The sequence below is a fragment of the Biomphalaria glabrata genome, chromosome 14 (assembly GCF_947242115.1).
Source record: "Biomphalaria glabrata chromosome 14, xgBioGlab47.1, whole genome shotgun sequence".
NCBI lineage: Eukaryota > Metazoa > Mollusca > Gastropoda > Planorbidae > Biomphalaria > Biomphalaria glabrata.
The window spans coordinates 13291769-13435947 of NC_074724.1; the positions used below are offsets into that span (position 1 = coordinate 13291769).

At 35.7% G+C, this 144179-nt stretch overlaps 4 protein-coding genes across 8 annotated transcripts in view; 2 read left to right on the plus strand and 2 right to left on the minus strand.

The window, feature by feature from the left end:
• Window positions 1-5455: 5455 nt before the first annotated feature.
• Window positions 5456-87130, minus strand: LOC106079991 (sushi, von Willebrand factor type A, EGF and pentraxin domain-containing protein 1-like). 2 transcript variants are annotated; one of them, XM_056011170.1, is made up of 16 exons: window positions 86999-87130; window positions 82858-82884; window positions 74368-74526; window positions 70588-70746; window positions 58895-59053; window positions 52304-52465; window positions 49950-50111; window positions 45357-45518; window positions 30527-30625; window positions 29311-29403; window positions 27947-28066; window positions 23644-23787; window positions 22577-22777; window positions 20447-20632; window positions 16957-17157; window positions 5456-5819 (listed from the first exon to the last, which is right to left on the minus strand). In XM_056011170.1, the coding sequence occupies exons 1-16, from the start codon at window positions 87051-87053 to the stop codon at window positions 5473-5475; spliced, it is 2436 nt and encodes an 811-aa protein (XP_055867145.1). In that variant the 5' UTR covers window positions 87054-87130; the 3' UTR covers window positions 5456-5472. The 2 variants fall into 2 exon arrangements, with proteins under 2 accessions (XP_055867145.1, XP_055867144.1); XM_056011169.1 differs by having other exon boundaries at window positions 23644-23790.
• A 7511-nt stretch (window positions 87131-94641) lies between these two features.
• LOC129922675 (uncharacterized) lies at window positions 94642-99661 on the minus strand. The gene is made up of 2 exons (XM_056009393.1): window positions 99322-99661; window positions 94642-97252 (listed from the first exon to the last, which is right to left on the minus strand). The coding sequence occupies exons 1-2, from the start codon at window positions 99590-99592 to the stop codon at window positions 96900-96902; spliced, it is 624 nt and encodes a 207-aa protein (XP_055865368.1). The 5' UTR covers window positions 99593-99661; the 3' UTR covers window positions 94642-96899.
• A 26470-nt stretch (window positions 99662-126131) lies between these two features.
• Window positions 126132-128134, plus strand: LOC129922656 (alpha-(1,3)-fucosyltransferase C-like). Its single transcript, XM_056009348.1, is given in 2 exon segments — window positions 126132-126259; window positions 127630-128134. Coding segments are annotated over 2 exon segments (480 nt in total). The 5' UTR covers window positions 126132-126253; the 3' UTR covers window positions 128104-128134.
• An 8882-nt stretch (window positions 128135-137016) lies between these two features.
• The window catches only part of LOC106068145 (uncharacterized), a 34700-nt gene continuing 27537 nt past the window's right edge, over window positions 137017-144179 (plus strand). For 3 of the 4 annotated variants that reach the window (XM_056011515.1, XM_056011517.1, XM_056011514.1), the window contains exons 1-4: window positions 137017-137161; window positions 140054-140080; window positions 140755-140913; window positions 144020-144179. The exon at window positions 144020-144179 is cut by the window's right edge and continues 2 nt beyond it. In XM_056011515.1, coding sequence (XP_055867490.1) covers window positions 137119-137161; window positions 140054-140080; window positions 140755-140913; window positions 144020-144179 — 389 coding nt within the window. In that variant the 5' untranslated portion in view covers window positions 137017-137118. The remainder of the gene's footprint in view (window positions 137162-140053; window positions 140081-140754; window positions 140914-144019) is intronic. The other variant, XM_056011516.1, reaches the window with a different exon arrangement.

A 144179-nucleotide genomic window follows, 5' to 3' on the forward strand; every position in this document is an offset into this window, starting at 1 on the left:
GGAATCAATCTAAGTCGAACCTCGGTATTTGAACGATTTTGAACGATAAGGTGTTCGATCAAAATTTTTGAGTTAAAAATATTACTGAGCCCTGAACAGAGTTTTACGACATGAGTGTCAAGGCCGCTAAAACCTCTGGCTGGAGTGTTGGCGCTGATTTGACGTCATCAGTGTCAAGGCCGCTAAAACCTCTGGCTGGAGTGTTGGCGCTGATTTGACGACATCAGTGTCAAGGCCGCTAAAACCTCTGGCTGGAGTGTTGGCGCTGATTTGACGACATCAGTGTCAAGGCCGCTAAAACCTCTGGCTGGAGTGTTGGCGCTGATTTGACGACATCAGTGTCAAGGCCGCTAAAACCTCTGGCTGGAGTGTTGGCGCTGATTTGACGACATCAGTGTCAAGGCCGCTAAAACCTCTGGCTGGAGTGTTGGCGCTGATTTGACGACATCAGTGTCAAGGCCGCTAAAACCTCTGGCTGGAGTGTTGGCGCTGATTTGACGACATCAGTGTCAAGGCCGCTAAAACCTCTGGCTGGAGTGTTGGCGCTGATTTGACGACATCAGTGTCAAGGCCGCTAAAACCTCTGGCTGGAGTGTTGGCGCTGATTTGACGACATCAGTGTCAAGGCCGCTAAAACCTCTGGCTGGAGTGTTGGCGCTGATTTGACGACATCAGTGTCAAGGCCGCTAAAACCTCTGGCTGGAGTGTTGGCGCTGATTTGACGACATCAGTGTCAAGGCCGCTAAAACCTCTGGCTGGAGTGTTGGCGCTGATTTGACGACATCAGTGTCAAGGCCGCTAAAACCTCTGGCTGGAGTGTTGGCGCTGATTTGACGACATCAGTGTCAAGGCCGCTAAAACCTCTGGCTGGAGTGTTGGCGCTGATTTGACGACATGAGTGTCAAGGCCGCTAAAACCTCTGGCTGGAGTGTTGGCGCTGATTTGACGACATCAGTGTCAAGGCCGCTAAAACCTCTGGCTGGAGTGTTGGCGCTGATTTGACGACATCAGTGTCAAGGCCGCTAAAACCTCTGGCTGGAGTGTTGGCGCTGATTTGACGACATGAGTGTCAAGGCCGCTAAAACCTCTGGCTGGAGTGTTGGCGCTGATTTGACGACATGAGTGTCAAGGCCGCTAAAACCTCTGGCTGGAGTGTTGGCGCTGATTTGACGACATCAGTGTCAAGGCCGCTAAAACCTCTGGCTGGAGTGTTGGCGCTGATTTGACGACATCAGTGTCAAGGCCGCTAAAACCTCTGGCTGGAGTGTTGGCGCTGATTTGACGACATCAGTGTCAAGGCCGCTAAAACCTCTGGCTGGAGTGTTGGCGCTGATTTGACGACATCAGTGTCAAGGCCGCTAAAACCTCTGGCTGGAGTGTTGGCGCTGATTTGACGACATCAGTGTCAAGGCCGCTAAAACCTCTGGCTGGAGTGTTGGCGCTGATTTGACGACATCAGTGTCAAGGCCGCTAAAACCTCTGGCTGGAGTGTTGGCGCTGATTTGACGACATCAGTGTCAAGGCCGCTAAAACCTCTGGCTGGAGTGTTGGCGCTGATTTGACGACATCAGTGTCAAGGCCGCTAAAACCTCTGGCTGGAGTGTTGGCGCTGATTTGACGACATCAGTGTCAAGGCCGCTAAAACCTCTGGCTGGAGTGTTGGCGCTGATTTGACGACATCAGTGTCAAGGCCGCTAAAACCTCTGGCTGGAGTGTTGGCGCTGATTTGACGACATCAGTGTCAAGGCCGCTAAAACCTCTGGCTGGAGTGTTGGCGCTGATTTGACGACATCAGTGTCAAGGCCGCTAAAACCTCTGGCTGGAGTGTTGGCGCTGATTTGACGACATCAGTGTCAAGGCCGCTAAAACCTCTGGCTGGAGTGTTGGCGCTGATTTGACGACATCAGTGTCAAGGCCGCTAAAACCTCTGGCTGGAGTGTTGGCGCTGATTTGACGACATCAGTGTCAAGGCCGCTAAAACCTCTGGCTGGAGTGTTGGCGCTGATTTGACGACATCAGTGTCAAGGCCGCTAAAACCTCTGGCTGGAGTGTTGGCGCTGATTTGACGACATCAGTGTCAAGGCCGCTAAAACCTCTGGCTGGAGTGTTGGCGCTGATTTGACGACATCAGTGTCAAGGCCGCTAAAACCTCTGGCTGGGGTGTTGGCGCTGATTTGACGACATCAGTGTCAAGGCCGCTAAAACCTCTGGCTGGAGTGTTGGCGCTGATTTGACGACATCAGTGTCAAGGCCGCTAAAACCTCTGGCTGGAGTGTTGGCGCTGATTTGACGACATCAGTGTCAAGGCCGCTAAAACCTCTGGCTGGAGTGTTGGCGCTGATTTGACGACATCAGTGTCAAGGCCGCTAAAACCTCTGGCTGGAGTGTTGGCGCTGATTTGACGACATCAGTGGCAAGGCCGCTAAAACCTCTGGCTGGAGTGTTGGCGCTGATTTGACGACATCAGTGGCAAGGCCGCTAAAACCTCTGGCTGGAGTGTTGGCGCTGATTTGACGACATCAGTGTCAAGGCCGCTAAAACCTCTGGCTGGAGTGTTGGCGCTGATTTGACGACATCAGTGTCAAGGCCGCTAAAACCTCTGGCTGGAGTGTTGGCGCTGATTTGACGACATCAGTGTCAAGGCCGCTAAAACCTCTGGCTGGAGTGTTGGCGCTGATTTGACGACATCAGTGGCAAGGCCGCTAAAACCTCTGGCTGGAGTGTTGGCGCTGATTTGACGACATCAGTGTCAAGGCCGCTAAAACCTCTGGCTGGAGTGTTGGCGCTGATTTGACGACATCAGTGTCAAGGCCGCTAAAACCTCTGGCTGGAGTGTTGGCGCTGATTTTACGACATCGGTTTCATTTAGCCTCTCTTTGAAGGCAGACTTGAGCCTTGTGCATTGCGTCAATTTCTTTTTCATTAATATATGTATTAATAATATTTCCAAAGAAAGTCATCCGTGAAGAAAAGGATGACCGTCAAAAAAGTCTAAAGTGTGTTTTCCTTTTAGACCTTGCAATCTATAGGACCAATGACGTAAATGTTTCTGTGGCCCTCGGGTGTATTATGGCCAGCATAACGACCTACAGCTTTTACTTTTCCCAGCTAATGTCAGGTACCCATTAGAGCTAGGTGGACTCTAAAGATCCAGAAATTGAAAATATCAGTTGTCACCAGGACTTGAACCCGGAACCTTTCGGTTCGCAAGTCAAGTGGTTTACCACTCAGCCACCTTGCCACGTCTGGACGTCTACGGGCCTATAAAAAGTTTAAATATGACGTGGAGGTGAATATTTTGGATTTGTTTCAACGTAAGGCATGTACTAACATTTAAATATACTTACGACTACATGTCTAAAGCATAAACTTATTGCCATTTCAATTTTTTAAAATAATCCAATTATTCTTTCTATCAACAAATTACTCGAAATTGGAGAAATCATTTCGAACTTTGCCTGGAATCCTCAAGCCTTAGTGCCGGATTTCACTTTTTGCCGGTAGTATGACATTATTGCATTTACATTATTTTATCGTGAGTAAACTCACTGCCGTGTATCATCGAAATATGTAGAACCTATCAACACCTAGCAAATTTCGATTTGTAACCTATTTACAGAAAGAGATCTAATGAAAGAGAAAAGAGGAAAGAAAAGAAGAAAAAAATGGAAAGAGAGAGAGAGAGATAGAGACTAAAGAGAGAGAGAGAGAGAAAGAGTACAAAGACTAAGACAAAGGTGGGTAGGAAACAAGGGAGAAAACTAGCAAAATATTAAAAAGCATTAAATGATCTAATGGGGAAGAACTCTGTACTTAAAACTATATCAATAATACAAGTTATTTCCCTTACGCGATATCAAACAAAAATAAATACTAATAATTAATTGACTAATTAAGTATCTTTGTTTATTAATTCGTGTTTTGTTAGGTACAATAAATAATTGCTCGGAGGACTCATGAGGTTAAATTAGCATAAACTACTACTTAAGGGGACATTTATCCATATATGTGAACACTGAAGTATTAGTTTCCCTTGTTGCTATTAAACAAAGTAATAAATTACCACTAATCAATTGTCTAATTGCTTACTTTTTTATTGATACATTTGTTGTCTATGCCAAGGAATAGTTGTGCAAAGTTTCAGCTTGATCCGAGAATGGGTGTGGGAGATATAACGTGTACACAGTTTTAACCAGACAGGCAGACAAATAGACAGATTGAGTTGATATAAGCTTAGTATAAAGAGATACAAAGAAAATTGAGCGACAAACGAGTTCAAAATAAGGAGAAAGAGAAACCGTGTTAAAAGATAAAGGAACAATGACAGTGGCAGAAACAAAGAGAGGATAGGGATGATTAGAAAGAACGAAATTAAAATACAAAGAGAACTTTCTGACACGAGGAATAGAAAGATACATTGAAAGATTAAATACTGACTTTACGAGAAACTAATATGCAATAGTAAGTGTAGAATACCGAAGATAGTCTTAATAATGCATACGATTGCATCATGGATGAAGGGACATACATGATGAAATATAACTGAAGCTGGATTACACTAATTATTTCCCTTGTCCCACTTTCTCTATACGCACATCATTGGTTAGATCTTTACTGACTTCTATATCAAGTGTTACCTTTCAAATATGTTTTTCTAATTAATAAGACATTTTTAGCGGCCCCCATCTAAGGGGAGAAAGCCGCTATTAGGTTTGTGCAAAATGTCTGCCTGTCCGTCTGTCACACTCAGATCTCGAAAACTAGAACAGAAATGAAAAATATTATTTCACCATGCATTGTAGCTTGCAAACCGTTTAGTTTATAAAATCAATTATACAAGCAATTTTTTCATAAAAATACACCGATTCTAAAACAATACATAAATGTAAGGGACATAATGAAATGGTATGTTAACAAAGAATGATTATCCTTTATGTATTTTTAGGATCACTAAGTCAAATACATGTATAAAATGTACAAGAAATGTTCTTAATAAATATAAATATTAGTTATAGGTGTTATTTCTGGTCAACTATTGTTAAAATGAGAAAACAAGATTTCTATTTGTTTATAAAGGCTAAGAATGCACTTTGAATGTAAATATCACGCATATTTCTTAAAAATGAATTTATGTAGCGACTTTCGTGCTGTAGCGTGACGGCTACAGCATACCATACTATGAAACCACTACCCCTAATACTTTTTAAATAATGAAGTTTTATTTATTTTTTGTTTAGTATACATATTGTTATATATATGGTATTTTTTATGAAAAAAATCTCTTACATTATTAATTTTAAAATCAAAATGATGCACAATGTATGATGAATGATGATTTTTATCTCACTTCAAGTTTTTAGGATATGATTGTGACAGACTGACAGACGCAAATTTTACACAGATTTAATAGCGGCTGTTAAAAATAAAAAAAAAAAAAACATTCAAAGTGTAATATTTGTATAGAAATTTATTTCATTCATTCGATATATCTTCCATACTAACCTCTTGATTAGAGTGAACAGAATAACATTTGTTCGCTATGAAAATGATACATATTAGCAGAACCATTTGTAGTAACATTCCGAGATGAATAGTTTCAAAAGAATATTCTTCATCTTGACTGGACATATACAACACTGTAGTTGGTGCAGCTGCTATAGATACATATTCACTATAGTTGTAATCACGGGTCTCACAGTAAGGACCACTGCGTCCAGGCACACAATTGAAGCATTCACCTTCATAAGTACAGACCTGATTTCGACATGTCAAGTAACATATATGTAGACAAATGGGCCCGTAGTATGGCTTCTCGCAATCTGTGGAGCAAGATTTTTAGAAATCATTTCATGTTTTATAATTGTTATGAAGGGCTATAATTATTTTTTTAAATTCTATATGTTTCGTGAAATATTTCTTTATTGCCAGGAGTATTTCCAATGAGCTTCAGCCTAGACATTAAACAAAACTTTCAAGAAAAAAATGTGAGCCTTATTTAAAGATTCTTGTTTGGTGATACAGAACTAAGATTGGAAACACTTAAAGGCTGTAATATTAAACTGAATACTTAATTTAGTTAAGAATATGATATTGATGGATCTAGTTCGAGATTTGGTATTGATGGATCTAATTACAGGTATGGTATTGATGGATCTAGCTAGAAATATAGTATTGATGGATCTAGTTAGAAATATAGTATTGATGGATCTAGTTAGAAATATGGTATTGATGGATCTAGCAAGAAATATAGTATTGATGGATCTAGTTAGAAATATGGTATTGATGGATCTAGCTAGAAATATAGTATTGATGGATCTAGCTAGAAATATAGTATTGATGGATCTAGTTACAAATATAGTATTGATGGATCTAGCTAGAAATATAGTATTGATGGATCTAGTTAGAAATATAGTATTGATGGATCTAGTTAGAAATATAGTATTGATGGATCTAGTTAGAAATAAAGTATTGATGGATCTAGCTAGAAATATAGTATTGATGGATCTAGTTAGAAATATAGTATTGATGGATCTAGTTAGAAATATAGTATTGATGGATCTAGTTAGAAATAAAGTATTGATGGATCTAGCTAGAAATATAGTATTGATGGATCTAGTTAGAAATATAGTATTGATGGATCTAGTTAGAAATATAGTATTGATGGATCTAGTTAGAAATATTACATTGATATTATGAATTGAAAAATTATATAAGTTTTATATACATATGTATAATGTTATGCAAGCGAGACATGGGAGCCACTGGCATCAGTTAAAGTATGTGGTAGGAGATACCCGAAAAAATGAAGTCAGAGTCTGCGTGCTGGTACGAACCTCGCCGAGAGCAAAAGAAACGAAGCGGCCTTAGTCAAGACAAAGAATGCTGCCCTATCAGCCAGCCCTGTAACAGATACATACACATTCACAAACTGTGGCAAGTAAAACAGATTCTGTCCCTCGTCTCAAAACGAAACCACAACCAGTGACTCATCTGGGCACAACCAGTGTCTTCAGAGACAAAATGGAACCATATAATATCATAAACACAGACTAGAGTAGACTCATCGATATCTTAACACTACACAAAAATGTGAAAAAGGTCAAAAAGCTGAAAAAGCCGCTATTAGGTTTGTGCAAAATGTCCGTCTGTCCGTCTGTCCGCCTGCACACTCAGATCTCGAAAACTAGAAGAGATATGAAAAATATTATTTCATCATTAAATGCGGCTTCAAATGTTTAGGTGCAACGGCTACTTTTGGTTTTCTAAAAGCAAACTGTTTAAATAATAAAATTAATTATGCAAGCGATTTTTTCATAAAAATACACCAATTCTAAAACAATTACGTAAATGTAAGGGAGGCAATGTTACAATATGCTAACAAAGACGGACAATTTTTTTTTGTATTTTCAGTATCACCAAGTCAAATATATTTTAAAAATGTACAGGAAATGTTTACAACAAATATAAATAATAGTTAAAGATGTTTTTTCTGGTCAACTAGCTTCTAAAATTAAAAGAAAACATTTCTGTTTGCTTAAAAAGGCTAATAATGCATTTTGTATGTAAATATCACAGACATTTTTTTAAATGGACTTTATATGCAGCGATTTTCGTGCAGTAGCGCAACGTCGCTGCATTCCTTAAAATTTTTATAAAAAAATCAGATTTTATTTATTTTTTGTTTAGTGCCCCCATCCGAAAAAAAGAAGATTATTTTTGTGCGTTTTGTCTGTTGGTCGGTCTGTTTGTCACGATTAGATTAAAAAAACTAGAACTCTAAAAGCTATTGAAAATCTGATTTACACTTTAATGTTCCTCCCGTAACATCTCAATAGTTTTAAGAATCTAAAAATTGATTGTTCCGGATTTTTTTGTGCAAAACTAATCAACCCCAACAAATGTTTGTTTGCTCTTCTAATTTATATTACATTCAATTTCCATGCTTAAACGTTGCAAAAACACATTATCAATAATATGTTGTTCCGTTTTTTATGTAAATAGCATATTAATGCTAAATCAAAATCTCTATACTGACTTATATTTCATTAAGTGTAAAAATGTTCCGGATATTGTTTTATAAAACATGAATTATGCCTAAAGATTGTTTGAAATCGCATAATTTACTAATATTACACTTATATTATTTGACAATGCGTCACTATAATTTGGTTATCAATAGCAAATTGTTCCGTATTTTCATCTTTAAACAAATTTTAAAAATATCGACAATAGGATGTTCAGGGCTTTAAAAAAAAGTAATTTACTAGAATTGATTACTGAAAATTACTTTTTAGACATTTAATTTTCTTGCTAAAACATAACATAGAAGTTTTGTAATCGATAAAGAAAGTTCCGGATTTTGTTTCTTACAAATCGTCGCCAGAAATTTCCGAATTTATTTTAAAATCTAGTAACGCCAAATAATTGTTTGAACTCCCTCTTCTAATTAATAAACAAATAATCTTCTCATTTACGAAATAATGTTTTTACGGATTTTTATGAAAAATATTTTAACTCACTACTCTCTTACAGTACATTTAACTTTCTACCTAAAACATGTAAAAATCTAATTATCGTTAATATTATGTTCCGATTTTTAAGGAAAACAGAATCCAAACACCAAAGTAAGGTATGAAAATCTCTCCACATGGCTGTAGTAATTTTTATACGAGACCATCCAAAAAATTTAATTAACGGTATTACATTTATCTGAAATTCTCTTTTTCTTTTACTATTTATACAAACATCCGGAACAATCTATTATATAAACTTTTCAATTGTGTTCATATCTAAAAATTATTGCGATGTTTTGAAACGTAAAATAAAGGTTAATCAATTTTTAATAACTTTTATTGGTTCTTTTTTTATATCAAAATGACGGACAAAACGCAAAAACAATGCGGCTTTGATCCTTTTTAAATAAATTCAATTAGAACTCAGTGCACCAATGTCTATGAACCCTTTTTAAATAGCTTGTGTAAATAAAGACATTTTTTTTATGGTACCGGTACTAGCCTATTGTGAGGTAAGGGAATTTTTTTTCTTTGACGTCATAAGAATGGACTCTTTAAATGTAGGCTAATGTTAAAAGAACGCACTCGGTGCACCAATGTCTATTAACCCTCGAAAAATTGCTCGTATTAATGAAAACATATTTTAGTCTAAATAAGCCGTGTGACGTAGTGTTTTTTTTTTACTTTGACGTCATATGGAATGAATTCTTAAAATGAAATGCTAAAAGAACGCACTCGATGCACCAATGGCTATGAACACTCGATAAATGGCTCGTATTGATGAAGGCGATTTTTAGTCTAGCTAGGCCGTGTGACGTAGTGTTTTTTTCCCTCTGACGTTATATGGAATTAATTCTTCAAATGAAATGAAAAAAGAACTCGGTATAGTAATGTTTATTCATCATCTTCTTTTTTGAAGTAACGTCTGTAATATATAAGATAAGATTATTAAGCCTCGTTATGTGACTCGCGTTTAAAAAGGAATGATATCTTGATTTAGATCTAATCTAGATTTTTTAAAACTAGATCTAGATTTTTATTACAGTATATCTAGAAAAAGGACATCCTTGTTGTACAAGGAGACTGGAATGCCAAAGTAGGAAGTGACTCCTATCAAACCTGGAAAGGCACTTGTGGAAAATACAGTAACCTCTCAACCAATGAACGAGGTCAAAGACTATTAGAATTTGCGAAATACAACAATCTCTTACTGGCTAACACACTAGGATGCCACAAAAAATCGCGTATAACCACATGGCACAGTCCGAACGGAGCGCACCACAACCTGATCGACTATATCATGGTGCAACAGCGTTTTAAGACAAGCATCCATACAGCTAAAACAAGAAGTTTTCCTGGAGCTGACATTGGAAGAGACCATGACCTTGTTATGATGACCCTTAAAATACACCTAAAAAAGGTAACAAAACAAGGACCTACCAGGATAAAATTTGACCTGGACAAGCTGAAAGACCCCCAAGTAGCTGCCATATTCGAGGCACAAGTAGGAGGACGCTTTGCAGCCCTCAACATCTTGGACTCCAATGACCAGGATATCGATACGCAAGTCAATATGCTAAACACAGCAGTCACAGATACAGCCCTGGAAATATTAGGGAAGCTCCTCCCGCCCAAAAAACCCTGGGTAACAGAGGATATACTCCAACTCTGTGACAAGCAACGGGAGCTTAAAGGGAAAAAGCTGTCCGACCCAAAATATGTCCAAGAATACAAAAGCGTTAACAAACGGATTAGAAAGGGAATGAAAGAAGCGAAGAAAAAGTGGATAGAGAATAAGTGTCAAGAAATTGAACAGGGACTTAATAGAAACAACAGCAAAAAAGCGTACCAATTAGTAAAGGACCTCACTACTTCAAAGCATGGAAGAACCAACACAATACAAGACAAAAACAACAAATGCTTAACCGAGGACAAAGATGTGTTGAAAAGATGGACGGAATACTGTTCAGAGTTGTATAACTTTGAAATCTCAGGAGATCCAGAGATACTAAATGTCACAACAGTTTCCAACATTGACGACTATCCGATTCTTCGCTCGGAAGTAGCAGCAGCAGTAAAAGCCCTGAAAAAGGGAAAATCGGCCGGAGTTGACAACATTCCTGGCGAACTTCTTCAGGCGGGAGGAGAAACTATGATAAACGCACTCTATATGATTTGCAACAAGATCTGGCAATCAGGAGATTGGCCCAAACCCTGGACCCAATCACTCATAATAACCCTTCCAAAGAAAGGCAACTTACAACTCTGTCAAAACTATCGCACCATCAGCCTCATAAGTCATCCCAGCAAAGTTCTGTTAAAAATCATATTAAACCGGCTAAAACCGATAGCAGACAACATCATATCAGAAGAACAAGCAGGTTTTAGACAAGGTCGCACCACAACAGAGCAAATCCTAAACCTCAGAATACTCTGTGAGAAATATCTCCAACACCAAGAGAATCTTTTCCATGTCTTTATTGATTTCAAGAAAGCTTTCGATCGAGTATGGCACGGAGCACTCTGGGCGACAATGGAAAAGTACAACATTAATAAAAACATAATCAAAGTTATCCAGAACCTCTACAAGGAGGCCACCAGTGCGGTGTACTTCAACAATAATATTGGGGACTGGTTCAAAACCACAGTTGGAGTAAGACAAGGCTGCCTACTGTCACCAACACTCTTCAATATCTTCCTTGAAAGGATAATGGAAGATGCCCTCGAGGGCTATGAAGGTACTGTTTGCATTGGAGGAAGAAAAATTACTAACTTGCGCTTCGCAGATGACATTGACGGCCTAGCAGGGACAGAAGAAGAACTAGCTGACCTGGTGATGCGCATTGACAAGACTTCCGCAGCATATGGCATGCAAATAAATGCCGAAAAAACTCAAATTATGACCAATAGCCATCAGGGCTTTAAAAGAGGCATCAGTATTGGAGGTGAAAAGCTAACTAGTGTTAACAGCTTCAAATACCTCGGAGCTATTGTCTCAGATGAGGGAACAAAACCCGAATTATTGGCCCGAATAGCACAGTCCACAGCAGCCCTTTCAAAACTTAAAATAATATGGAAAGATAAGGGCTTAGCCCTCGGCACCAAAATTAGACTGATGCGCTCTCTGGTCATGGCCACATTTTTATATGCTTGTGAGTCGTGGACGTTGAATGCAGAGCTTGAGAGGAGGATCCTAGCAATGGAATTGAGATGCTACAGAAGGATCCTAGGCATCACATTCAAAGACCGCATCACAAACCAAGAAATCAGAGACAGGGTTACTGTAGCGATCGGAGCTCATGACGACCTGCTTACTATTGTGAAAAAACGAAAGCTTAAAACCTTTGGCCACATTAGAAGATCTACGGGGCTCGCAAAGACCTTTCTTCAGGGAACAGTGCCAGGGAAAAGAAGAAGAGGCAGACAGAAAAAGCGATGGGAGGACAACATTAAAGAATGGACAGGCCTGCCATTGAGAAAGGTTCTGAACAAGGCAAAAAAAAGGGAGGAATGGAGAAAGACGGTCGACAAATCTTGCCTGGTGCCCCAACGGTCCAACAGACTAAGGGATAGGTAAAGGTAAAGGTAAAGGTATCTAGATCTGGATTTATATTCTAATTAAAATTATTTTAGAGTCTAAAATAGACTAAAATAGACTAGATTAAGATGTAGAATTTCAATTTCTAAACTTAAATAAAAATAAAAGTGTAGATTTTCATTTCCAAACGTTTTGATCAATATTGTAATGTTTTAATATACTAAAACTAATCTACTATTTTTTATTTAATTTAAATTTAAATTTACGGCAAATGAATCTTTGAAACATTATTACTTTTGACCATCAAAATTAAATCACCTCTTGAATATTATTTGCGAATATGCAGATCCGACAGGGATCCGACTTCGACGGGGGCCGCCTCTGAGTTTGTGTAACACAAACTCTCTTTGTAATCTTTTTTTTTTAAACCCTAACCTATGTAACACATAAACGTTATAATAGTTATAATGTTTATTCCATAGACTTATATTATATCTAGACTGGATATGGAAATCTTTTATGTCGTAAACATTTGTGTAAAGTTGAAACAAGGCGTTGTTTTGTAAAGTAGACACAGAAAGTAAAGTTGAAACAAGGCGTTGTTTTGTAAAGTAGACACAGAAAGTAAAGTTGAAACAAGGCGTTGTTTTGTAAAGTAGACACAGAGAGTAAAGTTTTCTCAACCTTAACCTATGTAACATATATTTTATTTTTTAGATATTGATGTAGTAATAATTATTTTTTTGCAATTTTTAGATACATAATCTATAAAGCTCTAGGTAATCAATCTATTTAAATGTACATAAGATGATTAAAATCAACAGACATGAATTATTTCGATCTAGGATTTTTGAAACATTATCTCAATGGAAACTAACAGAAAATGACTTTGTTTCATAAATTTGCGGGAATATATACTTCTGTGATTAATAGCCCATTTTTTAAAAAAATCCGAAAAATGATTTTGCATTATTTCTAAACTTTGAAAACTAAAGATCATTACTTTTCTACAAAAGAAAAGATTGATTGGGGCAACTTCCTTTACAGCTTGAAAAAGAGTTACGTGCATAAAAATCTATATATATAGGTCTGTGAATCGATCAATCGCGGATAAGAACTTGTTTCCGATTTCCAGTCTAGATATATAAGTCTATGGTTTATTCCTAGTAATTGAACATATTAAATTAGAGCAATCTCGTCTCCAAATTACTATTTTGCAATTTTTAGATCCAGAATCGAGATCTAAAGAGATCTTGGCGAGGTGATAAATCTATTTAAATATACCAAAATCATAAGATGAGGCTAGAATTATTTAGATCTAGGATTGTTTACATATTATCTCAACGGAAATAAACATTAAAAAGCTTCATATCAAAGATTTGCTGATTAAATATCCTATTCTATTATAATGTTTAAAAACTTAACATCATTACTTTTCTATGACAGAAAAGAGCCAATTTTCATGATTTTATTGGTAAATCCCCGTACAGTTTGACAAAGAGTCACGTATATAAAAGATCGATTACGAATTAATTAGTCCTTGTTTTTCTGTCTAGGTTTTATATATATAGGTCTGTGGTCACAAATTCATTTAAAGGTTTCTACATGCGACGGTGTGCATTGAATCCGTGAATTTCAATGTGTCTGTTTAACCTATAACCTAATACATGATGGATCAGATACTAAAAACCAAGTAACATAGAGTACAAAAGGTGTGTGTGTGTGAGTATGTTTATTAGAGCGATATAAATCGGGCCGTTCCAATTTGATGTAACATATAGTAGAATACACTGGATTGTTGAAAAGACAGACAGTTTGTGTTGAAACACAAACTCAAAATCGGCCCCCCGAAGTGGTCCACTCGGGCAGGTAAAAGGCAGGTTTCAATATTTTCAGAAAGAACATCATAATGAAATTCTATCAAAGGCAAATGACAGAGAAGAATGGAAAAAGAAGGTTGACAGATCTTGTGTGGTGACCCAGCGGTCCAGCAGACCATGGGATAGGGGAAAGTGAATGTGAAGTTAGATGTGAACCTGGCCTAACTGATGTCTTATAATGAATATCTAAATGATATTGTAAAGGGCCAATCTGTAATTCAAATCCTCAAGAAAAAAATTCGTAAACATTATTTTTCCCTTTAGTTAAGTGACGTATTGCTTTACCGCTCATGATGGCTTGGAAGTTCACACGATAATATGAAAAACTACTTATTAATTGTTGGTTTAAATTATTCCCAACTTAGATGCATACTAAAAAGATTTTTTCTCTTTTAAAAAAGTAAACATTTTTTGTGTAAATGTAGTAGTTAGTATGACAGAGCTAACATAACGAAGCAATACAAATGTAAAAAAAAATAATATTTTTACAAAAAATTTAAAAATATTTGCATAAATGTCTCAAAAATATAGTAAATTATCAACTCCCATACTAAACAGCCTCCCGTGTTTGTTACTATTAATAGTGAATAGTTGTAAAAGTGGTGTAGTTGTATAAAACAAATGCTTTCATAAAAAACTAGATTTTTTGCTTTCAGAAAAGAAACAAAAAGTATCCATTACATTAGAACTTTGAATGGTCTAAAATATTATGATGTCGGATTTTCACTATCTTTTCTAGTTTACGAGATCTAAACGGGACGGACGGACGGATGGACGGAAGGACAGACATTTCACACAAAACTAATAGCGTCTTTTCCCCTATTGTGGCCTTTCGAGCCCATACCAAAAATATCATGATTTAAAAAAAAAAGCACACGAATAATCATATATTGTAATTAAGACAAAGTCTTCGGAAAGCTGAGGTTGAGGGAGAAGTGATATTTCAATTTAAGGGCTGGTCCAATTCATCGTAATAGATATTAAAAGTTAGCTGGCCAAAAGAATGTATAGGGGCGCGTTTAATTTTATATAATTATATTGTTACAAGTAAGAGATCAATAAAAGTATGAGAAAGTTTTTTTTTAAACACTGATACAGTTAGTGTAATTGTCTTAATTAGTTTGGAAAAAATGACATAACTTATCAAATTTATTTTATAAAAGAAAAATGTAAGTTGTGTATTTTGATCCCAACTCTAGAGCTCAAGCGTGCTCAAACCACTGGCGGATCCAGGGGGGGGGCGGTAGGGGCGATCGCCCCCCCCCACTCGGCCGACCCTATTAACCTATTTTTAGATTATTTCGCCCCCCCCCCCCTTTCTAGTATTTTGGCCGATTTGCAGAATCTGGAGGTGGCGATGGCATCAAATCGCCCCCCCCCCAACCACAAACTTTCGAGTTGGGGGGGGGCGGTTCTATTTATTTGCGGAAATCACAGCTCGCTAACAGAATCAATTAAATATCTATATAATTAAAACTTGTTATTGGTATTTTAACCGGTCTTCATATTATGTCGTTCATCTTTGGCCGATTGGAAGGGGAGGAGCGAATACCTTTACTGCCCTTTGGTTTAAGTAATAAGTAATAAGCTGTAGATGTCAGGAGAATGCGTTTCAGCTGTGAAAAATGCAAGAAAACGCTTTAGGCGTCGGGGCGTCGCCCCGAACCCCACTGATAAACAATGAGCTGTAGATGTCACGAGAATTCGTTTCTGCAGTGAAAAATGCAAGAGAACGCTGTTGGCGTCGGGGCGTCGCCCCGAACCCCACTGATAAACAATGAGCTGTAGATTTCAGGAGAATGCGTTTCTGCAGTGAAAAATGCAAGAAAACGCTTTTGGCGTCGGGGCTTCACCCCGAGCCCCAATAATAAGTAATAAGCTGTAGATGTTAGGAGAATGCGTTTCAGCCGTGAAAAATGCAAGAAAACGCTTTTTCGCCGGGGCTTCGACCCGAACCCCACTAATAAGTAATAAGCTGTAGATGTCAGGAGAATGCGTTTTAGCCGTGAAAAATGCAAGAAAACGCTATTGGCTTCGTCCCGAACTCCACTGATAAACAATGAGCTGTAGATGTCAGGCTTCGCCCCAAACCCCACCGATAAAACTTACAGCGCTTTCCCAGACCCCAAGCTTGCAAGAGAAAGGCCTCAACATGACTGTTTTTTTTTTGCCGAAGATTGAGAAACAGTCTTATTTTTATTCTCATATATCGAATATATATATATATATATATATATATATATATATATATATATATATATATATATATGTATATGCTGTACCCACGTTTATGCATAGGGTTAGGGTTTACTGGGCGTTAGGGTTAAGGTTTTGAAAAAAATCGCCCCCCCCATCCCACTCCAAAGTTCTGGATCCGCCAGTGCCTCAAACACTCTGCCTGCAAATTGCATATGAAAAGAGAAGGTTTCATACCTTTCTACTGTTTCAAACTTAAAGTGACAAAGTATAAAAGGGGATTATACTTATATCGCCTCATCAGTCAAATACGACTTTTTTCCCCTTGTTTAATACCAAACAAAGGAATTAATTACCATTAATCAATTAACTAATTTAATGATTTGTTTTGTCAGGCAAAAGAAGTAATCGTGCAAATTCTCAACTTGAAAAGAGGATAGATACGGGAGAAATAATATGTTTAATTTTTTTACCAGACAGGCTGAGAGATAAACAAACTGATAGAGTGACGGACTGACTTGATAGAAGCTTTGTAAAACTGGAGTCGGTCCATGGCAAAATAAACAATATATAGCCTTGGAACAAAACAACGGGCGAAGCCGGTGGGATATTCAAGTATGATTATATTTTGAAATATACACTTTAGCTATTCTTTTCCCCTACCAATATATACATAGATGTCTACAACTTAACAAATTTCTAGTCGTTAGAGCCATCTCGGACTGTTTGTAATGAGTTTAATAGGGAATAAGAGAAAATGCAAGAGAAAAATATTTAAAGAATAATTCTTTAAAATAAAATTATTCAAACAAAATGTACATTTATTTACCTCCGTAGATTTCCACTTCACAAAGATGCAATGTCCCACTCAATACTCTTATGTTTACAGACCTAAAAGAATAGGCTGCTCCAAAAATGGCTTTCTGGACAAATACATCTTTTCTGCTGGTCGAGATGTTAAAGACAAGATCTTCACGGGCACCCATGAGCAGCACAGAGAAGGTTCCATGTCCATCCTCTCGTGGAAAGTCTTTAAAACGCAAGACATTCATTGGTGAAAGTTAAAATTGTGTTTATTTCATAGCGTGCTACTGTACAGATATTTACAAAGGAAGAGGCTGTGCTAAGCTATTTGGCCTAAAGTGAACTTTGTAAAATAATTTATATTTTTGGAAAAAATGTTATCTCCCTGATACGAAATGGAAACATGGTGGTAGATGTATATAGGTGAATAGGCCTCCTCTGTTTGGGATCCCTCAATTCAAGAAAACATAAAGAAACTAGAGAAAATACAAAATAGAGCAGTGAGATTTATAAAAAAAAACGAATAGTCCAATTTGATTATACAACTCTGCGCGAGTCAGGTGTCGAACTCAAGCCCCCTTCAAAGGTAGCCAAACCAAAGTCACGCGTACTTAGCCTCTCGACCCCTCAATTGTATTATGTCATCTTTCAACACCTATGAGGTCGAAGTAACAAAGAAAGACTTCACCACTGCTGATTCACTCGTGAAATGACCTTAGTATCCCTAGACCAAACCTGAATGATGACAAGTTCAATGTTTGTATTATTTCGTCCACTGCAAGTGGGAGAATTTCTGATTAGTGGATCATCACCCTTGTACATTATATATTTATTATATATTTGTTAAATGATTAAGCATAAAACAATGAGTAAACACTTAAATGGAGGTAGAGGAGATTGCTTTCTAAAGCAGATGACTATAATTAATAATCATAATTCTGCAACCGGTATCTTTACAAAAATTAAATCAATTTGTTTTCCTGTTTTGTCACTGGCGGATCCAGTGCCAAGGGATGGTAGGGGCGATCGCCCCCCCCCCACTCGGCCGAGCCCCCCCCCCCCCCTCCTTCCGAGGGGAGGGGGGGCGGACGAATTTTAGTATAGAATTCACAAAATTTGTATACGAATTTATTACTTATGTTAATAATATATACTAATTATTTATATTTCAACCTATTTTTAGATTATTTCCCCCCTCCTTCCAGTATTTTAGCCGATTTGGTAGGGTCGGGAGGGGGCGGTGGCATCAATCCGCCCCACCCACCCCACCATAAACTTTCGAGTGGGGGGGGGCGGTCCTATTTATTTGTAGAAATCATAGCTTGCTAACAGAATCAATTAAATATCTTTATGATTAAAGCTTGTTATTGGTATTTTAACCGGTCTTTATATTATGTCGTTCACCTGTTGGCCGATTGGAAGGGGAGGAGCGAATACCTCTACTGCCCTTCCCTTCTAAGCCCTTTGAGTGGGAGGGGCGGTTCTACTTTTATGGAGAAATCAAAGTATGTGAACAAAATTAGTCGAATATCTATTTAATATAACAGGTGGAAGTGCGATACATGCGATACCTTCCCCCCATCGGACAAATCAATACTTTTTCTTTTTGTATTACAGTAAGAAATTACAAAATAAAACAAATCTGTCACTAATATAATTTATATATGCTATAAAGTAAATTCTTATATCGAGTCGCCCAACCCCTATTCTTTAATGCAAAATGCAATCATTAGCAGAAATTATAAAAAGGAGCGAGGATTATTTGTTTTCATTTTACCGCCATTCCCCTTTCCAGACAGAATTTGTGTAATTTCACATGAATTTATCATAACTATTTTAGGAAAGACTTTGCTTTTGAAAAGTTATAATTCAAACGAAATTTTTCAATATAACAGTCACGAAACCAATAATAAGTAATGAGCAGTAGATGTCAGGAAAATGCGTTTCAGCCGTGACAAATGCAAGAAAACGCTTTTGGCGTCTGTGCTTCGCCCCGAATCCCATTTATAAATAATGAACTCTAGATGTTAGGAGAATGCGTTTCTGCTGAGAAAAATGCAAGAAGACGCTTTTGGAATTGGGGCTTTGCACCGAAACCAATAATAAGTAATGAGCTGTAGATGTCAGGAAAATGCGTTTCAGCCGTGAAAAATGCAAGAAAACGCTTTTTGAATCGGGGCTTTGTCCCGAAACCAATAATAAGTAATGAGCTGTAGATGTCAGGAAAATGCGTTTCAGCCGTGAAAAATGCAAGAAAACGCTTTTGGCATCGGTGCTTCGCCCCGAATCCCATTGATAAATAATGAACTGTAGATGTCAGGAAAATGCGTTTCTTTTGAGAAAAATGCAAGAAGACGCTTTTGGAACCGGGGCTTTGCCCCGAAACCAATAATAAGTAATGAGCTGTAGATTTCAGGAAAATGCGTTTCAGCCGTGAAAAATGCAAAAAAACGCTTTTGGCGTCTGTGCTTCGCCCCGAATCCCATTGATAAATAATGAACTGTAGATGTCAGGAGAATGCGTTTCTGTTGAGAAAAATGCAAGAAGACGCTTTTGGAATCGGGGCTTTGCCCCGAAACCAATAATAAGTAATGAGCTGTAGATGTCATGAAAATGCGTTTCAGCCGTGAAAAATGCAAGAAAACGCTTTTGGCGTAGGGGCTTTGCCCCGAAACCATGGATAAATAATGAACTGTAGATGTCTGGAGAATGCGTTTCTGCTGTGAAAAAAGCAAGAAAACGCTTTTGGGTGTTTGGGCTTTGCCCCGAACCCCACTGAGAAAGCTTACAGCGCTCTCCCAGACCCCCAAGTTTGGAAGAGAAAGGCCTCAACATGACTGTTTTTTGTTCCGTTTTTTTTTCGCCGAAGATTGAGAAACAGTCTTATTTTATTCTCATATGTCATATATATATATATATTTATATATACGCTCTACGCACCTTTATGTATAGGGTTAGGGTTTACTGGGCGTTAGGGTTAGGGTTTGGAAAAAAATCGCCCCCCCCAATCCAAAGTTCTGGATCCGCCAGTGTGTTTTGTACATTTTTTGAAAACACAATTGCCAAAACTATTTAATTTTTTTTTAAAATTCATGTATGTGTTACCATCCACATTAAAAAGTAGTGCGAAATTTCAACTTAATCCGAAAATTGGGTGTTAAAAGAAAAATGTGTGAAATAATACACTTAGAGGGGGCGCGGTGGCTGAGCGGTACAGCGTTTGGCTTCCGAACCGGGTTCGAATCCTGGTGGAGAATGGGATTCTTAATTTCGGGACCTCTGGGCGCCTCTGAGTCCACCCAGCTTTAATGAGTGGGTATCTGATAATAGTTACGGTTGAGCTGGGAACATGCCACCCTCGTTAACCGTAGACCAAAGAAACATATGACCTTTACATCATCTGCCCTATAGACCACACGGTCTGAAAGGGGAACTTTACTTTTACTACACCAAGACAGACTGACTCTGAGGCCCAGTACGTTTTTATGAACAGGTTAGAAACTCAAGAACTCTACCTGTAAACAATATGATTTGAGATGAGAAAATATCATTCCAGAAATTAAATTCTAGTGCTATACTCGAGTTCATTATCAAACAGCCATCGCTGCCATAGTAACCGTCATTTAGTGTCTCAATGGGTGTCCATCTTTTGCCTATATTCTTCCATCTCACTTTTCTCGCAGTTGTGGCCATATTTCTTTCTGGGAAACGTTTTGAAGTCACTCAAAGTCATTCTTTATAAGAAAATAGGTAATATCTATCTATCATCTATCTATCTATCTACCTACCTATCTATCTATCTATCTATCTATCTATCTATCTATCTATCTATCTATCTATCTATCTATCTATCTATCTATCTATCTATCTATCTATCTATCTATCTATCTATCTATCTATCTATCTATCTATCTATCTATCTGTCTGTCTGTCTATCTATCTGTCTATCTACCTATCTATCTATCTATCTATCTATCTATCTATCTATCTATCTATCTATCTATCTATCTATCTATCTATCTATCTATCTATCTACCTATCTATCTATCTATCTATATTTTTTTGTGCTTTTTCTGTGACGATACGCACAGGTATCATCACTAATTTTCTTAAATTTAAACAAAAAATACAAACACTACCTTTTATTGATAATGAGATTATTCGATTTTTGGTGAGAACATTAAATGTGAATTTGTGAAATTAGTGAATTAAAACAATTATTTGTCGTTTTTTTTTTTTTTAAATATATAAAAAAAAATTAAACAACAACCCACTATCGACTATAAGATTTGTTAATTTTGTCAAGAAATTTAAATGTAAGATATTTCCAACAATCATTAGTACTAGATAGCTTTTTCACAAAACAAAAACGTGAAAAACATATGGTGGATATTTTGAAAATAATTCAGTTGATACAAATTACTTTTTTTTGAAAAATCGGAAAGATTTATGGTCAACAATTACATTTTTGTGACGTTTTGGTCCAAAACTCAATATTGAGCGTAATATAACTAAAACGGGCGATTGAAATCAATCGTTTGACGTAATTTTGTTTTTTTATGAAAAAAAAATCTGGAATAACTAACAGAAATAAAGGAAAATAAAGCAGGAGGAAACAGGAACGCGAACGAAAGGCAGACCCCGAATGCGATGGATTGATGACGTGGCGGCAGATCTTTAACAGCTTGGGATTTAGCGATGCAGACAAAAGGCCCAGGAGAGATCTGAATGGAGGGGTGTGTTGAAGCAGGCCAGAGCTCTCTATGGGCTGTAGCGCCACTGGGATGGATTGATCGAATAACATATTATATTGTTAATTAGATTTTATGAAATATAAGTCGGAATACCGATTTGAAACAAATATTTTATATTATTAGAATTTTGAATTTCTGTTTTTTTTAGGGTGTCCCTGAGTCCACCCAACTCTACTGGGTACCTGACTTTATTTGGGGAAAGTAAAGGAGGTTCGTCGTTGTGCTGGCTACATAACACCCTGCTCGTTAACCGTTGGTGAAAGAAACAGAACTCCTTAACATCATCTGTCACATAGGTCACAAGGTTTGAAAGGGCAAAATTTACTATGATATTTAATGATTTCCTCCTAAAGCAATCTATTTTCGATAGATTTTTTTATTTAGTATTCCGAGGCCGCGGCCGTCACGCTACTGTACAAAACTCACTGCATAAAAAGGTCGAATTTAATAGACTGTGCGTGACATTAACATACAAAGTGCTTTCTTATCCCTTATAAACACAAACCTTTGCTTTTAATTTTTGTAGCTAGCGTACCAGAAAAACACAGTTAATAAATATTTATATTGTTGTGAAGATTTTTCTAACACCTTATAACGATATATTTACAAGAGTTTCTGAAAATAATATAAATTTATGTATAGCTTTAAAAGTGGTGTATTTTAATTTAAAAAATCGCTTGCATTTAGAAAACAAAAAGTTATCTTGCTCCTCAACTTTTGGTGAAATAAAATGTTTCATATTTCTCTTTTTTTCCTGAGTGTGACAGACGGACAGACGAACAGACAGACTACAAAATCTTAATAGCGTCTTTTCCCCTTACGGGATCGTTAAAAAAGCATAAAAAAGCCTAAATATATTTTTGAAGTAATGATATAGAAAGCTATTGCTACCTCCGCTAATATAGACAGAGCATATAGAGCTGTCACTTTGCCAAGATATGTGTACTAAATCATGGAAGTAGGAATATTCACAATGGAAATCTATTGATGTGTTTCCATACTTGCGATATTTGAAGTCACTAGGATCGCAGAATAAAGATGGGCCGCTTATCTCTTCATCATTAAACTGTATTGTTATTTCACTGATATCATCTGAAACACCACATTGTAAATATTGTATTTAGTATACATACAAAATGCCCTTTTTTTTTTTCAAGATCAGAGTTACTGTCACATTAAGGATCGAAAAACACAAATTTGAATTTTTTATTTTTTTTAATTTTTTTTTTGTGTGAATTTTATTAAAATTATTAAAGTTAAGAAAACAAAACAACATACATTAAACACTTTACAGTGAGAATTTGTGTTATCATTCAAACTCACAAGCAGCCCCTGCTGGATTAACTCATGGAAAAGAAATATTTTAGGCAGAATTTTACTTTGTTGGAAAATCCCAGATTTGCATTGTAAGGTGTGTTCTATATGAGCTAAGAATTTTTAGAGTTTCCCTTTCAAATGTGGCGATCTAGAGGACAAATGATGTCGTGGTACATTATGTGGTACATTATGTGGTACATTATGTGGTACATTATGTGGTACATTATGTGGTACATTATGTGGTACATTATGTGGTACATTATGTGGTACATTATGTGGTACATTATGTGGTACATTATGTGGTACATTATGTGGTACATTATGTGGTACATTATGTGGTACATTATGTGGTACATTATGCTGGCTCCTTATTTTTCCTGAGTGTTGACTCACGAGTCATTTGGAATATGAACAGGTTTGTAGCCCTCCAAGGCTATAGAGCCCCTCACGCCCGAAGCTGATTTATTTCGCCAGTTACGCCTAACCCAATATATGAGCCACGAGTAAAATCTCTTTGGCTATAAAGCTAACCTGGAAATGACAGCATTAGTAAAAAAAAAGTTTCAATGAAGAGCTTTAATTTTTGGTAGGAGTGAAACTCAAATAGAAACCAAATCCATGAGTCGTGTGTACTTTGTTACCATTGCTGGTTAAGACCAATCGAATCCATGTGATAGCTTGCAACTCCTTTTGCCAGTGAACTGTAACGTTGTTCTGTTTCACACACGTGCTGTCGTTGTTGTCGTTCAGTACTGTATTGTCCATAATGGCATCCACACCCAGATCTTCTGTAAGGGAAGATATCAAAATAAAATGCCTATGTAAATCAATTCATCAAACAATCAAAAATAAATAAATAAAAAAAGAAGTTTATATAAGGGAATATTTATCATAATCACTTCAATTTCTAACTACCGTTAGATCTAGCAGTGGTGCCATCATTTGGGGGCCCAGGGGGCTTGACCTCTTTAGGGGCCCCTGCATTTTGACATATGACTTCATAATGGCGTAATATTTAATATTTAATGTAAACCAACAACAACATCCGATCTGTACTATTAAGAATATTTTTATCTATTGTTTTGTTTAGCGTTATTTCATGCTTTTAGCTTTCTCATTACAATATTCCCCTATCACTTATCTTGACCAGTTGGGAAAATTAATGGGAGGGGGGGGGAGCGGGTAGAAAGAAAGAAATACCTCGGTGGAATTTACAGTTATTGTTTTTTTGAAAGTATTTACATAAAAAAAGGTGGGGGGGGGGGGGAAATCGACCTGAATTCGAACTCGTGACTAACGCTTCCCAGTGCAGTCGTGCTAACCACTCTGCTAGTGAGGTACTTATAACGACTATGTATTTTAGGGACTCAATCAGCTTATGCCACCACTTCGACTGTCATCGAATTAATAGCCGTTATTAGTTTTGCTTCCTCGTCTGTCGGTCTGTCCCAGCCATTGGACTCCATAATGACCTGCTAACTATTGTAAAAAAAAACGCAAGCTAAAAATCTATGGCTATAATACAACGTCTTCGGGGGCTCGAAAAGACATTCCTCCAGGGAACAGTACCAGGAAAAAGAAAAGAGGCAGACAGGAAAAGCTATTGGAAGCGTGGTCGAAAGGCTATCTGCTCTTAAACGTGTCTTGATATGGCTATCTATGAAGGAGGCTCGAGCAGAGCTGTGTTTACTAAGCGGCTTAAGGCAGCACGGAACACCTTTGCACAGATATCCCCTCCATCCCAATGGGCCACACATGAGATAGGACCATAGCACTCTCAGCATGCTTTAAACATAAAAGTAGCGATATATAAAAGCCATTAAAAGAGGTTCTAGATAAGGCGAAAGACAGAGAGGAATGAAGAAAGACGGTAGACAAATCTTTCAAAGTCAGAAAATGTATTTACTTTATTAAACATTTAGAATTCTTGCATATATGTCTAGAAGTAGGCCTATCATTATTGATACTAGATTGTTTAGTTTGTTTTTTTATTACAAAGCTTATATCAACTCACTCTGTCTGTCAGTCTGTATGTCTGTCTGGTAAAAAGTTTGTACACATTATATCTCCGACACCCAATCTTAGATCAAGCTGAAATTTTGTTTGGTATCTATAAAAAAGTAAAGAAATTGTGCTTCACTAGATTTGTAAATTGGTGGTAAAAGCTTAATTAGTCCTCTGCATAGGTAACCGCTCTATATTATTACCAAAAAAAATGTATTACGATACAATCTTCGTTAGTCATAAACATTTCACTTGTAGAGTGGTTAGTATGTCGGCTTGAGGAGGTGAGAGCCATGTGTTCAAATTCAGGTCGTTCCCTTTTTTTTTCTTAAAAGTTTTTAAAAACAAATGAGGGTAAAATTCACCCAGTATCTCTTTCTTTCACTCCCCGTTCCCCACAAGTTTTCCAAATCGGTTCATTCAGTGATAGGATGATAGCGTATTAAGAAAGCTAAAAAACATGAACAAAACTGAAAAAACAAATAAAAACTAGTTAAAAATGTTCTCATCGTACAGATTTATTGTTGTTGATCTACAATGTAGATCTATTACAAATTTAATGACACGATTGATCCAAACTAATCGATATTATTATACTTCGTGTAAGCTTTGTTTTTTTGATTTAAATATTGTTTACGTGTTTCTCGTTGAAATACCCGTTTAGGTTTCCTCCTTTTTAGCGCCCCGTAAGGGGAAAAGCTGGATTTAGGTTTGTACAAAATGTCCGTCTGTCCGTCTGTCACACTCAGATCTCGAAAACTAGAAGAAAAATTACAAAATATAATTTCACCATGCGATGCGGCTTGAAAAGTTTAGGTGCAACAGCTACTTTTGTTTTTTTCTAAAAGCAAACCGTTTAATTTATAAAATTAATTATGCAAGAGATTTTATCATAAAAATACAACAATGTTAAAACAATACATAAATTTAAGGGAAATAATGTTACAATAGGATAACAAAGAAAGATATTTTTTTGTTTATTTTTAATATTACTGACTCAAATATATTCATAAAATGTAAAAAAAAATGTTCATAACAAATATAAATAATAGTTAAAGATGTTTTTTTCTGGTCAACTAGCTGCTAAAATTAAAAGAAAACATTTACGTTTGTTTATAAAGGCTAAGAATGCACTGTATTTAAATATCACGCACATTTTTTTAAATGGACTTTTTATGCAGTGACTTTTATGCAGTAGTTTGACAAGCAGCGGCAAGACATATTACTAATCAGTTCCCTCAAAAATTTTAAAATAATAATATTTTTTTTTTTTTTTATTTAGAGCCCCATTAGAACAAAAGACGCTTATTTTTTGTGCGTTTGGTCTGTCGGTCAGTCTGTCAGTCACATTTATATAAAAGAAAAACTCTAAAAGCTATTTAAAATCTGATTTAACCTTTAATGTTCCTACCGAAACATCTCAATACTTTCAAGTATCTATAATGGATTGTTCCGCGTGTTTTTGAAGAAACAAATCAATGCCAGAGTATTTTTGCTCTTCTAACATATATTACATAAAATTTCCATGCTTAAACGTTGCAAAAACACCTGATCAATAACATGTTGTTCCAGTTTTGAATGTAAATATCATATAAATGCTAAATGAAGATTTCTATACTGACTTATATTTCATTAACTATAAAGTTGTTCCGGATATTGTTTTAAAAAAAAAATTATGTCAAATGATTGTTTGAATTTGTATAATTGAGTAATATTACACTTATATTTGTTGGCAATACGTCACCATAGTTTAATTATCAATATCAAATTGTTCCGAACTTTCATCTTAAAACAAATGTATGTCAAGTGACTTTTTTTTTCAAAAATATCGACAATAAGCAGTTCAGGATTTTAAAATAAGAAAGCAATTTACTAGAAAAGATTATTGAAGATCACTTTTTAGACTTATTTTACATTAAATTTCAAGCTGAAACATAACAAAAGCTTTTTAATAGTTAAAAAATCTTCTGGATTTTTTTTTTGACAAGAAGTCGACCTAAATTACTTTAATTTTCTTACAAATCGTTCACAGATTTGTTTTGAATTTATTTGCAAAATCTAAAAATAAAATCTAAATACGTATTGCTAAGGTTTAGAAAAGCACTAGGTTTTAGAGATGAATTTCAATGGATGAAATAAAATGGCTATGTTGCGCGGATGCATTTCGTTTCTTTGGTTTAAAACTAGAAACCAACAATCGTTTGACCAATCTTGATAAAACTTGGCATATTTGATCCCTGGATATTAATTGGAACAGTAGCCTATGTAAAGTAGCCCTAAAACAAGCTTAGGACCCTTAAAAAAGGTTGACAACTCCTTGAAAGTATTACTATTTCATGGATTTATGTCATATAGCCATGTTTACATAAGACAAGACCGAAAGGATCTATATCTAGATCTAATTTTTGAACTACAATTTGCAAAGATTCTTTTCTACTTTCACACATAAAATTTAACATATAGTCCATTTATTTCAATATTTCATAAAACTAACCTTCAGATATGTGTTTTAGAAGCATTTTTACATAAATTCGTTCCTTAGTTCTGCAAATTTAGAAATCCCGACGTACTTTATATCCCATTACTCACGCGCTTTTTTTTTACATTTTAATAGATAAATTTACCTCTATTAAAATATTTTCTACAAATCCCGTTTCCATAATATTTTATATTCCATATGAATGTATCGGCTCAACAGGTAAACTTTCTTTATTTTTGTGGCAAAAGAGAAAACTTGAAAGGAACATTAGCTAAGTTTGACATAGGCCCTATATCTAAATCCCATCAACTAGGTTAGTAATATACAAACTAAGGCCTGCAGGTCGCGGGTAATATCCGGCTAGTATATATACATATATAAACACTTTGCAACAAGATTTTTGCCAAAAAAAAAATGCAATTTAAAAAAATATATAAATAGTGGTACAAATCAGAACTCACTGTATTGGCAGAATTCACCGAACCAGCCCATTGAGCATTGGTCAGATGTGAAACGTTTTTCTTCCGAGCAGTTACTTTTACAATGGCTGCTCCATTTATTATTTTTGTCCAGAATACCAGCTGTTTTGATTCAAAATATGAATTAAATTGTATTAGTCATCTCAAATGATTTTCAATTACTGAAAAAATCATGTAGAAATCTGATGAGAATCTAAAACTTTTTCTGCATGATCGTGGTATGTATAAGGTCTCTTAGTCCCTGGTTCGTATCAAGCTACCTCATTTTTAGCGCCACCGAAAGGGGAAAAGACGCTATTAATTTTGTGTGGCTTGTCTGTCCGTTTGTCCGTCCGTCCCATTTAGATATCAGAAACTAGAAGAGAAAATGAAAATCGGACAGCATGATATTTTAGATCATTCAAAGTTCTAATGCAACGGCTACTTTTTCTTTTCCGAAAATAAACCAACTAATTTTTTTAATTATCTATGCAAGCATATTTTCCAAAAAAAACCAAACAAATACACAACTTTCAATGAAAAACTTCGGGAGCTGGGTCGGCCGAGTTGGGGGGGGGGCGATCTTTGTAGCAAGAAATAACTCCGCCTATACCGCCCCCCCCCCCATGGATCCACCAGTGCAGAGAAGAGAAGATTACTTGTTTCCCCCCCCCCCACCCCACCCCAGCATTTTCGGTCAATGGTTCCTTTCGATCTTTTTTTTTTTTTGATCATCAACTATGCGAGCCTTATCAATGCTTTGGACATTGGAGACTTCTTGGTAACCTTGTTGATTTTATCAAGATAGTTGTTTAACAAGGGGGCATTTTTCTTCTTTGTTTTCGTACGCAAAGCTTTTTCAAGATTTCTCAGAAGACTCCAGGCCTTAGAGCTATCCCTTATGTCCCTTATGTCGCTGGCTCATCGCAAAACATTCCTCCTTTCTCACCCGGGCTTGGGACCGGCAGATGGCGGAGTTATTTCTTGCTACAAAGTATAAAGTGAGCTGTTTCGCTAAGATTTCACCTTCAATCAAGTACAGATTTCTTCATTTGTTCTACATGGCATACAAATCATTCATTGCCAATAACTAACTCACTTTTTGGTTGAATTTTTGTTTTTATTGATTTATGTTTCGAAAGTTAAAAAAAAATAAGTGTGCAAAGCTTCAGCTTGATTTAAGATTAGGTGTCAGAGAAATAACGCGAACACGATTTTTACCAGACCGAAAGACTGACAGAATGAAATGATATAAGCTTTGTTAACATTTTCTCTCCTAACTGACGATACCAACGTTGATTCCACTAGAATGTGGTAAATAATTACGGAGAGAAAGAGTTAAAACGTCGCAATTAAGAAATGCTTACTTTTCAAGCACTTGTCACCGTAATATCCTTCTTTACATTGACATGTACCGTTGATTCTGTGACATGGATCGTCGAGACATCCTGGGCTACAGCCTGAAAAAATTGGGTATTTGATTAAAGAGTATAGAATTGGGGCGTGAAATTAGACAGATGCAAAAGTTGAAGGTGATATCTATCTATCTATATCTTTGTAACTATGTATCTCTCTCTCTCTCTCTCTCAATATATATATATATATATATATATATATATATATATATATATATATATATATATATATATATATATATATATATATTGTCACGGATGAAAGTGTGTATGTATGTATAATCTATTTTTACATTCTGCGCGAATGACCGGAAGTGTGTTTTGTTGTCAGAGGTTGATCAGAGAGACAGAGATCAGCGTGTGTGATATGCAGTAAAGCTGATTAAAGTTTATGTGTTTTATCTAGTGGTTTAATTGTTTTATTTCGTTAACTAGAACCGAACCATGGACACCTAGACGTATCGAGACCTAAGATAGATTCTATCGAGTCATAAGTATAAATATAATAAGGAATCTGTGACATATATAATAGTAGCGTCACTAGGGGCGTACGCGGTGACATACAAGTGATAAACATTGTATCTTGACAAAAGCAGACACTTTCTTAAAAATAATCCTGAAAATTATATTCCAAATCAAGCATTGCTGGTTTAATTACTCTAAATTTATATATTGTTATTATTTAATTAATTTTTAGTATTTAATCTTGAAAAGGGACAAATAAACTTCACCACCTTGAGAAATATGGCTTTAAATTTGCAGTTATTTCCCTTTTATAAGATTGTTTAATTCTTTTTATGTTTTGTTGTGCATAAATATATATGTCTTTCGCGAGACAGTGTTTTCCCACTATTTCGAGATACATGTTCTGATATTATTTTCACTGAGAGAAAAAAAAATTTATACATGAATTGATTCTACTTGCCGGTTAATGAAGTAACTAGCTTTCATTGTTAGGTCACTTGAACATTAACGGCTTGATCAATGCAAGGAATACAAAATTTAAAGAAAACAATGAGTTTACCAAATCCCATATGATCGATATCGGTTTTAAAAAAATAGAACAATAAAATAAAAAAAACAACTAATTGATGTGTCCAGATAACCGTTGTAGTACGCTCTGTCATCAGACGAATAATAAAAACCGTTGGAAAAAAAAACAACCTACGCTTCGAACACTCTTGTCCATAATATCCACTCGGGCACACACAGCTACTGGTCCCTGTATATTTACACGGGTCATTTGGTATGCAAATTTTCGGACATTCTAGAAAAAAACAACATTATCATTACATTTTTTTAAAGGGTGAAAAAGACAATGGATAGCTTATATCTAATAGAATAACAAGAACAAATTATGTGCTTTGCAGAACAATTACAGCATTAGCTTATTAACTCTTTGACCTCTATTTCTATCTGTGCTGGAAACAGTTTTCCTCTCTGTTGTTGATGTTTACAATGTATGTGTATCATGGGCGTAGCCAGGGGGGGGGGGGAGGGGGTTCTTGGGGTTCAAACCCCCTCCCCCACGAAATGAAATCCCCCCCCCTGAGGGGGGGGGATCGGAATTAAGTAACTCATTTTTTGCTTTGATTTTGTTTATTTTGGGTGTCATTTTAATACTAAACCATCACTTGCCCCAGCGCAGCCAAGGGGTTTTGAGTTTAAAACCCCCTACCAGGGGGGGTTTGAGTTTAGAACCCTCTACCAGGGGTTTTTGCAGTTAAATCCCTCTCTTCTAAAAACAAAACACAAAAATGCAAACGACAATCCCCAAATTCCAAGAGCAGAGTTAAGGAAGATTTTGATTTTAAAAACCCCTATTCAATATAAATAAAGCAAATACACACTCAAAATTCTATGAGCGTAGCCAAAGGGTTTTGAGTTTAACCCCCCCTCCTCTTCAGTAGGGTTTGAAGCTAAAAAATACCTCTTTATTATAATAAAAAAAAGCAAATTACGCACTCAAAATGTTATGAGCATAGGTAAATGGGTTTTGACTCAGTTTTGAGTTTAAACCCCTTTCAGCGGGATTTGAAGGTAAAAAAATACCTCTTTAATATTAAAAACAAATCAAATTATACACTCAAAATTCTATGAGTGTAGTCAAAGGGGTTTTGAGTTTAAACTCCTCTCCAGTGGAGTTTGAAGCTAAAAAAATAACTCTTCAATATAAAAAAGCAAATTACGCACTTAAAATGCTATGAGAGTTGCCAAAAGGGGTTTTGAGTTTAAACCCCCTTTCATCGGGGTTTGATGTTAAAACAATAAGTCTTTAATAAAAAAACCCAAATTACACACTAAAATTATTTGAGCGTAGCCAAGCCAATTGGGGGTTTTGAGTTTAACCCTTCTCTTACAGATGGTTTTTCTTAAAAGTTTAAAACCCCTCCAGATGGTTTTGAGTTTAAAATCCCCCTACAGAGAGTTTTGAGGTTGAAAACCTCTATCTTCAATATTTTTATAAAGCAAACTACAGTTACCAAATTCTATGACCGTAGCTAAATGGGGTTTTGAATAAAAAATAAAAACAACTTCAGAGATTTTTTAGTTTAAAACCTCCAACAGATGATTTTGACGATAAAACTTCCCTTTTCGATATAAAATCTAAAACAAGCTACAGTCACCTAATTCAAAGAGCGTATTCAAAAGAGGTTACACATTTCTACCAGTGGCGGGACTCCATTAATAAAGTGCGTATAATAGTCATCTGCCGAAATTGAAAAACACTAAATGTGGCTCAACAAAGATGGCTAAGACAGAATTTAGGAGTCAGTTATAGAGATCGGGTCTAAATCAAGGAAATCCTATGCCGAATTGGGAGTGGACACCTTAGTAAGGTTGTGACAGAGCGTCGCATGAGGTTTGCGGAACATGTTTTCCGACAAAATGAATTACGCATACTAAGGGTTGCGATGATATCCTAGTACAACTTGGCGCCAGTAAGAATAGCATTTTAGGTTTTTGAAACAAAACTTTTTAAAAGCAGGAAAATGTACTGTAGATACCTCAGAATATGCATTTTTTTGGCTTTGAACACTAGAAATAGTGCTTGGCGGCGGGGCTTCGCCCCGCTCTGGGGGAGCTCCAAGCGCTCCCCAAAACCCTTGCTGTGAATGGCGGGGAGTCTACAATTTTTCCACTAACTCCAGGAAGAACCTATTCTAGGGCACAATAAACGTCTTCCAAAAGAATGAAGGGTCAGAATGTAATAAAGATCATGTACACACACACATATACATAATTTTTTTTTTGCGAGGGGAGGGGGGAGAAAAAATCCCCCCCCAAACCCCCCCCCCCCGAAAAAAAATCCTGGCTACGCCCATGATGTGTATGTTACATTAAATATGAAGCATTTAAGTTTTTTAGGCTTTGAGACTGTTTTAATATTGCTATTCTTTGGTGATTTACTGTTAATGTATTTTGTCGGGAAAAAAATGCGAGCTCGTAAGTATGAACGACAAACTCTTTTTTGACTTTTCTAATTTTTAATGGATAAAAAATTTTTTTTTTTTGAAATAGGTCTAGATCTGTTTTGAAAACACTATGGCCTTCTTGATGACAATCGCGTTTGTTTATTTACAATGCATCAATTAAACTCGTACCTCCGTGGAAACTAAAACCTTAAGGTATTCAATGACCGGGGGATGAAACGACCAGGGGATGAAATGACCGGGGATGAAGTGACCGGGGATGAAGTGACCGGGGATGAAATGACCGGAGCCTTTTCCTCTAGGTTTAGATAATCGTCAGACTGTAGGTGAGGGGATATCCTTAGTTCATTGTGATAAATTCATGTGTTTTTACATCTGTATGAAAGCGAGTGTGTGTAGAACCATTTTAAAACGACTAGATCTGGATTTTCATTAAGCTTCTATTCTAAAGTAAAAATTAAAATATTCTAAAATTGTCACAGTGAATACAAGGGCTTATTAAAAGTCTGCGTCGGTGTGCTTTCGTTGGTTTAGTTTAGGCGGGGGAGGGTTAATTATGTTTGTGAAGATGGGTTATTCTAAATAAGGAGCCTCTTAAGTTTAAAAATATATATATATATTTTTCAAGAGTGGACTATAATATTTTGAGAGTAGTGATGTTTTTTCATTGAAAGGGTGTTTCATCGAAAAATAGTGTGTGTATATGTGGATGGCATTGTTGTGCAGGGAGTTGGAGGGCTATAACTAATCGGCGTAGGTATTGCTTGTTCATACTTTTTAATAGAATTTTGTGGACCCTTCGTTTGAAGAATGGAAAAAAAAAGGAAAAAGACAAAGAATCTGTACCCTAGAAAACTGTGTTGCGGATGCGTTTTTTGATGGGTCAATTAGTGTTATGGGCAAAATATAAATAGATAGAATAAACCAACTATTTCAAATGTAGCGTAGCATGGGTATGAGCTAATGTATCATATTTTGACAATCCGACCCCTGAGCAAAAACATTCGACCTCATCAAATTATGCAGAATTGAATTATTTTATTTTTGCAATATTAAGCACCATCAGAAGATGTGTGCCTAGTTTCCCCTCCTCTTCCCCTTCTCTTAACACCTTGACTCTCAGGGTCGACCTATCCGGCAGCAGAGGGCCCCGCACTTTCATACGCCCCGCGCTAATCCTAATAGTAAATTATTAAACTAAACCATTATAACAATATATCTTATTTGAAATTATAACTTATAACAGGGTTCCCGTGGCCTTCTGAATTTTCAGGATCTTCCGGATATCTACTGAAATTTAAAATATATGAAAAGGTCCTGTAAATCTCCTGAAATTATTAAACTATCCTTAAAACTCATAAAAATGTTCTTACAAATAGACGAAATTGTCATCTTGGGAGCCTTTCAATATTGTATATGCCAATCCTACGCGAGATAATTACGCATTTATTTATTGCAATAACTTATGTCCATCATGTGTTGACATTATTATTAAATTCTATTTCATTTCTTTTATCTCGGCTGATCGACTTGATGATCTGTTTAACGCATTGACACTGCACTTAGAAAATAGTAATGAATTTTATGGTATCATTTTATAATCTCTGGTCTAAGGAACTTTTAAAAAATTCTATGTAAAATCATAATGGTCAAACTATACTTTTCCAATGTTTTCATAATTCTTTTCTGATAAGAATTATCTCCCCTTGTCCATTTTAGTTAGACAAGAGTTGCGCCCCTTCAACGGACACACTCTATATTTAAGTTTTATTACATTGTTCATGGCCGACAGCCGTATGTAAACAATTGCGGCTTGGTCGCTTACAGACATACATAGTTCTTGTTTATGTTCACCACCATTGCTTCCCCCCCTCCCATTTTGTATTATAATCCTTTCCCTTGTTTTGATCTAACCTCATTGACCTGCATTATGTGTGTCAATCGACCTTATGTGATTCTCTAATTGACGCTATTCCCGAGGAGAACACTTTCTGTTTTCTTGGCACCAGATTTCCTGCCTGCTGCTCAATCAGATTCCTTGTTCCTGGATTCATGTAATTCCTGTTTCTTTTCCCCTGCACCTGTTCCTGTTCCTGTTGTTTTTTTTTTTTTGGCATTCCTGCAACTGAATCTATCCTTAACTCCTTAAACTTGAAGAAGGAACCGCTACCATCTCAAGTCGATTCATCAGCCCCCACAACCTGGCAATTCATCCACCGTCACAGCCTGGCTATTCATTAGCCCCCACAGCCTGGCTATTCATTAGCCCCCCTCCCACTGCCTGGCTATTCATCAGCCCCCGCTGCCTGGCTATTCATTAGCCCCCCTCCCACAGCCTGTCTATTCATCAGCCCCCACAGCCTGTCTATTCATCAGCCCCCACAGCCTGGCTATTCATCAGCCCCCACTGCCTGGCTATTCATTAGCCCCCCTCCCACTGCCTGTCTATTCATCAGCCCCCACAGCCTGGCTATTCATCAGCCCCCACTGCCTGGCTATTCATCAGCCCCCACAGCCTGTCTATTCATCAGCCCCCACAGCCTGTCTATTCATCAGCCCCCACAGCCTGGCTATTCATCAGCCCCCACAGCCTGTCTATTCATCAGCCCCCACAGCCTGGCTATTCATCAGCCCCCACAGCCTGTCTATTCATCAGCCCCTACAGCCTGGCTACTCATCTCTTCGCCTCCACTGCATTCCTTAAACTTCGAAGACATACCACAGCGGCTGGGACATACTGATTTCAACATGAGTTATCAGCTGGAGCCGACACCTCCCAACGCTGACACTCACGCTGACCGGAAGATTCTACAGCACCAAGGTAGATGGTTAAGCTTCTGTAAAGACTACAGCTAAACGCAGGATTAATAGTTTATAAACAACGTGCACCATCAGCAGTCATTATGATGATTTGATGATGTCATTTATATTTACTTATAGATAGATTACTTTAGGATTTATAATTAGGTCATTTACGCCATTGTAATCCCCCCCCCCCCTTTTATCTTTCATTACATTAAACATTTGGATCTTGTTAACTAAAGGGACTCTATTCTCTATTCTATGCTACCAATATGTTCTGCTTCCCAACCTGTAATACGTGCTGGTCAACGGTGTCGTTAGAAACCCTTAGACCAGTGGTTTTCAATCGTTTTTGGCCTAACGCCCCCTTTTCCGTATTTTTTTTCTTCAAAAATTCGCCAGAGCCCCCTCCCCCGGTAAGAAATACACTTAAAAAGAAGCGTGAGAAGGCAAATTTGAACAAAATGTCATTTATTTATTCATTTTTACGCTATCAACAACACTTATGTCGCATGGGAGATTGTGACAAGTCAAAAACTCGCTGTCAGAGTCACTCAAATTTATCACAGCATTAATTATTATTTTTCATTATTTATTTATTTTATTTTAATGATTTCCCCATCCTATCCCCACCTTTTTCTCTCCAGGCTAGACCTTAGTTGACCACATTGGAGATAGCTAGGCCACGTCTTTCGATTTATCTTCCCTTGACCGGGGCAAAGATACGCACAGACTTTGATCTTATCGGCAGGATGTCTGACGGCCGCAGTGGACACCACCTTGTGTGGAATGCAAGTCAGCCCCCACCCCCCTTTTTTTCTACCATGTCTCTCTTTAATCTAGGAGACCACGAGGACAAACACGCCCATTGACATTCCCAATGTGCAACTCCCATCTCAAGTCTCCCTCACCCACGTGTAAGACAATTCTAACCCTAGGACATTTCCTGTTTCCGCTCGCATTTTCCAGGCCTATATAAAGTAATAAAGTAGATCCAAATAAAATCAGACTCTTTCATTTCTCATTCGAGCTGAGCTATCGAGTCTGGACTACTTCATTTATCCTTTCTCCTAGAGGAATACCTGTTGGTAAGCCGAACTTAATCACAAGTTCCATCTTAATTACTCTGTGTATATTTCCATTGGATTTTATCATGTGTAGTTTATTATTTCATTAATATTTAATTAGTGCATTGTGTATTTCTCACTGTCGTAAGTAGAAAACATGAACATGGCTAATGTATATTTTATGTATTGCATTAATCTATTAATGCTACGTTGCTCAATTGATCATTGATGCAACCATGTATATATTTGTACACCTTATTTTATTTCCTTTATCTCGGTTGACAGCCTTGATAATTCTACTATCGCACTAATACTGCGCTTAGAAAGGAGATATGAGTTATCTCCCCTGTATTGAATTATCTCCCCTGTAGCCATTTCATTCTAACGAGAGTTGCGCCTCTTGAACGGACACCCTCTCCATTCAAGCGCGCTCCATTGTTCTCGATCGACGGTCATATGTAAACATACCGTCAGGGTCGCTGACCACCGCCCAATTCTACCGCCCCCCCCCCTTTTCTTTCTCTATCCACCTGTGTTGTTAATTTGAGATTATTATTTCCCCTTCTATGTACATTTTATATTATTACTTTCCCTTTTATGTACATTTTTATATTGCTACTATCTGCCATCTATTTTTCCAAATCCCATTAGTCATCATCTCCCCTTTTGTGCTCAATAGCAATTTCACCAATCTGACGAATGCACCTCAGTCGAGGGCATCGATAAGATGCATGAGAGACATGTCCTAACTTGTCTTTATTTATCCGCAGCCTCCCTCAGGTGTCTGCCTATTCACTATCAAGAATCACCTCTGCCTATCTATTTATTGGATCAACGATCTATTTACCTGCCTATTTATTGGATCAACGATCTATTTACCTGCCTATTTATTGGATCAACGATCTATTTACCTGCCTATTTATGTATTGGATTAATCACCTATTTGCTGTTTAGTGTCTACTCGACACTACTCAACTCTACTACTTGGCGCTATCGGCCTTGCCCACCTATTCGACAGCCCACCAGTCAACTTATTAGGTGAGACGTCCCTATAGACTCAGATCTGTGCGAGACGTCATAGCTACGCCAACCCTCTGCAACCCACTGGACAGATCCTGTCAACTACGCTGCTCACGGCAGATCAGCTCTGCCCGCAGTAACCTTGTGCCCACGGTAGCCGGCCACCCGCCCTACTGTGCCCACTACAGATATTAGAACTTGGGGATTGAGACTCCACAAGAACTATATCTCCGGCCTCCCTCTATCCGCTAGAGCGCCACCTCCAGCTGCGAAACCTCAAGCCAGGACACAGCCAGCTGCGACATCAACAGGAAAACCAGCTAAGTCAGAGGACAAAGTGACATACTCTCTTATTCAGTGCAAGAGTGATGATTAAATCTAGTATTATTTAGAGATAGATGCAAACCCTCCCCCTTTTTATTCTTATATGTATATTTATCTAAATAAATATTCTTCATTTTTAACTTTTGTATCTATCTTTCATTGCTTGTCTAGTTGCGTGTCTGCTCCCTATTCATAAGCTGATAGGTTGGTGTGTGATAGCTTTAAAAATAATCATCCCCTAGACATTAAACGCGCCAAACACACGTCACATTTCACCACCTGTCACAGAGACGACCGCAATCCAAAGGCGATCTTACATGGCGAGCTTAGAGAAGGACGGCATTACAAAGGTGCATCCGTTAGAGCACGAAACTTGGGAAAATATCAAGGTCGGAACTGGGTTTGCCTAGTTATGTGAAACACTGCACTCAGCCTTAATCTTCGGAATCGAAGACATTGCCATTATTATCATTATATCATTTAATCCTAAGAATAATCATCTTTTAAATTATTGAATATTAGGGCCAACGGTCTTTTAGGTTTAATTGTAAATTTAGTTTTATTTTTAATATAAACATTAGTATTGCTGAATTATTGCCGAATTCAGTACAAAATGAAATTAAGCTAATGGGAACCTTGTGTCCCCTGCAATCTGACAATATTACAAATGTCAAGCTTTAAATGAGCCAAAGCGAGGCTACATCTAGGTTCACCACGGATGTTGATGGAACAGCTAACAAATAATTCCATTTCCGACCACAGTTTTGAGATTTCACAGGAACATTTCCGTGCTGCCCTATCTCTGTGGTGTCTCCTAGGTTAACATTCTTTTTACTGAAGACATCATTTTGTAAATCTATTTTTTCCTGCAGCACAATTTGGACATCAGTAACAGATGTTTAATAATTGTCAATTATAGTTAATTTGTTTTATTTATTTACATCCTAGAAGCGAATCGTCATTTCTTCATAGAGCATTGTAAGGTGAATTAAATAGATATCGATGTCTTTAAGTAGTAATTCATTTGTCAACAAATACGTTATGTCAAACTCTTTAAAATAGATTTAATATCTCGATGAAAGAGAAAATGAAAGTCAATTTCTTTCCTTGCAGTCGGAGATTTGTTTCATTCATTTATGTTAGATGCAGTGGCGTAGCTAGAGTATAAGATGCCTGGTGCGGTACCTTATCTTGATGCCCCCCCCCTCCCCCCCAAAAGAAAAAAAAACAAAAAAACTAATTATTAATAACATTGCAAAACATTACTTTTTTGTTCAAAATAATATGTATTCATTAATCAAATATTGTCAATAAAAAAAAATTACTTTTACATAAACATACTACAAATGAATTTTACGCGCTTTCTTGCTGGAAAAAGTATCAATAATTTTATCGAAATCAATTTTTTTCACCAGCTCTTTATCAATGGACATAATGGCCAAATTCGTGAGTCATAAATTTGTCATCGTTGATCGCAAGTAATTCTTGATCAGTTTAAGTTTGGAAAAAACTTCTCTCGCATGTAGCGACGCTTACAGCAATAGTCAAAAATATGCAAATCATGATGACGATATTCGGGACTGAATCATCTAGCTGATATTTTTTTATAAATTTCAACAGCTCAACAGGTCCTTGTTATGGAAGTTCGGAGGCTTCTGATGAAACTGTGACAAACCGTTAAAGCCTCTTTCGCTCCAGCAGAAATTCATTTTTATCAATGTCACTAGGAGCACTATGGAGATTGATTTCGACCCGAGGATTTAATAGCTGGGAAGGCGACAAAAATTCATATCTATCTGCTACCTCATGAAGGGAAGTTGCTCGAATCGGGTGATTTTTTCTTGAACAATCCTGTCCAAGGTAGAAAAAATTTCCCTTCGTAGCTCTTCTTTGTGTGTAAGTACAGAGTCGTCACTTTTCTCACCAGGCATCTTTTTCTTATGGCCAATTTTTTTGAGGTTCTGTACTGATTCTTAGATCTATACACACGCCTTCGGCAAAGGTAATGCTGGCTTCAGCGATGTCCTCTCGATTACTACTTTAAAATGTCTCTAATGTTTTTAGTTTGAGTGAGCGGTCTCGTATAGACAATCCTTGTTTTTGACGGTAGAATTGCGCATCATTAATTTCAGTTAATACAGGAGCTCAAAATCCAAGATATGTGAGAAAATTAAAAGACTGAATAGCAACTAATAATCCATCTGCTTCATCTCTGCTTGTTAATGTCTTCAGAGTTTCTATAATTTTAGAAAATTTATCCCTAAACAACTTGATGGTTTCTCCTCTGGCTCTCCAGTGGGTCTCAACTAAACGTTTAAGGCTAGTTCCGGTTATTTTGATGAGGATATCCCAGCGGTGTGTTGAAGTTGAGAAAAAAGAGTGTGAACGGCCCAGTGTATCAAAAAATGTTACCGAATTGACTTCAGCTTCAGCAGCTCGAATTTCTGCTAAATTAAGAGAATGGTTTGAGCAGGCAATGAATAGTGACTTCTAGAATACGTTTTTGGACACCGTAGTTTTGACCTTTCATGACCGCAGCATTATCATAGCCTTGACCCCTGCAGTCTATTATGTCTAAGCCATCCGAACGCAGTTTCTCTAGAATCATCTCAGCGATTCCAGCAGCATGCTTGTCCTTTGTGTCGATGAAGTCAACAAAAGACTCACGAACCTGCACCCCGTCATTATCCATGACAAAGTACCGTTAAATTTGGGAAGTTTGATCCAGCTTTGAGACGTCAGATGTACTGTCAAAAATAATAGAGAAATATTTGGCTTGTTTTACTTGCTGTATGATTTGTTTTTTTTTAGCGTGATCCCCCAATATCATTTTGTATTTGTGGAGACATGTATGTATTCGGTCTGGAACAAAGCTTAGTTCGAAGCACATGCTCCCTCAAGAGTGGATCGTACTTTGATAGTAATTTTACTAACTCTCCATGTTTTCGTTTCTTGTATAATCAAATCTTGGGCCTTGTTGTCAATATTGTTCCCTACTCTCAGGCGAACTTCAAGTTCCCTCCAAGCAAGCGATGACTGAATGTGAGCTCTGCTGGTCTCATGTTTTTCTATTTTCGGGGATAACCTCCACCACTCATTGAATCTATCTTTGGATTTAAATGAAGATTTGGTACTTGATCTTGTTGAGAAGAGTATACAGGGGTAGCAAAATAAGGATTCTTTTTTTTTCGGCGAATAACTCATCCACTTTCTAATAACTTTCTCGCCGCTTGACATTTGCCGGAAAAAGCTTAAGCCTTTGAAAGCTTTCTAGCCTTTCCTTTTGCTGATGTCTATACTTCTCTCTGAATTGAATGTCCATACGCTGAACTGTTTCAGATCCTTCAGTGACAAGGTGTATGCGAATATTATCTGTGATCACATCTGGCCAATCTCCAATTTTTCTGAATTGTTTACACTGTCTGATGGTTCAGCGGTATTGAAGTATTTTCTTTTTTTTTTTATCATTCAGGATTCAATGATAACCGTCTCATCTTGCTTTGTTGCTTTTAATTGTTCAGTTAATTCATACCCAATAATAGCTTGCCTATAGTCGGTGGACTCTGGCAATGATGTGACTTGAAATTGTCTCGATGCTTCTTTAGACTTAAGAAATTTAAGAAACGCACCTCAGTGTGGTCAAAGAAACTGTTTTATGCGGATGACATTGTCCCCTGGTCAACCGGGAAGAAAGCCGACCAAATACAGGCGGCATTACAAGCAGACCTCCAAACCATGTTCTCGTATTGCGACAAATGACAGATTCAGATAAACGTTGCCAAAACGACCTGGTCCCTGTTCAGCCTAGGGATCGACATTCTTAAGGCTCCATTCGAGTTCAACTCGGTGGGCTGCGACTCCAACGTGAAAACACGCCAAAATATCTAGGGATGACCCTGGATAGAAAGTAGTCAATGTTCCAGCACGTCCAGGAAGTTGAAAGAAAAGCCTCGGAGAAATTAGCGTTACTAAGAAAGCTGGCCAGCACAAAATGGGGTGCCAAAGCTTACATGCTACGCACATTGTACTTAGGGGCAGTCAGATCACAAATTGAGTACAGCTATACAGTTCAAGTATATGGTAGTAAAACTGCTCTCGAATCACTCGACCGAGTACAATCACAGGCACTAAGGTTCATTTGTGGCACCTTTCGGACAAGCTAAACAAACGCTGCTGAAATCTTAACAAACGTGGCCCCTTTAAATCTAAGGAGGAAGAGAACGGTACTTACGGCCTACGAGCGCTACAAAAGGGGCGACTCTATTCTACTCATCACAATATTAGTGCAACAGTGGAGAGAAAGGAACCGCATAAAAATGCGATCGTTTCTCCACATAGCGGCCAATTTGTCTAAATCAGCTGGGCTCTCCACTGATAGAATTCCTATTAGAAGAATTAGTACTTGCCCTCAGTGGAGGAGATTGTCGGCCCCACAAATAAACATGTCCCTTATAGGGCAAGAGGGAGCCACCAAGAGGCGATTAACGCCTGCCATACTCCAAAACTTGGCATCAGCTACACTAAAGTCCTACCCATCAGATGCCATTTTCTGCTATTCCGATGGAACGGTAATGACGGACCCCGATAGATCTGGGTATGGGGCCCTTATAGTCTACCCAGACCGGACAGAACCAGAGATGCCGATTTCTCTGGCTGAGCTTAAAAGGGTTGAGAGGCGCCAGCTAGACTAGTTAGTATTGAGCACTGTTCATAATTTTTTTACGTTACAGTATTACAATTAACTAGTTTAGTTAAAATAAAACTCGTAGAAAACAAAGATTAGCTTATTTAAAAATATTGACATTACAATAGAATTATTTCCAAAATTAAACTATAAAGAATCATAAAGAAATGAATAAACTATTACAATTGTTTAGAGCTAGAGTTTAGAAATATATTTGTAAACTCAATATATAGATTAAACCAATGAACTAAACAATGAAGTAAAAAAGGTTGGCCTATCTTCTTCTTCTTCTTTATATTACAGAGCATTGATCAGTGCAGTAACAACATGTACTGTGTGTCCGAAATAAATCTAGTAAATTAGATTCAAACTGTTCTATAACTTACATTGTATGGAAGAAATAGTCAAGGAGATGAAACAAAATAGCAACATGACTAGTTTATAAATGGTTAGTTCATGTTTAAATACAGTAGTTTAAGTTTGTTCGTGTCCATACAATTAGTCGCTTTTACTGAAACGCTCAGGGAAATAGGAAATTAATACACGCTGGGGGAATTTTGGTGCCCCTCTCCACTTTGTGCCCGGTGCGGCCCGCACCACCCGCACATTGGTAGCTACGCCACTGGTTAGATGCCTACCATGTAAAACAATTTTTTAAGCCTGCTTAAGTCATCACCAACCGTTAAATCTTCCCGTTTTTAAAAAAAAAAAAAAATCCAAATTAGTATTTAAGAGCTTAGCAAAACGAGCAATAGCAACTTCCTTTCGAAATCTAGCGAACTTCAGTTTACAATAAGAGTTTAACATTTGTTTCACAAAACTCTAGAAAGATGAGCTTATTTTCGGGATTGGCTTATATGTTATTTACAATTTTTATAATTAGATTCAAATAGAAATGAAATTGCGGTCTAAAATTGCCTGTGTATCATATGTTAGATAGCTAGTTTAGTTAGTTGGGCTACGCACTTTAATGTACTGACAGAGGAACTGTTAGATAGCTAGTTTAGTTAGTTGGGCTACGCACTTTAATGTACTGACAGAGGAACTGTTAGATAGCTACTTTAGTTAGTTGGGTTACGCACTTTAATGTACTGACAGTGAACGGATATTTTAGAATGACGACATAAACTTTGGGGTTAGAGGTTAAGATTGACGTTTAGGGTTAGGGGATAACATCATTCTATAGTGACAGACTAGACTGTTGCCCATTCTGTATAAACGTTTGTTTGAAGTTCACCTTGAGTCAACTTGGTCATTTGAGTCTGTGTTCCTGTTAGTACCTTATCTATATTTGTGACGGTGTGCATGAAGAGCTCGCAGATTGAAAATACATCATACAAGGTACGCACACACTTAGTCTTCATACTCATTTTAGAAATACTTCAGTTACATCTGATTACACATGCATCCGTTACACATAACAAGGTGAATAGTAGATAGATCTGTTCTTAATTCTATAAAACTTATGAAACCATTGTTTCATCCAACCACTGATGGTTCCTATAAGTCGTCATAAGCTACATAACTAGACAATTTCAAAATAATATTTCATCATTAACCCCAAAAAAGTCTTTTGGTGTCACACATGAGTTTTAAAAATTTAAATTAAAATTTTTATCAATTTTCAAACAATATCATAAGACTAAGAGGTCACTAAAACATATCCTGCTTTGCTGTTCTTTTTTAAAATATTTTTGAATAGTAAATGTTTCATAATTGTTCATGAATATTCTTAAATTATTTTTGGATATTGCTATATATTCGTGAAGCCAACTTGGTTTCATAACCGCATCTGAAAATGCCGTCATTCAAAGTAGAACATTGGAATACTTTTTATTTAATGGCAATTCACTAAAACTATTGAAAATACTCCTTTACATACCAGTGAATTTTTGTAACAACACTTTGTCAATGTTTTTTTTTTTTTAAAGTTAAATTATTTTATTTGAATGTTAGCTTTAACGTTGTTTTTTAAAATTACCATTTACATATCAATACATCAACATATGTAGTTGAAATAAACTATAATCTCAAAGGCGTATTACCTGGTTTGTTTATCAAATCATGTATATTTACACGCATAAGATCTAAGGACAATAGTAACCCTCCGATTACAGCAACGGAGTAAGAATTTAAAAATAGAAAATGGGAATCCCGAACTCAATTTCTAATGTTGTTTCTGTTCTTAAATTAGAAGCAAGCTAGACATAATTTGTCTATCTTTAGTTTGCCATCTTTAATTTTGAAGAATTTTTTTTATTTGTTTTGTTTCAGTGCACCTTTAGTTTCTTCTCCGCCCCTTTGGCTCCCAGCGCCCCACAATTTCACGAAAACGCCCCCCAGGGGGCCGATAGCGCCCCCGTTGAAGACCACTGCACTAGACCTAACGTCATCCAAATAAACTATTTTAATAATTGATTTTAATTACATGCACACCCACAAACCCCCGCCAGATGCGCATGACAATGGGGATTTTTCCCAGCGGTCCATGACACATGTAACAATAGCAGCACCATTGGGACATTTTAATCTGTTAATTCCGAATAATTATATTATAAAAATTAAAAAATAATTATCTTTGGTTAAATACTGTAAATGAGTAGTTTTATAGGGATTTTAAAAAAATATTTAATTTTTAAAAATATAAAAAAAGGAAAGATGACTTACCCAAAGAGCAATCTTTGATGTCAGTACCACCAACTTCCCTAGTTGTTGTGTTCATAGGGCATTTTATACATTGCTGATTTCCAGTAAAGTCTTTATAGGTTCCATTTAGGCAAACAGAGCAGGAAATGTTATCTCTTAAAAACAATCCTTTTTCACAATGTACTGTTTAGCATATAAATAAAATAAAAAATATTCTTTAACAGTGCATATAATAAACACGTTTTTTTTATGTGGTAACTATTTAAATGTTAGTTGAAGAGTCATTAAGAATAGTCAATAGGAAAGAGATTTGTTCTCTCCTTGTGCCTCAAGTTAATAAGACTTGTCTTCCATTCCGAAGGATATGAGGAATGCAGTATTTCCAGTGACTACGGAGTCCCAGCTGCAACCTACATATTTTGCCACATCCATATGGACATAACCATTGTCCAACATGTTTGACTTAGGTTTTCTTTCGCCATCTAAGTCTGTCTTCGGAAGCAGAATTTCCTTATGTCTCAAAAGTGTATCCCGCTGTCTTTGTAAGTGACCTCCATCGTGCTGAAGTCGGCTGTAACCTGTTGCTCTCTTCAATGTCAGTTAAAGCGCGTTGGCGCTTACGCATTTCCTAGGGACACCCGTGTTACCTCGACTATCTTTCAGCGCACCAAAAAAAGAGACTACTTTGACATACATACGTCCTCCATAAGGGATACGTGCTGTCTGAAGCTAGATGGTCATGTTTTTACACCCGTTTTTTTTTTCTGGGACTATAACTCCTTGTGCCCAGTCCTTTTGCCCGCTGAAGCCATTATGAGCACATAAAAAACATTTGCAAGTACAAACTCTACTATATGAAAATAAAACATTTTTTGCTAATAAGTTAAAAATAAAAAGATTAACTATTATATTCTTCTCTCATTTTATATGATTTGTGTGTATAACATTTGTTTCCTTTTAAGTTAACTTAAAAGTTAAAACTGCTTCGGAAGCAGATACTAGAAAAAGTTATACCTTAAGCTAGGAACAATTTTAAAGAAAGTAATAGTCCAGTATCTGACTAGGCATTTAGTGATCGTTAGGAAAATCTTAGAGATTTCATTAATATAACATGATAGCGTAGTGACATTCTAAAGACTTAGGCACATCATTATGACAGGGTAGAGACATTTAAAAGACCACATAAAACAGAAATGGAAAATTGGTTTGAGTGCTGGGACAAGTCCCAAAAAGCCTGTGGAGTCTGAGAGCGCATGAGGGCCCCGACCGCACTTCCCCCGTGGTGGAGGCTGTCCAGGCATATAGCACAGTGCAGGACAAGTCACTGTCCTGTTGGCTAATATTTCTTAACGCTATGACCACATTTTGATTCACAGTGTCCCCGGTGCAGTAAAGAAGAAGAAACCGTGTCCCATATTCTGTTTGACTGCTCCCAGACCTGCTGATCTCCGTCTCGACAGGTCTGGGAAACCAAAAATTCTCGACCTTTATGGTGACATGTATGCACTACGCACTACAAGGTTTCTGTACAGGGCTTTTGCAAAAGAGGATTGGAGGCACTTAAGCCCTCACTGAAATGGAGTTTGATGATGATGATGATGAATAGACCACATAGAGACCTCATAATGACAGCGTAATGGTATCCTAGAGATGTCTGAACTAATGCTCCAAGACATACAAAACCACCATCTTTCTTTAAATTAATTGCAAGGGCAAGGCAATGATGGTTTTCCAATAGCAGCTTTCTGGCATTGTTTCAACAAAACAACCACTTATGTTCACTGTGCTAAACAGTACTTAATTATGGTCTTCAATGATTCTATCAGCTGTGTTCAGGAAGTTGTTTAAGAATGTCTTTTAGTCAATGTACCGATACGTACAAACTTCTCTATTTTTTTTGACACACACACACAAAAAGTGTCATATTGGGGAGAGGGGGAGGGTAGGGGCCCAACATTATATTCTTGAGCCCCGGGCCAACGGGTACCTTGTTACCCGGGTATATCGATAAATTTAAATATATATCTATATTATAAAGTAGAATGTGAGGGGTATGTATGTATGTATGTATGTATGTTACTTATAGACATCAAAACCGCTTGACCAATCTTGATAAAACTAGGCAGGAATGTTCCTTGGGTACCAACTTAGACCTTAGTGAATGTATTGTAGCCCTAAAAAAAATGTAAGACCCTCAAAAAAATAAAGTTGTCCGACTCTATTACAGCTATAGTATTTTATGGTTCTAGGCCATGTCTACAATGTTGACATGAGAAAAGATAGAAAGGATTTAGACCTAGATCTAATTTTAAGAAATACACTTTGCGCAGATAGTTTTTTACTTTGACACATGAAAAGACAAAAGAAGATCCATTGATTTCATTATATAATAAAATTAACCTTCAATTTTGTGTTTCAATAGCATTTTTTACATAAATTAGTTCCTGATATCTGTGACTACAAATTTCCTGACGAACATTCTTTCATTAGACAATACCGTAATGAATCGCGTACTAAAAATTAATTCGTTTAATTGTTTACTTTATAATCCCATCCCTAGATCTAAAACTCTAATTCAACTCTAAGATGATAAAACTTTTCTTCGCACAGATAGTTTTATACTTTAACACATAAACATATTAATTAAAGTCCATTCATTTCATATTTTGATCAAATAAACATTCAAATTTGGTTTTCTAAAGCTACATTCGTTTACGAAAGCTGCGAAGCCGAATTGAGATAGGCCTAGATCTATATTCATTCATGAATCGCGTACTAAAAATTATTTCGTTTAATTGTTTACTTTATAATCCCATCCCTAGATCTAAAACTCTAATCCAACTCTAAGATGATAGAACTTCTCTTCGCACAGATAGTTTTATACTTTAACACATAAATATATTAATTAAAGTCCATTCATTTCATATTTTGATCAAATAAACATTCAAATTTGGTTTTCTAAAGCTACATTCGTTTACGACAGCTGCGAAGCCGAGTTGAGATAGGCCTAGATCTATATTCATTCATGAATCGCGTACTAAAAATTATTTAGTTTAATTGTTCACTTTATAATCCCATTTATTTAACAAAGCTATCGCTCTTTTCGTTTTTAATAGATAAGAATGTATCGACTTTGGGTAAACCATTTTCGCAAAACTAATTTTATTTTCGTAGCAAAACTGAAATAACGTGAAAGGATCATTAGCTACGTTTAACATACATCTAAATCCAATCCACTAGATTATTCAAAAGAAATGTTTTAATAAAAAAAAAATGGATTTAAGCCTATTAGCTATTTTGATTTGATAGCATTATTCACACTATTTTTACATTGACACATTCGCTTTACTTATTACATTATTATTTCGTTTAATTGCTTACAAAACACTCTCAGTGACTATATCGAAAGTAATGCGCAAATAAAGACCCGCGGGTCGAGGGTAACATATGTCTAGTATATTATAAAATTTGATAACCTTTAATTTACCTTCCGAAACATTGCAATTGTTTAAAGTATCTATAATAGATTGTTCCAGATGTTAGTATATATATAGGAGAAAAAAAGAGAATTCTAGATAAATCTATTACCGGTAATTAAATATTTGGAATGGTCTCATATATAAACTTAGTTGTACCATAGCCTTTTAGAGATATTTTTATACCATATTGTTGTGTTAGGAAGTTGTTTTCCTAAAAAAGCGAAACATAATATTAACAATAATTAGACTTTAAAACGTTTAACTAGAAAGTTAAATGTAGGACGTAATCATCTTCTTTTTTGAAGAAACGTCTGTAAAAGATAAGATAAGATAAGTCATTTTACATAAATTTGTTGTAAGTTGAAAATACGGAACAATCGGATATCGATAATTAAACTATAGTGACTTATTGTTCAAGAATATATGAGTAATGTAAGTCATTCATGCTATTTCAAATAATCATTTGACAAAATTTATTTTTTTATAAAACAACTTCCCGAACAACTTCTTAGTTCTTCATATTTCATAGGAAGAAAATTACATGTAAAATAAAATACAAAAGCAAACAAACATTCGTTGGCATTGATTTGTTTTTCACAAAAACATCCGGAACAATCTATTATAGATACTTAAACTATTGCAATGTTTAAGAAGGAACATTAAAGCTTAATCAGATTTTCAAAAGCGTTTAGTGTTGTTTTTTTTTTTTTTTTTTAAACGTGACGGACAGACCGACCAACAGACAATACGCATAAAAATAAGCGGCTTTTATCCTGATGGGGGCACAAAACAAAAAATATATACACTCTGATTATTTAATTTTTTTTAATGGAATTAGTTTAGCACCATATCATGCCGCGGCGATACGCTAGTGCATGAAAGTCGATGCTTAGAAAGTCCATTTTAAAAAAATGTGTGTGATATTTACATTCGAAGTGCATTCCTAGCCTTTATAAACAAACGTAAATGTTTTCTTTTAATTTTAGCAGCTAATCGACCAGAAAAAACATCTTTAACTAATGTTTATATTTGTTGTAAACATTTCTTGTACATTTTATAAATATATTTGACTTAGTGATACTGAAAATACACAGACAGTTGTTATTCTTCGTTATCAAGTGGTAACAAAGCATACTTAAACTGCATTGTGCGATGTTGGTGCTTCCAAATGACGGAGTTGTTGTGTTCCCAGGACAAGGTGTGCATGGCATGTTTCCAGCTACACCTTTGTAAGTACCGTTCGGACATATGGAACAAACGATAGTGTCAGGTGAATAAAATCCTGGTTCACAGAAGGCTGTATTAATATGGTAGAAATATTTATATATATAAAATTGTCAACGTAAAATAAATTACAATAATTAGTGCTAAAATATAAAAATAAATGTTTGAAAAACAAACAAACATGTTACAGGTAAAACATAAGACTAAATGCAATTCATGTTCCAGCTATTTAGGAGACTAGCGTATTTTTTTTGAACAGATAACCATATTTCTTTTTTACATATATGAACTGGCAGCTTAAGTATGTAGGGGTCACTCTGCTTGACAAAGGTTCTCATAGAACTGAGGTCATCGTACTAATGTACGTGTGTAATTAGACCAACATGTAGATCGCTCGAAAAATTGTCTTAAAAGGAACTGGCCACAGGCTCGTCAATTTCCGTCGAGCCTAAAGATCAGGTCTCCGACCGTAAGGAGACCACAAAAAGTAGGTAAAAGTTGAGCCGAGTACGGCTCGGTACGTTCAGTACGGCTCTTTACGGCCATGTACAGGGATGTGCAGCCATTGTAAATCTACTTGTGTACACTAAAAAAAAAAAATAACAACTTTATTTTGTCAAGTAAATGAAGTTATATGAGATTCTAGTGTTAGTTCTTAAAAATCTGTGAATTAATTTGATGTGTGTTTACAAGTATATTGATCGATTCACAGACCTATACATTATATATATATAGAGTTTTATGTACGTAAACTCTTTTTCAGGCTCTAAGTGGAATCAATCGTTTCTGTCTTAGAAATGTAATGATCTTTAGTTTTCAAAGTTTATAAAATAATGCAAAATCATTTCTCCGATATTCACGCAAATATATGAAACAAAACCATTTCCTGTTTGTTTCCATTGAGATAATATTTTTAAAATTCTAGATGGAAATAATTCATTTTGATTTAAATCATCTTATATACATTTAAATAGATTGATTACCTAGATCTTTCTAGATTATGTATCTAATAATCACAAAATAATATTTATGAGACGAGAGTACTTTTACTTTATATGTTAAATACTAGATCTAGACTTAAAAATTAAATTATGTTACATAGGTTAGGATTGAAAAAAAAAAAGACTTCTTATTAGTATACGAATCAACGCCTTGATCCAACTATCTAAAAAATGATCATGACATTTTTTATAGTGTCAAAAAATCTCCATGTCCAGTCTAGATATAGTATATATAAGTCTATGATATTATATATATATATATATATATATGGCTCCTTTTGTCTCGAAAGGCAATGGATGCGCCCAAGTGAGTCACTGGTTTTGGCTTAATCTTGAGACGGGGCAGAATCTGGTGTGGCCACACCAGATATATATATATATATATATATATATATATATATATATATATATATATATATATATATATATATATATATATATATATATATATATATATAATATATATTACATATATGTATGTACGTGTGTGTGTTTGCACATAATTAATCTTTTTTATATTCTGACCCTTCATTCTTTCGTTTCGGAAGACGTTTATTGTGCCCTAGAATATGTTCTTCCTGGAGTTAGTGGGAAAATTGTAGACTCCTCGGCGTCAAGTTGTACTACGATGTCATCGCAACTCTTATTAGGCGTAATTCATTTTGTCGGACAACATGCCGGACAAAACCTCATGCGACGCTCTTTAACAACCTTATTAAGAGGTCGAGACCCAGTTTGGATTAAGATTTCCTTGATTTAGACTCAATCTCTATAACTGACTCCTAAAATCTGTCTTAGCCGTCTTTGTTGAGCCACATTTAGGGCTTTTCAATTTCGGCAGATTCACTGCACTTTATTATGGAACCCAGCCACTGGTAGAAATGTGTAAACTTTTATGACTACGCTCTTGGAAATATGTGACTTTAGTTTACTTTAGATTTCATATAAAAAATGGGGCGTTTTATTGTTATTGTTGGGGGGGGGGGGGGGGGTTAAACTAAAAAAATCTCTGGAATTGTTGTTTTTAAAATTCAAAACCCCTTTTAGCTACGGTCATAGAATTTGGTGACTGTAGTTTGCTTTAGAATAATATTGAGGAGAGAAGTTTTCAACCTTAAAACTCTCTGTTGGAGGAGGCTTCAAACATTGCCAGCGGAGATCTTTGTGGAGACAGATTGCCTCCCAATTCGCCAAAACGGCCCGGGAGAACCTAAGTAAAAGTAAATTACTTATGGGAATGTATTAGTGTTTCTTGACAACTTACTCGTGTTGCAACTTTCTAGGCTTATGCTTCCAACACTTAAGTTTGTTGTGTTTTTCGGACAAGGGGAGCATTGGTCACCTCCAGACTTGTATTTGTAAGTACCTTTCTCACATAAAGTGCAACTAATGCTGTCAATCGTATGGTATCCTGCATCACAGATTTCTGTTTCATAATGTATGAATACCATTATATCTTTGTGAAAGTTAAAAAAACAACAACAAAAAAAAAACAAAAAAAAAACAATATATTCAACAAGGTTACAAAGACAGTTTGTGTGGAAACACAAACTCAAAATCGGCCCCCGAAGTGGTCCACTCTGGCAGGTAAAAAGGCATGTTTTAATATTTTCAGAAAGAATATCAGAATGAAATTCGATCAAAGACCAATGACCGAGTAGAATGGAAAAAGAAGGTTGACAGATCTTGTGTGGTGTCACAACGGTCCAGCAGACCAAAGGATAGGTGAAAGTGAATTTGAAGTGAACCTGGCCTAACTGATGTCTTATAACAGGGGTGGGCAACCTTTTCTATCGAGGGCCGCAATAAAAGATTTTTAGGAATGGGGGTCCGCATACATATAGGCCTATAATATGTATTTACAAACTTAGAAAATATACATGTATACTGTATTAAACATTTGCATCTTTTTTTACACTAGCAATTGAAGAATTACAACAAGATTTAACGATTTCTGAAACTAATTTTACGAATATTTTTTTTTATTTTTTTATTGCCTTTTTACATCACAACAATTCATCACAAAAATTCGGTTGTGCTGTTGAACATAATAATTTTTTTTCTAAATTTTACACTCGTGAGTAATGTTCTGGAACTGTGGTGGAACTAGCTAACTAGTTGTTATCATTGTGACTGCTGTCAAATTACTGTCTGTCAGCATCGAGTTAGTCTTACACTTGTTTTTTTTTTTTTTTTTTTTCAAACAAAAAAAGGCTTGTTAACGAATTATGTGAACCCAAGTAATGAAATAATTTAGCATCAAGTTTTTATTAAGTGTGGAAATACAGCTTCTGGCACCCGTAAAACTCCCGTGGAAGGTCTTTACTTGGCATGGAGGTATTTCGTCTGAAGCTGAATTAGCTTCTGCACTTAATGGTGAAGAGAGGATATTGTTCTTGATGAAGTACACTAGGATTTAAATAAATTAGTTTTTTTGTTGTTCATTTTTAGCGGCCCCCGAAAAGGGAAAATACACTATTAGTTTTGTGTGAAATGTCTGTCTGTCTGTCCGTCCGTCCCGCTTAGATCTCGTAAACTAGAAAAGATAGTGAAAATCCGACATCACAATATTTTAGACCATTCAAAGTTCTGATGCAATGGCTACTTTTTCTTGTTCTTTTCTGAAAGCGAAAACTCTATTTTTTTAAATCACTTATGCAAGCAGTTTGTACATAAAAATACACCACTTTTCACTTTTACAACTATTAACTATTAAACACTCAAACACTTGAGGCTCTTTATTAGGGGGGACGAGCTTTTTCCATATTTTTAAAACATTTATGCAAACAGTTGTAGATTTTTTGTCAAAATTTTTTTGTTTTTATATTTCTATTTTTAAGTTATGTAAGTTCTGTTATACTAAGTACTATATTTACACACAAACAAATGTTTATTATTTTTTTAAGAGAAAAAATCTATTTAGTATACATTATAAGTTAGATATTATTTAAAACTAATAATAATCTTGTAAACTGCATTTTCTTGTTAATATTTATTCCACTACGAGTAATATGTAGTTGTTTTTTTCTTGAGGATTCGAATAAGAGATTGATCCTTTTTAAAACAATTAGATCAAATATAAAACATCAGTTAGGCCAGGGGATTCGAGGTGGCTGAGCGGTAAAGCGCTTGGCTTCCGAACCGGGGGGCCTGGGATTTTCAACTTCGGAATCTTTGGGCGCCTCTTAGTCCAGCCAGTTCTAATGGGTACCTGATATTAGTTGGGGAAAAGTAAAGGCGTTTCGTAGTTGTGACAGCTTATGACACCCTCGTTAACCATAAGCCACAAAAACAGATGAACTTTACATCATTTACCCTATAGACCACAAGGTCTGAAAGGGGAACCAGTTAGGCCAGATTCACATCTAACTTTACATTCACTTTCACCTATCCTTGGATCTGCTAGACCATTGAGGCACTACACAAGATCTGACAAACCTTCTTTCTCCATTCTTATCTGTCATTTGTCTTTGATATAATTTCATTCGGATGTTCTTTCTGAAAATATTGAAGCCTGTCTGGGTGGACCACTTCGAGGACCAATTTTGTGTTTGTTTTTTTTTTTTTATTTTATTTGGAGTTATCAAATTCAATTCGCCCAGGGTCTCCAATTATCTCAGGCCGCCCTGACTGGCAGTTCCGAAAAGTACTTGAAGATTGGAAAAAAAACATTCCGATGTTCACTAACACAGTAGTATCCGCTAGCCTAGCATGGGCAAGACATTGAGAAGAATATAGGATCTCAAAGAAGAAATTATGTTCCTTGAAGGACAGTGACTTTGTTACTAATTTTTCTAATGGACAGTTGGAAGACATACTTCATGTTTATCATCGGAAGCGTTGCAATGTTGTTTGCACATGAAATTTATGTGCATGTTAAATTGCTTCAAACAAAGCTATCCCGTTTCTCGTAGCCAGCAAGTGAAAACAGGTTTTGTATTTTTCATTTTCTAAAAGGTGATACAATTTCTAGTGAAAAGGTTGAAAAGTTCAAAACTTATTAGTATTCCATGATTGTGGAATTCGAAAGTAAATTTTAAGACGTCAAAACCCTGGAACCAGTTTTAATACTTTCAGCTCACCATTTAGTGCAGACGCTGATTCAGCTCTAGAGGACATCAAAGCAAAATATGACCTCAAAGAAAAGTTCCAGTCAGTTCTTCCGCGAGAGTTTCATGGGAGCCAGAAGTTGTATTTCAGCACTTTAAAAACTTTGCTACTAAACTTTGACATTATTTTAAACAACATTCATTTGTAAACAAGCTATTTTTTTTTGAGAAATGTAATAAGTATTAGAAAAGTAATTAAAGGTAATTTGACAGCAGTGACAAGGAAAAAGAACAACAACTAGTTCCGTGACAGTAAACAGTTAAATACTTCACAGTAAGTACAACTTTAAATTTGTGGTGAAATGTTGTGATGTAAAAGGGTAATTGAAAAATTGTTCTTAAAATTATTTCAATAATTAGCTAAATTTTGTTGTAATTCATCAATAGTGAGTGTAAAAAAAAAATGAAATGAAAATAGATAACACAGTATAAATGTGAATTAAAAGAAATTATACACAGTTAGCTAGCTTATTGTAAGTATATATATATATGCGTCCCCCAGTTCCCATTTTTAGTAATGCGACCCTCGATAGTAAAATGATGCCCACTACTGCTTTAACATTTAGTAGGATAATCTAAGAGCGGCCCTCAGGTTGAAGTTCACCCAATAATATAAATAAACTACTTATTAATTGTTTTAAATTATGATCCACTTATATGCATATTAAACAATTTTTTTTATTTAAAGTTAGTATTGACAGAATTTACTAAACTTAGCAATATTGCTGTAACATTTTTCTTTACAAAAATATAAAAGTGTTTGCATAAATGTGTTTCAAATTTGGTAAGTAATAATGTCCCTTACTAAATTAGACTCCAGTGTAGGTTACTAATAGTGAATAGTTGTAAAAATGGTGTACTTTTAAAAAAAAAACTGCCTGCATAATTGATTTAAAAAATTAAATTTTTCACTTTCAGAAAAGAAAAAAGTAGCCGTTGCCAGGGGCGTAACTAGGGATTTGGGGGCCCGGGGGGATTGACCTCTTTGGGGGCCCCTTGCATTTTGACATTCGACATATGACATGGAATAATGTACGCAAAAATATATAAGCCCCAAATCAAATTGGTTCAGTATATCAGTAAACTTAACAAAAAGTAATCAAGACTCTTTTAATGAATAAAAGCTTTGTTTATTAGTTAAATAATGCACAAGTGACAAATCTCAATTGATATCGCTTCACGTCGTGCATTCTGTGCATCAAAGACATCTATAACATCAACTACATCGATTCTTTCTAGTATTTGTGACTTCACTGACATTAAAGCCATGATAAGCCTTTCTTGTGTCTTCATCTCCATATGAAATCTGTCCAGCACTTCTGTCGCAACATGTTTGAATTGCAGTTCTATTGACAGTCCTACATTAAAACTCAACTTCCCATCAAGTCTTTTCTTCTATAGCTTTTATATAGCGTTACTTTCATGCTTATAGCATGCTCAGAGCGCTTTGGTTTTCCGTTCTGCCTTGAGGCGCTCAGTAAACGCAACTCTGCCCGAGTCGGGTGTCGAACCTCGAGTCCCCTTGTAGGTAGCCAAGACAAGCTAAGTTCAAGCGCACTTAGCCTCTCGACCACGCTTCCCACAGGGATTACAGTGAATCCATAGTATTCACTACCTTCTTTTGCTTTTTTGATGGATTGGGTTTTTGTCAGTTTCTCATCATTTTGCAGAAAGCATGAAAGGGTACTAATTTCTTTAGCAGCTTTCCATATATGCAGTCCAGACTTTTGTAGCTTCTTCCGAACTATATTAATTGGGAGCAAGAGCTTTGACCAGAATTCAAGATAAGCAAAAAATTCTTAATTTCCCACTGCATGAAGAAGATTCTTTCCTAATATTATATGGTACTACGTCATTGTTGGTTGTTTATATATTGTGCGCAAGCAAAAGGATTCAGAGCATACAAAAGTGGGAAAGATCCATATCTCGTTATGCTCGAGTATAGAAATACTCCGATAAGTGGATTGCCGTACTCACCATCACAACTGATGACGAGTAGAAGACTCAGGGAATCATTCGAACTGATCCCAAACTATTGAAATCATCGGTAGCTGAAAATGCAGAGACATTACTCAACGAACGACAGATGAAAAGCAAAGTGAAATACAATGCAAAAGCAAGACTACCTAAAGATTATTCTGTCGGAGAGTTCGTCTAGGTCAAACATGGCAGAAAGCAGTTGTCATAAAAAACATTCAGCACCCAGATCTTACATCATAAAGACAAACGGAAAAACATACAGAAGAAATCAACGCTTTTTGAATAAGAGTTTCGATGAAGACATCTCTGGGTACTATGATACCGATGGAGACAATGAACTGCAAACTGTTGGAACAAACGAAACAGACAGTTATAGACCAACGTCTAGAGAACTTGTTGTGCCAGTCAAGACAACCAGAAGTGGACGAATTGTTAAAGTTCCTAGTAGACAGGGCCGGCCTTAGGCCACTGCAGCCTATGCGGTCGCAGTGGGCCCCGCGCTTTCATAGGACACGCGCTAATTCTAAGTGTACATTATTAAATTAAACCATTATAACGTATATAAAATAACAGGGTTTTCGTGACCTCCTGATTTTCCAGGGCCTCCAGGAAATCTCATGAAAAGGCAAAATATACGATAAAGTCCTGAACTTTTTTTAAATTTATTCAAATCTCCTGAAGAATAGACGAAATTGACATTTTGGGGTGCCAATAAATAAAAAGTGGCATTTCGAGCTTTCATTTGATAAAAATGTATTGCAAAGATGAAAGTAGGCCTATTTTCTAATTCAAAAAAAAATAATATTGACATTATGCTCATCCCTACCCAGACTAGGCCCCGCGCGATCAGTTTTGCATAGGGCCCCCAAATGGTAGATATCACTCTTAAGAACTTTAAAAGGAAGGGTGTGATAATAACTTCAAAAGGAAGGATGTGCTAATATTATATGATATTACGTTATTGTTTGTTGTTTGTGTTTTGTGCGAAAGCAAAAGGATTAGATGGAAATAAAAATAGAGTTTCCATTGGATTGATGAAAGATTAATAGAGGGGTAATAACTCGAGAGTGAAGTTTAATTCTGAAATTAAAGACGCCAAACCCGAATAATGGACTATTCTTGCATTAAAAAGAATAACTTTTGGATCTGTTATACTCGATTCTGTAAATTTTGCTTCAAGGTTAATTAGTGTAGCCATAAAATACTCGCCATTTAGATCTATTATTAGTAAAGGTAACAAGATACCTGGAATTCGCTGTATATCATGCAGTTTTATTCGTGGCAACAAAGTTTAAAATGTAAAACTAACTTTAAAAAAAACTTTGATCTCTGTGGGAAAAAATATTTTTAAAATGTCAACAAAGTCAACATACTGATAGACCTAGATCTAGGTTTAGTCTTTGTGATAAATTTTTAATCCATAAATGTTGAAAAAAAATGACACCCGTTGACACTATTTGTCAATCAAATATATTAATTTATGTATTTACAAATAAATTTCGGACACCCATTTGGGGGTCCCCCACTAGGTGGGGGCACGGGGGGATTTTAAATTTCTCCCCCCTCCCCCCCCTTAGTTACGCCACTGGCCGTTGCAACAGAACTTTGAATGGTCTAAAAAATTATGATGTCGGATTTTCACTATCTTTTCTAGTTTACGAGATCTAAACCGGGACGGACAGACGGACGGACAGGCAGACAGACCACACCTTTCGGGGGCAGCTAATAAAACAAAAAGCAAGTTTAGCCTTGTATCTCATACTTACTAAGAGAACAGCTAGACATAGATTTGGAACCTTTTCCAGGTGTTGTTTTATCTTCAGGGCACTTTTTACACGGACTGTTTCCTTGATCGATTTTGTAGGAACCAAAATCACATTCAGAGCATTTATCATCCTTTTTTTCATACCCTGGGCCACAGTAAACTGAAAATTTTAATTGTTGCGAATTAACATTTGTTCTTCTTTAAAATTTGTATTTTACACAAAGAGAAAAATTGCAATTTATATATCCGACCAGTTTTTAAAACACCACTATTGAAGTCGACACTTTTGGTGTGGAACCTTTTGGCTGGACAAATGGTGGGCCGAGACTAGGTGGACTTGATTTATGTAAACAGCTCTCACGATTTTCTTAAACATTAGACAGTTGGTGTATATTTTTTGGAAAATAATGTCTAGTTTGTTTACAAAACTGGGAACTATTTTTAATTTGCGCGTTTCAATTTTTTGAAGTATAAAAAAAAAACAAGAAAAAAGACTTGTATAAATAGGTTAGATCAGTCCCATGTAATGAAATTTTTAACAGTTCTAGACCTATTAGAAATATTTTATACAAGTTCTGTTTTGCCTTATTTCATGCTTTTAACCTACTCAATACGCTGCGATCCTATCACTTAACTGAATCAATTGGAAAAATGAGTGGCTGGGAAGAAAGAAAATGGATTTTTGGATGAATTTTACCCCTAATCGCTTTTAAAAGCGTTTATTTAAAAAAATCTAGCAAATGTTGAAAAGTCTGTCTGTTTGGGAAGTGCCCTATCAGCCAAAGCCAACCCAGATGACGAGGTAGACTTTCGTGTTGCACGTGCCAGGGCTGATTTTGGCAGACTTCAAGGACAAGTGTGGCAACAGAGAGGACTCAGCATATCTACAAAAGTCTACAGAGCTGTAGTCCTTCCGTCACTCTTTTATGCACAAGAGTTCTGGACCTTATATTCCAGCAATATCAAAAAGCTAAATTCCTTCCATCGATGCTGTGAAAGAAAAATGCATCAGGTGAACTGGTTTAACCACATATAAAACATTGAAATCCTAAAGTTGTCCCATAAGAACAGTAGTCTAGCTGCAGCAAAAAGCAGCGAAAATTATCTTTCGGTTTCAAAATTGTTTGTCAATGGGCGGTACTTCTGCATCGGTACGTGACGTTTTAGAGCAGCCGTTTTTGAGCGAGCTGTTTTGGCGTAGGGGACATTTTGGCGCGAGATATAATTTGACGATGATTTAATAACCGCGTTACTATTTTAGATAAAGAAATAAAGAATTTCAATTTCTAGACTTAAAGTGTAGATTTTGATTTCCAAACGTCTAGATAAATATTGCAATCTTATTATATACTAATCTACTATTTTTAGCGGCCCCCGAAAGGGGAAAAGACGCTATTAGTTTTGTGTGAAATGTCTGTCCGTCTGTCCGTCGGTCCCGTTTAGATCTCGTAAACTAGAAAAGATATTGAAAATCCAACATCACAATATTTTAGACCATTCAAAGTTCTGATGCAACGGCTACTTTTTTTCTGAAATCGAAAAAATCTAATTTTTAAAATCTGTTATGCAAGCAGTTTTTTAAAAAGAAAAAGCTAATTAGTATGCATTATAAGTTAGACCTAATTTAAAACGAATAGTAATTTTATAAACATCATTTTCGTGAACCTTTTTTAAACCGAACGCCTTTAACCTTTTCAAAAAAATACGCTCAATTATAAGACATCAGTTAGGCCAGGTGAGACGCGGTGGCTGAGCGGTAAAGCGTTTGGTTTCCTGGTGAAGACTGGGATTTTCAACTTTGAAATATTTGGGTGCCTCTGAGTCCACTCAGCCCTAATGGGTACCTGACATTAGTTTGGGAAAAGTAAAGGCGGTTGGTCGTTGTGTTGGCTACATGACACCCTCGTTAACCGTATGCCACAAAAACAGATGAACTTTACATCATGTACCGTATAGACCACAAGGTCTATAAGGGGAACTAATTAGGCCAGGTTCACATCTAACTTTACATTCACTTTCACCAATCCTTTGATCTGCTGGACCGTTGGGTCAAGAACTCTCCATTCTTATCTCTCATTTGTCTTTGATAAAATTTCATTCGTATGTTTTTTCTGAAAATATTGAAGCCTGCCTTGGTGGACCACTTTGGGGGCCGATTTTGAGTTTGTGTTTCCACACAAATTGTCTTTTGTAACCTTATTAAATTTAATGTTGCATTCAGTCTATTGATAGGTTATCAAAAAATTATTTTTTTGCATAAATCTAATCTAAATTGCATCTAAATTGTTTCAAATTTATATTGTAGTTCTAGATCTATTAGACAAAGATTTTAAGAGTGCTAAATCAGAAGTTTAGTTTATGTAGATTCTACATGATTATTCTAGTTCTAGTTCTAGTAAACTATCTTCAACCTTGAAGGAACATCCGAAACATGTAAAACATTTTACAAACATTTTCTAGACCTAGTCTAGATTTTAGATCGCGATCTAGATTTAGATCTAGCTTAGATCAAGAGTCTAGATCCATATCTAAACCAGATCTATATCTAGAGCTTGTCTAGAAAGCTAGTTCTAGCCTGGATTCCAATTCTAGTTCTTCTCTGAATTCTAGTTCTAGTTTTTAATCATAGATTCTAGTTCTATCTAGAATCTAGATCAAGTCTAGATCTAGATCAAGAAGTAATCTAGAGATCTAGTCTATTGTAGATCTAGATTCTAGATCTAGACTATATCATATCTAGAACTAGTCAAGAAATCTATATCCTGTCTAGATCTTGATTCTATATATATTCTATATTCTGGATCTTTGGGGGTGACAACCAAGTTGGAAAAATTATAACTTGGCAAAGCTAGAAACAGGCAGCATTTACAGACCACCAAATTCTAGTTTAGAATACATGCAGGAACTATGTAATCAGATTACTACACTTAAAGAGACAAATAAAAATGCAGTTTTTTGGATTATGGGTGATTTCAACCTACCTGATATAAATTGGAAAACACTAACCATAGATAAACACCAAAACCTTAAGGACATAAATGAGCTTTTCATAGAAACTTTACACAACCTAAGTTTAGATCAAATCATTAAAAAGCCAACTAGATTAAACAACACATTAGATCTCTTCTTAACCAACAGACCTGGATTAGTAGTTGATTATGAAATTATCCCTGGTCTATCAGACCATGAGATCATAAAAATACACAGTCAGATAAAAGCAGTAGCCAATACAAAACCCAAAAGAAAAATCTTACTCTGGAATAAATGTAACCTAACACAACTACACCAAGCTGCACTAAACTTTCAACAAACATTCTTATTAGAAAAAGACATTAACCAACCAGTCGATGACCTCTGGAATTTCATTAAAAACCATCTTAAAAGCATAATAGAAAATCATATACCAACTAAATACACATCAAACAAAATAAATAAATGCTGGTTTAATAATAGACTAAAGAAGCTTTGTAAACAGAAGGAAAACCTCTATAGAAAATTTAAAGAAACTAATGCAGAAAGAGTTTACAAAAAGTATATAAAAATTAAACACTTAACCCAAAAAGTAAGCAGACAGCTGCAGAGTGAATACATAAACAATGTAATATCTAAAGATAACAACAAAAACCTATGGTCATACATTAAGTCTAAGAAAATGGAAACAACAGGCGTAGCGCCATTAAAAGATGAACATAACATAATACATAATGATAATGAAACTAAAGCAAACATTCTAAACAAATACTTTGCATCAGCATTCTCAGCCCCAGGAGACAAAGACATATTACTGAATTTGAACCAAGTAGACAACATAGAAGATATAGTAGTACAAGAAAATGGAATTCAAAAACTATTAGCCAACACCAAACCAAATAAAGCTTCTGGACCTGATGGTATTCCAGCTAGATTACTCAAAGAACTAAGTAATGAGCTAGCCCCAGTGTTCAAAATACTCTTTCAGGCTTCACTTAACCAGGGCAGAGTACCAAAGGACTGGAAAGAAGCTAATGTCACCCCCCTATTTAAAAAAGGAGAAAAATCTGACCCAGGGAACTACAGACCAGTATCACTTACCAGCATCACATGTAAAATCCTAGAACACATAATATGTAGCAACATCATAAACCACTTAGACAAACATAATGTCCTCACACCATACCAACATGGCTTTAGGAAATATAGATCATGTGAAACACAACTAATAGGACTAATTGATGATTTTTCAAAAGGTTTAGATAATAGTGAACAAATAGATGCTATCTTACTAGATTTTTCTAAGGCTTTTGACAAAGTTCACCACCATAGTTTGCTTAAAAAATTAAAATATTTCGGCATTAATGGTCCACTGCATCAGTGGATTAAAGACTTTCTGATAGGGAGAGAACAAACTGTAATAATAAATGGCTCTAAATCAACACCGATAACAGTAAACTCAGGTGTACCTCAAGGTACAGTCTTGGGTCCACTACTATTTTTAATTTACATAAATGATTTACCAAATTGCATTAGTTCAGGAACAAAAGTCAGATTATTTGCAGACGATTGCATAATATATAGAACAATAAAAACAACACAAGACACAGATATTTTACAAAGAGAATTAGATGAATTACAGAAATGGGAATCAAATTGGAGCATGTCTTTCCACCCAGAAAAATGTCAGTTGTTAAGAGTAACAAAAAAACTAAAACCAATTAATTCCACTTATCTTATTCATGGCAAACCAGTATCACAGACTAAAAACGCAAAATACCTAGGTGTTATAATAAATGAAAAACTATCATGGAATCCACATATTGATGAAACTACAAAAAAATCAAACAAAGCATTAGGATTTATTAAAAGAAATTTCTATAAATCAAATAAGAACATAAAACTAAAATGTTACTTAACCTTGGTTAGGCCAATAATAGAATATGCATCCTCCGTTTGGGACCCCTCAACTCAAGAAAACATTAAGAAACTGGAACAGACACAAAATAGAGCAGTGAGATTCATAACAAACGAATATTCACATTTGACTAGAGTAACACCTTTAGTAAAATCACTAAATTTAGAAAGCCTTCAGGACAGAAGGCTCAAAAGTAAAGTAGCAATCATACATAAAACACTGAACCATAATCTTCAAATACAAAAACAAAATTTAATAAAATACTCTGAAAGACACAAAGATAAAGGCACATTCCTCGTCCCATATGCTAGGACAAATTTGTACAAATACTCCTTATTTCCTAGTGCTATTAGAGCATGGAATGGGTTGCCTGAGCTAGCCAGGAAAACCAGTGACTTGGCAGAATTTAAGTCATTGGTTAATATGCATGACTAAATGCATGACGCGTAGGACGTAATCATCTTCTTTTTTGAAGTAACGTCTGTATTATATAAGATAAGATAAGATAAGATAACATTGAAAAAGATAATATTAAAATCTTGAGATATATCTTGGAGCAGTGGCGTCACTAGATGGAGGGTGTGTGTGGGGTGTGGTCCACACCAGTCGACACCATTTTGGGGGTGACAACCAAGTTGGAAAATTATAACTTGTCAAAAGTAGACACATTGAAAAAGATAATAATAAAATCTTTATTTATATGCCCAAATATGCCTTGACACATCTAGATGGTAGTTGAAGTGTAAATGATACTGCACAACGTTTTACCATTTAAAGTATAACAAAAGAAACCTGTTCATATGATGTTGAGTCTGTTTAAAATTTTAATTAAATATTATTGTAAAATGTGCAAAAACATTTGAATACATGTAATTAATATTGGGATTTTACATTTGAGTAAAAATTCAATAAAAGTAGGTAATCAGCTCACTGTATTAGCTCAATAAAAAAAAAAAAAAAAAAAAAACTAGCAATAGTATTCATTGGAACATATTTCAAGAAAGTTGATGGGGAGGGATGACACCCTAAGCTAACTCACTAGGTGCCACCGACATTGTATCGTAAGGTTTCCATGCTAATCTTAGGTGATCACTTAACACTATTCTACTTATTCTAGAAGAGTTAGAAGAGTCTTATCAAAGACGATGTGTTGCAATGTTTGCTTTTATGTAAAATAACACCAACTTTCTTTAAACGATTAAACTATTGGTGAATTTGATGGGGGCCGCCTCTGAGTTTGTGTTATCACACAAACTCTCTGTGTAATCTTCTTGTTGTTGTTGTTTTACGAGAGAGAGAGAGTGCGAAAAAAATGGGTTCAATGTAACATTGCCAAAAAAAAAATGAATTCTAATAGCATTGAAAAGATAAATTTTGATCTATTGTCGTTTGGCTACATTCAAATGGGAAATGACAAACGATTACAATTAATAAAATCGAATTGATATTTCTTTTTTTTTTTAGAGAACAATATACTAATAGAAATGTCGATATGGGAATATGTACGAATTACCAACTTTCAGATCTTGGCGGGGTGGGGTAGGGGAGATAAGTCAAAGTGCTACTAAATTTAACAGACCCATATATGAAAGCGTGCATGTGTCGGGGACGCCTTTTAGGTGGCTAAGCGGACCGCATGCAAAGTGGACGCGGGCCGCATGCGGCCCCCGAACGCCGTGTTTGACATGCTTGTTGTAACATAAACAGCGCTCTACAGGGAACTATAGCAGCAGTGCATGCAAAATTGCCCAAGAAAGACACTTTGCGTAAAGTAATTCAGCGGAGAGGAGATGAAAGCAAGGAGCTCCTCCACAGCCTGAACGTAGGTCAACTTTGACTATTCCGTTAGAATACCAGACCTATATAGTTTCACCTGAGCTGAAAGAAAAGTTTCTTTTGCATGACTCGGGAGAAAATGACATTAAAAGAATTTTACTATTCCATAGAGAATCAGATGGCAGTTGGAGCAGTCAAATGAAAAAAAACTTGACGTGGTTGGGACATTCAGAGTCACCGCTTTTGTATTCTAATAGATCTAGGTTATTATGGCAGAAAGATGTGGTTTTGTAGTGCCTGTACTATATGCACTAATGCATTATAACCCTCTCCCCGAAAGAGGATAACTTTCCCTATTTTATGCACGCTTACTGTGAAGTATGGACGGCTGCCTAGTCTTGTGTAATATTAGTCAAAAAATAATTAGATAACAAACTTAAATACTAAAAATAACGGACAGAAATATCTCTTGTTCTGTACATGAAAAATTCGTCTAAACACAAACACTCATACAACATATATGTATCATTCTTTTTTAAGTAAATAATATAATAAACATAAATAAGGTCACGAAAACAATTCGCGCTAAAACGTAAAATGCGCCAAAAACGACTGCGTTAAAACGATCTTCTCGCGTAAATGGCTGTTCCAAAACGGCTGCGCCAAAACGTCCTGCTTCGCTGCTTCAGATCTGCCACGTCACCAGAAAATTCTTCAGTGGAGACTGATAAAGGTCTGCTATGAATTTTGTTTTTCTTTAGCGAAACTCGACCCTGGCAGTACCAGAGAATGAATACTCGTTCGTTTGTAACAAAATAATAATAATAATAATATTATTAATATTATTGTTATAATTATTGTTATTATTATTATTATGTTAGAAATGAACGAGTAGTCATTCTCTGGCGCTGCTAGGGTCGAGTTTCGCCAAAGAGAAACAAAATTCATCGTAGTCCCTTTAACAGCTTCCACTGAGGAATTTTCTGGTGATGTGGCAGGTCTGCAGCACTACCGCCATCTGACAGGCAACTAAGATTTATTATTATTATGTTAGAAATGAACGAGTAGTCATTCTCTGGCCTGCCAGGGTCGAGTTTCGCTAAAGAGAAACAAAATTCATAGCAGACCTTTATCAGTCTCCACTGAAGAATTTTCTGGTGACGTGGCAGATCTGAAGCAGCGAAGCAGGACGAAGATGTTCCTAGGAATGTTAAGGGCCTTGAAGGTGTCTGTGAGGTCAGTTGTTATTATCCCCTCGGTTGATATAACAATGGGGTATATTGTTATTTTGGACAATTTCCATGGACGCTTAATCTCCAAGCCTAGGTTCCCATATTTTCTTTGTTTTTCTATCTCAGTTTTTCTTAAATTATGAGATAGTGGTACGGCGATATCGATAATGGTAGCGGTTTTTTCTTTTTTATCGATGAACAGCAGATCCGGGCGATTGAAATCTACCGTTTTGTCGGTCAGAATAGGCCTATCCCAGTACAGCAGATGTTCAGTAGACTCGAGAACCTCTTGCGGAGAGTATTTATAATAAGGGGGAGTGTCCTTACCGATCAATTTGTACGTCAAAGCCAGGTGTTGGTGTATTAACTTTGCAACTTGGTTATGGCGACCCAGGTAGGCCGATTCTGATAGGGCTGGACATCCTGCCATAATGTGTTCAATCGACTCGCCCACATTTCCACATTTTCGGCATTTGTCGACAACATTGAGTTTCAGGATATGCTTCTCGTAATTTTTTGTCCTGATTACTCTGTCCTGTATTGCTGTAACAAAGCCTTCTGTTTCAGGGTAGAGATGACCTGCTTTGAGCCATGTTAAGGAAGCAGCCTTGTCGATGTTGTCCCCATGTTATGAAGCCGGAAATTTTCCGTGGAGTGTTTTTTCCTCCCATTGGCGAATCTCATGCCCTACGTCGTCCAAACCGACATTGACATCAGCATTGTGTAGGTTCAGAGGGGTTGCATCGGAGTCGTATTTCCGTAGGAAGGAAACTACTTTGTTGCTGGAGGCGAGCAGTTTTGATCGTATTTTTAAAACTTGCATCTTACACAATTTGAAGATGTTCTGCAATCCACGACCCCCATCCTTCCTGGGCAGGTATAACCTTATGGTGGAGGACTTGGGGTGTAGGCATCGAAACTTGGTTAGTAATTTTCTAGTGAGTCTGTCAATGTCATGTAGGTCGGTGTCAGTCCATTTGATCACACCGAACGTGTAAAGGAGCACTGGGACGGCCCAGCTGTTTATTGCAGTGATGAGATTACTGCCATTTTATTAACTCTTTGCCTATATTTGCCAAGAAAGTCCTCTTTTAATTTCTTATGGTTTATCTTGGCATTCTGGTTTATTCCAAGATATTTATAAATAGAGGCGGAGTTCAATTCCTCGATGCCTTCAAATTCAATGTTGGTGTTCGTTGCCTTGCCCTTTTTAATGCTTATGATGCCACACTTATCCAGGCCAAAAGACATACAGATATCGTCACTAAAGCATTTTACCGTTTTGATTAAGGTGTGTAATTTTTGCTCGGTTTCTGCATATAGCTTTAGATCATCCATGTATAATAAGTGGGACACACATTTTGTACATTTAGTGTCAACCCTAAAACCGTTTGTAGAGTCTTGGAGTAATGTAGATAGAGGATTAATCGCTAGGCAGAACCAGAGTGGAGATAGTGAGTCACCCTGGTATATACCTCTTCTTATGTGCACAGAACCTAGTTTATCACGATTAAGGTGCAGGTTTATCTTCCAATTATTCATACAGACTTTCAATAGTTGTTTTATTCTTGGGTTGATTCTATGAATATCCAGGGTTTTTAATAGCCAATCATGCGGAACTGAATCGAAAGCTTTTTTGTAATCGATGTAACACATGTGTAAATTTCTCTTTCTTCTATTAGCTTGATGCAATATAATACCATCTATAGTTAGCTGTACTTTACAGCCCATCGACTCTTCAATGCAACCTTGTTGTTCCTCTGCTAGTAGATTATGGGCAGAACAAAATTTATACATTTTACTTTTTAAAAGTGAAGTTAAAAGTTTATACACCACTGACAGACAAGTGATAGGGCAATAGTTTGATGGTTGGTTCGGATCCCCTTTTTTGGGGAGGAGAGATGTTCGCCTTTCAGTGAGTTCTAACAGCATTGAAGACGGTTCTGATATTAGCTCGTTAAAACTTGATGTTAGTGGTGCATGTACGGCTGTAAGTTTTTTCAGCCAAAAGTTGTGTATATTGTCCGGTCCAGGAGCAGTCCAGTTGTGGGTTTTTGATATAGCTGCTGAGACTTCCTCAGCTGTGAAATCCTCATCAGGCATTTCTGGTATTAGGTTGTTTTTAGTTTGGATTTCCTCGATCCAGTCAGCCTGCACATTGTAATGTAGCGGGTCGGACCAAAGCGCCGCCCAGTAGTCGGTAAAGGAGCCGTGTTTAGTGCTATCAATGGTTTGAATTTTGTCAACACCATTATCAGCTAGTTTACGGAAGAACTGTTTTCTCATGTGCTGAAATAAAGCGTTATGCTCCTTTCTTTTGGTGGTTTCGTTGTAGCGCTTTAACCTAGCTCCCTTTAGTTTATAATTATTATTATTATTATTATTATTATTATTAGACAGAGAGACAGAGATAGAGAGAGAGAGAGAGACAGAGAGAGAGAAAAAGACAGAGAGAGTGAGAGACATAGAGAGAAACCAAGACAGAGATAGAGAGAGACAGAAACAGAAAATACAGATAGTCAGAGAGAGGAAGAGAGAGAGAGACAGAGATAGACAGGCAGAGAGAGAGAGAGAGAAAGACAGAGAGAGTAAGAGGGAAAGGGAGAGACGGAGATAGAGACAAAGATAGATAGACAGAGATTATAAGAGAGAGAGAGCCAGAGATAGACAGATAGAGAATATAAGAGAGAGAGACAGAGATAGACAGATATATAAGAGAGAGAGAGCCAGAGATAGACAGATAGAGAATATAAGAGAGAGAGCCAGAGATAGACAGATAGAGAATATAAGAGAGAGAGCCAGAGATAATAGACAGATAGAGAATATAAGAGAGAGAGCCAGAGATAGACAGATAGAGAATATAAGAGAGAGAGCCAGAGATAGACAGATAGAGAATATAAGAGAGAGAGCCAGAGATAGACAGATAGAGAATATAAGAGAGAGAGCCAGAGATAGACAGATAGAGAATATAAGAGAGAGAGCCAGAGATAGACAGATAGAGAATATAAGAGAGAGAGCTAGAGATAGACAGATAGAGAATATAAGAGAGAGAGCCAGAGATAGACAGATAGAGAATATTAGAGAGAGAGCCAGAGATAGACAGAGAATATAAGAGAGAGAGCCAGAGATAGACAGATAGAGAATATAAGAGAGAGAGACAGAGATAGACAGATATAAGAGAGAGAGAGAGCCAGAGATAGACAGATAGAGAATATAAGAGAGAGAGACAGAGATAGACAGATAGAGAATATAAGAGAGAGAGAGCCAGAGATAATAGACAGATAGAGAATATAAGAGAGAGAGCCAGAGATAGACAGATAGAGAATATAAGAGAGAGAGCCAGAGATAGACAGATAGAGAATATAAGAGAGAGAGCCAGAGATAGACAGATAGAGAATATAAGAGAGAGAGAGAGCCAGAGATAGACAGATAGAGAATATAAGAGAGAGAGCCAGAGATAGACAGATAGAGAATATAAGAGAGAGAGCCAGAGATAGACAGATAGAGAATATAAGAGAGAGAGCCAGAGATAGACAGATAGAGAATATAAGAGAGAGAGCCAGAGATAGACAGAGAATATAAGAGAGAGAGCCAGAGATAGACAGATAGAGAATATAAGAGAGAGAGAGAGCCAGAGATAGACAGATAGAGAATATAAGAGAGAGAGACAGAAACGATAGAGAGAGAGTCAAAGAGAGACAGACAGAATATGTCAGAGAGAGAAAAAGAGACAGTTAGATACAGAGATAGACAGACAGAGAGAGACATACAGAAGATAGAGAGACCACGAAATCTTACGGATATTACAATCATTGCCAGATGTCGAGCCTGTTCCTAATGTAATATAATCAGCAGGACATTTTGCACAATAAAACTTTCCATCAGTTACTTTGTAGAATCCAACTTGACAATCTATACACGTTTGATTCACATATTCTGCTCCTTTGTCACAGCGAACTGCAATGTAGAGTATTCTGTTTTATTACAAATGTGCTTAACTCTTTCTCTCCCTAATTATTTAGCACATTCAGGTGGAATCGACGTTGGTATCGTCAGTTAGGAGAGAAAGAGTTAATACGTGTCCCCAGGCTATTCTAGATGGTCATTGGATGACATTACTTTTAAAATGATATATGTGGGCATTGTCAGGATGAATACTTGCACGTTTATCTCTCTCTCATGAAAACATAACACTTAACATGGCTGACACAAATAATAATGCTCTAACCCAGTGGTTCTCAACCTGTGGATAGCGACCCCCTTGGGGGTTGAATGAAGATTTGCCTAAGACCATCGAAAATATGGATTTTTTTTTGTCTATTCTTCTATTGCTGTGTGTGTGTGGGGGGGGGGGTCGCGGCAGAGTGGGGGATTGTAAAAACTGGGTCGCCGAGCTTAAAGGGTTGAGAACCGCTGCTCTAACCCTATTCCCCCCTGACTAACCATATTTTCCACGTGCTAAGTAAGGTTACTTTTGTTTATGCTGTTGGGCGTAAATGACCTATTTTTTTATTTTTTTTTAATGTGTTAAGAAGCTTTAGTTATGATTGTTGGATATTTTGACTGAGGATTGAGGATTGATTTCTATAATTTGTGTTAGTGAACCGGGATATGTAAACTTGATTTGGAGATAGTGACATCATTTTTTTAACCGGGAATATTGATTGATCGTAGTTGGATTGTACTTCTGCAATCAGAGAGATACCAGCCACCTAAGAATTGGTGAGTATTTTTTTTTTAGTTCAATCCCAAGACATAACAATACGTTTAATATATATAATAACAGCACATGGGAAATATGACACACTATCCAAAAAAAAAATCAGTAATATTTCTTTTATAGAAGTACTTGCCAAATGTAGCAAAAACTTATAAACTGGTACAAGTGTCAATTAACTTTTTATAATAACTCTACAGTGACATAGCCATAGATAGCACTAGTTGGAGAGAAACGATGACTAAGAAAGTTATAGACAGCGAGAAAACATGGGCCACGACTCTCGAAGAAAAGCCTGTCACACGGAAAATGCCCAGCTCCTCTACCACCAAAGCGAAAGCCACATTGACATGCAATATGAGATTGGACCAAAGCGCTCTGAGCATGCTATAAGCATGAAAGTAGCGCTATATAAAAGCTATAATAATAATAATAATATACGTGGACGGAAGTGGTTCTCCAAAATAGGGCTCCACAGCCATCGGAAAAAGTGTTCGAGATGAACCATAGTCGATTCACGACTGAAAGAGGCCAATGATGAAGTAACTGCTTACAAGAACAACTCTTACTTATAAACTGTCTCTTTCATGCTGACTGCTATCAATTAACTCTGCCTAGCTCAGTGTTTAAAGTAATCCCCTTCAGAAACATGAGCTGCGGATTAGACACGCAATATCAAAATAGGGTATCTGCTGTCAGTATTTGATATTTTGTGGTTTTAGGCACATTGCCACAATTTAGGCCATGTCGTGCCCATAATCCCTGACGGGCTATTCCCTCCTCATATCTCAAGAGCTAAATTGTATGCAGCTAAGTCATTGACAGTTTGTTTCATAATGTATGAATACCATTATATCTTTGTAAAAGTAAAAAAAACAACGAAAAACAACAACAATATATTTAACAAGGTTACAAAGATAGTTTGTGTGGAAACACAAACTCATAAATCGACCCCCAAAGTGGTCCACCCAGGCTGGTAAAAAAGCAGGTTTCAATATTTTCAGAAATAATATCAGAATGAGATTCTATCAAAGGCAAATGACAGGGAAGAATGGAGAAAGAAGGTTGACAGATCTCGTGTGGTGCCCTAGGAGTCCAGCAGACCAAATACAGATGAAAGTGAGTTAGAAGTTAGATGTAAACCTGGCCTAACTGATGTCTTATAATGAATATCTAATTGATCTAATTGTTTTGTAAAAAGTTAATCTATTATTCAAATCCTTATGATGTGATATTCGTTAAAAATTAAATTCCCTTTGTTAAATGTACCGTACCCTGCTGTTTGAATTGTAGTTTACGCGATAAATGAAAAACTACTTATTAATTGTTGTTGTAAATTATGTTCAACTTATATGCATACTAAATATATTGTTTGCTCTTTAAAAAAATAATAAACATTTTTTGTTTATAAGTAGTAGTTAGTATGACAGAGCTTAAATAACTTATCAATAGAAATGTAAAAAAAAAATGTTGACACAAAATCTAAAATTATTTGCATAAATATTTTAAAAATATGGTAAATATTACCTCCCCCACTTAAGAGCCTCCAGTGCTTGTTATTATTAATAGTGAATAGTTGTAAAAGTGGTGTATTTTTATGAAAAAAACTGCTTGCATAAGCGATTTTAAAAAATTTGATTTTTCGCTTTCAGAAAAGAAAAAAGTAGCAGTTGCATGAGAACCTTGAATGGTCTAAAATATTATGCTGTAGGATTTTCACTATCTTCTATAGTTTACGAGATCTAGACGGGACGGACGGACAGACATTCCACACAAAACTAATAGCGTCTTTTACCCTGTTTCTAGAGCCGCTAAAAATGTCTTGTCGAAGAATTAGAACGAACCACTTTCTAACAGTCCCCCATTTTCCCAAAAAAATCAAACACTTTTTGTAGCTCGTGATTTCAATTTCCAGCATCATGATTCTCCCCCCCCCCCCCCCACACACACCTTTGTTTTTAGAGTTCTTTGCAGAGAGACATATGAAAGGCTCTATAATACATTTGGCCAGTTGTTTTTAGAATTATTGCTTCATGCGCATCCTATGATCACATACATTGTTGACCAAATTCTTCTCACCAATTTTAATGCTTCCCTAGCATTTCTCTGGCCCATGATTTATAGCATCATTCACGTTGATTTAGATCGGCCCACTTATATGGTCCTACAACACACAAAGACAAACTTCTGGCCTAAAATTTTAGTATACAATTCTCACCGACACCCATTTTGTAACCACGCCTGAAAATAATTGAACATACAATCACTGACTTTTCTTAGGTTGCCTGATTAATGTTGATTGTATACTTTGATAGGATCCATTTATATCACTTATAAGTCATACAAAACTGTATACTTTTACATGGTTTCATTTAGTTTTTATACAATTCTGTTGCTTAGAAGCGGTGTCAAAAAGTAACAAAAACATTCACCTACTCTATTTGGTATATTTTTTATTGCTTCTAACGTGATCTAAAAAGTTATATTTCTCAGTACAAGATCCGCTGGCAAACTCATGTATGTATCCAGATTGGGGGCAATAACCAAAGCTAAAAAAGGAACTCGTCTATTAAGATAATCCAAAATTATTACTGAATCTCTGGTAGAAATCAGACTCTGTTGACAGTCTGCTGCAGGCCAGAAGTTTGGCTTAGACATTAATCAAAACAAGGCACATGTGTGAATGTTGTTCTTATTTGCATCTATATTTTTATTGTACAGTAGTTACGTCGAGGTTGTCAATTGTAGTCAAAATAATTTCCATTTGATTGGATCAATAAAATTATCTTATCTTATCTTATGTGCACTTACAAAAATCTTTGTTAAAAAAATAAGGAGTTCTCACAAACGAATTAGCTTACCAACGTTGCAATCCGAAACTGAGGTAGCCCCAGATATAGATGTTTGTTTGTGACGAGGACACTTAATACAGTCAGTGTTTCCTTCTGTATCTTTGTAGTAATCTTTATAACAGTCATAGCAATAAGAATTTCTAAATTCCTTTCCTAGACCACAACCAGCTGAAATAGGATTTTGTAGAAAGCTTACAGCAGCTCACTCTGTCTTTCTGTCTGCCTTGTAAACAGTTTGTATTTGTTAGTTCTCCCACACACATTCTCGGGTCAAGTTGAAACTGTGCACACTTATTCATTGGCATAAACAAGTCATAATCAATAAAAGAATTAGTCAAGTAGTCAAATAGTTACTAGTAATTAATTATATTGTTTGAAAAAAACAAGGGAATATAGTCCTTCAGTATTTACAGATATTGTAAAATAATTATGATTTCGTCCCCTTAGATATTAGACCCCACACTTAGTCTCAGATGAAGTTTTTTTTATTTTATTGTACCTAGCGAAACATTACAAATTAACCAATAAAACTATCAATTATTGGATGAATACCTCCCAGCTAGAAAACTAGTGGATGGTTGGAGATGCAGAAGACGTATCCAGATGCAGTCTTTTATGCATCATGCCACTAGACTATCTGATGAAGCTGGCCTCTCCACCAACCGACAAAACATTCAACGCTTTCATCCCCTTCCCCCTTGGTGTCGCCCAACAACCCCAGACATACGCTTGAAATTAGTAGACCCTAATGCCACTAAGCAAAGCCGTTCATCTAACGACCTTCAAATCCTAGCTCTGGAGACCATTAATACCTTCAAGCCCAGTGCTATTTTTGCATACACTGATGGATCGGCATCAATAGATTCTGGAAGAGCAGGCTATGGAGCCTACATCGACTTTCTTGGCTCTCACACAGTCAAAATCTTTGGACCATGTGGTAGTGTTTGCAGTTTTGATGCGGAGACCATGGCAGTCTGTGAAGCCTTAAAAGTCATTGACTCTCAACTCGGCGAGGGACATTTGAGGGCAACACAGATTGTTGTGGTCACTGACTCAAAATCTGTACTACATGCTTTGCAAAGCCCCGGACCATGGCCCCCCCCCCAATATCAACACTGTCATCATGGCTTCACATAACATCAAACAACGCTATGGCACCCCTGTAATAATGCAGTGGGTACGGAGTCACATAGGTGTGACTGGCAACACAATCGCAGACTCTTTGGCCCACCAGGGAGGGCGAATTCCACCCACTGATCAGGCTGTAAGCTTTCATCAAGCCCTGGCAATAATACAAAAACCAGAAATGGAAAAGTGGTTTGAGTGCTGGGACAAGTCCCAAAAAGCCCGTGGAGTCTGGGAGCGAATGAGGCGCCCTGACCGCACTTCCCCGTGGTGGAGGCTGTCCAGGCCTGAGCAAGCTATTATAGCACAGTGCAGGACAGGCCACTGTCCTGTTGGCTCATATTTCTTGCGGCTATGGCCAAATTTCAATTCACAGTGCCCACGCTGCGGGGAAGAAGAGGAAACCGTGCCTCATATTCTGTTTGACTGCCCCAGACTTGCTGATCTCCGTCTCGACAGGTCTGGGAAACCCAAAATTCTCGACCTGTATGGCGACATTCATGCACTACGCAAGACAGCAGGGTTTCTGTCCAGGGCTTTTGCAAGAGAGGATTTGAGCCTCTCAAGCCCTCACTCTAATGGAGTTTGATGATGATGATCAATTATTGGTAATTAATAATTTTGTTTGATATAGAATAAGGGGGGAAAACTTCTATATTAAACAAAAAAGAAGTTGTAAGTTCGGAGCTCTTTCCATTCGATGAGCTTTTTTATATTTTTGAAATAGGATTTTATTTTAGACTTTCATTTTTTAAATTAAAAAAAACAAAAACGTTAGAGCCAAGCATCCCCATTCCAATATTGGTACAAATTGATATCATGTTCTGAAATATGTACAGCTCTCTCAAGCTACAATGACGAAGGAAATAAATTTCGATACAAATATTTCTGACTTTATATGCAGACAGGTCGCCACCTATTATTAAATGTGTAACTGAGCGGCTAGATATTAAATAAAAGATCCCTTAATGAGATGTAAACATGTGTATATACAAATAAGATAAATATAGATATTGATATTTCCTTTAAGTAGTGAGTCTTTTAATTCTTGATTTCTCATTTTAAAGTGACTCCATACACCTATGTTGTAATTGTAACCTGTGTAATCTTTGAAACTTCAGTCCTATTATTCGAAAATAAACAAGTAACATAAAATATAGTGTTTTTTTGTGTTTTTTTTTTTTAAAGAAATTCCTCTTTCATGAATCTGATGACTTTTCGTAAGTACAATATTTTACAAAGCTAATATGAACTTTGTCTGTCTAGTAATCGGTTTGTAAATTTTATTTTCCCACACCCAATATCAGATCATGCTGAAAATTTTGTACGATAATTTTTTAATCTAACACTTAAATCAATTAACTTTAGCCAAGTAGTAACTTATCAAGTAATGTTGCCATCGAATTTCTTTTAGGTGTATATGCTATTATTGTAATAAACTTGAAAAGGTTAATCTGTTGTTGTTGCAGGCTTTATTATAGGCTTGCAAATTAAATTTCTACAGCAAGTGACGATTCGTTTTCATAAGCACACAATTATAATAATTATTATATTTAGTTAAAGCTTAGAATATGATAAATATTGTTACGTCTCTATTACTATCCAGGCTCTCTTCAAACTGCACCACACTTCACAACGAACTTAAAGAACCTCACAACTCAGTGCTCCAAAGTATCAGTCAGTTTAATTTCAAATACATCGCAATTGGCAGCAACATTAACACTGTCTTTACAAAAACCTAGTCTCTGCTCCGCACTGACTACATCTGTGTCACCAACAGGTTTATAACACTGTCCCCTCCTTAGATCAGCCCGTCCCGGACAGCATGGGATGTGTTGTTTCATCGATGCAGGTGGGGGTCGATCAGTGGGAGTGACAGGGGGCTTGCCTCTTGAGCTAGACGAAGCCATCCACGTTGAATTCAGCAACTGTCGCTTTCGTATTCTCTACCAGTTGATCCTCACCTGGTTGCACTGACATCATAGTCGCATCGCCATCCTCGTTAAACGCAGCAAACGTCGCTTTCTTCTCCAGTCGACCTTCATATTGCTGCAGTGACGTCATTGTTGCATCACCATGTACTTTGGACCCAGCAAACGTTGCATTCTTCTGTCATGCAGTACTGAGGGCAGCAATTTAACACACGGGGAGGGATAGGATGCCAGGGCCGGTGTCACCAAGATCATTGGCCTAACAGGTTGTTTCAAATGGATTTCTCGAAGAGTACTTTTGGGATGGGTTTCAGTTTCACTGGAGGGAAAATTATGGGACAAGTCATAATCTTCAGACTTGTATGGAGGCCATACTTGTGGAGCAGGTTGGTAACACTCCACGTGCAAATTGCCTTCATCTTCTGCATCAGGCTTCAGTTTACTTCCTTCTCTGGTCTGGGCAGCTGGACAAACGTCTGCTGGGTGCAGACCTTGTCTATGGGTCTCTCTACTTCGTCATCAATTTTTGGTGGGTGTTCATGATCATCACCAGGGCTTATCTCGCTGTTCTTGGCCTCTAGACAGACATCTGCAGGTTCCAAACCTCGCTGGTAGCTTTCACCATGCAAATGTTCTTTAACAGCTTCACCAGGTTTGTACTTGTTGGGGAAATCGCAGCAATCACCACATTTCTTCTCATGGGAGCTACTTTCGTACGGCTTGCTATTAGAGTCACAAAAAGCACCATCTTCACCAGCATGGCCATCGTAGCTGTGTATTTCGTAGCACGGGGTTACTACCCCCTCATTCAAAGTTTTCAGCTCGGGGCTCGTCACTTCTTTCTCAGAGGTGTGCATCTGTTCTACTCTGGCACAGGTCTCTTTCAACACGTTTTGAAAGTCATCTAACATCTGTTCTTTAAAGGTGATTAACAGCTCCACTACATCGGGTTCTAACTCAAACAGGTAGGTGTCCGGATCTTCACCTTCTTCAGTTAGTTCATCTCGGAGACGTGCTTGCAAGGTTTCCTTGTTTCCAATTGCCATTAGCCCACGATCACGAGGTTCTCGTTTAAGTTCTTTCAATTCAAGTTCGTTCAGCAGTTTCAGAAGAGCCATAGTAGATCAGATCCCACTTCTGACACCAGTTGTTACGTCTTTATTACTATCCAAACTCTCTTCAAACTGCACCACACAACACAACGACTTTAAAGAACCTCACAACTTAGGGCTCCAAAGTATCAGTCAGTTAAATTTCAAATGCATTGCAATTGGCAGGAACATTAACACTGTCTTTACAAAAACCTAGTCTCTGCTCCGCACTGACTTCACACACCGCGCTGGTTCTCGCCTCGTACTTGTCACATTGCGAGGTAACGTGAAGTCTTGAGTCTTAACACACTGGCTCTTTTATAGGGTCACTACTGGCCTAGAAACGCATGGAACGTCGCTTGACTCTCGCTTGATTACATTCGTCGTGACTAACGTGCTGATGTGTACAGCACAGGTCTTTGCCGAACTGGCGTGTACTATCACTGGTCATGGTTGACCGCTCGTCTAGCGCTAGCCTAAGGCGATTGGCGTTGTCTCAAAACACATAGCACTACCCCAATCTGTGTCACTAACAGGTTTATAACAATTTTTGTTTTCATAAAGAAGGAGTCATTTCCAGCTGTCTTTCGATGTGATACATGTGAACGTTTCTTGAACCAGAGTCATCTAGGTCAATGTATTTATGTCTTTCGATGTGATAAATGTGAACGTTTCTTGAACCAGAGTCATCTAGGTCAATGTATTTATGTCTTTCGATGTGATACATGTGAACGTTTCTTGAACCAGAGTCATCTAGGTCAATGTATTTATGTCTTTCGATGTGATAAATGTGAATGTTTCTTTGAACCAGAGTCATCTAGGTCAATGTATTTATTTCTTTCGATGTGATACATGTGAACGTTTCTTTGAACCAGAGTCATCTAGGTCAATGTATTTATGTCTTTCGATGTGATACATGTGAACATTTCTTTGAACCACAGTCATCTAGGTCAATGTATTTATTTCTTTCCATGTGATACATGTGAACGTTTCTTTGAACCAGAGTCATCTAGGTCAATGTATTTATTTCTTTCGATGTGATACATGTGAACGTTTCTTTGAACCAGAGTCATCTAGGTCAATGTATTTATGTCTTTCGATGTGATACATGTGAACATTTCTTTGAACCACAGTCATCTAGGTCAATGTATTTATTTCTTTCCATGTGATACATGTGAACGTTTCTTTGAACCAGAGTCATCTAGGTCAATGTATTTATTTCTTTCCATGTGATACATGTGAACGTTTCTTTGAACCAGAGTCATCTAGGTCAATGTATTTATTTCTTTCCATGTGATACATGTGAACATTTCTTTGAACCACAGTCATCTAGGTCAATGTATTTATGTCTTGCGACGTTCCGGTCGAGGTTAGTGCTCGATAAAATAGCAGATGAAACATGTCCACCTGTTTACTAAGGAAAAGATATTCGAAAGTTCATCACATTCCATCTAACTAAAAACGTTTATTTCTACCTACAGAGCACTAAGAGCAATCAGTAACTGAACAATACGAGCATCATTTTTATGAATTCATTACATTTTCTGGATATTTCGGTGATAAAACTGCAGATATCCCAGGCACTGAGCAGATGTCTGTGAGTGTTTTTTTTTACTTCATTGTTTTTTTTCACTGTTGTTCGGAGAGTCGCCCTGCATGTTGTTGGAAGAGACGCCCTGCCTTATGTTGGGAGAGACGCCCTGCCTGTTATTGGGAGAGACGCCCTGCCTGTTTTTGGGTGAGACGCCCTGCCTGTTATTGGGAGAGACGCCCTGCCTGTTGTTGGGAGTGTTGTTGTGAGAGACGCCCTGCCTGTTGTTGGGAGAGACGCCCTGCCTGTTGTTGGGAGAGACGCCTTGCCTGTTCCGTAACTTAATTTTTTAGTTTCTTCATTAACGTCTCATTTTCAAGAAATAACTATACTCCAGCATGAGATGCAACGTTAAGAGCAAAATCAGAAGTGCACGACAAGCGTTTATCGCCAGCTTGTCTATCGCAACGAGAAGCTATTCATTAGTAAAGTGATTCACCGTTTTGACGGCCACGTTTACAATTGTTGTTAGATCGACCGTTGGGAGGCACAGGCCGCTTATAGAGCTTAAACACTTGTGCCTTGAAGTTTCTTTTTTAGGCCCTTTGAAATACCACATTTTCATCATGGGCTTTCCTCATTCTCGGTCTTGTGGGTAGGCATGTATGACTACTCGTGGAATTAATTATTTGTGTCGATAGCGCAATATCCTGCAATATTTTTTGTATTAAAAAATAAGAAGTGCAGGTCTCTGCTTATAAATTAAAGACGTTCCTTCTTAACAAGATAATACCAATCAGTATTATTACTGGCTAAAACTCTATGGCCGTATTACAAGTTCTTTGGGGCTCTCCAAAACCTTCCTTCATGGAACAGAAAAGATGAAGAGACAGACATAGAAAGCGATGGGAAGGCAACATAAGAGAATGGACTGGCCTGCCATTGAAAGATGTTCAATCTAAGGCAAAAGACACCAAAGTGTGGAGAGAGGCGGTCAACAAATTTTATGAGCTGCCTCAACGATCAAACACATGATGGGATAGGTGAAGGTCAACGTGAATATGTTGTAGATCTATTAAAGATGTTCAGAACACAATCATAACGTAACTATGTTTTAAATTTCTTTTTCTCCGCTTGTAAATTCTTCATTGGAAATACAAAAGGTCGGAAGCTTAAGAAATACAAAAACCTGAAAGGACACGATTCGCGAAAATGGCTTGAAATTTGTCAGAAAAAATAATTAGCATATTGGCCGAGCAAGAAAAAATTCTGGATTGACCGTTTTTTGAAGTTTAATTATCTCGTAATTAAATTTTGCCTGGAGTTCCAGACTATCATGAACACATATATATCGTGTCTTAATTCATGAGTTAAATTAAAAAAACGGACGTTAATTAATATTTTGCGCAAAACATTGTAAGACTTGATGTATTGACCTATTATAAAACTAGAATCTATCTTTTAATATTACCATATTAAGAGCAAAATAAATATATGATACATTGGCACTTCTTTCAACTTACAAAAAATAAACAAAATGCTTTTGTTATATGTTAATTTTTAAAAACTCCAAACACACTTTATTATTTTTTGATTATTTAAAACTCCAATGACGGCTACGTCAATTTTTGATGTTTTCCTTCGATTGCTTTTGCTGTCCGCCTCTAGTTTTTCTAGTCCCTGGTACTATTCCCTGCAGAAAGTGTGTTTTTTTTAGCCCTGCGGACCCTCTGATAGGACCATCACCATACAGTTTGATACTGTGTTCAGCAGGTCATCATGAAGGTCATTTAAAGCCTGTTACAAATTTCCTAGTTTGTAAAGCCCATTTTGTAGGTAATAAATAGGGCCTTTCATTATCATCTCCATTTAATTAATGACTAGAAATAGGATCCTGCTCTGTAATTCTTCGGTTAAGGTTCAAGATTCGCAAGCGTACTTACAAGCATTTGTCTTGGATTTGCATTTCTAGACTCTTTATAAAATTGTATCACCTTTCTATTAGTCTTTTTTGGTGATTGGTCATTTTATCCACGGTCACTTCATCCCTGGTCACTTCATCTCCGGTCAGTTCATCCCAAATTAATTATTTTTTAAGTCATTGTGTATTTGTGTTGTAAAGGCTTTGTTTTTAGCCCTTATTGAAATGAACAGGACATAAAGTGACCAAGGGATAAAATGACCGGGAACTAGTCTTGGTAATATACGATGCTTATGTATGTGTTGTAGGATTTTTAAATTGTTGTTGTAATTACTTCAACGTAGCGCACTTTTTATGCCTACAACTTGCTCTGTGCGGACCATTTAAAGGGGGGGGGGTAGGGGGTTAGGCGCATAGAAAACACAACTCAGCTCGAGTCGAGGTTTGAACTCGAGACCTTCTATGAGGTAGCCAAGCGGTCTATTCTTCTAAGCCACACATCTCAGACAAAGTTAAAGTTGAAGAGTGGAACAAAGAGAAAGAACAAAGAGAAACAAGAGAAAGGACTAGAGAAGCTATAGAGACAGAGAGACAGGGGAAGAAATTACAAGGGAGATTTGCGGAAGTGACAAAAAGAGCTGGAAAGAGGGTTTGAAAGTGAGAGAGGGAAAGAGAAGGATAAGGGACTTGGAGGAGAAAACAAAAATGTGAAATTTTAAATTTTTTGTTGAATTATAGCTTTTTTATACAATTTCATTTTAAGTCTATTTTTTTTTTCAAATTGAGAGTTAAGAAAAATTATAGTATAAAATCACACAATGTTGATTGTGTCTTATGTTTAATATCTCTTATAAGAAGTAAATTAAACTGTCGGCTTCTGAGCTATATAATTTTTATTACCTGCAGAGACTTGATTTATACACCATTCTGAAAGTTGAAGCAAAATATATGTAAAAAAGTTATTTAAAAAAAGAAAAATCTTGTATTAATTGTGATTTTATCAATTAGTCATGTTATTAAATTGAAATATATCTAGATTAACAATATTCAATATGTGAAATTAGAAATATTTTTACCTATTGTTTTCGTTTAGTCAAATTTCATGCTTTTAACTTTCTAATACGCTATGATCCTCTCATGTGGCTTGACCAGTTTGAAAAAGGGGGGGGGGGAGAAAAAAGGTGTATTTTGGTTAAGGTTACCGTAAAAATTTAAAAATAGAAAATTACTCTACTTGGAAACAGATGACCTTATGGTCATCTTCCCCATAGATCGCAATGTCTGAAAGGGAAACTTTACTTTTTTTTAAAATTTGGATTCGAACTTAAAGACTAAAGCTTCCTTAAGCTAGAGACACTAACCACTGTGCCACCAATGTGCTTATGAAAATATAATGTTTCTTAGCTATCTGTTGTTAGTTTCACACTTTAAAGCGACAACCTAATTCTCTACACAAATTATAAATTGACTTATACCACCACATATGTACAATTTCTTTCCCTTGTTCGATATCAAACCAAATGAATTTCCAATAATTAATTAACTAATTGGTTACTTTATTTTATTGATTCTTATTTTGTCAGGTACTAGAAATTATTGTGCAAAATTTTCATTTTATCCGAGATTGGGTTTGGAGAAAAAACGTTACATACTTTTAACCAGACGGACAGTGAGTTAGTACAAGCGTTGCAAAAAAATGATGAAAGAAGCGGTTTTTTGTTTGTTATTAACTTTCCAAACACGCTAGTTGTGTTGTTGTTTTTTTTTTGTTTGTTATTAATTTTCCAAACACGCTAGTTGTGTTGTTGTTTTTTTTTGTTTGTTATTAACTTTCCAAACACGCTAGTTGTGTTTTTTTTTTGTTTGTTATTAACTTTCCAAACACGCTAGTTGTGTTGTTGTTTTTTTTTGTTTGTTATTAACTTTCCAAACACGCTAGTTGTGTTTTTGTTTTTTTTTGCTTGTTATTAACTTTCCAAACACGCTAGTTGTGTTGCTGTTTTTTTTTTTTGGTTCTTTTTTTTACTTTGCTATAAATGCAGTTATTCTTGATTAATTTTCAAGTTTAGATCTCTCTCTAAAAAAAATTAGAAAAATATAGTTTCCCATTCAGGTCATCTGTTTCAATGGACAATGGTTAACGAGCGGAGTGTCACATGGCCAGCACAACGACCAACAAACTTTAATTTCCCCTACTAAAGTCAGGTACCCATAAGAGTTGAGTGAATTGGAGCGCCCTAAAAATCCTAAATTACAAAATCCCAGTCTTCACCAAGATTCGGACCCAGGACCCCAGGTTCGGAAGTCAAGCGATTAACACTCATCCACCGTGCTCCCTATGTATGTATTACACAAAAAAATTCAAACAAAAAAAAAAATGGTCCTTCTTGAGTTTGAGTTTTGAGTTTAGGCACATCGGCACAATTTAGGCCATGTCGTGCCCGTAATCCTTTAAGGATCACTCTCCCTTTACATAACAAGGGCTAAATTCTATACAGTTAAATCATTAAAAACAAGGTCTATTCACAGTAGTGAAATAGTAAAAGTGGTAAAAATTTAATAATTTGGTAAAAATCTTATGTAAATATTATCCCAATTCAATACTTTACACAAATAAAGAAACAATGCTATTAATCGATAGATAGATAGATAGATAGATAGTTAGATAGAGAGATAGATAGATAGATAGATAGATAGATAGATAGATAGATAGATAGATAGATAGATAGATAGATAGATAGATAGGTAGGTAGGTAGGTAGGTAGGTGGGTAGGTAGGTAGGTAGATAGACAAAATGTAAGCTTGTAAGATGACTACGGATCAAGCTAAAAAGTTCTGATCGCCAGATTTAATTGGTGTTTGATAGAAAGAGGACTAGAAAACTGTATATTCTATGAATAATGCGCAAGTGATGTGACAAAGAATGTACATCACAAATGCACCTGCGTAGTCACATGACACATTTCACAAGACCCGTAAGCCTTGATCTCGAGTAAAATTTATACAGACTAAAATGAGAGCCAACGAATGCCTATAGATTTTCCTTTTTCATTTTTAAAGCCTTTATTCTTCTTCTTCCTAAACTGTCAGGTAGAGTTGAGCCTTTTGGTTCTTGGAACTCTAGGCCAGGAAAAGTGAACAAGAGCTCTCTCTCACCGGCCTGAATGAGAACAATGTACACTGTTCTGTCTGGCGGGTGGGTCAGACTCGCGGCAAGAGACCGCGTACACTAAAGACCCCCGCCATTTTTCTTTTCTATACCAGGCTAACTGTGCTGGACACGCCATTTATTATGTAACGGCCCCTTGAGGAACAGCGCCTGGATTGTAACAAGGTTGTGGGAGCTTTTTTACAACTCCGCGCAGTGCAATGAGGATGCTCTCGCACCCCCTTAGGCACCCCCACGGGAGTCTTGTTTTGCTACCCCTTAGCCTAATCGTTTCCTCTTACGACCGTTTCCACCCGGGCGCCACTATGAGGCAGGGTAGCATGCCCGGGAAAGCCTTTATAACGATCTTGTTTTAATTCGATTAGATCTCTTTTGATTATCCTATTTGGGTGTATGTATTTAAAAGAGATTTCTGGGAAGTTTTTCGTGGCTCAGCACAATTGAAATATCCATTAAAAATAATAATGAGCCTATTTCTTTAGTCTTTAAGCATTGATGCCACTCAACACGAAAAACACTGTTGTTTAGTATAGTACCAGCTTTATATTCGACTATATAGTTGTTGTTTGTTTTTTTTTTTGGGGGGGGAGGGGTGTAATGAAACAACAAATATTAGTATACCAATAACATGGCTTTATTCGACACAATTAGTCTACAGTAAACCGTAAATGAAATCAGAACGTCTCACATAACACTGATGAAGTACTATAAACACACACATACACTGGACATGAAAAACACACACACTGAACATAACCTTCTTACACGCTGGACGCACGCAGAAAATCAACTCAGTTACACTACAAGGGGTCAAGGACATAAAAAGAAGACATCGGTTTTCGTTCCAACATAATCATCATCAAACTTAAGTGAAGGCTTGAAAGGTTCACTTTTTTCACTAGCGAAAGCCCTTGACAGATACCCCGATGTTATGCGTATTGAATGTAGGGGATGTAGATCGAGAATTTGTAGATCGAGAATTCGTGGCCGAGAATTTGTGGTCAAGATTTTGTGGTCGAGAATTTGTGGTGAAGAATTTTTCTTCAATAATTTGTGGTTTCCCAGACAGGGTCGTCCTCAGGCATAGGCAAACTATTCAGCCATCTACGGCCTCCAAAAAATTACAAAACTTGGTAACAGATCTCAATCATAGAGCACTATGACCCATTCCAGACCTGTGAAGTCGGAGATCAGAAAACCTGAGGGCTAAAAAATAAAATAAAATAAAACATAAAACAGGGTTTCTTCTTCCTCCCCGCTGTGGGGGAATAGTAAATGAAAGTTTGGCCTTGGACTATGCGACATATGAACCAACAGTACAGTGGTCCGTCCTGCACTGTGCTATAATATATTCCACAACCTCGGGGAAGGGCAATGATGACACCTCATACGCGCCCATTAAATGAGTAAAAATGGTGACGTGGCATCTGGGTTACTTTGGTCTTGCGAAATACAGTATAAATACATTTATAAAGATCTAGGTATAAAAGACTAGATCTATGTCATCATACTGTTGTCAATAGTATGTACTAGATCTATGTCATCATACTGTTGTCAATAGTATGTACTAGATCTATGTCATCATACTGTTGTCAATAGTATGTACTAGATCTATGTCATCATACTGTTGTCAATAGTATGTACTAGATCTATGTCATCATACTGTTGTCAATAGTATGTACTAGATCTATGTCATCATACTGTTGTCAATAGTATGTACTAGATCTATGTCATCATACTGTTGTCAATAGTATGTACTAGATCTATGTCGAAATGTGACTTAGCCTAGCGGTAGCGTATAATTACAACACATTTCTATGTCACATGTGCTAGCGCTAAATCTAACTATTATAAAATATCTACTTAAATTACCTTCGTTTTGCAACATTATCCAAATGATACTTATCAAAAACATTAGTTTTCTCATGACAAAAAAAGATTTAAAATTCTATTATGTATGTATATTTCTTTATACATTTTGCTAGAAATTGAGTACGCCGGAAATGTAATTTTCACAAAAAAAAAACTTGTCTAGTCTAAAAGAATACAAAACAAAAAATAAAAAACTGCAGTAAAATACATACTAATTAAATGTCTGCGTTGTGGTCGATATTTCCTCTCATTTATCTATGCTAGCTTAACAAATTGTAAGTGTCGAAATTAAGTTTTTCCAATCATATTTTATGTGTTTTGCAGATCAATTTTTTTTAAAACTTCAAGCACATCATCACGCCATAAGTATCATTGAAACAGATAGAGAAAAAAATATGTACAAAATACCATTTAAGAATCTAAACATATACTGCCACGTTTCTCAAACTGTAAAGCGACGTCCTCTCAAGGGGGCCAAAACATCCTGGTAAAAAAAGGAGCAGGGGTGCTGAAGCCAGTCAATTTATTTCTCCAGGCTCCGAATAGTTCTGTTAGCGAAGCTTAAATCAACTCACTGTGTCTGTTTGACAAAACGTATGTACATGTTTTTTGTTCGACACCCAATCTCGGGTCAAGCTGAAATTATGCACAATGTATTTCTTTAACCTGACAAACAACAATCAATCAAAACAAAATAACCAATTAGTTACATCACTAGTGGTAATTATATATTTTGTTTGGTATCGAACAATGGAAAGAAATTGTACATGTCTTGGTAAAAGTTGAATTATTCCTTTTGTAGGTCGGCACTTAAAAGTTTAAAACTAACACTAGATATTAAAAAGACCTTCCGTTTTCACGTGATGTAATGATTTTCTGAAAGGTGTTTCTCTAATGAAATGTGAATATGTGTTTATTATAAATCTCACTTCTCTATTTTGTGTATGTTCCAGTTTCTTAATGTTTTTTTGATTTAATTTAAAGGGTCGTGTTTTCACCTAAAGTTTATACATGATCTCTCCTAGCAGCCTCTGTAAGGCATTGGTTCAAAATCACGATACATATTTTATACTTATGAATATAAACAAATGGCATGGTTACATTATGACTGATGTACCGTCTTAGTTTAATATATATCTTATATTTTTACGTAACTAAAAATAACTCACTATATAGGCTACATAGACAATACTTTTCATTATTTCTGTTAGACAAAGTCATGTGAGAACTCTTTGTTTATAATACTTTTATTCTAGAAAGAAATAATAAATATATCAGGCCTCCTTCAGTAGAAGGGCGACTGTGATTCATCTCGAAAACTTTTTTCATGGAGCCCTAATTTGGAGAGATATTCCAGTTCACACATATCGCTAATTAAGGTGGCTTTCTCTTTGAGGAGTCCACCCTTTTTTTGTACGCACGCTTTTCTTCCAGAGCTGAAGCCCATGTTTTTTCATTGTCTTTCTTGGTCATTGTCTTTCTCCATCTAGTGCTGTCTAGGGCTATGTCTGGTCAGAATCAGTATTCACTGTTTTGACTTCCCGTTTTATTACATCCACGTAACGGAGGTGGGGCAACCATTTTTTTCTTGACGCGAGTTGCCCGTAGATAATTTCTTTGTAGATGCGATTATTCTCCATCGGGCAATTATGACCAAACAAATGCAGGCGGCGTTGTCTGAGAACTGCAGAGATGCTGGGAAGGTCCGTTCGCACAACGATCTCAGTATTTCACATTCTCTTCCCATGTGATTTTCAAAATCCTTCTGAGGCTAAGTGGAATGAGTTTAGTTTTCTCTCTTGCTTTGTGTAGGTAGACCAAGTCTCACTGCAGTACAACAACGTACTCAGTACGCATGAGTTGTAAACCTCTATATTGGTCGCGTTTTTTTTTATCTTCTCTTCCAGAGACAGGTCATCTTGAATTGTAGATGGAAGATAATGATTCATTTACGCATCCAGCTTGTTATCGTCAATGAGGATGGATGTTGGTCCCTAATTGTTAGGCCATACTCTTTACAGGCCTAAGAGAAGCGGGACATTAGTGACAGAAGCTCCTCTTGTGAGTGTACCACTACCGATGCATCGTCCGCGAATAGCATACCGCTTACGAGGGTGGTTCTGGTTTTAGTTTGGGCCCTCAGTCTGGCAATTTTTATAAGTTTGCCATCAAATCTGGAATGGAGATAGATGCCATCGGTGGATTTATCAAACGCATTGTGGATTAGCAGAGAAAAGAGTATTCCGAAGAGGGTTGGGGCCAGGAAACATTCTTGTTCAACTCCGCTGTTTATACTAAAACTAATAAATAAATATAATTGTACAGGAAAAATAATACAAAATATGTTTTTAATGCGCCCAGATGAGTCACTGGTTTTGTTAAACATAATTCTAATCGCACAGACGTATTATTTGTTAGACCAGATCAATTTTATTTGCATAGCTGATTAAAACTAATTGGCTTCCTTGTCGTTCGGTATGCGCGCTGGACTGTCATTTGGACATATTGATGGTTTCTCGTTCATACCCTCCCCGCTGCTATCCCCCGTCGTCCTGCGGAAGGTTTGGACTAGGAAGTAGATTATATTCAACTCTGAAGGAACATCCGAAACATATAAAACATTTTACATATTTGCTTATATTTGTGTTGCTTTACATTTCTTTGTATTTGACCTACCATCCAATTTTACTTTAACTATTTTACTAGGAGATGCCTCGAAAAACAACTTCTGAAACTCAGAATGAATGAAAACTCCCGCTGCGGGAACTTGCAGCGTTCCATCCCCCCCAGATACTTATGCTGAATGTAAAAAGAATCTATTGCATCTCTATCTGGCCATGCGGAATGCGCGCTGGACTGTCGTTTGGTAGTCTCGATAAACAAGGGTTCATACCTGCCCGCTGCTATACCCGTTCTCCAAAGAGAGGTTGGGCGTAGATTGTCTTCAATTTATGTAAAAACTTTATAGAGGATGCAAAAATAAAATTATATATATATATATATATATATATATATATATATATATATATATATATATATATATATATATATATATATATATATAAAGATTGTATTTGAGTCCCTAAAATAATAAGGAGTTCAGTATTTTACGTGTCTACGGAGTCCCATTCAACGCAGACATTACCATTATCCGCGGGTGGTCGATCTACTCTTATCTCCGTCTACGTGCGTCCTAGGCAGTGGATTTTCTTTTGGCCTCAAATGTGTAGCCCGCGACCTTTTTTAAGTGCTATTTCGCTGTTTCTCTCTCTCTCTCTCTCTCTATCTCTTGTAAGCTCAGTTTCTCACCTAAGCTGGTCTTCAAAGCTATTCCGCGGGGCAGCTCTGTTGCATCGACCAGCTTTCAGCTTACCAAAACAAAAATTTCCTTTGTCATAGGTTCGTCCCTCATACGACTACGTGCCCTGCCAAGTATAACTGTCGGACCACAAAATGTCCTTGTATACTGTTCATACCGGCGTCTGCAAGACATCGCCGTTTGTATTACAGTCTTGCCACGTAGGTCTATCGTTTCTAAAAGCACTTAAGATGTCTTAATTGCTTTCTGTATAATACCCATGTCTCAGATCCATATAGAAGGGTCAAGGGAATTACTGCTTCGTAGACACTAATTTTGTAAGCAGGGGGAGTGATTTATGTCGCCAAACTCTCGCTTGGAGGCGTCCAAAAGCACTACTGGCCCTGAAAAAAAATGATTATCTACATTCCTTGAAAGCGATGCGTCATTCGATACTATGCTTCCTAGATATGTGAAGTGGTCTACCACATTAAGGGGACGTCCATTTACTGTGTTCTTTGGAGATGAGCAGGTTTTATGGAATGACTTCTGGAACATGACTAACCCTAACCTGTTTTTCTCAGGTTTATAGATAAACTGAAAAGAAGCGGCAGTGTTTACAATTTGTTGACTGCAAGCTGCATAGTTTTGTTTGAGCAAACTGATAAGATAAATGCAAACCAATCCTCCAATCATTGAGAATGTAGCGAAACCAACGAAGTTCAATGTACAGAAAGAAAAATATATAAAGCTTAGTCTCTTGTACATAAGTCTGCAGTATTTATTAAAGTGTTGTTTGGGCGATATCTATTGTAATCGGATTCACCTCTAAATACTGGCACAATTAATGTATTTTGAGTATACAATTTTTAGAACTTTTCCGTGATGTTACATAAATTGTTCTTGAAAGACAAAAAAAAACCCCTTTACTTTACGGGAACACAAGAAGTCTTCTCTAGGGCAAGGTTTTCAACATTTCCCAAAATATCATCAATAATTTTCTGAGAAAGAAAGAAATAAAAGCTCATCAGTATTTTATAATAATTTTTTTTCTGTCAAGGAAATGTGTTAAAATGTATTTTACAGAGTTACAGTTGCGCTATGCATTTTTTTTCGAGGTCATCGGGTTTAAATTTAAATTAGATATCTTTAAACTCTTATAGGCTAATGTCTGGAAACTTTAAAGTTTAGTTTAATTTGATTGGTAATAAATAATAGCACTAAACTACCAATAATTATTTTTTTAAATGGAAGCGTTTAGCCTCGAGTGTGGTCAGATATTGGGTCACGTAGAAACTGTTAGCACTGTCAGGAGAAAGGGGCAGAGACTAGTAAAAAAAAGTCTAAACCCAGAGCTAGACTTTTGTGGAGGACACTACAATCTTTCGAAACCTTAATAAAGATCCACTTATTAATAACAAATACTTATATCTAAAAACATGCTATATTTTAGAAGAAAGAAATAGATTATTTTTGAATTGAAAGAAAATTTCCTCTCTTTTGAAAAGTATTTTGTTTAAAAAAATGTTTGGGTTTGTAAGGCTCTTGGTAGACGCCCAGCCGAATATTCGAGCTGTACCGTATTTACATATTGCCAGCAAGCTACAACTACAAGCGGACACTTCTTAATCACGTGATATTGTTGACACTCGATGTAAGGTTTAAAGTTTTAGCATTAAAAATGAGAGAAAAAAATACTTAAATGTATTTGACCCATCCAAACTCAAATATTTTGTTCACTTTTTTGGAGGCCCCTTTCTTGTGGAGGCCAAGGGGACTGTAGCCCCTTAGATCTGACACTGCATTAACCAATTAACCTTTGCCAAGAAGGGCAACTTAGCTTTGGCTGGTTACCCATCTGGGTAAAGAAAACCTCTGAATTTAAAATTCCTTCTGCCTTGCAGTTATATCCTAACCTTGGAAATAGAATTGGGAGTCAACCCTGGGGAAAACATCAGGAGCCGGCGACCAGTAAGTAGTTTACAGCACACAATGGTGAACCGTGGCAGAGTCTTCGTAGCCGCCGATTCGCTTGGTTACATACGCTGCTTGGAGGGATGAACCTCTGTGTTAGAGACATTGTTCTTACCATAGCTAATGCCAAGGCATTGACATCACTTCTGAGATGATTCGTTGTCGTTAAGCGATTAAAGGAGGTCCTAGAATGGACATGCCTTTAACTTAACAGTAAATTTTAAACAAAATAATTTTTTATTTTATTTAAGATGCATTCCCTGAAAAATTTTTGAATATTTAGTTATATAATGGTTTAAATGTTGACTCATATCAAGAATTTATTATATCTTTGTAAAATACCACTGACTCCTTCATTGATACAGAAATATCTTAAACTGTCATATGAATTCGCATGAAATTTCGTACACAGGTTTCATTTAGCTCCTAGAAGGTTGCAAAGAGCCGGTTTTTAGATATTCGCAACCTTACGACTGCTTTTTCTTTTTTTTTTAATATATAAAGCTTATATAAACCAACTCTGTCTGTCTGTCTTTCTGGTATATAAATGTCTATTTGTAATAATAAATGAAAAATTATCATGGAATCCCCATATTGATGAATTTATTAAAAAGATGAAGCAAAACATTAGGGTTAAATAAAAGAATTTTTTTACAAAAAAAAAACAACAACATAAAACATCTTCTTTATTAAAGAAATGTCTGTAATATATAAGATAAAATGACACATGAAATGCTTAAAAAAGTAATTATCCTCTTTTTTGAAGTAACGTCTGTAATATAGAAGATAAGATACCCACACACATTCTAGAGAAATACCAGATATGAATTTTACTACAATGTCGCGAAAAATTTGAGCGCATCTGTTATTGACAGTAATAATTTTGGGCAAATTTGATCATTGCGTTTGGGATTGAAGAAAGCTCATCAAATTTCAGTTTCAGTACAAACACGGTTTCAGATTAATAAGTAGCATGTGAAAGAAATCTTTAGAGTATTTCCTTCAGTTACTGAAAATGTAATTTATATATGCAGTTTTCCGCTTCGTCAAAATTATTATACCCACAATTCAATGTACTCTGTAGAATCGACCTCATTCTCAATACTTTGTTCTTTTCAATATTATAATCGACTCGAATCATTTTATTTTCAAATAAAAGACCAACAGTTTTAACGTCATTTTGAATTAGTGATATCATTTACAAAGCTAGAAAACAATGTGTCCTTGCTCATTGCCTTGCAGTTATAAATTCATTAAGATGTCTAAGATTGTCAAATAAAAATGCTTAATCAAACATTCAATTTTCATCACTTTGAACGCCTCTTTTCCTCTGGCAGCACATCTTTCTTTTCTAGAAAATCATGTGCGAGATTTTTTCCGTTTCAAATTCTTCTGAGATCTTTCCTCTAGAAAGTTAACGCAACTCGCAATAAAAGATCTAACAAGTCACACATGTCTCTTAATACTCTATTGGTAAACCTCTTTTTTCATAATTTTATTTCAGCATTTTGCTACTGGTATCCATAACAATCTGAAAATTAACATTTTACAACACGTATCTTCTTGTGTAGAACGATATAATATATAAGAGGACAATGTAAAAAACAAAAACTTTCAAGAATTATTTTAGTTCCACTAACTATACAAGTCATTGACGGGTTTTAGTTTACTAAAACTTAATTGCTGACATGACATAACATACTTTAGTTTTTCCTTGGAGTGACTCAGATACTATCAATTTCTCAAATAATGAAAAGCTTAACCAAGTAACATAAAAAAATTCCAACAGATTTGTCCAAGGTTAACAAAAAGAAAGTGTATCCTAAGTTACGAAAAAATAAACAAGTACTTAAAACTAACATATTATGGGTTTATGATCCGAGAGGTTTAATAAACATGCCAATCGATTTTGCCGTTGTAATAGCTAATACATAAATTTTCTGTAAAATATTTTTTATAGAAATCGGTTATTACAATTAGTTTGCGAACAGATATCTGTTAAGCTTTTTCTTGACTTGAAATGCACCACTTGTAATTGTGCAATGCGCCACGTGAGTACCATATGTGTAACATGAAAAACATAATCTAGTGAAGTGATTCTCATACAAGCCTTTGGTGTTAAGAAGTTGTTTGTTTTTTTTTAAGTCAAGAACATACTATTAACAATAATGAGATTTTTGTGACGTTTTAGCAAGTAAATTAAAAGTAGTATAAGCTAGAAGTGCGATTTTAAAACTATTATATAGAGTTAAAATGTTTGTCATAAAATATCCTGAACAATAAATTTTCGATACGTTTTTGCGACCTTTTAGCAAGAAAAATATTTTTTTAAATTGTTATATATAAATAGATCGATTTCAATAAGTCGTGTGGCGTCAGTAAAAATTTCATTTTTAAAAAAATGGAATAATCTTTCTTTGTTAATTAAATTTTAGCGACGAATGGTATTGAATATAGGTCAATTTTTTGTTCAAAACAAAATCCGGAACATTCTTTTAACTATAAAAATTCTTTTGTAATTTTCAGCAATGTATATATATATATAATGATAATAAGTAAAATAAGTCTAAAGAGTGATTTTTAACAACCGTTTGTAGTAAATGACTTTCTCCTATTTAAATCCTCAACAACCTATTGTCGACATTTGTGTAAAATAACCTATTTGACATAAATTTGTTATAAATAAAAAATCCGAAACATTTTGATACTTATAATTAAACTAAAGTGACATATTGTCCAAGAATATTTGGTGTAATTTAAGTCACAAGTGCGATTTCAAACAACCCTAACACGTATTTTTTCTTATAAAACAATACCCAAAACAACTTTTTAGGTAATGAAATACAGAATACAGTACAGAAATGTTCATTTAGCGTTTACGTGTTTTTTTTATTTAAAAAATCTGGAACAACTTGATCATGAGTTTCTTCGACGTTTAACCAGGAAAACTAAATTAAATATAAGTTAGAAGACCAAACATTCTTTGGTATTAATTAGCTCTTCACAAACACCAACGGAACAATCTATTATAGATAGTAACAATAGTGCAATGGTTTGGAAGGAAATATCAAAGTGAAATCAGAATTTTTTATATTCTTTTATTTTATTCATTTTTTTTTGTGTGTGATTTAAACGGAAGGAGAGACAGACCGACAGACAAAATGTACAAAAGTAAGCGACTTTTCTCCTGAAGTTGGCACTAATAAAATAATAAAAACAAATATTATTATTTAAAACTTTTTATAGGGACAAATTAGTTTCGGTAAGGTTCCACGCTATTATGTTGGCCGATTCGGAGGGGGGTTGGCGATTATATCTACTGCCCTCCCACCCTAACCCTTTGAGTGGGGTACAGACCATTTTTTATGCAGAAATCAGAGTTTATGAACAAAATTAGTTGAATATATATAAGTTGCTCATTGATATTTAAACCTATTTTTAATAGGACAGACCAATACTTTTTTCTTTTGTATATAAAAAGTGTCATTATTATAAGTTATTTATGCTATATATTTAGTTATGAATCGCCTCGACCCCATTTCTTTATATTAGCAATAATTAGAAAATGGAGAGATAAATCTTATATGATTAATAGCTTTTACTCTAGAGTTCCCTCCCCTTTTCTGATCAAAAGATGACCGTTAAAATACAATAGTCAAATATGGCGAAAGAGACTAGGTAATAGCGCGTGAAAAAGTCAAAATTATTTAACCAAAGCCATTATTTTCGAAAATTTAGAATTCACGAGAAACTTTTAAATAGTTGAGTAACATTTGAGATAGGTTCTGAACCCATTTTGTTTTCTATTCTCCGGAATATCCATCCCCACAATCTAAAATTCTTCTTTTCTATTGTTAACTTTGAGAATCTACACATTTATGGTACAATCTAATTGGTCTACGTCAGGTCTCGTGCTTCTTACTAACTTTTTCTGTTCAAATTATAGTTCTGTAGCAAAGCGAAGTTACAATCAGTTGTATTGAACACAATTAATTATTTATTAATGAACGTCTTTTTCAAATATTTTTAGGTAATTTATTCTCTTCTAATTGGACATACTAAATCTGTGAGTTATCTTTTCTTTTTAAGGAACAAATTGATGGTATTTCCATGAAGGTGTGGCCTATGAATAGATATTAGATTTTTTAAAAGTAAAAACATAATTTAAAATTTAGACATTCTGCGCGCGTCAAAATTGTTGGCGTCTGATTCTTACCAAAAAACAGACCGACTACAAGAGGTCTATCTTAACATGAGATAATATTACGATAAATCCGCACCATAAAGAAATAATTACGTTGCATCTACCTCGATTGTCAGTCATACTTCAGTATCAGCCCTTGACCCCACGTGACTTTTTTTTTAAAACTTATTTTGACTTGCCTTTTTTAGGACTGATGAGATTTAGATGTCAGGAGAATGTATTTCTGAGAGTAAGAATTAAAAAAAAAACAAACTCTAAGCTCTTTGCCTAAAAAGAAGAGCCACCCAACGCAACTCTATTAGTTTTGTTTTTTTTCCTGACGAAAGTTGAACAACGCTGCTATTATTGTAATATAGACCACTGTTTTGTCTCTCTTTTGAATATATGTATATGCATGCTGTGTGTGTGTACGTTTATACTCAGGGTTAGGGTTTACTGGGCCCCCGACTCAAAAGGGCTGCATCCGCTCGTGGATTAGATTGAGCAGAAAAATATTTATTCCCTATAAAAAGTACGCACATTAACAGAACCATTTGTATTAACATTGCAATATAAATATTTTTCAAAGAATAGTCTTCTGTATGGCTGGAATCATCGGCTTCAGCAGTTGCTCTGGCTGCCAGAGTTACATAATCACTATCATTACGGTCCTGGCAGTAAATACCACTGTGTCCAGGCACACAACTGAAGCATTCACCTTCATAAGTACAGACCTGATCTAGACATGACAGGTAGCATATATCTTGACAAGTGGGTCCGTAATATGGCTTCTGGCAATCTGTGAACAAGATATTTTTACAGATCATTTTATATTTTATAAACCTAATGGAGGACTTTCATTTTTAGCGGCCAACGAAAGGGGAAAAGACGCTATTAGTTTTGTGTTGCTTGGCTGTCCGTCCGTCCCGTTTAGATCTCGAAAACTAGAAAAGAAAAGTGAAAATCCGATTTCATAATATTTTAGACCATTCAAAGTTCTGATGCAACGTTACTTTTTTCTATTATGAATGTGAAAAATCTAATTTTTAAAATGTTTTATGCAAGCAGTTTTTTCATAAAATACACCACTTTTACAAGTAGCTATTAATAGTAATAAACACTTGAGGCTCTTTATTAGGGGAGCAAACTATTTACCATATTTTTAACACATTTATGCTAAACGTTGTAGATTTTTTGCCAATTTTTTTTATATATTTGTATTGTTAAGTTATGTAAGTTCTATTATATTAAGTACTATATTTTCACACAAAAAAGGTTTACTATTTTTTTCAAGAGAAAAAAATTATTTAGTATGCATATAAGTCAGGCATAATTTAAAACAACAACTTATTAGTAGTTTTTCATATTATAGTGTGACCTACAATGGCGGTAACGCAACACCCAACCAAATAACAAAAATTTTTATTTTTTTTGCACTTTTTTTATTACGGAAATGTTTTATTCTTGAGGAATAAGAGATTGGCCCTTTACAAAACATCTAGATCATTTAGATATTCATTATAAGATATCAGTTAAGGCGAGGTTCACATCTAACTTCACATTCACTTTCACCTATCCTTTGGTCTGCTGGGGCACCACAAAAGATCTATTAACCTTTTTTTTTCTCCATTATTTTCTGTCATTTGTCTTTGATAGAATTTCATTCTGATAATATTGAAACCTGCCTTTTTACCTGCCTGGGTGGACCACTTCGGGGGCCGATTTTCAGTTTGTGTTTCCACACACACTGTCTTTGTAACCTTGTTTCTTATTCTATATATTTCATGAAATGTTTCATTATTGCAAGGAATATTTCCATTGATCTTCAGCCTAGACAGTAAACAAAACCTTCACGAAAAAATGTAAGCCTTATTTAAAGATTAAAGTTTGGATATACACAACTAAGATTGTAACACTTTAAGGCAGTAATATAAACTGAATACTTTATCTTGTTAGAGATATAGTATTGAACGATGTAGTTGGAGATTTAGCATTGATGAATCAAATTAAAGATTGACATTGACATTGTGTCTTGATAAAATAAATAAATATTATATAAAAAAAAAAAAAACAAGTATAAAAAGTCTTTTTTTTACAAAGCTTATATTTAGTATAATTGTATTAATTTATTTTTAAAAAAAGGTTGGCATTTGGGTGAAGCTTTATAAATGTATTTTATAAAAAAAAAGAATTGTACTATTTAATTTCAAGTCTAGGACTCAAGCCTATTTAAGCAAATACACTAAACAATATGCCAGCGAAATACATATAAAAATAGAAAATTTCATAGACATGTATTGTTAGTTTCATCATTTAAGCGATAAAGTATAAAGTGGACTAATTATACTTATATCGCCTCATCAGTCAAATAAAATTTCTTTCCCTTGTTCCATACCAGACAAAATTATTTATAACCAATAATCAATGAACTATAGGGTTAAATTGATTCTTGTTTTGTCAGGTAAGAAAAATAATTGTGCAACCTTTTAATTTGATCAGTGATTAGGTGTGGATCAAATAACTTGATTCAATTTTTTACCAGACATAAGACAGAGTGACAGAATGAGTTTATATAACCTTTTTAAAAATGAGAGGGGGTATATGGTAACTAAATAATATATAGCCAGGGAGGAAAATACAAAACAACGGCGAAGCCATGGGATAATTCAAATACGATTTTATTTCCAAATACATTTGTTAGCTAGTCTTTTTTCCCCACAAATATACATAGATGTCTGCAACTTAACAAATTTATAGTCGTTAGAGTCATTTTGGACTGGTTGCAATAAGAGAAAATGCAAAAGAAAAATATTTAAAGAACAATTCTTTCAAAATAGAATTACTCAAACAAAATGTACATTTATTTACCTCCGTAGATTTCTACTTCACAAAGATGCAATGTCCCACTCAATACTCTTATGTAGACAGTCCTAAAAGAATAGATTGCTCCAAAAATGGCTTTCTGAACAAATACATCTTTTCCTCTGGTCGAGATGTTAAACACAAGATCTTCAACGCTGTCAAGGAGCTGCACAGAGAAGGTTCCATGTCCATCCTCTCGTGAAAAGTCTTTGAAACATAATTCATTGGTGAGTGTGTTCACAACACGATGTATATTTAACAGCATGTTATTGTACATATATTTACAAAGTAAGAAGAGGTGAAACTATTTAGCTTAAAGTGAATTGCGCACAATCTGTAAAATAAAGCAGAACTAACGCCTATGTAATGTATGTATGTGATGTATGTATGTTATGCATGTGATGTATGTATGTTATGTATTTAATGTATGTATGAAATGTATGTAATGTATATAATGTATGTATGTAATTTTTGTATATATATATATATTATATTATAAAGTAGAATGTGTGGTGTATGTATGTATGTATGTTACTTATAGACATTAAAACCACTTGACCAATCTTGATAAAATTTGGCAGGAATGTTTCTTGGGTACCAAAAATTAGACCTTAGTGTATGTATTGTAGCCCTAAAACAAACTTAAGACCCTAAAAAAATAAATTTGTCCGACTCTATTAAAGCTTTAGTATTGTATGGATCTAGGTCATGTCTACAATGTTGACATGAGAAAAGATCGAAAGGATTTAGACCTAGATCTAATTTTAAGAAATACACTTTGCGTAGATAGTTTTTTACTTTGACACATGAAATACAAAAGAAGATCCTTTGATTTCATTTTATAATAAAATTGACCTTCAATTTTGTGTTTCAAAAGCATTTTTTAGATTAATTAGCTCCTTATATATGTAACTACAGATTTCCTGACGAACATTCTTGCATTAGACAATACCGTAATGAATCGCGTACTAAAGATTAATTCGTTTAATTGTTTACTTTATAATCCCATCCCTAGATCTAAAGCTCTAATTCAACTCTAAGATGATCAAACTTTTCTTCGCACAGATAGTTTTATACTTTAACACATGAACATACTAATTATAGTCCATTCATTTCAAATTTGGTTTTCTAAAGCATTATTTTTAAGAGACTACATTCATTTACAATAGCTGCGAAGCCGAGTTGAGATAGGCCTAGATCTATATTCATTCATGAATCGCGTACTAAAAATTATTTCGTTTAATTGTTCACTTTATAATCCCATTCATTTAACAAAGCTATCGCTCTTTTCGTTTTTAATAGATATGAATGTATCGGCTTCGTGTAGACCCATTTTCGCAAACCTAATTTTATTTTCGTACCGAAAGAGAAAAAACTTGAAAGGATCATTAGCCAAGTTTAACATACATCTAAATCCAATCCACTAGATTAGTAAACACAACCTTAGACCAGCAGGCGGCGGGTAATGTCAGGCAAGTATATATATATATATATATATATATATATATATATATATATATATATATATATATATATATATATATATGTCACAGATTACATTATAGAATTGTGTGTACATTTCACATTTGAAAGAAATATAAGCCCTCGACATGAGCCTCGGGATTTACCCATCAAATTTAGACACTTGACAGCACGTTAGGATTTACCCAAGGGACGTGATTAGTATGTTTGAAATCTATTGGCTGATTTGAAATTAAACAAAGACATTTAGCGCCAGAGAATTGGCGAGAGTAAGAAAGTAACGCCAGTCGATAAAATAATGTCCTTGTAGACAGTCACGTTTCTAAGAGCTCTGTTTGAAAAGCCTTTGTAATATGTTTCATGCTCATTGATTTGTAATTTGTACATAAACTGTACTTACGTTGTATTTAAATAAAGTTCCAGAGTTTTGTTTTATCAAAGAATCGTCAATTGTGATTCTAGATCGTCATTTTTTGTTAACTATTGAATTCAAGTAAAATCCCCGGCATAACAACACATCGTACCATCTGCATGTTGTTACATCTGGCACTCTCCGACTAATAAAAGTTCATGGACAACTTTTAACGAAATTTATTCAAGATCTAGGACCAATTTCTAAAACTCTTCAAAGGAACTTCATTCTTATTTAACGGAGGACAGAATTTCTGTGTTTAACAGGTCAGTTGGTTATCGATAATTCTTTTATAAAGATTTTCGTTAGAGTTATGTCTAACTCACGAAATCCATTATTATATGTAATTGGCAAAAGGAATAAGACCAATATACATAATAACTGGCAATATAAAAGACCAGTAAAGCAAATAACTGGCAATATAAAAGACCAGTAAATCAAATAACTGGAATTATAAAAAAGACCAGTAAATCAAATAACTGGCATTATAAAGAAAACCAGTAAATAATCATTTGTGCAGCACAAAGTAAACAGAAGACCAGATTTAACCAACTGTTAAACCAGTAAAAAGTACTCGGCTCAATAGATCTATATATTCAATCATACGACTCCAGTAACTACAAGTTTACTGTCAAGCATTATTAGCAAGTTGAGGCTTCAAGAACTTTGTCACTAGATCTATATTATTATTATATCTGAGATAAAGCCAAAATCCAGATATTGAACATTTTGCTCCAATACAAGAAACTAACAAAAAAATTAAATATGTCTTCCAGCTCTAGAATACAACGACTCCAGTAGTACTTCTACTGTAAAACAAAGTTATACTTCATAGCCAGTTACGGCATAACTAACATTGATTTGTTATATTCAAAACGTTACTATATTTCTACATTCCAAGTTGGTATATTTTTCAACATGTCTCCAAAGACAAGAACACAAAGATGGTTAGAATTATTTGACATAGCTAAAGAAAAACAAGTACCTAAACCAGATGAATGGGTTCATCGACAGGAAGAAAAAGAATATCAAACAAAGATAGATCTACGTCAAAAAGATAAAGAAGCAGAAAAACAAAGAGAATATCAAGCAAAAGAACATTGTAACATGACTTCAACAACAGACATAATAGGTGAAGCCATAGCTTTAGCAGAAAAACTCAATATTCCTTCACATGAACGAGAAAGATGGTTTGATAATAAATTAGCTGAGATAGACAGAGAAGATGACAAAAGACGGCAAGAAGAACTAAAACGAGAATTATTAAAATTGAAAAATACCGAATTCAAAGCTGAACAAAAGAATGATGCAACATTAACAAGAATATACCAGAAAGCTCAATTAAGAAAGCGTACAGCATATCTCGAAGATGGATTTCTCAAGAAGATTACTTTCCACAAGTACAATGTCATTGAACAAATATATGTACCAAAGAAGTACAGAAAACAAATTATTAAAGCAAAGCATGAATTTTATGACACCATACATATGAGTGTAACAAGTACCAAGAAGAGAATTGCCAAAGAATATTATTGGCCTAGCTTGAACAAAGATGTCAAGAAATACATTAATAAATGTTTACATTGTCAATGGGATTATGATGAGAAACAAACTCAAAAGAAAAGCAACATAACTAAAACAAAGAAGGAACCAGACTACAAAGTCAGAATTGACAACAATGAATCTATGAACCATGACTCAAGCAAATCTACAGGGACATCACTGCCTACTACATGTCCATCCCTACCTGCTAGTAGTTCTACATGTCCATCCCTACCTGACAATACAAGCCCATCCCTACCAAGTACTTTCCCATCCCTAACCACTGATGATGACTTCATACATCAAGACTTGATCAAGACTGCATCTGCATCATTATCTACCAATACTATGGTATTCATTGAAAATTCTTGCTACAATCAAGACAAGTCTCAAGAACCAGAAGCAGAAACTAAAGAAACTTATACTCAATCAACTTTGGCTATACCAGACAAAAGAAAAACTATGCAACTTGACTCTAACACTCATACAAGTATTCCTCATTTGAAAGAATGTGAGTCAACTCAAGTAGCTATTACAACCATGAACATTGGAAGTCAAAGAATAGTACATGAACACATAAAATCAAGACAGTTTGATCAAGGAGATAAAGTCAAATTACTGTTACCAGATTTCAGTAACAAACTGTTTTACAAATGGCAAGGTCCATTTACCATCACCAGAAAGATTTCCAACCTGCTTTATGAAATCAATGTCAACAAGTTTACCAGAGTATTTCATGTTCATATGTTTGAACATTACCATGAAACAGATAATGAAGACATCAAAGCAGAAGTTGAACATTTTACAAGCTTAGCAACTATTCCTGAGGAAGAAGAAACATCATCAACACCCATTCCTGAGATAGATGTTTCATTACCAGCATCAAATCAAATTGACAGTCCCAAGGTCATCACTCTGAATGACATAGCACTACAAACAGTGAAGAACATTAAAGTGTTTCCAGACCATGCAGATTTCTTTACCAGTGTTTCTGAAACATTTCCAGTACTGCAATTTGAAAACAACCCAGAGAGCAACAACATTGACAACACCAAGTTTCATCCTCCTTCTACTCAAGGGGCAACTTTTCTTCAGAAAGGAACAAATGAACTTCTTCAACATTGCTGTATCGATCGATTGAACTCAGACATGTTCAGTCATTGCTCTATTGAACATTATAACGCAAAGCATTCTGCTACCATTGTTCTACAGCGTCAAAGTTCATCAACCAGAAAATTGAGTTTTGGTTTCGGACAGTTCTTATTTTCACCAAACTCAAACGCGGTTCAATCAGACATTATCTGTGAGATCAATATGACATGGAGACAACAGCTTCATAAACTGAAAGACCTTTTCTTCAAGTTTAGAAAAAGCGTACACACATCCATGACGGCAACTCAGAAGTATTCCGAACTTCACACTTACATTTTATATATGTGCTACTGCATATTTAGTGCCACTTGATCCATTATCATTCATACTCGTCAAGGAAGAACAGTATTCAGTTGTACTTAATCAATTAATTTGTCTACTCATTTTTCCACAGGTATTCTATATCAGATGTTACATTTATTTTAGCACCAAGCAACCCACTGAGAAAGGTCACTCATTCAAGATACTTTGTTTATTATGTTTCAGCATTTATGCATATGACATGCATTTTTAAATCATGTGTATTTTATTTCAGGTATAATATTATTGCATATATCCTATTATAATAGTACAGATACATGAAATATAATTGGAATTTTTCATTGCTTCACACATATTGAGATTTAATTCACATTGAGTATTATTTTCTCAGAAGATTGTCATGTATACATCATTTTTTACTATGTCAATTTTTCATATGCAATATATTTTTCCATGTACACATTTTCACATTAGTACTAACCAAATGAGTTATAATGTCATATTTTAATTTCATCATAAGGCACCATGAAGAGAAGTAACCTATTCAATTCAAGATTTAATTTATCCAAGTATCATGCTTTGTACAACTTTTGATATTATTCATGACAAGCATTGTCTCATTTTCATAACCACTTGAATAGTGAAACAGGTGTTCAAAGTCTTCAATAATTTTATTCACTGCATTTACATTATTTTTATCTCCAAGTTGACTTTATTTTGTCATATGTTACCTCAACCATTTTTCTATAATTTCATGTATGGTATAATTTTAATACATATGAGCATTTCTATTACCATACAAATGCTAAATGGAGGGGGGGGGTAATATGTCACAGATTACATTATAGAATTGTGTGTACATTTCACATTTGAAAGAAATATAAGCCCTCGACATGAGCCTCGGGATTTACCCCTCAAATTTAGACACTTGACAGCACGTCAGGATTTACCCAAGGGACGTGATTAGTATGTTTGAAATCTATTGGCTGATTTGAAATTAAACAAAGACATTTAGCGCCAGAGAATTGGCGAGAGTAAGAAAGTAACGCCAGTCGATAAAATAATGTCATTGTAGACAGTCACGTTTCTAAGAGCTCTGTTTGAAAAGCCTTTGTAATATGTTTCATGCTCATTGATTTGTAATTTGTACATAAACTGTACTTACGTTGTATTTAAATAAAGTTCCAGAGTTTTGTTTTATCAAAGAATCGTCAATTGTGATTCTAGATCGTCATTTTTGTTAACTTTTGAATTCAAGTAAAATCCCCGGCATAACAACACATCGTACCATCTGCATGTTGTCACAATGTAATGTTTGTATGTAATGTATGTATGTATGTAATGTATGTATGTATGTATGTAATGTATGTATGTAATGTATGTATGTGATGTATGTATGTGATGTATGTATGTGATGTATGTATGTGATGTATGTATGTAATGTATGTATGTGATGTATGTATGTAATGTATGTAATGTATGTAATGTATGTATGTAATGTATGTATGTAATGTATGTAATGTATGTAATGTATGTAATGTATGTAATGTATGTATGTAATGTATGTATGTAATGTATGTATGTAATGTATTTATGTTATGTATGTTTGTAATGTATGTATGTAATGTATGTAATGTATGTAATGTATGTAATGTATGTATGTTATTTTATGTTAAGCTATGTATGTTATGTTATGTATGTTATGTCTTGTATGTTATGTCTTGTATATTGTGTTATGTATATATTGTCATGTGTGTTGTGTATGTCATGTATGTTATGTTATGTATTTTATGTTATGTTATGTTATGTATGTTATGTTATCTATGTTATGTTATGTATGTTATGGTATGTATGTTTTGTTATGTATGTTTTGTTATGTATGTTATGTATCTCTTGTATGTTATGTATATTATGTATGTTATATTTTGTATGTTATGTATGTTTTTTATGTTATATATGTTTTGTTATGTATGTATGAATAACTATTTCACCATTCCTGAAAAAAACTTGGCATAAATGTTTCTTAGATCATGGCGAAGACCGTAGTCTAAGTTTAATGTCTCTACCTCAACCTTAAGACCCTAAAAATAGACAAAAGTACCTAATTGTATCTCTATTAAAGTACGAATCTTTTTAACAAATTAGGTAAACCCGTTTTCACACTAATTTATAATTATTTAAATTTGCTGGCCGAACGGGTAAGCCGTTTTCACAAATTTCACACTCTACTTTATGGCAATTTTTTTTTTAAATTGTGAAGGGAACATTCTAAAAGTTTGACATAGATCTTAATTCAGTACAATAGATCAATAACCAATAACGTAGGCCCGCAGGCCGCGGATGATATCCTGCTGCCTTTTTCCTAAACTTGAAAAACGTAATCTCCCTGATATTAAATGGAAACAATATCGGTGGTAGGTGCCCGTCAAAGAAAACGTATGAGGATTATCTAAAAAGTGGAATGACGTCAAAAAAAAAGTATGAGGATTATCTAAAAAGTGGAATGACGTCAAAAAAAAAAAAAAAAAAGCCATAAGCTGAAAAAAAAAGGGGTACAAAGGCAGTTTGTGGCCCACTCAGATCTAGATCCAGAATCCCCCAAAAAAGGAATGCCTTAGTCGCCTAGTTAATGACTAAACACGTTGACCTACATTTAATGAAATCCGAAATAATGTTAAGAGGCCTTATCTGGTTGTAGCAGTGGCGTAACTAGCGAGGGTGTCACCCGGTGCGGTAAGCTCAGGGTGCCATCCCACAAATCGCCTTCAAACATTAAAACATTATTTCACAGTTCTAATAGTAGTATGAGGAGTGCTATAGCGATTTGTTTAGAGCTATTTTAATGTTACTCCAGTATGAATAATTAAAATAGCCCTTTGAGGGGTAAAAGCGATGAAAGATTTTATTTAAGACTACATAAAAAGTCATGCAGGAAGTATTTTCGGGATTTTGACCCAATTAAAGTCATAAACAATATACACATCATTAAAAATTGCGTTTCTGATTTTTTTAAATTGCTTGCACCCCTTCGTTAACTCACAAATATTGTAGCTGCATTATCCTATCCATGAGCTCAACACATCACAAGTCAGGCCCAATCATTTTAAGATATCAGAATTGGTAACATCAGCGTTGGTTATCGTCAAAGAAAAAAATCCTAAAACATTTTCTGTCATTTGAACGCTCCCAATGCTAATATTAAAATGAATCCCTTATTACTTCAGAGATCAATGTTAGGTGTGCTATGATACAAGAGACCACAGCACTTTGTATCATTTGTCGCTTAACGGGGTCTGTTAAAACATTTATAAACAATTTATAACATTTTAGTGCGCAGCGTTGCCTAGCACTCTTCTCAAGAAACATTGTGATGTCAAGCAGTCTGTGCATGATGTGCCTCTTTATTTTCTTCTTCGTTACGTTAATCAGAGCAATGACTTCCCTTTCAATAGTTGTTTTACAAATCTTAAAGCTTGTTAAAGGTTCGTCAGTCTTCTCGTGATTTTCTTATTCTTAACATGTCCACTTATTATCAAAACAATAAAAGTTATAAAAACCAATTGCTTTAGAATTTTTATTCATTAAGTAAAATTTTATATTAAAAAACAATCTAATTCCTTTGAATATTTTTACTGACACATTTTTTAAGTTGTGTGTTGTTTTTTTTTGTTTTTTTTTTGCTAGAAGTGCATTTTTACCACTTGGGTGTCACACCATACCAGGTATCATCCGGTGCGGCCCGATCCCCCGAGCGCCCTAGTGACGTCACTAAGTTGTAGACCTAGATCTATTTTCACTAAAAATTCATGACCTATAAGTTTTAGAGTGAATGGAAGGGAATAGAAAGCTTATTAATTAAGTATTTTATGTTAGTATATTTAATATCCCCCATAAAGAGCATCATATCATGTTTTTGAGTTTTTGCCGTGTCAAATCATATTGGCATCATTGTTTACACGCTATTAATGAGCTTACACTGTTGTTGTGTATAGCTGTAAATATTTAGTTAAGAGGTCTAAATAAAGTTAAAAAAAAAGTAAATTTTTCCCTTTCAGACCTTGCGATTTATAGGGCAGATGATGTAAAGGTCATAAGTTTCTGTGGCCCATAGTTAACGAGGGTGTCATGTAGCCAGCACAACGACCAACCGCCTTTGCCTTCCCCAACTAATGTCAGGTACCCATTAGAGCTGGATGGACTCAGAGGTGCCCAAGGATTTCGAAGTTTAAAATCCCAGTCTTCACCAGAGTTTGAACTCGGAATTCCCGGTTCCAAAACCAAGCGATTTACCGCTCAGCCACCGCGCCTCCAAGAGGTCTAAATGTGCATTAGTGAATTCAAGTAAATTGAAGATGAAAAAGATGTGTAGTTGTAATAAGCTTTTAAAAACACAATGTAAAGTAAATTGTATCATGTTAGTAGTTTATTACTATTATTCAATAATATGCCTTTACTCTGCGCAATATTATGACCTGTAACGTCCGTATCACTACGCGGAGCATGTAATAATGCGCGCGATATGAATGAAATATGAGAATGTAGGTCATCACAAGCTATTCACATTTATAGCCAACGAATTTATGTAAAAAATGTTTTTAAAACACACATGTTAAGGTTAATATTCACTAAATAATATAATGAATGGACAAGATTCCAAATGTGTAGGCCTATGTGTAAAAGTAACAAGATTACAAAGAGAGTTTGTGTTACACAAACTCAGAGGCGGCCCCCGTCGAAGTCGGATCCCTGTCGGATCTGCATATTCGCAAATAATATTCAAGAGGTGATTTAATTTTGATGTAAAATTTTTACACGTTTCGGATGTTCCTTCAGAGTTGAAGATAATTACTTCCTAGTCCAAACCTCCCGCAGGACGACGGGAGATGGGAGCGGGCAGGGTTTGAACCCTGGGCCATCTATAAATCTGAACGACAGTCCAGCGCGCAAACCGCAAGACCAGGCAGCCATCCGATGGTCAAAAGTAATAAGGTTTCAAAGATTCATTTGCCGTAAATTTAAATTTAATAAAAAAATAGTAGATTAGTTTTAGTATATCAAAACATTACAATATTGATCAAAACGTTTGGAAATGAAAATCTACACTTTTTTTTTACACTTTAAGTTTAGAAATTGAAATTCTACATCTTAATCTAGTCTATTTTAGTCTAAACTAGATCTAGAAATTCTAGATCTAGACTCTTAAATAATTTTAATTAGAATATAAATCCAGATCTAGATATACTGTAATAAAAATCTAGATCTAGTTTAAAAAATCTAGATTAGATCTAAATCAAGATATCATTCCTTTTTTAAACGCAAGTCACATAACGAGGCTTAATAAACATTACTATACCGAGTTCTTTTTTCATTTCATTTGAAGAATTAATTCCATATAACGTCAGAGGGAAAAAAAAACACAACGTCACACGGCCTAGCTAGACTAAAAATCGCCTTCATCTATAAGAGCCATTTATCGAGTGTTCATAGACTTTGGTGCACCGAGTGCGTTCTTTAAGCATTTCATTTAAAGAATTCATTCCATATGACGTCAAAGGAAAAAAAACACTACGTCACACGGCCTAGCTAGAATAAAAATCGCCTTCATCATTACGAGCCTTTTATCGAGTGTTCATAGACATTGGTGCACCGAGTGCGTTCTTTTAGCATTTCATTTAAAGAATTCATTCCATATGACGTCAAAGGAAAAAAAACACTACGTCACAAGGCCTAGCTAGACTAAAAATCACCTTTATCAACACGAGCCATTTCTTGAGTGTTCATAGACATTGGTGCACCGAGTGCGTTCTTTTAGCATTTCATTTAAAGAATTCATTCCATGTGACGTCAAAGGAAAAAAAACACACTACGTCACACGGCTTAGTTAGACTAAAATATGTTTTCATTAATACAAGCAATTTTTTCGAGGGTTAATAGACATTGGTGCACCGAGTGCGTTCTTTTAACATTACATTTAAAGAGTCCATTCATATGACGTCAAAGAAAAAAAATTCCATTACCTCACAATAGGCTAGTACAGGTACCATAAAAAAAATGTCTTTATTTACACGAGATATTTAACGAGGGTTCATAGACATTGGTGCACTGAGTTCTAATAGATATTATTTAAAAAGGATCAAAGCCACATTGTTTTTGCGTTTTGTCTGTCAGTCGGTCTGTCCGTTATCTTGATATAAAAAAAACAACTAAAAGTTATTAAAAATTGATTAACCTTTATTTTACGTTTCAAAACATCGCAATAATTTTTAGGTATGAACACAATTGAAAAGTTTATATAATAGATTGTTCCGGATGTTTGTATAAATAGTAAAAGAAAAAGAGAATTTCAGATAAATGTAATACCGTTAATTAAATTTTTTGGATGGTCTCGTATAAAAATTAGATGTACTACAGCCACGTGGAGAGATTTTCATACCTTACTTTCGTGTTTGGATTCTGTTTTCCTTAAAAATCGGAACATAATATTAACGATAATTAGATTTTTTAATGTTTTAGGTAGAAAGTTAAATGTACTGTAAGAGAGTAGTGAGTTAAAATATTTTTTATAAAAATCCGTAAAAACATTATTTCGTAAATGAGAAGATTATTTGTTTATTAATTAGAAGAGGGAGTTCAAACAATTATTTGGCGTTAGTAGATTTTTAAATAAATTCGGAAATTTCTGGCGACGAGTTGTAAGAAACAAAATCCGGAACTTTCTTTATCGATTACAAAACTTCTATGTTATGTTTTACAAGAAAATTAAATGTCTAAAAAGGAATTTTCAGTAATCAATTCCAGTAAATTACTTTTTTAAAAAGCCTTATGCGATTTCAAACAATAATTAGGCATAATTCATGTTTTATAAAACAATATCCGGAACATTTTTACAATTAATGAAATATAAGTCAGTATAGAGATTTTGATTTAGCATTAATTTGCTATTTACATAAAAAACGGAACAACATATTATTGATAATGTGTTTTTGCAACGTTTAAGCATGGAAATTGAATGTAATATAAGTTAGAAGAGCAAACAAACATTTGTTGGCGTTGATTAGTTTTGCACAAAAAAATCCGGAACAATCAATTTTAGATACTTAAAACTATTGAGATGTTATGGGAGGAACATTAAAGGGTAAATCAGATTTTCAATAGCTTTTAGAGTTCTAGTTTTTTAAATCTAATCGTGACGGACAGACCGACTAACAGACAAAACGCACAAAAATAAGCTTCTTTTATTCGGATGGGGGCACTAAACAAAAAATAAATAAAATCTGATTTTTAAAAAAAGTTTAAGGAATTGGTTTAGCACCTGATCATGTTGCGACGTTACGCTACTGCACGAAAATTGCTGCATAAAAAGTCCATTTAAAAAAATGTGCGTGATATTTACATACAAAGTGCATTATTAGCCTTTATAAACAAACAGAAATGTTTTCTTTTAATTTTAGCAGCTAGTTGACCAGAAAAAACGTCTTTAACTATTATTTGTATTTGTTGTAAACATTTCCTGTACATTTTAAAAATATATTTGACTTAGTGATACTGAAAAAAAAAAAAAATTGTCCATCTTTGTTAGCATATTGTAACATTGCCTCCCTTACATTTACGTAATTGTTTTAGAATTGGTGTATTTTTATGAAAAAATCGCTTGCATAATTAATTTTATAAATTAAACGGTTTGCTTTTAGAAAACCAAAAGTAGTCGTTGCACCTAAACTTTTCAAGCCGGATTTAATGATGAAATAATATTTTTCATATCTCTTTTAGTTTTCGAGATCTGAGTGTGACAGACGGACAGACGGACAGACGGACAGACGGACATTTTGCACAAACCTAATAGCGGCTTTTTCCCCTTACGGGGGCCGCTAAAAATTAATGTTTGCGAAACGTGGAACATAGTATTAGACCTAGCCTTGGCGAATGACAACATTGCGAGATACATACTTACATACATACAAAAATACATATATACATACGCTTTACGGTTCGGAAGTCAAGCGCTTTACCGCTCAGACACCGCGCCTCGTGTCACTTGAAGCCACATGAAAATTGTCATGTGAAGAACTGCATAATATTGATGTTGATAGAACTGTACGAGATGATGAATCATGAACAAGAAAAGTCAGCAGGAAAAAAATATTGACACATTGTTTTTCTAACCTAAAAAAAGGGTAGAATTTATAGTGTACCTAACATTTATTTTAACGACAGGGCATCATATATCCTAGATACGCTACTGCAAAAAATACTGCACAGTGGCCCATTCTGTATTAAAATTGTAAATCCTTGAAAGTCGTGGACTTGGACTTTTTATGTTTTGATCTTGTGAACTGTTCTTGTTTTCACCTTTATGCACGTGAATGTATCCCAATATGATATACATAAATCTTATGAATAAGTAACATCAGTGAATAAGATACAAAGGGAACATAAAGTACAATCCATCTTTCCATAGTTGAAATTGGATCCGTTGAACCAAGCAAACGATTTTTGTTTTATAACAAGGGCTTCGTGATTTAAAATACTATATTTAGTATTAAAAAATATGTCACATTTTACAATATCTCAGCGACTTGAAACAGCCAATACTTTGTTACAATACTATGATAATAATTTTGATTACTCTATTTTCGCTCTTTGTCTTTCGAGGCATATGTCACCACATTAACTAAATTCTATATTGTAACTTGAACAAGAGAGTTCTGCATTCAAATAGCCACCATTTTAAGGTTGAGTTCGAAGAGATTGAATAATACGGAAACGGACTTGTGGTGTAGGTGAGACATATTGAGCAGTTAGATTTTGTTATAGTTCTGAAATTTCTGAAACTGGTTGATGCTATTTGTTATAGTTCTGAAATTTATGAAACAGTTTGATGTTGTTTATTATAGTTCTGAAATGTGTGAAACACTTAGATGTGTTATAGCTTTTAATATATATATGAAACAGTTAAATGTTGTTTTAGTTCTGAAATTTATGAAACAGTTTGATGTTGTTTGTTACGATTCTGAAAGTTATGAAACAGTTAGATGTTATTTATTATAGTTCTGAAATTTATTAAACAGCTAGATGTTGTTTGTTATAACTCTGAAATTTATGAGACAGTTAGATGTTGTTTGTTATAGTTCTGAAAGTTATTACCAGGGTCGGTCCTACAGATTGCGGGGCTCTATTCAAAACGGATTTCTCGATGCCTTTTCTGGGTTGTGATAAGGATAAGTGAAAATTACGATTTTGTATTAGAAATTAATTTGTCTTTGCATATTATTCATACTTTACTAAGTGCAATATCAGTGTCAATTTACCTTTACAAGCAATCTACAATAGATGGTAGTTTTTCAACAAAAAGCTGATAAACATTCGGATCTGCCTTTTAGATTTACTATCGACTAGCAAAATATTGCTTTTTTAAGAGGTCAAGATATATTTAGATCTATATTTATATGCCAGTGATTATTAAAGTAAATTAAGTATTCTTACTTCTTGTTTTGGTTGAAATTCGCGTTATTATTACATTTTCATTAAATGAAAGCTGACAATGCCTTTTTTTTTAAATTGGTAGTAAGATTTGATTTTCCCATATTGAATGACACCCCGAAATGACAAATTTGTCTGTTTCTAAGGAGATTTGCATACGTTTTCAGAAGATTTTAATAATTTCAGGAGATTATTATGAATTTTTCGTACATATTAAAATTTTCAGGATAAATCAAGAAATCCTTTAATAATAAAAAAAATGGCTTATTTAAATAATTTACACCTAGAATTCGCGCGGGCTCTATGAAAGTGCGGGGCCCACTGCGGCCTCATAGGTTGCAGTGGCCTAAGATCAACCCTGGTTATTAAGCACTTAGATGTTTGTTTGGTATAGCTCTGAAAGTTATGAAACACTTAGATTTTGTTTGCTATAATTTTGAAATTTATGAAACAGATGGGTTTTTAAAACTATAGTTCTGGAATGTATAAAACAGATGTTAAGTTGTTTGTCATAGTTCTAAAATTGTACATTCATTTCCAGGTAACGAAAATGTATACAGTCTAAATATAATTTTAAGTCCAATGAAAAAAAATATTGGTATTGAATGTAATATTATAAAATCTAAAATACGATGAGAAGTTTAAAACTATTAAATCTACCACATAGATAAATATTTTTAAAAAATCTGAGATTTTATTGTATCTTAAAAGCTGGCCATTGCCATTATTAAGAAATACTGCGTGATAGGTTTCTTTACAGGCGGTTAGTGTAGCCTATATGTTAGCTAAATCTTACAATCTGTCCATGCTGTCATCAATAGGGAGATATTGGATTTTTTTTTCTGTTTCTTTGGCATAGATCTCTGCCACAGCTTGGCGCTTTTCTTTTTGATCTTCGTCGATAGTCGTGCCAATATTTTATTCAGATTTTCAAGATGGGTTCAATAATGTCCTGGACGCTGAATTGAACTACTTTATCGCCAACTAAATCAAAAAGAATTCACATATAATTTTGAGAACATCACAGTGCATGGCGGTTAATCTTCGTATCAAATCTCTATTTGTTATCGATAGTGGCCTAGGCATTATATCCAAGGCATAAAAAAGCCAGGCATGGTACAATGTTCTACTTTACCTAGGCATTGTACAGAATGGCAAGATGCTCTCCGCAATGACTAGAACTGATTGAAGCAATGTGATATTTGAATTTGTTTATTAATAATAGGCCTATATATTTCTTGGAATTATATTTCCATTTGCCAGAATGTAAATAGTAAATAAATAAATACATATATATATATATATATATATGTATATATATAATATGTATATATGAATTTATCTATACACACGTGTGTTTGTGTGTACTTGTTTAAAGTGAAAATTTTAAAAAGTCACAAGAAAACTTGTAGCTAGACCTATATCTCTTCAGATCATGGCATTCTACAAGCAACTTAAACCAATGCTTTACTGCATCATCTTTTTGGGATTTGTAGTCTTCATAGCTCTTACCAGCACAGACAGCTGGCTGCTTAAGACCACAACGTCAGCTGCATTTAAACACCTGAAAGAAAAACTCTTCGGTGACCCGTTTCATGGGTTTGATGCTTCCGGATCGAGCTCTGAGACTATCGTTGGCATTAATAGTTCCATTCAAAACACCAGAGACTATTCCTATAAACAAACTGTTAATTTTAGTTTACAGCGAGGAACTGTAAACATTCTGTCAAGTTCTGAAGACATAAACAAAAGTCTCAGCTGTTCCCCGACTACTTTTGTGAAGTGTCACAAGCCTACTCGCGATGTACCACCAACGAATATATCGTATGGAATTGGTATGCTCAGACGGCCACACTGGATGACCATCAAAAACAGTTTCAACATGAGCAGCTGTCCGTACACCAATTGTTACTTTCAAGATGGTAACATTAACGAATCGACCAGCGTTGTTTTCATACACTTAGTACTTCTGAATGACGAGTTCAAACCTATTAAAAGATGGACACATCAGTTGTATGCGGCATCGATATGGGAGGCACCTCCTCTCACAAATGCACAACTTTTAGAAGGCGAGTATATTCTACTGTATTTTATCCACCCTGACTGTCTTTGTAGTAAAGTACTGCGTCTTAAAGTACTGCGTCTTACTTTAACTCTTCTCAACTTACATAGAGCCGTATTCCGCTCAACTCAGCGGTTCCGAGTCGTACTCAACTCTACCGAATTAGAGCCGTATTCAGCTCAACTCAGCTGTTCCAAATCGTACTCAACTCTACCGAATCAGAGCCGTATTCAGCTCAACTTAACTGTTCCGAGTCGTACTCAACTCTACCGAATCAGAGCCGTATTCAGCTCAACTCAACTGTTCCGAGTCGTACTCAACTCTACCGAATCAGAGCCGCACACGTCTTATTTTAACTGTAGCGACTGTAACGACTCAAGTCCACTGTAGTACATTGAATAGACTTTAACGACTATGATCCACTCCAGTTAACTCAACCCTACACATCTCTTCTACTGTCTCACACTGTAGACAACAGTACCGACGAACATACCGACGACTGACTTATCACATTAAATCTCTGGTTTATTTAGTGTCCCTAATCGCTTCTCCAATGCTGCACAAACACCGATAGTACCTTCTGGAACATCAATTGAAGATACGTCACATCCTGTCTTTGTTGATACACGTACATTCCAGAAAACACTTGCTGCTGTGTCATCTCGCCGGGGTCAAACTTAGTAACCTCCACCTGCCACTGTTCTTTTGTAACAATATTATACTGTAATATTATACTGTCATATTATACTTAACTATAGATCTGAACTAAATATTTATATTTAAATACAAAATTTTTCCAGAGATCATAATTTCTATCATTATTGAATATTTTGTTCTTTATTTCACCGTCTTCTTTGATATGTGATTGATCAGTTCAATATGCATCAGTAAGAATCATCCTAGACTTTATAGTCATCAAGAGCTGATATTAAGTTCTTGACAATATTAATCTATAATATTAAGTACCGTGAAAACGAGTTTACCAGATTTGTTAATTTGTTAAAACATCTCCTTCTTTAATATATATATATATATATATATCTGTAATATTTTACGTCTCGAGAGACGATCTTTTCCCTATGCAACTTCTTGTTTGACTAAAGAGGCCAATCCTTGATACACAGCTGCGATCGCAGGTTGGGCATATATAATCACCAGGCGCCGTTGCATTTTCACCCTTCTTTCTGCTTCTGTTGTGTATGACATCTGCAATCTGTGACCCTTCCTTTATGCTCTCTCTCCATGTGGATCTGTCCAGTGCCACCTCTTCCCAGTTGTCATATATATATATATATATATATATTCATGTTTAGGTTCTTCCGGTTGTGAGTGGGACATTAAGTAAACACTACAATCTAACGAACTTGTATCTTGTTTAAACTAGATCTAGATCTAGATTTCTAATTAAAGTCTTTGTAGATTGTAGATGTAGAATTTCTAGATCGTCTAAAATTATAAAGACTATCTATATGTTTCAAGATCTAGAATTTCCATTATATAATTTCAATAGAATAAGAGCTCTACAGGAGGTGCGGTTTGATGGGAGGTAATGTACTTGGCTACCGAACCTGGGGTCCTGGGTTCGAATTCTGGTTAATACTGGAATTTTTAATTTCGGGATCTTCAGGCGCCTCTGAGTCCACCTGACATTAGTTGAGGAAAAGTAAAGATTGGTCGTTGTGCTGGTTACATGACACCTTCGTAACCCGTAGGCCATAGAAACAATTGCTAATTTTTCAGTCATCCACTGCACCTAAACTCGTCCCCGGACGCCTTGACCAAATCTAGCGTCTGATAAAGGGTGGGCTTTAGGGCGAAAGAGTGACTTCCTCCTCACTTTAATAAAAATTTTCAGCGTAAGTCACATAGTCATTCCCCCCAAAAAAAAACCCAATGCAAAGCCCTCAGCACCCTAGTTGACAAAAGTGGTAATCATCGAAATACGATGTACGAGCTATATATATATATTAGAGATGTATGTCTAATCTGCGTCTGTATAATTTGTACTGTTCAGCAAATAGGTTGCAAATTACTAGCGAGTTCTTGGTTACAGACATGCAGACGAATAATACAACTCCACAAATAGAGTGAATACCCAACAGGCGTATGAAGAAGTAGGCCTATAACTGTTTAATTCACAACGGGAGCAGTCTAGTCTCAGTCACTATCACGTACGATCTGACTTCTACGAAAGCCTAGCCTCAACTTTCCCTTAAATCTATCTAAGCTACAGTCTCGCTTTGGATCAATATCGTCACAAGTATGCCTCAGTATCAGTCACCTAAAATGCGTCATTACAATATATACTTTTTTTTTCGGCGCAATTTTGTATTTTGCTATTTCGCCAGTTCACGTCTTTTGGTCTCTTTATATAAAAAAAAAGAAGACTAAATAAATCAGACTGATGCGCTCCCTGGTCATGGCCACATTTTTATATGTTTTCGAGTCTTGGACGGTGACTGCAGAGCTAGAGAGGAGGATCCCAGCTCTGCAACTGAAATGCTACAGAAGGATCCTAGGTATCTCATTTAAAGACAGCATCGCAAACTAAGCGATTAGAGACAGGGTCACTGCAGCGATAGGATCCCATGATGACCTGCTAAATATTGTAAAAAAAAAAACGCAAGCTTAAAATCTATGGCCATATTACAAGATCTGTGGGGCTTGCAAAGACCTTCCTTCAGAGAACAGTACCAGGAAAAAGAAGAAGAGGCAGACAAAGAAAGCGATAGGAGGATAACATAAAATAATGAATGGGCCTTCCATTGAAAGAGGTTTTAAACAAGGCATAAGACAGGGAGAAATGCAGAAAGACGGTCGACTAATCTTGCTTGGTGCCCCATCGGTTCAACAGACTAAGGGATAGGTAAAGGTAAAATTGCAATTCGAACATGATTTATTTTCCAAACAATGTACTAGGTACTACTAGTACTAAGGTACTAGAAATCTAAGAAAACCATTTAACTATATTGAATCTAAAGTTTCTCAGTTTACTGAATCTCCAGTAACTTATGCGCAGTCACCCTAACCCAGTAACTTAATGAAGAATCTTGTTTCTGTAGTCACATGATCCCGGTCGCGTACCCGTATTCTCATGACCCCAGTCACTTAATTACAGTCACAGATTCGCAGTAACATGAATCCAGTTACTTGATTCACAGTCACGAATAAGTTGTCACATGACCCGGGATATGTATCTGTAGTCACATGATCACAGTCAATTAATTATAGTCACATATCTGCAGTCACATGAACACAATAAGATAATCAGTATCACATGATCACAGTCAATTAATTATAGTCACATATCTGCAGTCACATGAACCCAATAAGATAATCAGTATCGCATAATCCCAGTCACCTAATTAAGTCACTTATTCGCAATCACAGTCACTTAATCCACACTTTTGTATCAGTAGTCACATGATACAAGTCACGTATCTGCCATAAGTCACTTTTTCGCAATCACAGTCACGTAATCCACACTTTTGTATCAGTAGTCACATGATACAAGTCACGTATCTGCCATAAGTCACTTATTCGCAATCACAGTCACTTAATCCACACTTTTGTATCAGTAGTCACATGATACAAGTCACGTATCTGCCATAAGTGACTTATTTGCATTCACAGTCATTTAATCCACACTTTTGTATCAGTAGTCACATGATACAAGTCACGTATCTGCCATAAGTCACTTATTCGCAATCACAATCACTTAATTCACACTTTTGTATCAGTAGTCACATGATACAAGTCACGTGTCTGCCATAAGTCACTTATTCGCAATCACAGTCATTTAATCCACACTTTTGTATCAGTAGTCACATGATACAAGTCAGGTATCTGCCATAAGTCACTTATTCGCAATCACAGTCACTTAATCCACACTTTTGTATCAGTAGTCACATGATACAAGTCACGTATCTGCCATAAGTCACTTATTCGCAATCACAGTCACTTAATCCACACTTTTGTATCAGTAGTCACATGATACAAGTCACGTATCTGCCATAAGTCACTTATTCGCAATCACAGTCACTTAATCCACACTTTTGTATCAGTAGTCACATGATACAAGTCACGTATCTGCCATAAGTCACTTATTCGCAATCACAGTCACTTAATCCACACTTTTGTATCAGTAGTCACATGATCTCAGCCAAGTGTTAGTGACAGTGAACGTAACATAAGGATCTAACGCTCTGAACGTTTGATAGATGTTTGTAAAATGTTTGACATGTTTCAGATGTTCCTTCAGAGTTGAAGATAGTTTACTTCCTAGTCCAAACCTCCCGCAGGACGACGGGGGATGGGAGCGGGCAGGATTTGAACCCTGGACCATCGATAAATCTGAACGACAGTCCAGCGCGCAAACCGCACGACCAGGCAGCCATCTCAAAAAGATCGAATTCAAATCTTATAGCTCGAATTCAAATCTTATAGCTCGAATTTAAATCTTATAGCTCGAATTCAAATCTTATAGCTAGAATTCAAATCTTATAGCTCGAATTCAAATCTTATAGATCGAATTCAAATCTTATAGCTCGAATTCAAATCTTATAGATCGAAATCAAATCTTATAGATCTATTTCAAATCTTATAGCTCGAATTCAAATCTTATAGATCGAATTCAAATCTTATAGCTCGAATTCAAATCTTATAGCTCGAATTCAAATCTTATAGATCGAATTCTGATTTTTTTTTTCTTCTATAGATAGGACCTCGTACTGGAACTCTGTGTTTAATTTGACTGCCACCTATCGTGTAGACGCAAATATCTTTGTGCCTTATGGAGAAATTCAGTTTAAACCGATTCCTGTTGAAAAAAGTCCAAATTATTGTAAGTACGATTGCATTCATAAAAGCTAATGTGAAATGCATGAATCCAAAAGATCAGTATTAAAAGTCTCTTTGATAAAATGTTAATATCATCTTCATCATCATTAAACTCCATTAGAGTGAGGGCTTGAGAGGCTCAAATCCTCTCTTGCAAGAGCCCTAGACAGAAACCCTGCTGTCTTGCGTAGTGCATGAATGTCGCCATACAGGTCGAGAATTTTGGGTTTCCCAGACCTGTCGAGACGGAGATCAGCAAGTCTGGGGCAGTCAAACAGAATATGAGGCACGGTTTCCTCTTCTTCCCCGCAGCGAGGGCACCGTAAATCGAAATTTGGCCATAGCCGAAAGAAATATGAGCCAACAGGACAGTGGCCTGTCCTGCACTGTGCTGTAATAGCTTGCTCAGGCCTGGACAGCCTCCACCACGGGGAAGTGCGGTCAGGGCGCCTCATGCGCTCCCAGATTCCTCGGGCTTTTTGGGACTTGTCCCAGCACTCAAACCACATTTCCATTTCTGTTTTTTTGTATTATAGCCAGGGCTTGATGAAAGCTTACAGCCTGATCAGTGGGTGGAATTTGCCCTCCCTGGTGGGCCAAAGAGTCTGCGATTGTGTTGCCAGTCACACCTATGTGACTCGGTACCCACTGCATTATTACAGGGGTGCCATAGCGTTGTTTGATGTTATGTGAAGCCATGATGACAGTGTTGATATTGGGGGGCCATGGTCCGGGGCTTTGCAAAGCATGTAGCACAGATTTTGAGTCAGTGACCACAACAATCTGTGTTGCCCTCAAATGTCCCTCGCCGAGTTGAGAGTCAATGACTTTTAAGGCTTCACAGACTGCCATGGTCTCCGCATCAAAACTGCAAACACTACCACATGGTCCAAAGATTTTGACTGTGTGAGATCCAAGAAAGTCGATGTAGGCTCCATAGCCTGCTCTTCCAGAATCAATTGATGCCGATCCATCAGTGTATGCAAAAATAGCACTGGGCTTGAAGGTATTAATGGTCTCCAGAGCTAGGATTTGAAGGTCGTTAGATGAACGACTTTGCTTAGTGGCATTAGGGTCTACTAATTTCAAGCATATGTCTGGGGTTGTTGGGCGACACCAAGGGGGAAGGGGATGAAAGCGTTGAATGTTTTGTCGGTTGGTGGAGAGGCCAGCTTCATCAGATTGTCTAGTGGCATGATGCATAAAAGACTGCATCTGGATACGTCTTCTGCATCTCCAACCATCCACTAGTTTTCTAGCTGGGAGGTATTCATCCAGCCTTTTATACCGCTCATAGCAGGTCAGTACTGACCTTTCCCTCCTAAGGGTTAGTGGAGCTATATTAGCCATTATTTCAGCCGCATTCACTGGACTTGTCCTAAAGGTTCCACAGACAAATCTTAGTGCTTGGGACTGTATTTTATCAAGTTTTTCAAGAGCAGTCCTAGAGCCATAAATTTGCACAGGTAGGCTGTAGTCTATCTATGATCGGACTTCTCCTAAATACAGGGATCGGAGCATGTCTGCTCGGGCTCCCCACTTCGTGGATGCCAGCTTCCGCACAATGCAAAGTTTCCCTGAGGCCTTTCTTACAACATCCTGGATGTGCTCACACATTTTTAGTTTGCGATCTAAAGTTACACCAAGGTACTTGGGTAGCTTTTCCATGCTGAGAGCCACTCCTTTGAGGGAGAGCTGGAAAGGTTGCCCGAGAATGCCAGTCCCGAGCGTGAACAGAGAATAGACCGTCTTGGAGGTGTTTATTTCTAGCCTCCATTTTTGTGTGTATGAGCAGAGCGTATGGAGGTCTTCTTGTAGCACTTTTTGTATAGAGGTTGCGCTCCTTCCGGATTTCCAAAGGACAATATCATCAGCATATAGCAGCTTTTGGCATTTTAGCTGAGCCGGTAGGTCATTTATGAAGGCCGTGAAAAGGGCGCATGACAGGACGGAGCCCTGGGGGAGGCGGTGCTCGAGGGTCATTTCCCCTGAGACTTCTCCGTACATCCTTGTTCTTATTGTACGCTCTTGTAGGAAGTCTCTAATCCAGTAATATATCCGTCCCCGCACCCCCACGGCTCTTATCTTATGAAGCAAACCAGGCCGCCATACTTTATCATATGCCTGTTTTAAGTCAATGAAGACTGCGTATGTGCTTTCGGTCCTTTGGAATCCATCTGCTACGCTCTGCACAAAAATGTTGACTTGGTCTATAGCGGACATTCCAGCCCTAAAACCAGCCTGTTCTGTAGCTATAAGACGGGCACTCTCAAGGTATCAAACCAGACGCTCATTTACCATTTTTTCAGCCATCTTTCCCACACAAGATGTGAGTGAGATGGGCCTGTAGCCCTCAGCAGTGGAAGCATCTTTTCCCTTTTTTGGTATAGGAATAATGGTGGCACGTTTTCAGGCCCTGGGCAGATGGTCCCAGGTTCTATTTACGAATGCCAAGAGCACGGCCCTTCCTTTCCCCCCTACATGTTTAAGCATTTCGGGGGTAATACCATCCGGCCCGGGAGCCTTTTTAAGCTGGCATTTCCTTATGTTAATATAGAAACAAGAAATATTTAAAAAAAAAAAAAAAAATTTTCTGTTTTTTTTTTTAAAAAAAAAGCTTAGTGTAATTGTATCAATTAGTTTTGATCATTCATCTAATTACATTTTAATAGATCTAGAGTCTAGACTAACAATAATAATATGTGCGATTATTAATATTTTGACCAATTGTTTTGTTGTAGCGCAGTTAGATGCTAAAAGAGTTCTCAATGCGCAATGATCCAATCACCAATCTAGATCAGGTGGTAAGGGTCAGGGAGAAAGAAGTGCTTACGAAATTAAAGGTTTTTTTTTAGTTTCAAGCTTTACGCGACGACCTAATCCACTAGAGAAATTATAAAAGGGAATAAATAACTCATACTATACATCTGTCATGTATAACATCTGTCTCTTGTTTGATACCAAACAAAATAATTATTGACCTATACAATTATTTATTCTTAATTAAACAGGTGCAAGAAATAAGTTTGCAAACATTTTAACTTGATTTGTAATTTGGTTTAGGAGAAAAAAAGTGTCAAAAATTTTTTCGTGACAAACAGATGTTATGAGCTGATATAAGCTTTGTAATAAATAAAAGCAAAATATATAAATTCTTTTTCTTTTAAACAAACAGACAAAGCTTATCTAAAGGGGAAGAACTCCGTCCTTCAAACTATATCCACTAATAATGCACCATTTATTATCAGTATTCAATATCAAACACAATAATTAATTAACAATAATTAATTGACTAATTCAATACTTTTGTTTATTAATTTATTTTTCAGTTCATACAATAATTAATTTGTTTATGATATAAACTTATCGGAGAATGTGTGAGAGAGAAATATCGGTGACAATTATTTTAAGGGGACTAACCCCAACAATAAAAGGAATATAGGGCAAAATTAAAACGGGTTTACCCAATTTGTTCATTGAAATGGATTATGAAGTACGTCAGGACGTCGAAGTTCGCATTTATAAGGAACGAATTTATGTAAAAATGCTTTTGAAACACAAATGTGAAGGTTAATTTTATTAAATAATGAAATCAGTAGACTATATTATGTAATATTATGAGTCAAAGTATCTATGCAAAGTATAGTTTTTAAAATTAGATCTAGATCTAGATACTTTCGATCTTGTCTCTGTAAACATGGCCTAGATCCATGAAATAACAACACTTTCATAGAGTTGGGTAACTTTTTTTTTTGAAGGTCTTAAGTTTATTTTAGGGCTACTATGCATACGCTACGATTTCAGTTTGTACACAAGGAACATTTTTGTACAAGTTTTATCAAAATTGGTCAAACGGTTTTGATTTCTATGCGGGACATACATACATACGCCTTCTATTATGCTATATATATATATATATATATATATATATATATATATATATATATATATATATATATATATATATATATATATATATAAGATAATGATTCAGATGAATTAATAAAAAGAACTTATTGTCGTCTTAGGAATAATTATTATCTAGAAGAATTTGACTGAGCGAATCTCAATATAAGAAATATAAATGATGACGAATTATAAGGTACTATCATCTTCATAATGAAGAAATTGATTTTTCTAAAGACTTTTTTGTTACTCATTTAGATTTAGAAAATACCTAAATTTATCCTTATTAAATAGTGAAACTGTTCAACAAAGAGGGGAAATCCGTTTTCACGGTATTTAATATTTATATTTGATCGCATGAACATGTGTGCAAAACGGTAAACCTATTTTCATACTCTACTTTTATTATCGTGGCAAAATAAAAGAGTAAAGGGAACATTCGCCATGTTTTACATAGGTCTCAATCAAATCGCCTACATCAGTAATACCCCAACTAAGGCCCACAGGCAGCGTGTAGTAATTGGCTAGTACTTAATAAAGGGAGAATCCGTTTCCAAAATAAGTTTTCCCTGTAGGCCTATTATGTAGATATTTTTCTTTACTTAATGATATGCAAAATCTTCTCAATTTCTAGAAACATTGTTACAGCCGAATTCGAAATATCTGTCCACCCAGTTTTTATTTTTAACCCATGAAGCGTTGTCAATCTAATAGCAGGAATTGTATTAGATATCTATGACATAGACATACAGATATTATTAGTGACACATTATTCCGCCTTACTTCTTCAAAAATGTCATGTTGTTGAAGCTAAAAAGAAAAAGTGAACAATTATTTGTTCCTAAATGACAATGTCAGTACCTGATTTATGCAATACATAAAGTTAAATGACAATGACGGTTATGATATGGCGCTATACATAAAGTTATTATTTTGCTCTAATTTAATTTTGATTGTTGATTAAAAAAGGTTTCACTAGTGTGATTAGAATGGAGGTATATTGTAATAAGAGAAATGTTTACAAAATAGTCTGACAAGGAAATGCGCTTCTTTGCCTACAGTTTCTAACACAGTTATTTTTGTAAGGACTATCATTCATGTTACTGGTCATGTACTTGGTTGATATGTCGACCACAAGTAGAACAAGATGTACATTTAATAAAATACTTTAAAAAAAGCTTATATTAAGCGCTTTGTATCAATAAGTTTGCGTACTAACTGGAATAAATAGTAATTATCCATTGTAAGTTTCAACATTTTCGCTCCAATAAGTATAAAGGGGAATAATTAAATTGATTAGTCAAGTCACTCAAGTAAATTTTTTCCCTTGTTCGAAATACTAGCAAGATAATTTATTACCAAAAGCTGATTAACTAATTAATTATTTTTTAAATTGAATCTTCTTTTGTGAGTTAGAAAAAAATAATTTTGCAAAAGTTCAGTTTGATCTGGGTTCGGGTGTGGTAGAAATAATGTGTACACACTATTAGCCAAAGTGAGTTCATATAAGCTTTGTAGAAACTAGGCCTACGTACCTCCATGAAATGCTGCGCTCCTATTAATATATGGTAATACCAAGACAGATCTTTTTATTCCTTTGTATAAATGTTGTTTTGTAAAGAGAACATGCTTATAATGTTATTCTCCTTTTTTAGTTTTCTATTTATAACCAATTATTTATTATTAAAAATCAGCTTCTTTTTAACTAAACAGACGAAATAGCCAGAAATAAGAGCAAGTCAGTTGCATGGTTCGTCTCCAACTGTCACACGCAATCAAGAAGAGATGAATATGTGGAACAGATGAAGGTAATTTGTTGATGATATACTATATACAACCAACCATTCCGTATGTGGCCAATATAAAGATATTTGTTTTAACTTATGTGTCACACTCGACCGCTCAATTGATCAAGAATCCAATATTTGTATTGCTAACATCGTAGGTGCTCGTTAATTAACGATTTTGATATTTTGTCAATCTTATCTCTGAAATTTGTGAAAATTCGCAAGATTTTGATTAAACTTTTGTAGTTCAGTTAATGTATTTCCCCCCCCCCCACAGTTTATATGTAGGGCATAAACGGAAATGTCTAAAAGCATTTTTTCTCTTTTTTTCCTACATATGAAATAACTGCATGTATGATTGTGTGTTTGTGTTTACAAAGTTATAAAAACAAAATGAAACGTATGTATGAATCTTTGTATGTCTGTGTTGCCGGTGGGGTAAAAGATACTAGAATTCTAGGGTTAAAAGTTTAAACTAAAAAGCGTTACAACTAACAAACAGTAACACTGAGCCAATCAAATACCAATCAGTAATTGCGTGTAGGAATATTTATGTTGTCCAGTGGCGAGGGAAACAAAAACAATCACACTGCCTTGTCCATCCCAAATAATGTTAAATAAACTGAAGAGGAGCTGGGCGCCCTTCTCTACAGAGGTCAAGCATTTTCCGATGAATGTGGACCAGGTCGATGTACAGTCCAACCTATGCACTCAAATTGTAAGCGACATAGCGATAGACTTAATATCCGGTATATGTCTCTTCACTGGAAAGTGTGTCGGTGAAACTAGATCGCTCATTTTAGAGCGTTCTTGTCGTTAGCCCCGCCTTCTCTCTCCACAGGTTTAGAGTAGCCACTTGTAACATCTTCAGTTCTTTTCATACGTACAGCTAATAAACAGTAGAGCCTGAGCATGTACTCGAGAGCATGTGGCTTAATTGTTAGCTTTTGCGCCCCACTTTGTATTGGCCAGATTTGTGAGTGACACTTCTCTTATGCGTATCTTTCTACTTCCGTGACGTGCAAGTGGATCGTTATGCTAGATGTTTGGGCGTATTTTCGTGTCTGAGTGGCAGCCCACTAGTTTAAGCTAAAATGGGGAACACAATAATTTTGATTCCTAGTCTGAACAGTTATTTTGGTAACATTCATCCGAACCTACCATTTATTGCAATATTAGATAGTGTAAATGTCTTCTGCCTAACCTGGTAAGCTCAATTTCTGAATGGTTCTAGCCAAAATATTATGTGAACATAAGTATGCACAGGATTCAATTAAAAAAGGTTGGCTGCGGGGTAAACATTAGCGCAACCAAAACTATAAGTCTATACAATTTTAACACAATTTCTTGACTGAAAATACTAATGAACTTTTTTTTTCTTTCCTTCCCAGAAAATTATTGATGTTGACATTTTTGGGAAATGTGGAAAACCTTGCCCTACAGGCGACGTACTGTGTTCCCCAGATATCCCCGTACAGTACAGGTTCTATTTGTCTTTCGAGAACAGTTTATGTAAAGATTACATCACGTAAAAGCTTTTCAAATTGTATACTCAAAATACATTCATTGTGCCAGTAGTTAGAGGTGGATCCGATTACAATAAATATCTTCCAAACAACACTTTTATAAATACTGCAGACTTCAGAAGCGCAAGAGACTTAGCTTTATATTTAAAGCAGCTAAGTGACGAGCCGGTGGCTTACAGTAAATATTTAGAAAACAAAAATATGTATGACTTGAAAAAAGGTTTCGACTTGGGTTGTAAGACCTGCACATTTTTAAACACAATGAAACATGAAGGACGAATTGATGATTTAAAGAAATGGATGACTGATGATATATGTCATCCACCAACAGATTTGTAGCACTGGGGATTTGTTCTTTCATGAAAGTCAATTAGACAGAGTTGGTCTTGATACTTATGCGGACCAAAGACTTGACCCCAGCTTTTTCTGCGTGTTGGAGTACAAATCTATAACGCAATATTCTGCATTGGCAATAAATGTTTGTAAAATTTAAAATCTCTTCGTTGAGTCACTTTTGTACAAATGTGCAGCTAGGCGTTATCTTGAATCATTAGTCATGTGATAGTTGTATGGTGCTCAGTTTGTATTGTATTTTTAGCGGCCCCCGTAAGGGGAAAAAGCCGCTATTAGGTTTGTGCAAAATGTCCGTCTGTCCGTCTGTCCGTCTGTCACACTCAGATCTCGAAAACTAGAAAAGATATGAAAAATATTATTTCATCATTAAATCCGGCTTGAAAAGTTTAGGTGCAACGGCTACTTTTGGTTTTCTAAAAGCAAACCGTTTAATTTATAAAATTAATTATGCAAGTGATTTTTTCATAAAAATACACCAATTCTAAAACAATTACGTAAATGTAAGGGAGGCAATGTTACAATATGCTAACAAAGATGGACAATTTTTGTGTATTTTCAGTATCACTAAGTCAAATATATTTTTAAAATGTACAGGAAATGTTTACAACAAATATAAATAATAGTTAAAGACGTTTTTTTCTGGTCAACTAGCTGCTAAAATTAAAAGAAAACATTTCTGTTTGTTTATAAAGGCTAATAATGCACTTTGTATGTAAATATCACGCACATTTTTTTAAATGGACTTTTTATGCAGCGATTTTCGTGCAGTAGCGTAACGTCGCAACATGATCGGATGCTAAACCAATTCCTTAAACTTTTTTTAAAAATCAGATTTTATTTATTTTTTGTTTAGTGCCCCCATCCGAATAAAAGAAGCTTATTTTTGTGCGTTTTGTCTGTTGGTCGGTCTGTCCGTCACGATTAGATTTAAAAAACTAGAACTCTAAAAGCTATTGAAAATCTGATTTACCCTTTAATGTTCCTCCCATAACATCTCAATAGTTTTAAGTATCTAAAATTGATTGTTCCTGATTTTTTTGTGCAAAACTAATCAACGCCAACAAATGTTTGTTTGCTCTTCTAACTTATATTACATTCAATTTCCATGCTTAAACATTATCAATAATATGTTGTTCCGTTTTTTATGTAAATAGCATATTAATGCTAAATCAAAATCTCTATACTGACTTATATTTCATTAAGTGTAAAAATGTTCCGGATATTGTTTTATAAAACACGAATTATGCCTAATGATTGTTTGAAATCGCATAAGGCTTTAAAAAAAAGTAATTTACTAGAATTGATTACTGAAAATTACTTTTTAGACATTTAATTTTCTTGTAAAACATAACATAGAAGTTTTGTAATCGATAAAGAAAGTTCCGGATTTTGTTTCTTACAAATCGTCGCCAGAAATTTCCGAATTTATTTAAAAATCTACTAACGCCAAATAATTACAGTACATTTAACCTTCTACCTAAAACATTAAAAAATCTAATTATCGTTAATATTATGTTCCGATTTTTAAGGAAAACAGAATCCAAACACCAAAGTAAGGTATGAAAATCTCTCCACGTGGCAGTAGTACATCTAATTTTTATACGAGACCATCCAAAAAATTTAATTAACGGTATTACATTTATCTGAAATTCTCTTTTTCTTTTACTATTTATACAAACATCCGGAACAATCTATTATATAAACTTTTCAATTGTGTTCATACCTAAAAATTATTGCGATGTTTTGAAACGTAAAATAAAGGTTAATCAATTTTTAATAACTTTTAGTTGTTTTTTTTATATCAAGATGACGGACAGACCGACTTACAGACAAAACGCAAAAACAATGCGGCTTTGATCCTTTTTAAATAAATTCTATTAGAACTCAGTGCACCAATGTCTATGAACCCTCGTTAAATATCTCGTGTAAATAAAGACATTTTTTTTATGGTACCGGTACTAGCCTATTGTGAGGTAATGGAATTTTTTTTTCTTTGACGTCATATGAATGGACTCTTTAAAAGTAATGTTAAAAGAACGCACTCGGTGCACCAATGTCTATTAACCCTCGAAAAAATTGATTGTATTAATGAAAACATATTTTAGTCTAACTAAGCCGTGTGACGTAGTGTTTTTTTTTCCTTTGACGTCACATGGAATGAATTCTTTAAATGAAATGCTAAAAGAACGCACTCGGTGCACCAATGTCTATGAACACTCGAGAAATGGCTCGTGTTGATGAAGGTGATTTTTAGTCTAGCTAGGCCTTGTGACGTAGTGTTATTTTTTTCCCTTGACGTCATATGGAATGAATTCTTTAAAAGAAATGCTAAAAGAACGCACTCGGTGCACCAATGTCTATGAACACTCGATAAAAGGCTCGTAATGATGAAGGCGATTTTTATTCTAGCTAGGCCGTGTGACGTAGTGTTTTTTTTTCCTTTGACGTCATATGGAATGAATTCTTTAAAAAAAATGCTAAAAGAACGCACTCGGTGCACCAATGTCTATGAACACTCGATAAAAGGCTCGTAATGATGAAGGCGATTTTTATTCTAGCTAGGCCGTGTGACGTAGTGTTTTTTTTTCCTTTGACGTCATATGGAATGAATTCTTTAAATGAAATGCTTAAAGAACGCACTCGGTGCACCAAAGTCTATGAACACTCGATAAATGGCTCTTATAGATGAAGGCGATTTTTAGTCTAGCTAGGCCGTGTGACGTAGTGTTTTTTTTTTCCCTCTGACGTTTATGGAATAAATTTTTCAAACGAAATGAAAAAAGAACTCGGCATAGTAATGTTTATTAAGCCTCGTTATGTGACTCGCGTTTAAAAAAGGAATGATATCTTGATTTAGATCTAATCTAGATTTTTTAAACTAGATCTAGATTTTTATTACAGTATATCTAGATCTGGATTTATATTCTAATTAAAATTATTTTAGAGTCTAGATCTAGAATTTCTAGATTTAGTTTAGACTAAAATAGACTAGATTAAGATGTAGAATTTCAATTTCTAAACTTAAAGTGTAAAAAAAAGTGTAGATTTTCATTTCCAAACGTTTTGATCAATATTGTAATGTTTTAATATACTAAAACTAATCTACTATTTTTTATTAAATTTAAATTTAAATTTACGGCAAATGAATCTTTGAAACATTATTACTTTTGACCATCGGATGGCTGCCTGGTCGTGCGGTTTGCGCGCTGGACTGTCGTTCAGATTTATGGATGGCCCAGGGTTCAAACCCTGCCCGCTCCCATCCCCCGTCGTCCTGCGGGAGGTTTGGACTAGGAAGTAATTATCTTTAGCTCTGAAGGAACATCCGAAACGTGTAAAACATTTTACATCAAAATTAAATCACCTCTTGAATATTTTTGGCGAATATGCAGATCCGACAGGGATCCGACTTCGACGGGGGCCGCCTCTGAGTTTGTGTAACACAAACTCTCTTTTTAATCTTGTTAGAATATAGTCTTGATCAAGTTGAAAAACTCACCCACATTGTAAAAACTTCTTTTATTTAATTATCTATCTTAATAAATTCATTATATATTTTTTATCTTCGCTATAGATCCAAGCTTTGTGTCTCCACCTCGAAGAAATGTTTAGGACATTTCCTCAGCCGATGGAACTATCGCCTATGTTATTCCTTCCTACATCAACAGATCTGGTGTTTAAAGTACTTACAAAATGTTGATCACCAAAGCAAGACCTAGAGAAACGACCATGGCGCAAAGGGCTACCCATAATTCCCTTATCTATGGCAATAAGAACTGTGTCTTTGAAGAAACTCTGGTGATGCTACATAAAAGTCTGGGCGAGCATAATGTCTATCCATGTAGTGGGAGCAAGATCTAGATTATCTGATAGGTCTGCACATATAAATATCCAATAGCTTAACCCTCTTTTTTTTATATTTGTTTTGTTTTACATGTTTCGGATGTTCTTTCAGAATTGAAGCTCATTACATCCAACAGGACATACAATGTACAGTCTTGTGGATATTTATGAAACTCTAAAAAACATTTTTATCTGTACAAGGGCTTCAAGATATTGTAATTTGAAGATATTGCTCATGGTTAGTACGTATTAATTTGTGAGATGATAGTTATAAGAAGTACGTTGTCAATGAAACATGAATATATTGATGAATATATTGATACGGTCTCATCCGTAAAAAAAAATGCTGGTCTGCCCAAATGGAACTTTGTTGGCTCAGCAGCAGATCATGTAGTTGTTCAGTAAGAAGGTAAGTCACGTGAACACTATGGATACTTCTGTTTCCTACTAGTTTTAAGAAAAGTTCTATTGGGTAAGCATTGGGAAGGTGGTCGAGAGGCTAAGTACGCTTGGACTTGGCTTGGCAACTTAGAAAGGGGGCTCGAAGTTCGACACCCGACTCTGGCAGAGTTGTGTTTACTGAGCGCCTGAAGGCAGCACGGAAAACCAAGTCCTAGTTACCCCCTACCCCACTGGTCTACAAATGAGATTGGACCATAGCGCTCTGAGCATGCTATAAGCCTGAAAGTACCCAATGAAAAGATATCATTTACTTTTAATTCAGGCATTTCTTTTGTATTATTAAGATTACGTTATAGCCAGATTTCTAACAGAGGATGACGTTAACAGGGGCAGGAACTCGTGTAGACCAAATGTCTATGTAACGACAACACCGCCTAGCACCTAGCTTCACACTCTATATATATACGTTAACAGCTTAATTGCTCATACCCTCTGAAGCCTCTATACTCAGTGAATCTATGTTGTCCACTGTTGTCCGCTGGTGCTGCTGTCTTTCAGAGTATTTTATTAAATTTTGTTTTTGTATTTAAAGATTATGGTTCAGTGTTTTATGTATATTGGTAACGGCCACATTTTTTTTATGCTTGTGAGTCTTGGACTGCACAGCTAGAGAGGAGGATCCTAACAAATAGAAATGAGATGCTACAGAAGGATCCCAGGAATCACATATTAAGACCGCATCACAAACCAAGAGATTAGAGACATGGTTACTGCATGATGACCTGCTAACTATTGTTAAAAAAAAACTCAAGCCAAAAATCTTTGGCCATATTACAAGGTCCTCGGGGCTCTCAAAGACCTTCCTTCAAGGAACAGTACCAGGAAAAAACAGAAGCAGAAAGAGAACGAGATGGGAAGACAAACTAAAAGAATGAACTGGCCTGCCGTTAAAAGAGGTTCTAACTAAGGCAAAAGACAGAGGAATGGAGAAAGACGGTCGACAAATCCTGCGTGGTGCCCCAATGTAAAACAGACTAAGGGATAGTTAAAGGTAATGTAAGTAACATTCATTTGTTTCAGCACCTAGCTTCACATCTATATTTACATTCACAGCTTAATTGCTCATACTTACAAAAGCTATATGTAGTGTATTTATGTTGTCCACTTGTCTTTATGAGAGATACTCAACGAGAGCCATTGTTTGTCTAATACATGCCTAACGGCTGTGTCGGCTCTGTTGAACTTGTCAGTGAACACGGATGTGCGAGGTGGAGGGCGGGGCTAGCTAGGGCATGGGACCATTGACCACTGGGCTGGTAATTTGCATACGAGAGAATGACTCTCGACCATAGTACTGTATACTTCATGTTGTATAAGTATTCTTATGCTTGATGTTGTATTGGTCAGGGGCCGACTGGGTGTCGAAATCGGCCCAGGCCCAAGCATTACCATACGATATGGCCCACAACTTGATTGCATATGATATACACACAACTGAAAGCATTTATGCGAACATAGGTTTAAATAATGTAGTGTATTTCTTCATGTAAATAATAAAAAACCCTCTAAAGTTCAATTGCTATCGTAAGTAGTTTATTACATTACTTTTTGTTGTAGCTAAAAAAGTAAAACAAAACACTTGAAAGCTGCCGTGTGTTATGCGCTCTGGAGTGTCGTCTCGATAGTCCCGGGTTCGAATTCTACCGCCCTCTCCTCCCCCTCCATTTCCGGCTGTTCTGAAAGGTGTTTGGGTTATTTTGAAGAAACAACCAAAATATGTCAAACAAAACAGACCGACATTACATTTGAAAAGGAAGTAACTTGTAACGCTCTTGCAACAGAAGTGTCCAAATGTAAGGGATATGAAGGTACCGCATTAACAAACTGCTCGCTGTAAGATCGCTTGTGCTTGTGGCCAAGACCATTTGTTTTGAACGTCTTTTACCACCAACATGGAACACTGCAACTGTTCTTGGGCCATGATGCTTTCTAGACTCTTCTTTATATGTAGAAACGTGCAGAAACCTTAGTTCACTAGTTACGTATTTTACAGCATGAGATGTAACTCAAGAGCCTAGCTGATGATTTCAAAACACCCTCCCACTTAGTAAATGGTACACTGAATTCATTTATAGCCAATGAGACAGTTATTAGAAGACATTACTCTTTGCTATAAAACCATGGGGGAGGGCCCAAACCCCGCCTCCCCGAAATGGGTGGGGGGATTTTGTGAATGATTTTTACTTTGACTTTGTTTATTTTAGATGAGATTTTAATGTTTAACCATCACTTGCCCCTGCGCATCCAGGGCGGGAGAGGAGTTGAGTTTAAAACCCCTCTCTTCTATAAAACAAACAAATAATGCAAACGACAGTAACCTAATTCCAAGAGAATTTGAAGATTTTCAGTTTAAAACTCCCTTCAAAATTTTGTTACGATATAACCCCCTCTTAAAGATAAGACTTAAGCATATAACAGTCACCAGATTCTATGAGCGTAGCCAAGAGAGATTTGGAGTTTAAGAAACACTTTCAGAGGTTTTAAGTTCAATTCCCCCTCCAGCGGGGTTTGAAGCTGAAAACCAACTCTTCAAAATTCTATGAGCTTAGCCAAAGGGGGGGGGGGTTGAGTTTAATTTCCCCCGGCAGAGGACTTTAATTAAGTTTACACCCCCTCCAGATGGTTTTGAGTTTAAAACCCACTACAGAGAGTTTTGAGGTATAATTCTAAAGCAAACTACAGTCACCAGTTTGTTTAAAAAAAAACTCCTGAGATTTTTTTAATTTACCCCCACCCCCTTCCAACAGATGGTTTTGATGATGAAACGTCCCTTTTCGATAAAAAATCTTAAGCAAACTACAGTCACCATACTCCATGAGCGTAGTTTCAAATTTCTACCAGTCGCTGGGCTCCATTAATAAAGTGCCGTGAATAGCAGATTTGGTTTCTGAACTAAAATAATAGCAGGTTAAGGCACTGTAGATTCCTCAGAATATGTATTTTCAGTTTAAATGCTACAAATAGGGCTCTGTTCCGGACACGCTCACAACTCTCTCTTAAACCCCATGGCTGGCAAGAGAGGAGTGTCTATAGTCTTTACACTAACTCCTAACCAACAATTAATGCCAACAATTTTTTTTCAATCTGTGCCAATCTTCTCTTACTGTTTACACCAGTTCCACTGTCCATTTAAAACCTTACTCGGTAACCATTAACTTCTACAACTGCTCTCATCCTGTTCTTTTTGCGGTTCTCTAAGAACATCAACTATTTGTTTTCGATCACCATGACTTTATCTCTTCTGTCTGACTGCAGCTGTCTTTCATCGTCAGAAATAGTCTCTGACATCTGCTGAATTTTTTATTTGCACATCGGGAAAAATAATGTCTCTCCTTATACGGTAAGCACATTGAACCCCATGCAACGGCACTTTCCCTTAGCGTATTAGTAAATCCTTCCACAATACATGGGTTGTCCTTTCTGTACTTTTGGTGTCGCTACATTATCAATATTTGCATACACCGCCGCCTCTTTTCAATTATCTATAAACCTAGATAAAACAGTAGTTATGTTCCAGAAGTCATTCCATAAAACCTACTCATCTCCAATGAATACACCGTAAATGGACAGCCCCTTAATGTGGTAGACCACTTCACATATCTAGGATGCATAGTATCGAATCATGCATTGCTTATCAAGTGAAGTTGATAACCGTCTGGCCAGGGCCAGTAGTGACGCCTATAAGCGAGAGTTTGGCGGAATAAATCGCTCTACCTGCCAACAAAAATCAGTGCCTACCAAGCAGTGGTTCTCTAATCCTTTTATATGGATCTGAAACATCGTGTTTATACTGAAAGCAATTAAGAATTCTTGAACGTGTTCACCAAAGATGTTCGTACTCTATCATGGACATACGTGGCAAGACCGCATTGCAAACAGCGAACGCCGTTATGGACACTATAGATGAATTTCTTATGCTACTGCTAAATGGCGACCTATAAAGGCTAATTCGGGATATACCACCACATCACTCAAGAATAATTTTTTCCTTGTTCGATACCAAACAAAAAAATTATTAACAATAGTTAATTATCTAATTGGTTAATTGAAAAAAAAAATAATTCGTGTTTTATCAGGTAAAAGAAATAATGGTTCTTGATCCGATATAGGGTTTCGAGAAATGAGGTGTATAAATGTTTTACCCAACAGACAGACAGAGTTGATATAAGCTTTGTTAAAAGAAACTTTTGTGCCTGGAGAAATAAACTTACTAACTTCAGCCCCCCACCTTTTGTTTTATCAGTATGTCTTTGAGAAACTCTGCTGGATGGGTTTTGATTTCATTGCGGTAGTTTTGTAGATATTTCCCCCCTGAATTTGTTACATTAAGACCATAGACATAAACATATGATTGAGACTTATGACGTGATGGTATGCTTCAAATTAAAAATAGATCTGCAAAAAGAAATATAAAAGGAAAAAATCAAATTTTCACAAATAGAATGTGTTGACCATGGTGTTAAACTAGAATAGATAAGCGAGTACAAATATCAACCACAAAGAAGAAAATTAATTAGTTCGTATTTTACTGCAGTTTTTTTTTGTTTTGTTTTGTTTTGTTTTCTACAAGACTAGATTTATTTTTTATTTTTTTGTAAAAATTACATTTCCGGCGTACTCAATTTCTAGCAAAATGTTCAAAGAAATATATATAAACAATAGGAATTTAAACCCTTTTTTATCTTGAGAGAAGTAATGTTTTTCTTAATTATCATTTGGATAATCTTGCAATGCGAAGGTAATTTTAAGTAGATATTTTATAATAGTTAGATATAGCAATTTCAAATTTGACATAGAAATGTATTCTAATTATACGCTTAGTCACATTTTGATCATTTTGATATAGATCTAGATCTAGTCTTTTACACCCAGATGTTTTTAAGTAAGAACTCGTCTTTAATTCAGAAGATTAAGGATGTATACAGTATTTCATATGGACACGCAAATCCATAAGCGACTACATTTGACTAGAGTAATACTTTTAGTAAAATCACTAAATTTAGAAAGCCTTCAGGACAGAAGACTCAAATGTAAAGTAGCAATTATAAAACTCTGAACCATAATCTTCAAATACAAAAACAAAATTTAATAAAATACTCAGAAAGACGCAAAGATAAAGGCACATTCCTTGTTCCATATGCTAGGACAAATGTGTACAAATGCTCCTTCTTCCCTAGCGCTATTAGAGCATGGAATGGGTTGCCTGAGCTACCTAGGAAAACCAGTGACTTAGCAGAATTTGGATCATTGGTTAACAGGAATGAATAAATGCATGACTCGTAGGACGTAATCATCTTCTTTTTTGAAGTAACGTCTGTATTATATAAGATAGGATATTTTGCCTCATTTCATTGGAGCATACGGGACGTTTTGACTGCCCCTCCCCAAGATTGTGAGATGATATTATAGCATAGTGCAGGACGGACCATTGTCCCGTTGGCTCATATTTTGCAATATTTTGCATAGTCTAAGGCCAAACTTTCATTCACGGTTCGCCAGTGGGGAGAATGAGGAAACCATGGTTCATATTTTTTTTTGGGTTTCCCCCCAGGTTTGCTGATCTCCGTCATGACAGGCCTGGGAGAGTGCCACAGTTCTCTATATTTTAGATCTGATGCAAGTTTTGCCATTTTTTTTTAGTCGTGTGCAAGGCCCTCACCAAGTTGAGGCACTCGGCGGATGCCTAGTTTGCCTATGCCTAAGGACTTCCCTGTCTGGGAAACAACAAATTCTCTACCCATACATTCAATACGCATCAAAACGGGGTATCTGTCAAGGGACTTTCGCAAGTGCAGATTTGAACCTTTCAAGCCCTCACTTAAATGGAGTTTGATGATGATGATAATGGACCAAAACCGATGTCCTCGACCCCCCCCCCCCCCCCAAAAAAAAAAAATCAATTATATAGTCAAATATAATACTGGTACTAAATTAAATAACAGTGTTTTTTATGCTGAGTGACATCATTGCTTAACGACTAAAGAAATAGGCTCATTATTATTTTTAATTGATATTTTAATTAAGCTGAGCCAAATCTCAATATATACTCCCAGAATAGGATGAGCAAAAGAGATTTGAGCAAACTAACACAAGATCTTTATAATAGCTTTTGATATGAAAAGTACAAAATATATGCATTCGTTGACTCTCAATATATTATGTATATTTGACTCGAGATCAAAGCTTATAGGATTATGTGAAATGTTTCATTTGACTACACAGGCGCATTTGCAATCAACATTTATTATCACATTTCTTACAGACTAAGCCATTGTTCAACCGATTTCAAGCTTTCTAATCCATTTATATCAGACGCCATTTACTTAAGCGATCAGAAACTTTTTAGCCTGTTCCGTAGTCATAATGGAAGCTCACATTTACATTTTGTCCCTCTATCTATCTATCTATCTATCTATCTATCTATCTATCTATCTATCTATCTATCTATCTATCTATCTATCTATCTATCTATCTATATCTATCTATCTATCTATCTATCTATCTATCTATATCTATCTATATCTATCTATCTATCTATCTATCTATCTATCTATCTATCTATCTATCTAGCTATCTATCTATCTAGCTATCTAGCTATCTATCTATCTATGTTTGTATTTTTTTTAGAGATCTAAACATGAAAATTAATCCAAAAAAGTGTATTTATAGCAAAGACAAAAAAATGTATTTAGTTATTTTCATTACAAAATAAATCAATAAAATATCAACCCATAACGTTTTCTTGTAGAAGACCTTTCATTTTTTTCAAAACTTGGTTTAATATTTGGTCCAGCTTTGAGAAGTTTTGTATTTTTTTTATTGCTGCTTATTTCTTTTTGTATCCAAGTAAACATGCGAGAATGGAACGCTATTAACGAAAAATTCGCTTCTTTTATCATTTTTCGCAAAGCTTATATCAACTCACTTTGTCTGTCTGGTAAAAAGTGTGTTCACTTTATTTCTCCCATTGCCTATCTCGGATAAACTTGACAATAGGCACACTTATTTCCTGTGACTGACAAAATAAGAATCAATAAAATAAAGTAAACAATTAGTTCATTAATTATTGGAAATTCATTATTTTGTTTGACATCGAACAAGGAAAAGAACCTGTACAGACAGATGTGGTGATATAAGTGCATTCGTCTTCTTTAAAGTTTGTGTAGAGAATTAGGTCGTCCCTTAAAAGTTTGAAAATAACAATAGATAGCTAAGAAACATTATATTTTCATAAGCACTTTAGTGGCACAGTGGTTAGTGTCTTGGCTTGAGAAGACTAGAGTCTTAGACTTCGAATTAAAGGAGTACAACTGTAAAAAAAAAAAGTTAAAAGTAAACTTAGTCCAAATACCCCCCCCCCCCTTTCCCAATCATGTTCCAAATTGGTCTAGACAAGTAAAAGGATCATAGCGGCGTCATAGCGCGTTAGATCAAGCATGACATTAGTTTAAACAAACAAAAACAGTATTCAAAAATATTTAAATTTGACTGATTTATTAGAGTTAATCTAGATCTATTACAATTAGATTACTTTACTCATTGATCAAATCACACTTAATATAAGATTTGTATAGTTTTTTTTTTTTTTTAAGTTTTTTTTTTTCTTATTATTATTTGCGTCAAATTTCAGAATGGTGTCGAATTCAAGTCTTAGCAGGTAATACAAATCCTCCTCTTTTCCTCTCTTACAAACGGCTTTTTTCTTCTTTCCTCTCCTTTCTGACTCTACCGCCAATCTTCCTCACCTTCTCTAATTTCTTCAACCGCCTGTCTGTTTCTACAGCTTTCTTCTCTAGTCCTTCCTATTCCATCTCTCTTTTTTTCTCTTTTTCTTTTTTTTTTATTTTTAACTTTTTTTTAGTTTGTGTCTTTGTAGAATAGACTGCTTGATTACCTAATATAGGGTAATAATATGGGGTAATAATATAGGGTAATAATAATTAATATTTCATGTAAGAAAATTATGTGTAAGAGGAGAACATTAAAAGGAAAAGAAAGATAGAGAGACACATAAGAGAGAAAAAGAAGATAGATAGAGAGAGAGAACGGCCATTTTCAAGTAAATAAAACTAATGCTATAATTAACGGGCTGAAAATCTGTTATTTGGGGAAGCGTTAAAACACGAGCCTTTTTTTTTTGAAGTATCTAAAAAATGAAGGAACAGTCTTTCCCCCCCCCTCCGAAAAAAAAAACACTCCATAAATAAAGCGTGTCAACAATTCAACAGACTTACCAAGTAGGTAATATTAGCACTATTTAAATGTTTATTCAGTTTACCTTTGTATATTATAAAGCACTTTTGTGATCAAATCGAGTACTCTACATTTCAGAGTACTGTGAAAAAGGAGCCGAATATGTGAATAATATCTGCACTGATTGTGACATTGGGTTCTACAAAGAACTTCCAGGAAATGATTCTTGTACAAAATGTCCTCCTGGCTACACTACATTAGGAACAGGCTCTACATCTAATTCTAGTTGTAATATCCGTAAGATTTTGTGGTCTCTATGTCTCTCTCTGTCTCTCCCTCTCCCTCTCTCTCTCTCTCTCCCTCTCTCTCTGTCTCTCTCTGTCTCTCTCTCTAAAAAAAACAGAACCAAAAAAAAATATTTTTTTCTTTCATTGGCAGATCAAATAAATAGAAACTGAGATGATAATTGAACAGTATACATGTCATCAGGGCCAGTATACATGTCATCAGGGCCAGTATACATGTCATCAGGGCCAGTATACATGTCATCAGGGCCAGTATACATGTCATCAGGGCCAGTATACATGTCATCAGGGCCAGTATACATGTCATCAGGGCCAGTATACAGGTCATCAGGGCCAGTATACATGTCATCAGGGCCAGTATACATGTCATCAGGGCCAGTATACAGGTCATCAGGGCCAGTATACAGGTCATCAGGGCCAGTATACATGTCATCAGGGCCAGTATACATGTCATCAGGGCCAGTATACATGTCATCAGGGCCGCCGATACCAATCGTGCAATGTGTGTATTGCAAGCAGGGGGACGAATTTAGGGGGGGTGGACCAATCATAAGGTTCCAAGGTTCCTTAATTTTTCTTGTACATTTTGGTTTAATAATAAACAAAATTACTTAAATATTTGAGATAAATTCTAACGATTCCCTTATCCTTTGAAAACTTAGAGGGGGGGGGGGGGCGATATTCGTACAATCAATGCTTTTTGTAAAATAATAGGTGCCGGTACTCAATGATGAATTGCCTATTAACAACTAATAAATTAATAATAAAAGTTAAAACGCAAGAAAAGTAATAATTTGAAAATGGTACGGTTACGCCGTACCGGTGCGTACCGTCACAAAAAAAAAAGCACTGCGTACCATAAGAAGTTATTTTGGAAACTTTATACTTATACAAAAAAATAATAAAAATAAATAAATATATGGAGTGTCGCGCGAGAGTTTCCTATGTTTTTTTTTGTTTTTTTTATTGGCGCCGACTCATTTCCGGTCTTAAATTTTCGCGGCCTGTTTGTGATATTTGTTCAAGTTGAATCCTGTTACATTCCTGTACGTTGATCTAGTAATTAAAAAGTCAATTTTAAAAACATTTTGTATTTTATTTTAAATGGCTTTTAGTTTAGAGTAGAATATTTTTGGCCGATTATAGAGTCTAGATGTAGATCCACATAAAGTTCATTTGCGTTCTAGGTTAAAATGCATTTTAATTATCTTCTTTACGTAGTAAAATAAGTTAAAACCGTATCTATTTTATTAATATTTATTATTAGATCTACTTAATATTGAATTATATATAGAGGTGGGGCGGCGCGACGTCCTAACAAAAAGGGGGTATTATAGAGTGTGTGTGTTTCCCAGGCGACGGTAAGAAGGGGTTTAGCACTTGATTGATGGTTATACATTGACGATGATGAAATTATCGTCGTGCAAATTTGAAACTGCAGACGATCTTGAGACATCAAAGAGTAAAGATGCTGTTTTGTTGTGAGCTAGATTCTGTTTAAATATCAGTTTATTTCATTACTATTAGATCTATAATTCATCTCAAGTGAAGATTGTAAAAACAGTTAAATTGAGTTTTTGCTCACATAAGAAGTTTGATCAAGTTATCTAAAGTTTATTTATTAAAAATATAAAGCGCCTACATTGGTTCAGTTGTACTAGCTGTTTGGAGCAACAAGCCAACGACCAACCAATAATAAGGGGAGGGGGTGGCGAAAAAAAAAAGTTTTATTTTCAGTGTTATTTATCTGAATATTAGTAAAATTACATTGTTTTAAATATCCAAATATCTTAAGTAGGAGATGTCGTTTCATCTTCTAATAGGACTTTGTCAAATGTAGACCGTTTTTTTTGCGAGACGTGCATGCAACAATATAAGTCAAAACGTTTTGACAAAAACATTTCAAAACGTTTCCGCTAGTGTGATTCTTCGGGATGTTTTATTTGTTTCGGAACGGTCGAAATTCTTATGACAATTCCACTTCATCATGTTGACGACTTTTGTGTGAAAAAAAAGATCCGCGACAGAGAAGTCTAACTTAACACAAACAATATTTTTTAAAAGATCACGCCCAGTACAGACATCCGAACGCTTTATGTTGGCCTTCTCTATATTGTTACGAATCTCACTATCGAGGCTCTCTGCCAAACTGCACCACATGACACCGCCAACTGAAAGAACTTGACAACTCAGGGCTCCAATATAACGTAATACTTTAATGTTCAATAAATCAAAGCCACAATTGGTTACAACGTAACACAGACTGTACTAAAGCTTCACACTCCGACGTATCAACAATGCAACGCTGTATCAACTCTCCGCCTCTTCCTAGACTTGCAATTGATTCTCTGTTCCAGACCGACTTCACCTAGAATGTTTTTTGACTCCGACTTCGACTCGTACTTATGGTTCCTACTGGCCTTCTAGAACCGGACGGAACATCGATCCACCCTTCAGGTTAATGACATGACCACATCCCTCATGACGCTCCTGAGCTCTATTCACTCTGGATGTTTCAACAAACTTCGCCAGTCATCGCAGTTGACCGTCCTGGCTCGTCACGGTTGACCGCTCGTCTAGTGCTTGGCGATTTGTGTCGGCTGTCAATATACACAACTACCCCTACCTGTGTCACCACCAGATTTATTACAATATATTAAAAACAAGGTGAAAATCGACATTTAGAACTTTGTAATTTGTATAAAATACATGAGCTTCCCAAGCTTTATTGTTGTTGAAACTAACATCAGTTGATCATTGTGCTGACCACATGACACCCTAGTTAATCTATTCTGTCCCCCCCCCTGAAAAAAAAAATAGCTTTACATTATTCGAAAGGTCATAATACAAAACCGCTACTTTTAATATACTGGAGAGACTACTATCCATTATCCTGGAACAGTGATTCCCAAACCTTTTCCATAACGGAACATTTCAAACATCATTTAGCGGAACACTTTGTTGTTTTATTTTGTAGATAGATTAATTTACGTGTTGGCCTAGCAGTTAATTATTCCAGTTGTTTGTAGAGCACCTATTAAGACCATGTTTATTATATGATTTGTAACAGTTTTGATTTTTATTTATATGCTAAACAGTACATTGTGAACAAGGATTTTTTTCAAGAGATAACATTTCCTGCTCTATTTGCCCAAATGGAACCTATAAAAATTTGACTGGAAATCAGCCATGTGTAAAATGTCCTATGAACACAACAACGCCAAGAGGTGGTGGTACTGACATCAAAGATTGCTCTCT

Excerpts from the sequence above, each read along its gene's own strand:
- LOC106079991 (XM_056011169.1), bottom strand. The coding sequence starts at position 87,053 with ATGAGAAAACTAATGTTTTTGATAAGTATCATTTGGATAATGTTGCAA. Across the intron at positions 30,626-45,356 it reads CATCAAAGATTGCTCTTTGG|AATGTCCGAAAATTTGCATA; the intron begins GTAAGTCATCTT and ends GTTTTTTTCTAG. Across the intron at positions 22,778-23,643 it reads ATTGGTCTTAACCAGCAATG|ATGATATCAGTGAAATAACA; the intron begins GTAACAAAGTAC and ends GTGGTGTTTCAG.
- LOC129922675 (XM_056009393.1), bottom strand. The coding sequence starts at position 99,592 with ATGTACAATAACATGCTGTTAAATATACATCGTGTTGTGAACACACTC. Across the intron at positions 97,253-99,321 it reads TGAAGTAGAAATCTACGGAG|ATTGCCAGAAGCCATATTAC; the intron begins GTAAATAAATGT and ends TCTTGTTCACAG.